Source organism: Osmia lignaria, unplaced genomic scaffold (genome assembly GCF_051020975.1).
Source record: "Osmia lignaria lignaria isolate PbOS001 unplaced genomic scaffold, iyOsmLign1 scaffold0002, whole genome shotgun sequence".
In the NCBI taxonomy this organism is placed as follows: domain Eukaryota; kingdom Metazoa; phylum Arthropoda; class Insecta; order Hymenoptera; family Megachilidae; genus Osmia; species Osmia lignaria.
The window spans coordinates 16,163,268-16,307,446 of record NW_027478159.1 but is presented as its reverse complement, the minus strand read 5'-3'; positions in this window follow the sequence as shown (position 1 = coordinate 16,307,446).

Here is a 144,179-nt window from a genome sequence, read left to right as displayed (position 1 = left end):
TACTTAAAAGTTCCGAAGCCGCACCAACATAATAGAGATACAGAAACACCGTGGCCCCTTTCTTTGAGATAACTGTGCACTAGTGCGAGCCGCAAATGCCACTTCCAGCTTAGCTGTGCAGAAGAAGAACAACAAGAAGAAGAAATATCTCGAAATATGTCCGTCAGGCCCCTTCCCTTGAGATAAATCTGCAAATATCTCGGAAACGAAGCGAGTTATGGCAAAATGTTAAGAGACGTTTTTTGTAGAGAATTAAGTTTCCTACTTTTTATGTTCTATGATATTTTTTGATCAGATGCGTAGTTCTCGAGATATATTAAGATATTTAAAAGTTCCGCAGCCGCACCAACATAATAGAGATACAGAAACACCGTGGTCCCTTTCTTTGAGATAACTCTGCACTATTGCGAGCTGCAAATGCCACTTCCAGCTTAGCTGTGCAGAAGAAGAACAACAAGAAGAAGAAGTATCTCGAAATATGTCCGTCAGGCCCCTTCCCTTGAGATAAATCTGCAAATATCTCGGAAACAAAGAGAGCTATGGCAAAATGTTAAGAGACCTTTTTTGTAGAGAATTAAGTTTCCTACTTTTCATGTTCTACGATATTTTTTGATCAGATGCGTAGTTCTCGAGATATATCAAGATATTGAAAAGTTTCGAAGCCGCACCAACATAATAGAGATACAGAAACACCGTGGCCCCTTTCTTTGAGATAACTCTGCACTATTGCGAGCTGTAAATGCCACTTCCAGCTTAGCTGTGCAGAAGAAGAACAACAAGAAGAAGAAATATCTCGAAATATGTCCGTCAGGCCCCTGCCCTTGAGATATATCTGCAAATATCTCGGAAACGAAGCGGGCTATGGCAAAATGTTAAGAGACCTTCTTTGTAGAGAATTATGTTTCCTACAATTTATGTTCTATGATATTTTTTGATCAGAAGCGTAGTTTTCGAGATATATCGAGATATTTAAAGGTTCCGAAGCCGCACCAACATAATAGAGATACAGAAACACCGTGGCCCCTTTCTTTGAGATAACTCTGCACTAGTGCGAGCCGCAAATGCCACTTCCAGCTTAGCTGTGCAGAAGAAGAACAACAAGAAGAAGAAATATCTCGAAATATGTCCGTCAGGCCCCTTCCCTTGAGATAAATCTGCAAATATCTCGGAAACGAAGCGAGCTATGGCAAAATGTTAAGAGACCTTTTTTGTAGAGAATTAGGTTTCCTACTTTTTATGTTCTATGATATTTTTTGATCAGATGCGTAGTTCTCGAGATATATCAAGATATTTAAAAGTTCCGAAGCCGCACCAACATAATAGAGATACAGAAACACCGTGGCCCCTTTCTTTGAGCTAACTCTGCACTAGTGCGAGCCGCAAATGCCACTTCCAGCTTAGCTGTGCAGAAGAAGAACAACAAGAAGAAGAAATATCTCGAAATATGTCCGTCAGGCCCCTTCCCTTGAGATAAATCTGCAAATATCTCGGAAACGAAGCGGGCTATGGCAAAATGTTAAGAGACCTTTTTTGTAGAGAATTAAGTTTCCTACTTTTTATGTTCTATGATATTTTTCGATCAGAGGCGTAGTTCTCGAGATATATCGAGATATTTAAAAGTTCCGAAGCCGCACCAACATAATAGGGATACAGAAACACCGTGGCCCCTTTCTTTGAGATAACTCTGCACTAGTGCGAGCCGCAAATGCCACTTCCAGCTTAGCTGTGCAGAAGAAGAACAACAAGAAGAAGAAATATCTCGAAATATGTCCGTCAGGCGCCTTCCCTTGAGATAAATCTGCAAATATCTCGGAAACGAAGCGAGCTATGGCAAAATGTTAAGAAACCTTTTTTGTAGAAAATTAGGTTTCCTACTTTTTATGTTCTATGATATTTTTTGATCAGATGCGTAGTTCTCGAGATATATCAAGATATTTAAAAGTTCCGAAGCCGCACCAACATAATAGAGATACAGAAACACCGTGGCCCCTTTCTTTGAGATAACTCTGCACTATTGCGAGCTGTAAATGCCACTTCCAGCTTAGCTGTGCAGAAGAAGAACAACAAGAAGAAGAAATATCTCGAAATATGTCCGTCAGGCCCCTTCGCTTGAGATATATCTGCAAATATCTCGGAAACGAAGCGAGCTATGGCAAAATGTTAAGAGACCTTTTTTGTAGAGAATTATGTTTCCTACAATTTATGTTCTATGATATTTTTCGATCAGAGGCGTAGTTCTCGAGATATATCAAGATATTTAAAAGTTCCGAAGCCGCACCAACATAATAGAGATACAGAAACACCGTGGCCCCTTTCTTTGAGATAACTCTGCACTATTGCGAGCTGTAAATGCCACCTCCAGCTTAGCTGTGCAGAAGAAGAACAACAAGAAGAAGAAATATCTCGAAATATGTCCGTCAGGCCCCTGCCCTTGAGATATATCTGCAAATATCTCGGAAACGAAGCGAGCTATGGCAAAATGTTAAGAGACCTTTTTGTAGAGAATTATGTTTCCTACAATTTATGTTCTATGATATTTTTTGATCAGATGCGTAGTTCTCGAGATATATCAAGATATTTAAAAGTTCCGAAACCGCACCAACATAACAGAGATACAGAAACACCGTGGCCCCTTTCTTTGAGATAACTCTGCACTAGTGCGAGCCGCAAATGCCGCTTCCAGCTTAGCTGTGCAGAAGAAGAACAACAAGAAGAAGAAATATCTCGAAATATGTCCGTTAGGCGCCTTCCCTTGAGATAAATCTGCAAATATCTCGGAAACGAAGCGAGCTATGGCAAAATGTTAAGAGACCTTTTTTGTAGAGAATTAAGTTTCCTACATTTTATGTTCTATGATATTTTTTGATCAGATGCGTAGTTCTCGAGATATATTAAGATATTTAAAAGTTCCGAAGCCGCACCAACATAATAGAGATACAGAAACACCGTGGCCCCTTTCTTTGAGATAACTCTGCACTATTGCGAGCTGCAAATGCCACTTCCAGCTTAGCTGTGCAGAAGAAGAACAACAAGAAGAAGAAGTATCTCGAAATATGTCCGTCAGGCCCCTTCCCTTGAGATAAATCTGCAAATATCTCGGAAACGAAGCGGGCTATGGCAAAATGTTAAGAGACCTTTTTTGTAGAGAATTAAGTTTCCTACAATTTACGTTCTATGATATTTTTCGATCAGAGGCGTAGTTCTCGAGATATATCAAGATATTTAAAAGTTCCGAAGCCGCACCAACATAATAGAGATACAGAAACACCGTGGCCCCTTTCTTTGAGATAACTCTGCACTATTGCGAGCTGTAAATGCCACCTCCAGCTTAGCTGTGCAGAAGAAGAACAACAAGAAGAAGAAATATCTCGAAATATGTCCGTCAGGCCCCTGCCCTTGAGATATATCTGCAAATATCTCGGAAACGAAGCGAGCTATGGCAAAATGTTAAGAGACCTTTTTGTAGAGAATTATGTTTCCTACAATTTATGTTCTATGATATTTTTTGATCAGATGCGTAGTTCTCGAGATATATCAAGATATTTAAAAGTTCCGAAACCGCACCAACATAACAGAGATACAGAAACACCGTGGCCCCTTTCTTTGGGATAACTCTGCACTAGTGCGAGCCGCAAATGCCGCTTCCAGCTTAGCTGTGCAGAAGAAGAACAACAAGAAGAAGAAATATCTCGAAATATGTCCGTTAGGCGCCTTCCCTTGAGATAAATCTGCAAATATCTCGGAAACGAAGCGAGCTATGGCAAAATGTTAAGAGACCTTTTTTGTAGAGAATTAAGTTTCCTACATTTTATGTTCTATGATATTTTTTGATCAGATGCGTAGTTCTCGAGATATATTAAGATATTTAAAAGTTCCGAAGCCGCACCAACATAATAGAGATACAGAAACACCGTGGCCCCTTTCTTTGAGATAACTCTGCACTATTGCGACCTGCAAATGCCACTTCCAGCTTAGCTGTGCAGAAGAAGAACAACAAGAAGAAGAAATATCTCGAAATATGTCCCTCAGGCCCCTTCCCTTGAGATAAATCTGCAAATATCTCGGAAACCAAGCGAGCTATGGCAAAATGTTAAGAGACCTTATTTGTAGAGAATTAAGTTTCCTACTTTTTATGTTCTATGATATTTTTTGATCAGAAGCGTAGTTTTCGAGATATATCGAGATATTTAAAGGTTCCGAAGCCGCACCAACATAATAGAGATACAGAAACACCGTGGCCCCTTTCTTTGAGATAACTCTGCACTAGTGCGAGCCGCAAATGCCACTTACAGCTTAGCTGTGCAGAAGAAGAACAACGAGAAGAAGAAATATCTCGAAATATGTCCGTCAGGCCCCTGCCCTTGAGATATATCTGCAAATATCTCGGAAACGAAGCGAGCTATGGCAAAATGTTAAGAGACCTTTTTTGTAGAGAATTAAGTTTCCTACTTTTCATGTTCTATGATATTTTTTGATCAGATGCGTAGTTCTCGAGATATATTAAGATATTTAAAAGTTCCGAAGCCGCACCAACATAATAGAGATACAGAAACACCGTGGCCCCTTTCTTTGAGATAACTCTGCACTATTGCGAGCTGCAAATGCCACTTCCAGCTTAGCTGTGCAGAAGAAGAACAACAAGAAGAAGAAGTATCTCGAAATATGTCCGTCAGGCCCCTTCCCTTGAGATAAATCTGCAAATATCTCGGAAACGAAGAGAGCTATGGCAAAATGTTAAGAGACCTTTTTTGTAGAGAATTAAGTTTCCTACTTTTTATGTTCTATGATATTTTTTGATCAGATGCGTAGTTCTCGAGATATATCAAGATATTTAAAAGTTCCGAAGCCGCACCAACATAATAGAGATACAGAAACACCGTGGCCCCTTTCTTTGAGATAACTCTGCACTATTGCGAGCTGTAAATGCCACTTCCAGCTTAGCTGTGCAGAAGAAGAACAACAAGAAGAAGAAATATCTCGAAATATGTCCGTCAGGCCCGTGCCCTTGAGATATATCTGCAAATATCTCGGAAACGAAGCGAGCTATGGCAAAATGTTGAGAGACCTTTTTTGTAGAAAATTATGTTTCCTACGATTTATGTTCTATGATATTTTTTGATCAGAAGCGTAGTTTTCGAGATATATCGAGATATTTAAAAGTTCCGAAGCCGCACAAACATAATAGAGATACAGAAACACCGTGGCCCCTTTCTTTGAGATAACTCTGCACTAGTGCGAGCCGCAAATGCCACTTCCAGCTTAGCTGTGCAGAAGAAGAACAACAAGAAGAAGAAATATCTCGAAATATGTCCGTCAGGCCCCTTCCCTTGAGATAAATATGCAAATATCTCGGAAACGAAGCGAGCTATGGCAAAATGTTAAGCGACCTTTTTTGTAGAGAATTAAGTGTCCTACTTTTTATGTTCTATGATATTTTTTGATCAGATGCGTAGTTCTCGAGATATATCAAGATATTTAAAAGTTCCGAAGCCCCACCAACATAATAGAGATACAGAAACACCGTGGCCCCTTTCTTTGAGATAACTCTGCACTATTGCGAGCTGCAAATGCCACTTCCAGCTTAGCTGTGCAGAGGAAGAACAACAAGAAGAAGAAATATCTCGAAATATGTCCGTCAGGCCAGTTCCTTTGAGCTGAATCTGCAAATATCTCGGAAACGAAGCGAGCTATGGCAAAATGTTAAGAGACGTTTTTTGTAGAGAATTATGTTTCCTACAATTTATGTCCTATGATATTTTTTGATCAGAAGCGTAGTTTTCGAGATATATCGAGATACTTAAAAGTTCCGAAGCCGCACCAACATAATAGAGATACAGAAACACCGTGGCCCCTTTCTTTGAGATAACTGTGCACTAGTGCGAGCCGCAAATGCCACTTCCAGCTTAGCTGTGCAGAAGAAGAACAACAAGAAGAAGAAATATCTCGAAATATGTCCGTCAGGCCCCTTCCCTTGAGATAAATCTGCAAATATCTCGGAAACGAAGCGAGTTATGGCAAAATGTTAAGAGACGTTTTTTGTAGAGAATTAAGTTTCCTACTTTTTATGTTCTATGATATTTTTTGATCAGATGCGTAGTTCTCGAGATATATTAAGATATTTAAAAGTTCCGCAGCCGCACCAACATAATAGAGATACAGAAACACCGTGGTCCCTTTCTTTGAGATAACTCTGCACTATTGCGAGCTGCAAATGCCACTTCCAGCTTAGCTGTGCAGAAGAAGAACAACAAGAAGAAGAAGTATCTCGAAATATGTCCGTCAGGCCCCTTCCCTTGAGATAAATCTGCAAATATCTCGGAAACAAAGAGAGCTATGGCAAAATGTTAAGAGACCTTTTTTGTAGAGAATTAAGTTTCCTACTTTTCATGTTCTACGATATTTTTTGATCAGATGCGTAGTTCTCGAGATATATCAAGATATTGAAAAGTTTCGAAGCCGCACCAACATAATAGAGATACAGAAACACCGTGGCCCCTTTCTTTGAGATAACTCTGCACTATTGCGAGCTGTAAATGCCACTTCCAGCTTAGCTGTGCAGAAGAAGAACAACAAGAAGAAGAAATATCTCGAAATATGTCCGTCAGGCCCCTGCCCTTGAGATATATCTGCAAATATCTCGGAAACGAAGCGGGCTATGGCAAAATGTTAAGAGACCTTCTTTGTAGAGAATTATGTTTCCTACAATTTATGTTCTACGATATTTTTTGATCAGAAGCGTAGTTTTCGAGATATATCGAGATATTTAAAGGTTCCGAAGCCGCACCAACATAATAGAGATACAGAAACACCGTGGCCCCTTTCTTTGAGATAACTCTGCACTAGTGCGAGCCGCAAATGCCACTTCCAGCTTAGCTGTGCAGAAGAAGAACAACAAGAAGAAGAAATATCTCGAAATATGTCCGTCAGGCCCCTTCCCTTGAGATAAATCTGCAAATATCTCGGAAACGAAGCGAGCTATGGCAAAATGTTAAGAGACCTTTTTTGTAGAGAATTAGGTTTCCTACTTTTTATGTTCTATGATATTTTTTGATCAGATGCGTAGTTCTCGAGATATATCAAGATATTTAAAAGTTCCGAAGCCGCACCAACATAATAGAGATACAGAAACACCGTGGCCCCTTTCTTTGAGCTAACTCTGCACTAGTGCGAGCCGCAAATGCCACTTCCAGCTTAGCTGTGCAGAAGAAGAACAACAAGAAGAAGAAATATCTCGAAATATGTCCGTCAGGCCCCTTCCCTTGAGATAAATCTGCAAATATCTCGGAAACGAAGCGGGCTATGGCAAAATGTTAAGAGACCTTTTTTGTAGAGAATTAAGTTTCCTACTTTTTATGTTCTATGATATTTTTCGATCAGAGGCGTAGTTCTCGAGATATATCGAGATATTTAAAAGTTCCGAAGCCGCACCAACATAATAGGGATACAGAAACACCGTGGCCCCTTTCTTTGAGATAACTCTGCACTAGTGCGAGCCGCAAATGCCACTTCCAGCTTAGCTGTGCAGAAGAAGAACAACAAGAAGAAGAAATATCTCGAAATATGTCCGTCAGGCGCCTTCCCTTGAGATAAATCTGCAAATATCTCGGAAACGAAGCGAGCTATGGCAAAATGTTAAGAGACCTTTTTTGTAGAAAATTAGGTTTCCTACTTTTTATGTTCTATGATATTTTTTGATCAGATGCGTAGTTCTCGAGATATATCAAGATATTTAAAAGTTCCGAAGCCGCACCAACATAATAGAGATACAGAAACACCGTGGCCCCTTTCTTTGAGATAACTCTGCACTATTGCGAGCTGTAAATGCCACTTCCAGCTTAGCTGTGCAGAAGAAGAACAACAAGAAGAAGAAATATCTCGAAATATGTCCGTCAGGCCCCTTCGCTTGAGATATATCTGCAAATATCTCGGAAACGAAGCGAGCTATGGCAAAATGTTAAGAGACCTTTTTTGTAGAGAATTATGTTTCCTACAATTTATGTTCTATGATATTTTTCGATCAGAGGCGTAGTTCTCGAGATATATCAAGATATTTAAAAGTTCCGAAGCCGCACCAACATAATAGAGATACAGAAACACCGTGGCCCCTTTCTTTGAGATAACTCTGCACTAGTGCGAGCCGCAAATGCCACTTCCAGCTTAGCTGTGCAGAAGAAGAACAACAAGAAGAAGAAATATCTCGAAATATGTCCGTCAGGCCCCTTCCCTTGAGATAAATCTGCAAATATCTCGGAAACGAAGCGAGCTATGGCAAAATGTTAAGAGACCTTTTTTGTAGAGAATTAGGTTTCCTACTTTTTATGTTCTATGATATTTTTTGATCAGATGCGTAGTTCTCGAGATATATCAAGATATTTAAAAGTTCCGAAGCCGCACCAACATAATAGAGATACAGAAACACCGTGGCCCCTTTCTTTGAGCTAACTCTGCACTAGTGCGAGCCGCAAATGCCACTTCCAGCTTAGCTGTGCAGAAGAAGAACAACAAGAAGAAGAAATATCTCGAAATATGTCCGTCAGGCCCCTTCCCTTGAGATAAATCTGCAAATATCTCGGAAACGAAGCGGGCTATGGCAAAATGTTAAGAGACCTTTTTTGTAGAGAATTAAGTTTCCTACTTTTTATGTTCTATGATATTTTTCGATCAGAGGCGTAGTTCTCGAGATATATCGAGATATTTAAAAGTTCCGAAGCCGCACCAACATAATAGGGATACAGAAACACCGTGGCCCCTTTCTTTGAGATAACTCTGCACTAGTGCGAGCCGCAAATGCCACTTCCAGCTTAGCTGTGCAGAAGAAGAACAACAAGAAGAAGAAATATCTCGAAATATGTCCGTCAGGCGCCTTCCCTTGAGATAAATCTGCAAATATCTCGGAAACGAAGCGAGCTATGGCAAAATGTTAAGAGACCTTTTTTGTAGAAAATTAGGTTTCCTACTTTTTATGTTCTATGATATTTTTTGATCAGATGCGTAGTTCTCGAGATATATCAAGATATTTAAAAGTTCCGAAGCCGCACCAACATAATAGAGATACAGAAACACCGTGGCCCCTTTCTTTGAGATAACTCTGCACTATTGCGAGCTGTAAATGCCACTTCCAGCTTAGCTGTGCAGAAGAAGAACAACAAGAAGAAGAAATATCTCGAAATATGTCCGTCAGGCCCCTTCGCTTGAGATATATCTGCAAATATCTCGGAAACGAAGCGAGCTATGGCAAAATGTTAAGAGACCTTTTTTGTAGAGAATTATGTTTCCTACAATTTATGTTCTATGATATTTTTCGATCAGAGGCGTAGTTCTCGAGATATATCAAGATATTTAAAAGTTACGAAGCCGCACCAACATAATAGAGATACAGAAACACCGTGGCCCCTTTCTTTGAGATAACTCTGCACTATTGCGAGCTGTAAATGCCACCTCCAGCTTAGCTGTGCAGAAGAAGAACAACAAGAAGAAGAAATATCTCGAAATATGTCCGTCAGGCCCCTGCCCTTGAGATATATCTGCAAATATCTCGGAAACGAAGCGAGCTATGGCAAAATGTTAAGAGACCTTTTTGTAGAGAATTATGTTTCCTACAATTTATGTTCTATGATATTTTTTGATCAGATGCGTAGTTCTCGAGATATATCAAGATATTTAAAAGTTCCGAAACCGCACCAACATAACAGAGATACAGAAACACCGTGGCCCCTTTCTTTGAGATAACTCTGCACTAGTGCGAGCCGCAAATGCCACTTCCAGCTTAGCTGTGCAGAAGAAGAACAACAAGAAGAAGAAATATCTCGAAATATGTCCGTCAGGCGCCTTCCCTTGAGATAAATCTGCAAATATCTCGGAAACGAAGCGAGCTATGGCAAAATGTTAAGAGACCTTTTTTGTAGAAAATTAGGTTTCCTACTTTTTATGTTCTATGATATTTTTTGATCAGATGCGTAGTTCTCGAGATATATCAAGATATTTAAAAGTTCCGAAGCCGCACCAACATAATAGAGATACAGAAACACCGTGGCCCCTTTCTTTGAGATAACTCTGCACTATTGCGAGCTGTAAATGCCACTTCCAGCTTAGCTGTGCAGAAGAAGAACAACAAGAAGAAGAAATATCTCGAAATATGTCCGTCAGGCCCCTTCGCTTGAGATATATCTGCAAATATCTCGGAAACGAAGCGAGCTATGGCAAAATGTTAAGAGACCTTTTTTGTAGAGAATTATGTTTCCTACAATTTATGTTCTATGATATTTTTCGATCAGAGGCGTAGTTCTCGAGATATATCAAGATATTTAAAAGTTCCGAAGCCGCACCAACATAATAGAGATACAGAAACACCGTGGCCCCTTTCTTTGAGATAACTCTGCACTATTGCGAGCTGTAAATGCCACCTCCAGCTTAGCTGTGCAGAAGAAGAACAACAAGAAGAAGAAATATCTCGAAATATGTCCGTCAGGCCCCTGCCCTTGAGATATATCTGCAAATATCTCGGAAACGAAGCGAGCTATGGCAAAATGTTAAGAGACCTTTTTGTAGAGAATTATGTTTCCTACAATTTATGTTCTATGATATTTTTTGATCAGATGCGTAGTTCTCGAGATATATCAAGATATTTAAAAGTTCCGAAACCGCACCAACATAACAGAGATACAGAAACACCGTGGCCCCTTTCTTTGAGATAACTCTGCACTAGTGCGAGCCGCAAATGCCGCTTCCAGCTTAGCTGTGCAGAAGAAGAACAACAAGAAGAAGAAATATCTCGAAATATGTCCGTTAGGCGCCTTCCCTTGAGATAAATCTGCAAATATCTCGGAAACGAAGCGAGCTATGGCAAAATGTTAAGAGACCTTTTTTGTAGAGAATTAAGTTTCCTACATTTTATGTTCTATGATATTTTTTGATCAGATGCGTAGTTCTCGAGATATATTAAGATATTTAAAAGTTCCGAAGCCGCACCAACATAATAGAGATACAGAAACACCGTGGCCCCTTTCTTTGAGATAACTCTGCACTATTGCGAGCTGCAAATGCCACTTCCAGCTTAGCTGTGCAGAAGAAGAACAACAAGAAGAAGAAGTATCTCGAAATATGTCCGTCAGGCCCCTTCCCTTGAGATAAATCTGCAAATATCTCGGAAACGAAGCGAGCTATGGCAAAATGTTAAGAGACCTTTTTTGTAGAAAATTAGGTTTCCTACTTTTTATGTTCTATGATATTTTTTGATCAGATGCGTAGTTCTCGAGATATATCAAGATATTTAAAAGTTCCGAAGCCGCACCAACATAATAGAGATACAGAAACACCGTGGCCCCTTTCTTTGAGATAACTCTGCACTATTGCGAGCTGTAAATGCCACTTCCAGCTTAGCTGTGCAGAAGAAGAACAACAAGAAGAAGAAATATCTCGAAATATGTCCGTCAGGCCCCTTCCCTTGAGATATATCTGCAAATATCTCGGAAACGAAGCGAGCTATGGCAAAATGTTAAGAGACCTTTTTTGTAGAGAATTATGTTTCCTACAATTTATGTTCTATGATATTTTTCGATCAGAGGCGTAGTTCTCGAGATATATCAAGATATTTAAAAGTTCCGAAGCCGCACCAACATAATAGAGATACAGAAACACCGTGGCCCCTTTCTTTGAGATAACTCTGCACTATTGCGAGCTGTAAATGCCACCTCCAGCTTAGCTGTGCAGAAGAAGAACAACAAGAAGAAGAAATATCTCGAAATATGTCCGTCAGGCCCCTGCCCTTGAGATATATCTGCAAATATCTCGGAAACGAAGCGAGCTATGGCAAAATGTTAAGAGACCTTTTTGTAGAGAATTATGTTTCCTACAATTTATGTTCTATGATATTTTTTGATCAGATGCGTAGTTCTCGAGATATATTAAGATATTTAAAAGTTCCGAAGCCGCACCAACATAATAGAGATACAGAAACACCGTGGCCCCTTTCTTTGAGATAACTCTGCACTATTGCGACCTGCAAATGCCACTTCCAGCTTAGCTGTGCAGAAGAAGAACAACAAGAAGAAGAAATATCTCGAAATATGTCCCTCAGGCCCCTTCCCTTGAGATAAATCTGCAAATATCTCGGAAACCAAGCGAGCTATGGCAAAATGTTAAGAGACCTTATTTGTAGAGAATTAAGTTTCCTACTTTTTATGTTCTACGATATTTTTTGATCAGATGCGTAGTTCTCGAGATATATCGAGATATTTAAAAGTTCCGAAGCCGCACCAACATAATAGAGATACAGAAACACCGTGGCCCCTTTCTTTGAGATGACTCTGCACTATTGCGAGCTGGAAATGCCACTTCCAGTTTAGCTGTGCAGAAGAAGAACAACAAGAAGAAGAAATATCTCGAAATATGTCCGTTAGGCCCCTTCCCTTGAGATAAATCTGCAAATATCTCGGAAACGAAGCGAGCTATGGCAAAATGTTAAGAGACCTTTTTTGTAGAGAATTAAGTTTCCTACTTTTTATGTTCTATGATATTTTTTGATCAGATGCGTAGTTCTCGAGATATATCAAGATATTTAAAAGTTCCGAAGCCGCACCAACATAATAGAGATACAGAAACACTGTGGCCCCTTTCTTTGAGATAACTCTGCACTATTGCGAGCTGCAAATGCCACTTCCAGCTTAGCTGTGCAGAAGAAGAACAACAAGAAGAAGAAATATCTCGAAATATGTCCGTCAGGCCCCTTCCCTTGAGATAAATCTGCAAATATCTCGGAAACGAAGAGAGCTATGGCAAAATGTTAAGAGACCTTTTTTGTAGAGAATTAAGTTTCCTACTTTTCATGTTCTATGATATTTTTTGATCAGATGCGTAGTTCTCGAGATATATCAAGATATTTAAAAGTTCCGAAGCCGCACCAACATAATAGAGATACAGAAACACCGTGGCCCCTTTCTTTGAGATAACTCTGCACTATTGCGAGCTGCAAATGCCACTTCCAGCTTAGCTGTGCAGAAGAAGAACAACAAGAAGAAGAAATATCTCGAAATATGTCCGTCAGACCCCTTCCCTCGAGATAAATCTGCAAATATCTCGGAAACGAAGAGAGCTATGGCAAAATGTTAAGAGACCTTTTTTGTAGAGAATTAAGTTTCCTACTTTTCATGTTCTATGATATTTTTTGATCAGATGCGTAGTTCTCGAGATATATCAAGATATTTAAAAGTTCCGAAGCCGCACCAACATAATAGAGATACAGAAACACCGTGGCCCCTTTCTTTGAGATAACTCTGCACTATTGCGAGCTGCAAATGCCACTTCCAGCTTAGCTGTGCAGAAGAAGAACAACAAGAAGAAGAAATATCTCGAAATATGTCCGTCAGGCCCCTTCCCTTGAGATAAATCTGCAAATATCTCGGAAACGAAGAGAGCTATGGCAACATGTTAAGAGACCTTTTTTGTAGAGAATTAAGTTTCCTACTTTTCATGTTCTATGATATTTTTTGATCAGATGCGTAGTTCTCGAGATATATCAAGATATTTAAAAGTTCCGAAGCCGCACCAACATAATAGAGATACAGAAACACCGTGGCCCCTTTCTTTGAGATAACTCTGCACTATTGCGAGCTGCAAATGCCACTTCCAGCTTAGCTGTGCAGAAGAAGAACAACAAGAAGAAGAAATATCTCGAAATATGTCCGTCAGGCCCCTTCCCTTGAGATAAATCTGGAAATATCTCGGAAACGAAGCGAGCTATGGCAAAATGTTAAGAGACCTTTTTTGTCGAGAATTATGTTTCCTACAATTTATGTTCTATGATATTTTTTGATCAGAAGCGTAGTTTTCGAGATATATCGAGATATTTAAAAGTTCCGAAGCCGCACCAACATAATAGAGATACAGAAACACCGTGGCCCCTTTCTTTGAGATAACTCTGCACTATTGCGCGCTGCAAATGCCACTTCCAGCTTAGCTGTGCAGAAGAAGAACAACAAGAAGAAGAAATATCTCGAAATATGTCCGTCAGGCCCCTTCCCTTGAGATAAATCTGCAAATATCTCGGAAACGAAGCGAGCTATGGCAAAATGTTAAGACACCTTTTTTGTAGGGAATTAGGTTTCCTGCTTTTTATGTTCTATGATATTTTTTGATCAGATGCGTAGTTCTCGAGATATATCAAGATATTTAAAAGTTCCGAAGCCGCACCAACATAATAGAGATACAGAAACACCGTGGCCCCTTTCTTTGAGCTAACTCTGCACTATTGCGAGCTGCAAATGCCACTTCCAGCTTAGCTGTGCAGAAGAGGAACAACAAGAAGAAGAAATATCTCGGAATATGTCCGTCAGGCCCCTTCCCTTGAGATAAATCTGCAAATATCTCGGAAAGGAAGCGAGCTATGGCAAAATCTTAAGAGACCTTTTTTGTAGAGAATTATGTTTCCTACAATTTACGTTCTCTGATATTTTTTGATCAGAAGCGTAGTTTTCGAGATATATCGAGATATTTAAAAGCTCCGAAGCCGCACCAACATAATAGAGATACAGAAACACCGTGGCCCCTTTCTTTGAGATAACTCTGCACTATTGCGACCTGCAAATGCCACTTCCAGCTTAGCTGTGCAGAAGAAGAACAACAAGAAGAAGAAATATCTCGAAATATGTCCCTCAGGCCCCTTCCCTGGAGATAAATCTGCAAATATCTCGGAAACCAAGCGAGCTATGGCAAAATGTTAAGAGACCTTATTTGTAGAGAATTAAGTTTCCTACTTTTTATGTTCTACGATATTTTTTGATCAGATGCGTAGTTCTCGAGATATATCAAGATATTTAAAAGTTCCGAAGCCGCACCAACATAATAGAGATACAGAAACACCGTGGCCCCTCTCTTTGAGATAACTCTGCACAATTGCGAGCTGCAAATGCCACTTCCAGCTTAGCTGTGCAGAAGAAGAACAACAAGAAGAAGAAATATCTCGAAATATGTCCGTCAGGCCCCTTCCCTTGAGATAAATCTTCAAATATCTCGGAAACGAAGCGAGCTATGGCAAAATCTTAAGAGACCTTTTTTGTAGAGAATTATGTTTCCTACAATCTACGTTCTCTGATATTTTTTGATCAGAAGCGTAGTTTTCGAGATATATCGAGATATTTAAAAGTTCCGAAGCCGCACCAACATAATAGAGATACAGAAACACCGTGGCCCCTTTCTTTGAGATAACTCTGCACTATTGCGACCTGCAAATGCCACTTCCAGCTTAGCTGTGCAGAAGAAGAACAACAAGAAGAAGAAATATCTCGAAATATGTCCCTCAGGCCCCTTCCCTTGAGATAAATCTGCAAATATCTCGGAAACCAAGCGAGCTATGGCAAAATGTTAAGAGACCTTATTTGTAGAGAATTAAGTTTCCTACTTTTTATGTTCTACGATATTTTTTGATCAGATGCGTAGTTCTCGAGATATATCGAGATATTTAAAAGTTCCGAAGCCGCACCAACATAATAGAGATACAGAAACACCGTGGCCCCTTTCTTTGAGATAACTCTGCACTACTGCGAGCTGGAAATGCCACTTCCAGTTTAGCTGTGCAGAAGAAGAACAACAAGAAGAAGAAACATCTCGAAATATGTCCATCAGGACCCTTCCCTTGAGATAAATCTGCAAATATCTCGGAAACGAAGCGAGCTAGGGCAAAATGTTAAGAGACCTTTTTTGTAGAGAATTATGTTTCCTACAATTTATGTTCTATGATATTTTTTGATCAGAAGCGTAGTTTTCGAGATATATCGAGATATTTAAAAGTTCCGAAGCCGCACCAACATAATAGAGATACAGAAACACCGTGGCCCCTTTCTTTGGGATAACTCTGCACTATTGCGAGCTGGAAATGCCACTTCCAGTTTAGCTGTGCAGAAGAAGAACAACAAGAAGAAGAAATATCTCGAAATATGTCCGTCAGGACCCTTCCCTTGAGATAAATCTGCAAATATCTCGGAAACGAAGCGAGCTATTGCAAAACGTTAAGAGACCTTTTTTGTAGAGAATTAAGTTTCCTACTTTTTATGTTGTATGATATTTTTTGATCAGATGCGTAGTTCTCGAGATATATCAAGATATTTAAAAGCTCCGAAGCTGCACCAACATATTAGAGGTACAGAAACACCGTGGCCCCTTTCTTTGAGATAACTCTGCACAATTGCGAGCTGCAAATGCCACTTCCAGCTTAGCTGTGCAGAGGAAGAACAACAAGAAGAAGAAATATCTCGAAATATGTCCGTCAGGCCAGTTCCTTTGAGCTGAATCTGCAAATATCTCGGAAACGAAGCGAGCTATGGCAAAATGTTAAGAGACGTTTTTTGTAGAGAATTATGTTTCCTACAATTTATGTTCTCTGATATTTTTTGATCAGAAGCGTAGTTTTCGAGATATATCGAGATATTTAAAAGTTCCGAAGCCGCACCAACATAATAGAGATACAGAAACACCGTGGCCCCTTTCTTTGAGATAACTCTGCACTAGTGCGAGCCGCAAATGCCACTTCCAGCTTAGCTGTGCAGAAGAAGAACAACAAGAAGAAGAAATATCTCGAAATATGTCCGTCAGGCCCCTTCCCTTGAGATAAATCTGCAAATATCTCGGAAACGAAGCGAGCTATTGCAAAATGTTAAGAGACCTTTTTTGTAGAGAATTGAGTTTCCTACTTTTTATGTTCTATGAAATTTTTTGATCAGATGCGTAGTTCTCGAGATATATCAAGATATTTAAAAGTTCCGAAGCCGCACCAACATAATAGAGATACAGAAACACCGTGGCTCCTTTCTTTCAGATAACTCTGCACTATTGCGACCTGGAAATGCCACTTCCAGTTTAGCTGTGCAGAAGAAGAACAACAAGAAGAAGAAATATCTCGAAATATGTCCGTTAGGCCCCTTCCCTTGAGATAAATCTGCAAATATCTCGGAAACGAAGCGAGCTATGGCAAAATGCTAAGAGACCTTTTTTGTAGAGAATTAAGTTTCCTACGTTTTATGTTCTATGATATTTTTTGATCAGATGCGTAGTTCTCGAGATATATCAAGATATTTAAAAGTTCCGAAGCCGCACCAACATAATAGAGATACAGAAACACCGTGGCCCCTTTCTTTGAGATAACTCTGCACTATTGCGAGCTGCAAATGCCACTTCCAGCTTAGCTGTGCAGAAGAAGAACAACAAGAAGAAGAAATATCTCGAAATATGTCCGTCAGGACCCTTCCCTTGAGATAAATCTGCAAATATCTCGGAAACGAAGCGAGCTATTGCAAAACGTTAAGAGACCTTTTTTGTAGAGAATTAAGTTTCCTACTTTTTATGTTGTATGATATTTTTTGATCAGATGCGTAGTTCTCGAGATATATCAAGATATTTAAAAGCTCCGAAGCTGCACCAACATATTAGAGGTACAGAAACACCGTGGCCCCTTTCTTTGAGATAACTCTGCACAATTGCGAGCTGCAAATGCCACTTCCAGCTTAGCTGTGCAGAGGAAGAACAACAAGAAGAAGAAATATCTCGAAATATGTCCGTCAGGCCAGTTCCTTTGAGCTGAATCTGCAAATATCTCGGAAACGAAGCGAGCTATGGCAAAATGTTAAGAGACGTTTTTTGTAGAGAATTATGTTTCCTACAATTTATGTTCTATGATATTTTTTGATCAGAAGCGTAGTTTTCGAGATATATCGAGATATTTAAAAGTTCCGAAGCCGCACCAACATAATAGAGATACAGAAACACCGTGGCCCCTTTCTTTGAGATAACTCTGCACTAGTGCGAGCCGCAAATGCCACTTCCAGCTTAGCTGTGCAGAAGAAGAACAACAAGAAGAAGAAATATCTCGAAATATGTCCGTCAGGCCCCTTCCCTTGAGATAAATCTGCAAATATCTCGGAAACGAAGCGAGCTATTGCAAAATGTTAAGAGACCTTTTTTGTAGAGAATTGAGTTTCCTACTTTTTATGTTCTATGAGATTTTTTGATCAGATGCGTAGTTCTCGAGATATATCAAGATATTTAAAAGTTCCGAAGCCGCACCAACATAATAGAGATACAGAAACACCGTGGCTCCTTTCTTTCAGATAACTCTGCACTATTGCGACCTGGAAATGCCACTTCCAGTTTAGCTGTGCAGAAGAAGAACAACAAGAAGAAGAAATATCTCGAAATATGTCCGTTAGGCCCCTTCCCTTGAGATAAATCTGCAAATATCTCGGAAACGAAGCGAGCTATGGCAAAATGCTAAGAGACCTTTTTTGTAGAGAATTAAGTTTCCTACGTTTTATGTTCTATGATATTTTTTGATCAGATGCGTAGTTCTCGAGATATATCAAGATATTTAAAAGTTCCGAAGCCGCACCAACATAATAGAGATACAGAAACACCGTGGCCCCTTTCTTTGAGATAACTCTGCACTATTGCGAGCTGCAAATGCCACTTCCAGCTTAGCTGTGCAGAAGAAGAACAACAAGAAGAAGAAATATCTCGGAATATGTCCGTCAGGCCCCTTCCCTTGAGATAAATCTGCAAATATCTCGGAAACGATGCCAGGTATGGGAAAATGTTAAGAGACCTTTTTTGTAGAGAATTAAGTTCCCTACTTTTTATCTTCTATGATATTTTTTGATCAGATGCGTAGTTCTCGAGATATATCAAGATATTTAAAAGTTCCGAAGCCGCACCAACATAATAGAGATACAGAAACACCGTGGCCCCTTTCTTTGAGATAACTATGCACTATTGCGAGCTGCAAATGCCACTTCCAGCTTAGCTGTGCAGAAGAAGAACAACAAGAAGAAGAAATATCTCGAAATATGTCCGTCAGGCCCCTTCCCTTGAGATAAATCTGCAAATATCTCGGAAACGAAGCGAGCTATGGCAAAATGTTAAGAGACCTTTTTTGTAGAGAATTAAGTGTCCTACTTTTTATGTTCTATGATATTTTTTGATCAGATGCGTAGTTCTCGAGATATATCAAGATATTCAAAAGTTCCGAAGCCGCACCAACATAATAGAGATACAGAAACACCGTGGCCCCTTTCTTTGAGATAACTCTGCACTATTGCGAGCTGCAAATGCCACTTCCAGCTTAGCTGTGCAGAGGAAGAACAACAAGAAGAAGGAATATCTCGAAATATGTCCGTCAGGCCAGTTCCTTTGAGCTGAATCTGCAAATATCTCGGAAACGGAGCGAGCTATGGCAAAATGTTAAGAGACGTTTTTTGTAGAGAATTATGTTTCCTACAATTTATGTTCTATGATATTTTTCGATCAGAGGCGTAGTTCTCGAGATATATCAAGATATTTAAAAGTTCCGAAGCCGCACCAACATAATAGAGATACAGAAACACCGTGGCCCCTTTCTTTGAGATAACTCTGCACTATTGCGAGCTGTAAATGCCACCTCCAGCTTAGCTGTGCAGAAGAAGAACAACAAGAAGAAGAAATATCTCGAAATATGTCCGTCAGGCCCCTGCCCTTGAGATATATCTGCAAATATCTCGGAAACGAAGCGAGCTATGGCAAAATGTTAAGAGACCTTTTTTGTAGAGAATTATGTTTCCTACAATTTATGTTCTATGATATTTTTTGATCAGATGCGTAGTTCTCGAGATATATCAAGATATTTAAAAGTTCCGAAACCGCACCAACATAACAGAGATACAGAAACACCGTGGCCCCTTTCTTTGAGATAACTCTGCACTAGTGCGAGCCGCAAATGCCGCTTCCAGCTTAGCTGTGCAGAAGATGAACAACAAGAAGAAGAAATATCTCGAAATATGTCCGTTAGGCGCCTTCCCTTGAGATAAATCTGCAAATATCTCGGAAACGAAGCGAGCTATGGCAAAATGTTAAGAGACCTTTTTTGTAGAGAATTAAGTTTCCTACATTTTATGTTCTATGATATTTTTTGATCAGATGCGTAGTTCTCGAGATATATTAAGATATTTAAAAGTTCCGAAGCCGCACCAACATAATAGAGATACAGAAACACCGTGGCCCCTTTCTTTGAGATAACTCTGCACTATTGCGAGCTGCAAATGCCACTTCCAGCTTAGCTGTGCAGAAGAAGAACAACAAGAAGAAGAAGTATCTCGAAATATGTCCGTCAGGCCCCTTCCCTTGAGATAAATCTGCAAATATCTCGGAAACGAAGCGAGCTATGGCAAAATGTTAAGAGACCTTTTTTGTAGAGAATTAAGTTTCCTACTTTTTATGTTCTATGATATTTTTTGATCAGATGCGTAGTTCTCGAGATATATCAAGATACTTAAAAGTTCCGAAGCCGCACCAACATAATAGAGATACAGAAACACCGTGGCCCCTCTCTTTGAGATAACTCTGCACAATTGCGAGCTGCAAATGCCACTTCCAGCTTAGCTGTGCAGAAGAAGAACAACAAGAAGAAGAAATATCTCGAAATATGTCCGTCAGGCCCCTTCCCTTGAGATAAATCTTCAAATATCTCGGAAACGAAGCGAGCTATGGCAAAATCTTAAGAGACCTTTTTTGTAGAGAATTATGTTTCCTACAATTTACGTTCTCTGATATTTTTTGATCAGAAGCGTAGTTTTCGAGATATATCGAGATATTTAAAAGTTCCGAAGCCGCACCAACATAATAGAGATACAGAAACACCGTGGCCCCTTTCTTTGAGATAACTCTGCACTATTGCGACCTGCAAATGCCACTTCCAGCTTAGCTGTGCAGAAGAAGAACAACAAGAAGAAGAAATATCTCGAAATATGTCCCTCAGGCCCCTTCCCTTGAGATAAATCTGCAAATATCTCGGAAACCAAGCGAGCTATGGCAAAATGTTAAGAGACCTTATTTGTAGAGAATTAAGTTTCCTACTTTTTATGTTCTACGATATTTTTTGATCAGATGCGTAGTTCTCGAGATATATCGAGATATTTAAAAGTTCCGAAGCCGCACCAACATAATAGAGATACAGAAACACCGTGGCCCCTTTCTTTGAGATGACTCTGCACTATTGCGAGCTGGAAATGCCACTTCCAGTTTAGCTGTGCAGAAGAAGAACAACAAGAAGAAGAAATATCTCGAAATATGTCCGTTAGGCCCCTTCCCTTGAGATAAATCTGCAAATATCTCGGAAACGAAGCGAGCTATGGCAAAATGTTAAGAGACCTTTTTTGTAGAGAATTAAGTTTCCTACTTTTTATGTTCTATGATATTTTTTGATCAGATGCGTAGTTCTCGAGATATATCAAGATATTTAAAAGTTCCGAAGCCGCACCAACATAATAGAGATACAGAAACACTGTGGCCCCTTTCTTTGACATAACTCTGCACTATTGCGAGCTGCAAATGCCACTTCCAGCTTAGCTGTGCAGAAGAAGAACAACAAGAAGAAGAAATATCTCGAAATATGTCCGTCAGGCCCCTTCCCTTGAGATAAATCTGCAAATATCTCGGAAAGGAAGCGAGCTATGGCAAAATCTTAAGAGACCTTTTTTGTAGAGAATTATGTTTCCTACAATTTACGTTCTCTGATATTTTTTGATCAGAAGCGTAGTTTTCGAGATATATCGAGATATTTAAAAGCTCCGAAGCCGCACCAACATAATAGAGATACAGAAACACCGTGGCCCCTTTCTTTGAGATAACTCTGCACTATTGCGACCTGCAAATGCCACTTCCAGCTTAGCTGTGCAGAAGAAGAACAACAAGAAGAAGAAATATCTCGAAATATGTCCCTCAGGCCCCTTCCCTGGATATAAATCTGCAAATATCTCGGAAACCAAGCGAGCTATGGCAAAATGTTAAGAGACCTTATTTGTAGAGAATTAAGTTTCCTACTTTTTATGTTCTACGATATTTTTTGATCAGATGCGTAGTTCTCGAGATATATCAAGATATTTAAAAGTTCCGAAGCCGCACCAACATAATAGAGATACAGAAACACCGTGGCCCCTCTCTTTGAGATAACTCTGCACAATTGCGAGCTGCAAATGCCACTTCCAGCTTAGCTGTGCAGAAGAAGAACAACAAGAAGAAGAAATATCTCGAAATATGTCCGTCAGGCCCCTTCCCTTGAGATAAATCTTCAAATATCTCGGAAACGAAGCGAGCTATGGCAAAATCTTAAGAGACCTTTTTTGTAGAGAATTATGTTTCCTACAATTTACGTTCTCTGATATTTTTTGATCAGAAGCGTAGTTTTCGAGATATATCGAGATATTTAAAAGTTCCGAAGCCGCACCAACATAATAGAGATACAGAAACACCGTGGCCCCTTTCTTTGAGATAACTCTGCACTATTGCGACCTGCAAATGCCACTTCCAGCTTAGCTGTGCAGAAGAAGAACAACAAGAAGAAGAAATATCTCGAAATATGTCCCTCAGGCCCCTTCCCTTGAGATAAATCTGCAAATATCTCGGAAACCAAGCGAGCTATGGCAAAATGTTAAGAGACCTTATTTGTAGAGAATTAAGTTTCCTACTTTTTATGTTCTACGATATTTTTTGATCAGATGCGTAGTTCTCGAGATATATCGAGATATTTAAAAGTTCCGAAGCCGCACCAACATAATAGAGATACAGAAACACCGTGGCCCCTTTCTTTGAGATAACTCTGCACTACTGCGAGCTGGAAATGCCACTTCCAGTTTAGCTGTGCAGAAGAAGAACAACAAGAAGAAGAAACATCTCGAAATATGTCCATCAGGACCCTTCCCTTGAGATAAATCTGCAAATATCTCGGAAACGAAGCGAGCTAGGGCAAAATGTTAAGAGACCTTTCTTGTAGAGAATTATGTTTCCTACAATTTATGTTCTATGATATTTTTTGATCAGAAGCGTAGTTTTCGAGATATATCGAGATATTTAAAAGTTCCGAAGCCGCACCAACATAATAGAGATACAGAAACACCGTGGCCCCTTTCTTTGGGATAACTCTGCACTATTGCGAGCTGGAAATGCCACTTCCAGTTTAGCTGTGCAGAAGAAGAACAACAAGAAGAAGAAATATCTCGAAATATGTCCGTCAGGACCCTTCCCTTGAGATAAATCTGCAAATATCTCGGAAACGAAGCGAGCTATTGCAAAACGTTAAGAGACCTTTTTTGTAGAGAATTAAGTTTCCTACTTTTTATGTTGTATGATATTTTTTGATCAGATGCGTAGTTCTCGAGATATATCAAGATATTTAAAAGCTCCGAAGCTGCACCAACATATTAGAGGTACAGAAACACCGTGGCCCCTTTCTTTGAGATAACTCTGCACAATTGCGAGCTGCAAATGCCACTTCCAGCTTAGCTGTGCAGAGGAAGAACAACAAGAAGAAGAAATATCTCGAAATATGTCCGTCAGGCCAGTTCCTTTGAGCTGAATCTGCAAATATCTCGGAAACGAAGCGAGCTATGGCAAAATGTTAAGAGACGTTTTTTGTAGAGAATTATGTTTCCTACAATTTATGTTCTATGATATTTTTTGATCAGAAGCGTAGTTTTCGAGATATATCGAGATATTTAAAAGTTCCGAAGCCGCACCAACATAATAGAGATACAGAAACACCGTGGCCCCTTTCTTTGAGATAACTCTGCACTAGTGCGAGCCGCAAATGCCACTTCCAGCTTAGCTGTGCAGAAGAAGAACAACAAGAAGAAGAAATATCTCGAAATATGTCCGTCAGGCCCCTTCCCTTGAGATAAATCTGCAAATATCTCGGAAACGAAGCGAGCTATTGCAAAATGTTAAGAGACCTTTTTTGTAGAGAATTGAGTTTCCTACTTTTTATGTTCTATGAAATTTTTTGATCAGATGCGTAGTTCTCGAGATATATCAAGATATTTAAAAGTTCCGAAGCCGCACCAACATAATAGAGATACAGAAACACCGTGGCTCCTTTCTTTCAGATAACTCTGCACTATTGCGACCTGGAAATGCCACTTCCAGTTTAGCTGTGCAGAAGAAGAACAACAAGAAGAAGAAATATCTCGAAATATGTCCGTTAGGCCCCTTCCCTTGAGATAAATCTGCAAATATCTCGGAAACGAAGCGAGCTATGGCAAAATGCTAAGAGACCTTTTTTGTAGAGAATTAAGTTTCCTACGTTTTATGTTCTATGATATTTTTTGATCAGATGCGTAGTTCTCGAGATATATCAAGATATTTAAAAGTTCCGAAGCCGCACCAACATAATAGAGATACAGAAACACCGTGGCCCCTTTCTTTGAGATAACTCTGCACTATTGCGAGCTGCAAATGCCACTTCCAGCTTAGCTGTGCAGAAGAAGAACAACAAGAAGAAGAAATATCTCGAAATATGTCCGTCAGGACCCTTCCCTTGAGATAAATCTGCAAATATCTCGGAAACGAAGCGAGCTATTGCAAAACGTTAAGAGACCTTTTTTGTAGAGAATTAAGTTTCCTACTTTTTATGTTGTATGATATTTTTTGATCAGATGCGTAGTTCTCGAGATATATCAAGATATTTAAAAGCTCCGAAGCTGCACCAACATATTAGAGGTACAGAAACACCGTGGCCCCTTTCTTTGAGATAACTCTGCACAATTGCGAGCTGCAAATGCCACTTCCAGCTTAGCTGTGCAGAGGAAGAACAACAAGAAGAAGAAATATCTCGAAATATGTCCGTCAGGCCAGTTCCTTTGAGCTGAATCTGCAAATATCTCGGAAACGAAGCGAGCTATGGCAAAATGTTAAGAGACGTTTTTTGTAGAGAATTATGTTTCCTACAATTTATGTTCTATGATATTTTTTGATCAGAAGCGTAGTTTTCGAGATATATCGAGATATTTAAAAGTTCCGAAGCCGCACCAACATAATAGAGATACAGAAACACCGTGGCCCCTTTCTTTGAGATAACTCTGCACTAGTGCGAGCCGCAAATGCCACTTCCAGCTTAGCTGTGCAGAAGAAGAACAACAAGAAGAAGAAATATCTCGAAATATGTCCGTCAGGCCCCTTCCCTTGAGATAAATCTGCAAATATCTCGGAAACGAAGCGAGCTATTGCAAAATGTTAAGAGACCTTTTTTGTAGAGAATTGAGTTTCCTACTTTTTATGTTCTATGAAATTTTTTGATCAGATGCGTAGTTCTCGAGATATATCAAGATATTTAAAAGTTCCGAAGCCGCACCAACATAATAGAGATACAGAAACACCGTGGCTCCTTTCTTTCAGATAACTCTGCACTATTGCGACCTGGAAATGCCACTTCCAGTTTAGCTGTGCAGAAGAAGAACAACAAGAAGAAGAAATATCTCGAAATATGTCCGTTAGGCCCCTTCCCTTGAGATAAATCTGCAAATATCTCGGAAACGAAGCGAGCTATGGCAAAATGCTAAGAGACCTTTTTTGTAGAGAATTAAGTTTCCTACGTTTTATGTTCTATGATATTTTTTGATCAGATGCGTAGTTCTCGAGATATATCAAGATATTTAAAAGTTCCGAAGCCGCACCAACATAATAGAGATACAGAAACACCGTGGCCCCTTTCTTTGAGATAACTCTGCACTATTGCGAGCTGCAAATGCCACTTCCAGCTTAGCTGTGCAGAAGAAGAACAACAAGAAGAAGAAATATCTCGGAATATGTCCGTCAGGCCCCTTCCCTTGAGATAAATCTGCAAATATCTCGGAAACGATGCCAGGTATGGGAAAATGTTAAGAGACCTTTTTTGTAGAGAATTAAGTTCCCTACTTTTTATCTTCTATGATATTTTTTGATCAGATGCGTAGTTCTCGAGATATATCAAGATATTTAAAAGTTCCGAAGCCGCACCAACATAATAGAGATACAGAAACACCGTGGCCCCTTTCTTTGAGATAACTCTGCACTATTGCGAGCTGCAAATGCCACTTCCAGCTTAGCTGTGCAGAGGAAGAACAACAAGAAGAAGGAATATCTCGAAATATGTCCGTCAGGCCAGTTCCTTTGAGCTGAATCTGCAAATATCTCGGAAACGGAGCGAGCTATGGCAAAATGTTAAGAGACGTTTTTTGTAGAGAATTATGTTTCCTACAATTTATGTTCTATGATATTTTTTGATCAGAAGCGTAGTTTTCGAGATATATCGAGATATTTAAATGTTCCGAAGCCGCACCAACATAATAGAGATACAGAAACACCGTGGCCCCTTTCTTTGAGATAACTCTGCACTAGTGCGAGCCGCAAATGCCACTTCCAGCTTAGCTGTGCAGAACAAGAACAACAAGAAGAAGAAATATCTCGAAATATGTCCGTCAGGCACCTTCCCTTGAGATAAATCTGCAAATATCTCGGAAACGAAGCGAGCTATTGCAAAATGTTAAGAGACCTTTTTTGTAGAGAATTGAGTTTCCTACTTTTTATGTTCTATGATATTTTTTGATCAGATGCGTAGTTCTCGAGATATATCAACATATTTAAAAGTTCCGAAGCCGCACCAACATAATAGAGATACAGAAACACCGTGGCCCCTTTCTTTCAGATAACTATGCACTATTGCGAGCTGCAAATGCCACTTCCAGCTTAGTTGTGCAGAAGGAGAACAACAAGAAGAAGAAATATCTCGAAATATGTCCGTCAGGCCCCTTACCTTGAGATAAATCTGCAAATATCTCGGAAACGAAGCGAGCTATGGCAAAATGTTAAGAGACCTTTTTTGTAGAGAATTAAGTTTCCTACTTTTTATCTTCTATGATATTTTCTGATCAGATGCGTAGTTCTCGAGATATATCAAGATATTTAAAAGTTCCGAAGCCGCACCAACATAATAGAGATACAGAAACACCGTGGCCCCTTTCTTTGAGATAACTCTGCACTATTGCGAGCTGCAAATGCCACTTTCAGCTTAGCTGTGCAGAAGAAGAACAACAAGAAGAAGAAATATCTCGAAATATGTCCGTCAGGCCCCTTCCCTTGAGATAAATCTGCAAATATCTCGGAAAAGAAGCGAGCTATGGCAAAATGTTAAGAGACCTTTTTTGTAGAGAATTAAGTTTCCTACTTTTTATGTTCTATGATATTTTTTGATCAGATGCGTAGTTCTCGAGATATATCAAGATATTTAAAAGTTCCGAAGCCGCACCAACATAATAGGGATACAGAAACACCGTGGCCCCGTTCTTTGAGATAACTCTGCACTAGTGCGAGCCGCAAATGCCACTTCCAGCTTAGCTGTGCAGAAGAAGAACAACAAGAAGAAGAAATATCTCGAAATATGTCCGTCAGGCCCCTTCCCTTGAGATAAATATGCAAATATCTCGGAAACGAAGCGAGCTATGGCAAAATGTTAAGCGACCTTTTTTGTAGAGAATTAAGTTTCCTACTTTTTATGTTCTATGATATTTTTTGATCAGATGCGTAGTTCTCGAGATATATCAAGATATTTAAAAGTTCCGAAGCCGCACCAACATAATAGAGATACAGAAACACCGTGGCCCCTTTCTTTGAGATATCTCTGCACTATTGCGAGCTGCAAATGCCACTTCCAGCTTAGCTGCGCAGAAGAAGAACAACAAGAAGAAGAAATATCTCGAAATATATCCGTCAGGCCCCTTCCCTTGAGATATATCTGCAAATATCTCGGAAACGAAGCGAGCTATGGCAAAATGTTAAGAGACCTTTTTTGTAGAGAATTATGTTTCCTACAATTTATGTTCTATGATATTTTTTGATCAGATGCGTAGTTCTCGAGATATACCAAGATATTTAAAAGTTCCGAAGCCGCACCAACATAATAGAGATACAGAAACACCGTGGCCCCTTTCTTTGAGATAACTCTGCACTATTGCGAGCTGCAAATGCCACTTCCAGCTTAGCTGTGCAGAGGAAGAACAACAAGAAGAAGGAATATCTCGAAATATGTCCGTCAGGCCAGTTCCTTTGAGCTGAATCTCTAAATATCTCGGAAACGAAGCGAGCTATGGCAAAATGTTAAGAGACGTTTTTTGTAGAGAATTATGTTTCCTACAATTTATGTTCTATGAAATTTTTTGATCAGAAGCGTAGTTTTCGAGATATATCGAGATATTTAAAAGTTCCGAAGCCGCACCAACATAATAGAGATACAGAAACACCGTGGCCCCTTTCTTTGTGATATCTCTGCACTATTGCGAGCCGCAAATGCAACTTCCAGCTTAGCTGTGCAGAAGAAGAACAACAAGAAGAAGAAATATCTCGAAATATGTCCGTCAGGCCCCTTCCCTTGAGATATATCTGCAAATATCTCGGAAACGAAGCGCGCTATGGCAAAATGTTAAGAGACCTTTTTTGTAGAGAATTATGTTTCCTACAATTTAGGTTCTATGATATTTTTTGATCAGAAGCGTAGTTTTCGAGATATATCGAGATATTTAAAAGTTCCGAAGCCGCACCAACATAATAGAGATACAGAAACACCGTGGCCCCTTTCTTTCAGATAACTATGCACTATTGCGAGCTGCAAATGCCACTTCCAGCTTAGCTGTGCAGAAGAAGAACAACAAGAAGAAGAAATATCTCGAAATATGTCCGTCAGGCCCCTTACCTTGAGATAAATCTGCAAATATCTCGGAAACGAAGCGAGCTATGGCAAAATGTTAAGAGACCTTTTTTGTAGAGAATTAAGTTTCCTACTTTTTATCTTCTACGATATTTTCTGATCAGATGCGTAGTTCTCGAGATATATCAAGATATTTAAAAGTTCCGAAGCCGCACCAACATAATAGAGATACAGAAACACCGTGGCCCCTTTCTTTGAGATAACTCTGCACTATTGCGAGCTGCAAATGCCACTTTCAGCTTAGCTGTGCAGAAGAAGAGCAACAAGAAGAAGAAATATCTCGAAATATGTCCGTCAGGCCCCTTCCCTTGAGATAAATCTGCAAATATCTCGGAAACGAAGCGAGTTATGGCAAAATGTTAAGAGACCTTTTTTGTAGAGAATTATGTTTCCTACAATTTATGTTCTATGATATTTTTTGATCAGAAGCGTAGTTTTCGAGATATATCGAGATATTTAAAAGTTCCGAAGCCGCACCAACATAATAGAGATACAGAAACACCGTGGCCCCTTTCGTTGAGATAACTCTGCACTAGTGCGAGCCGCAAATGCCACTTCCAGCTTAGCTGTGCAGAACAAGAACAACAAGAAGAAGAAATATCTCGAAATATGTCCGTCAGGCACCTTCCCTTGAGATAAATCTGCAAATATCTCGGAAACGAAGCGAGCTATTGCAAAATGTTAAGAGACCTTTTTTGTAGAGAATTGAGTTTCCTACTTTTTATGTTCTATGACATTTTTTGATCAGATGCGTAGTTCTCGAGATATATCAAGATATTTAAAAGTTCCGAAGCCGCACCAACATAATAGAGATACAGAAACACCGTGGCCCCTTTCTTTCAGATAACTATGCACTATTGCGAGCTGCAAATGCCACTTCCAGCTTAGCTGTGCAGAAGAAGAACAACAAGAAGAAGAAATATCTCGAAATATGTCCGTCAGGCCCCTTACCTTGAGATAAATCTGCAAATATCTCGGAAACGAAGCGAGCTATGGCAAAATGTTAAGAGACCTTTTTTGTAGAGAATTAAGTTTCCTACTTTTTATCTTCTATGATATTTTCTGATCAGATGCGTAGTTCTCGAGATATATCAAGATATTTAAAAGTTCCGAAGCCGCACCAACATAATAGAGATACAGAAACACCGTGGCCCCTTTCTTTGAGATAACTCTGCACTAGTGCGAGCCGCAAATGCCACTTCCAGCTTAGCTGTGCAGAAGAAGAACAACAAGAAGAAGAAATATCTCGAAATATGTCCGTCAGGCCCCTTCCCTTGAGATAAATCTGCAAATATCTCGGAAACGAAGCGAGCTATTGCAAAATGTTAAGAGACCTTTTTTGTAGAGAATTGAGTTTCCTACTTTTTATGTTCTATGATATTTTTTGATCAGATGCGTAGTTCTCGAGATATATCAAGATATTTAAAAGTTCCGAAGCCGCACCAACATAATAGAGATACAGAAACACCGTGGCCCCTTTCTTTCAGATAACTATGCACTATTGCGAGCTGCAAATGCCACTTCCAGCTTAGCTGTGCAGAAGAAGAACAACAAGAAGAAGAAATATCTCGAAATATGTCCGTCAGGCCCCTTACCTTGAGATAAATCTGCAAATATCTCGGAAACGAAGCGAGCTATGGTAAAATGTTAAGAGACCTTTTTTGTAGAGAATTAAGTTTCCTACTTTTTATCTTCTATGATATTTTCTGATCAGATGCGTAGTTCTCGAGATATATCAGGATATTTAAAAGTTCCGAAGCCGCACCAACATAATAGAGATACAGAAACACCGTGGCCCCTTTCTTTGAGATAACTCTGCACTATTGCGAGCTGCAAATGCCACTTCCAGCTTAGCTGTGCAGAGGAAGAACAACAAGAAGAAGAAATATCTCGAAATATGTCCGTCAGGCCAGTTCCTTTGAGCTGAATCTGCAAATATCTCGGAAACGAAGCGAGCTATGGCAAAATGTTAAGAGACGTTTTTTGTAGAGAATTATGTTTCCTACAATTTATGTTCTATGATATTTTTTGATCAGAAGCGTAGTTTTCGAGATATATCGAGATATTTAAAAGTTCCGAAGCCGCACCAACATAATAGGGATACAGAAACACCGTGGCCCCTTTCTTTGAGATAACTCTGCACTAGTGCGAGCCGCAAATGCCACTTCCAGCTTAGCTGTGCAGAAGAAGAACAACAAGAAGAAGAAATATCTCGAAATATGTCCGTCAGGCCACTTCCCTTGAGATAAATCTGCAAATATCTCGGAAACGAAGCGAGCTATGGCAAAATGTTAAGAGACGTTTTTTGTAGAGAATTATGTTTCCTACAATTTATGTTGTATGATATTTTTTGATCAGAAGCGTAGTTTTCGAGATATATCGAGATATTTAAAAGTTCCGAAGCCGCACCAACATAATAGAGATACAGAAACACCGTGGCCCCTTTCTTTGAGATAACTCTGCACTAGTGCGAGCCGCAAATGCCACTTCCAGCTTAGCTGTGCAGAAGAAGAGCACAAGAAGAAGAAATATCTCGAAATATGTCCGACAGGCCCCTTCCCTTGAGATAAATCTGCAAATATCTCGGAAACGAAGCGAGCTATGGCAAAATGTTTAGAGACCTTTTTTGTAGAGAATTAAGTTTCCTACTTTTTATGTAGTATGATATTTTTTGATCAGATGCGTAGTTCTCGAGATATATCAAGATATTTAAAAGTTCCGAAGCCGCACCAACATAATAGAGATACAGAAACACCGTGGCCCCTTTCTTTGAGATAACTCTGCACTATTGCGCGCTGCAAATGCCACTTCCAGCTTAGCTGTGCAGAAGAAGAACAACAAGAAGAAGAAATATCTCGAAATATGTCCGTCAGGCCCCTTCCCTTGAGATAAATCTGCAAATATCTCGGAAACGAAGCGAGCTATGGCAAAATGTTAAGAGACCTTTTTTGTAGAGAATTATGTTTCCTACAATTTATGTTCTATGATATTTTTTGATCAGAAGCGTAGTTTTCGAGATATATCGAGATATTTAAAAGTTCCGAAGCCGCACCAACATAATAGAGATACAGAAACATCGTGGCCCCTTTCTTTGGGATAACTCTGCACTATTGCGAGCTGGAAATGCCACTTCCAGTTTAGCTGTGCAGAAGAAGAACAACAAGAAGAAGAAATATCTCGAAATATGTCCGTCAGGACCCTTCCCTTGAGATGAATCTGCAAATATCTCGGAAACGAAGCGAGCTATGGCAAAATGTTAAGAGACCTTTTTTGTAGAGAATTAAGTTTCCTACTTTTTATGTTCTATGATATTTTTTGATCAGATGCGTAGTTCTCGAGATATATCAAGATATTTAAAAGTTCCGAAGCCGCACCAACATAATAGAGGTACAGAAACACCGTGGCCTCTTTCTTTGAGATAACTCTGCACTATTGCGAGCTGCAAATGCCACTTCGAGCTTAGCTGTGCAGAAGAAGAACAACAAGAAGAAGAAATATCTCGAAATATGTCCGTCAGACCCCTTCCCTTGAGATGAATCTGCAAATATCTCGGAAACGAATCGAGCTATGGCAAAATGTTAAGAGACCTTTTTTGTAGAGAATTAAGTTTCCTACTTTTTATGTTCTATGATATTTTTTGATCAGATGCGTAGTTCTCGAGATATATCAAGATATTTAAAAGTTCCGAAGCCGCACCAACATAATAGAGATACAGAAACACCGTGGCCCCTTTCTTTCAGATAACTCTGCACTAGTGCGAGCCGCAAATGCCACTTCCAGCTTTGCTGTGCAGAAGAAGAACAACAAGAAGAAGAAATATCTCGAAATATGTCCGTCAGGCCCCTTCCCTTGAGATAAATATGCAAATATCTCGGAAACGAAGCGAGCTATGGCAAAATGTTAAGAGACCTTTTTTGTAGAGAATTAAGTTTCCTACTTTTTATGTTCTATGATATTTTTTGATGAGATGCGTAGTTCTCGAGATATATCAAGATATTTAAAAGTTCCGAAGCCGCACCAACATAATAGAGATACAGAAACACCGTGGCCCCTTTCTTTGAGATAACTCTGCACTATTGCGAGCTGCAAATGCCACTTCCAGCTTAGCTGTGCAGAAAAAGAACAACAAGAAGAAGAAATATCTCGAAATATGTCCGTCAGGCCCCTTCCCTTGAGATATATCTGCAAATATCTCGGAAACGAAGCGAGCTATGGCAAAATGTTAAGAGACCGTTTTTGTAGAGAATTATGTTTCCTACAATTTCTGTTCTATGATATTTTTTGATCAGAAGCGTAGTTTTCGAGATATATCGAGATATTTAAAAGTTCCGAAGCCGCACCAACATAATAGAGATACAGAAACATCGTGGCCCCTTTCTTTGGGATAACTCTGCACTATTGCGAGCTGGAAATGCCACTTCCAGTTTAGCTGTGCAGAAGAAGAACAACAAGAAGAAGAAATATCTCGAAATATGTCCGTCAGGACCCTTCCCTTGAGATGAATCTGCAAATATCTCGGAAACGAAGCGAGCTATGGCAAAATGTTAAGAGACCTTTTTTGTAGAGAATTAAGTTTCCTACTTTTTATGTTCTATGATATTTTTTGATCAGATGCGTAGTTCTCGAGATATATCAAGATATTTAAAAGTTCCGAAGCCGCACCAACATAATAGAGGTACAGAAACACCGTGGCCTCTTTCTTTGAGATAACTCTGCACTATTGCGAGCTGCAAATGCCACTTCGAGCTTAGCTGTGCAGAAGAAGAACAACAAGAAGAAGAAATATCTCGAAATATGTCCGTCAGACCCCTTCCCTTGAGATGAATCTGCAAATATCTCGGAAACGAATCGAGCTATGGCAAAATGTTAAGAGACCTTTTTTGTAGAGAATTAAGTTTCCTACTTTTTATGTTCTATGATATTTTTTGATCAGATGCGTAGTTCTCGAGATATATCAAGATATTTAAAAGTTCCGAAGCCGCACCAACATAATAGAGATACAGAAACACCGTGGCCCCTTTCTTTGAGATAACTCTGCACTAGTGCGAGCCGCAAATGCCACTTCCAGCTTAGCTGTGCAGAAGAAGAACAACAAGAAGAAGAAATATCTCGAAATATGTCCGTCAGGCCCCTTCCCTTGAGATAAATATGCAAATATCTCGGAAACGAAGCGAGCTATGGCAAAATGTTAAGAGACCTTTTTTGTAGAGAATTAAGTTTCCTACTTTTTATGTTCTGTGATATTTTTTGATGAGATGCGTAGTTCTCGAGATATATCAAGATATTTAAAAGTTCCGAAGCCGCACCAACATAATAGAGATACAGAAACACCGTGGCCCCTTTCTTTGAGATAACTCTGCACTATTGCGAGCTGCAAATGCCACTTCCAGCTTAGCTGTGCAGAAGAAGAACAACAAGAAGAAGAAATATCTCGAAATATGTCCGTCAGGCCACTTCCCTTGAGATAAATCTGCAAATATCTCGGAAACGAAGCGAGCTATGGCAAAATGTTAAGAGACCTTTTTTGTAGAGAATTAAGTTTCCTACTTTTTATGTTCGATGATATTTTTTGATCAGATGCGTAGTTCTCGAGATATATCAAGATATTTAAAAGTTCCGAAGCTGCACCAACATAATAGAGGTACAGACACACCGTGGCCTCTTTCTTTGAGATAACTCTGCACTATTGCGAGCTGCAAATGCCGCTTCGAGCTTAGCTGTGCAGAAGAAGAACAACAAGAAGAAGAAATATCTCGAAATATGTCCGTTAGGCCCCTTCCCTTGAGATAAATCTGCAAATATCTCGGAAACGAAGCGAGCTATGGCAAAATGTTAAGAGACCTTTTTTGTAGAGAATTAAGTTTTCTACTTTTTATGTTCTATGATATTTTTTGATCAGAAGCGTAGTTTTCGAGATATATCGAGATATTTAAAAGTTCCGAAGCCGCACCAACATAATAGAGATACAGAAACACCGTGGCCCCTTTCTTTGGGATAACTCTGCACTATTGCGAGCTGCAAATGCCACTTCCAGCTTAGCTGTGCAGAACAAGAACAAGAAGAAGAAATATCTCGAAATATGTCCGTCAGGCCACTTCCCTTGAGATAAATCTGCAAATATCTCGGAAACGAAGCGAGCTATGGCAAAATGTTGAGAGACCTTTTTTGTAGAGAATTAAGTTTCCTACTTTTTATGTTCGATGATATTTTTTGATCAGATGCGTAGTTCTCGAGATATATCAAGATATTTAAAAGTTCCGAAGCTGCACCAACATAATAGAGGTACAGAAACACCGTGGCCTCTTTCTTTGAGATAACTCTGCACTATTGCGAGCTGCAAATGCCGCTTCGAGCTTAGCTGTGCAGAAGAAGAACAACAAGAAGAAGAAATATCTCGAAATATGTCCGTCAGACCCCTTCCCTTGAGATGAATCTGCAAATATCTCGGAAACGAAGCGAGCTATGGCAAGATGTTAAGAGACCTTTTTTGTAGAGAATAATGTTTCCTACAATTTATGTTCTATGCTATTTTTTGATCAGAAGCGTAGTTTTCGAGATATATCGAGATATTTAAAAGTTCCGAAGACGCACCAACATAATAGAGATACAGAAACACCGTGGCCCCTTTCTTTGAGATAACTGTGCACTACTGCGAGCCGCAAATGCAACTTCCAGCTTAGCTGTGCAGAAGAAGAACAACAAGAAGAAGAAATATCTCGAAATATGTCCGTCAGGCCCCTTCCCTTGAGATAAATCTGCAAATGTCTCGGAAACGAAGCGAGCTATGGCAAAATGTTAAGAGACCTTTTTTGTAGAGAATTAAGTTTCCTACTTTTTATGCTCTATGATATTTTTTGATCAGATGCGTAGTTCTCGAGATATATCAAGATATTTAAAAGTTCCGAAGCCGCACCAACATAATAGAGATACAGAAACACCGTGGCCCCTTTCTTTGAGATAACTCTGCACTATTGCGAGCTGCAAATGCCACTTCTAGCTTAGCTGTGCAGAGGAAGAACAACAAGAAGAAGAAATATCTCGAAATATGTCCGTCAGGCCAGTTCCTTTGAGCTGAATCTGCAAATATCTCGGAAACGAAGCGATCTATGGCAAAATGTTAAGAGACGTTTTTTGTAGAGAATTATGTTTCCTACAATTTATGTTCTGTGATATTTTTTGATCAGATGCGTAGTTCTCGAGATATATCAAGATATTTAAAAGTTCCGAAGCCACACCAACATAATAGAGATACAGAAACACCGTGGCCCCTTTCTTTGAGATAACTCTGCACTATTGCGAGCTGTAAATGCCACTTCCAGCTTAGCTGTGCAGAAGAAGAACAACAAGAAGAAGAAATATCTCGAAATATGTCCGTCAGGCCCCTTCCCTAGAGATAAATCTGCAAATATCTCGGAAACGAAACGAGCTATGGCAAAACGTTAAGAGACCTTTTTTGTAGAGAATTAAGTTTCCTACTTTTTATGTTCTATGATATTTTTTGATCAGAAGCGTAGTTTTCGAGATATATCGAGATATTTAAAAGTTCCGAAGCCGCACCAACATAATAGAGATACAGAAACACCGTGGCCCCTTTCTTTGAGATAACTCTGCACTAGTGCGAGCCGCAAATGCCACTTCCAGCTTAGCTGTGCAGAAGAAGAGCACAAGAAGAAGAAATATCTCGAAATATGTCCGACAGGCCCCTTCCCTTGAGATAAATCTGCAAATATCTCGGAAACGAAGCGAGCTATGGCAAAATGTTTAGAGACCTTTTTTGTAGAGAATTAAGTTTCCTACTTTTTATGTAGTATGATATTTTTTGATCAGATGCGTAGTTCTCGAGATATATCAAGATATTTAAAAGTTCCGAAGCCGCACCAACATAATAGAGATACAGAAACACCGTGGCCCCTTTCTTTGAGATAACTCTGCACTATTGCGCGCTGCAAATGCCACTTCCAGCTTAGCTGTGCAGAAGAAGAACAACAAGAAGAAGAAATATCTCGAAATATGTCCGTCAGGCCCCTTCCCTTGAGATAAATCTGCAAATATCTCGGAAACGAAGCGAGCTATGGCAAAATGTTAAGAGACCTTTTTTGTAGAGAATTATGTTTCCTACAATTTATGTTCTATGATATTTTTTGATCAGAAGCGTAGTTTTCGAGATATATCGAGGTATTTAAAAGTTCCGAAGCCGCACCAACATAATAGAGATACAGAAACATCGTGGCCCCTTTCTTTGGGATAACTCTGCACTGTTGCGAGCTGGAAATGCCACTTCCAGTTTAGCTGTGCAGAAGAAGAACAACAAGAAGAAGAAATATCTCGAAATATGTCCGTCAGGACCCTTCCCTTGAGATGAATCTGCAAATATCTCGGAAACGAAGCGAGCTATGGCAAAATGTTAAGAGACCTTTTTTGTAGAGAATTAAGTTTCCTACTTTTTATGTTCTATGATATTTTTTGATCAGATGCGTAGTTCTCGAGATATATCAAGATATTTAAAAGTTCCGAAGCCGCACCAACATAATAGAGGTACAGAAACACCGTGGCCTCTTTCTTTGAGATAACTCTGCACTATTGCGAGCTGCAAATGCCACTTCGAGCTTAGCTGTGCAGAAGAAGAACAACAAGAAGAAGAAATATCTCGAAATATGTCCGTCAGACCCCTTCCCTTGAGATGAATCTGCATATATCTCGGAAACGAATCGAGCTATGGCAAAATGTTAAGAGACCTTTTTTGTAGAGAATTAAGTTTCCTACTTTTTATGTTCTATGATATTTTTTGATCAGATGCGTAGTTCTCGAGATATATCAAGATATTTAAAAGTTCCGAAGCCGCACCAACATAATAGAGATACAGAAACACCGTGGCCCCTTTCTTTGAGATAACTCTGCACTAGTGCGAGCCGCAAATGCCACTTCCAGCTTAGCTGTGCAGAAGAAGAACAACAAGAAGAAGAAATATCTCGAAATATGTCCGTCAGGCCCCTTCCCTTGAGATAAATATGCAAATATCTCGGAAACGAAGCGAGCTATGGCAAAATGTTAAGAGACCTTTTTTGTAGAGAATTAAGTTTCCTACTTTTTATGTTCTATGATATTTTTTGATGAGATGCGTAGTTCTCGGGATATATCAAGATATTTAAATGTTCCGAAGCCGCACCAACATAATAGAGATACAGAAACACCGTGGCCCCTTTCTTTGAGATAACTCTGCACTATTGCGAGCTGCAAATGCCACTTCCAGCTTAGCTGTGCAGAGGAAGAACAACAAGAAGAAGAAATATCTCGAAATATGTCCGTCAGGCCAGTTCCTTTGAGCTGAATCTGCAAATATCTCGGAAACGAAGCGAGCTATGGCAAAATGTTAAGAGACGTTTTTTGTAGAGAATTATGTTTCCTACAATTTATGTTCTATCATATTTTTTGATCAGAAGCGTAGTTTTCGAGATATATCGAGATATTTAAAAGTTCCGAAGACGCACCAACATAATAGAGATACAGAAACACCGTGGCCCCTTTCTTTGAGATAACTGTGCACCAGTGCGAGCCGCAAATGCCACTTCCAGCTTAGCTGTGCAGAAAAAGAACAACAAGAAGAAGAAATATCTCGAAATATGTCCGTCAGGCCCCTTCCCTTGAGATATATCTGCAAATATCTCGGAAACGAAGCGAGCTATGGCAAAATGTTAAGAGACCGTTTTTGTAGAGAATTATGTTTTCTACTTTTTATGTTCTATGATATTTTTTGATCAGACGCGTAGTTCTCGAGATATATCAAGATATTTAAAAGTTCCGAAGCCGCACCAACATAATAGAGATACAGAAACACCGTGGCCCCTTTCTTTGAGATAACTCTGCACTATTGCGAGCTGCAAATGCCACTTCCATCTTAGCTGTGCAGAAGAAGAACAACAAGAAGAAGAAATATCTCGAAATATGTCCGTCAGGCCCCTTCCCTTGAGATAAATCTGCAAATATCTCGGAAACGAAGAGAGCTATGGCAAAATGTTAAGAGACCTTTTTTGTAGAGAATTAAGTTTCCTACTTTTCATGTTCTATGGTATTTTTTGATCAGATGCGTAGTTCTCGAGATATATCGAGATATTTAAAAGTTCCGAAGACGCACCAACATAATAGAGATACAGAAACACCGTGGCCCCTTTCTTTGAGATAACTGTCCACTAGTGCGAGCCGCAAATGCAACTTCCAGCTTAGCTGTGCAGAAGAAGAACAACAAGAAGAAGAAATATCTCGAAATATGTCCGTCAGGCCCCTTCCCTTGAGATAAATCTGCAAATGTCTCGGACACGAAGCGAGCTATGGCAAAATGTTAAGAGACCTTTATTGTAGAGAATTAAGTTTCCTACTTTTTATGTTCTAAGATATTTTTTGATCAGATGCGTAGTTCTCGAGATATATCAAGATATTTAAAAGTTCCGAAGCCGCACCAACATAATAGAGATACAGAAACACCGTGGCCCCTTTCTTTGAGATAACTCTGCACTAGTGAGAGCCGCAAATGCCACTTCCAGCTTAGCTGTGCAGAAGAAGAACAACAAGAAGAAGAAATATCTCGAAATATGTCCGTCAGGCCCCTTCCCTTGAGATAAATATGCAAATATCTCGGAAACGAAGCGAGCTATGGCAAAATGTTAGGAGACCTTTTTTGTAGAGAATTAAGTTTCCTACTTTTTATGTTCTATGATATTTTTTGCTCAGATGCGTAGTTCTCGAAATATATCAAGATATTTAAAAGTTCCGAAGCCGCACCAACATAATAGAGATACAGAAACACCGTGGCCCCTTTCATTGAGATAACTCTGCACTATTGCGAGCTGGAAATGCCACTTCCAGCTTAGCTGTGCAGAAGAAGAACAACAAGAAGAAGAAATATCTCGAAATATGTCCGTCAGGCCACTTCCCTTGAGATAAATCTGCAAATATCTCGGAAACGAAGCGAGCTATGGCAAAATGTTAAGAGACCTTTTTTGTAGAGAATTAAGTTTCCTACTTTTTATGTTCGATGATATTTTTTGATCAGATGCATAGTTCTCGAGATATATCAAGATATTTAAAAGTTCCGAAGCTGCACCAACATAATAGAGGTACAGACACACCGTGGCCTCTTTCTTTGAGATAACTCTGCACTATTGCGAGCTGCAAATGCCGCTTCGAGCTTAGCTGTGCAGAAGAAGAACAACAAGAAGAAGAAATATCTCGAAATATGTCCGTCAGACCCCTTCCCTTGAGATGAATCTGCAAATATCTCGGAAACGAAGCGAGCTATGGCAAGATGTTAAGAGACCTTTTTTGTAGAGAATAATGTTTCCTACAATTTATGTTCTATGCTATTTTTTGATCAGAAGCGTAGTTTTCGAGATATATCGAGATATTTAAAAGTTCCGAAGACGCACCAACATAATAGAGATCCAGAAACACCGTGGGCCCTTTCTTTGAGATAACTGTGCACTAGTGCGAGCCGCAAATGCAACTTCCAGCTTAGCTGTGCAGAAGAAGAACAACAAGAAGAAGAAATATCTCGAAATATGTCCGTCAGGCCCCTTCCCTTGAGATATATCTGCAAATATCTCGGAAACGAAGCGAGCTATGGCAAAATGTTAAGAGACCTTTTTTGTAGAGAATTATGTTTCCTACAATTTAGGTTCTATGATATTTTTTGATCAGAAGCGTAGTTTTCGAGATATATCGAGATATTTAAAAGTTCCGAAGCCGCACCAACATAATAGAGATACAGAAACACCGTGGCCCCTTACTTTGAGATAACTCTGCACTAGTGCGAGCCGCAAATGCCACTTCCAGCTTAGCTGTGCAGAAGAAGAACAACAAGAAGAAGAAATATCTCGAAATATGTCCGTCAGGCCCCTTCCCTTGAGATAAATATGCAAATATCTCGGAAACGAAGCGAGCTATGGCAAAATGTTAAGAGACCTTTTTTGTAGAGAATTATGTTTCCTACTTTTTATGTTCTATGATATTTTTTGATCAGAAGCGTAGTTTTCGAGATATATCGAGATATTTAAAAGTTCCGAAGCCGCACCAACATAATAGAGATACAGAAACACCGTGGCCCCTTTCTTTGAGATAACTCTGCACTAGTGAGAGCCGCAAATGCCACTTCCAGCTTAGCTGTGCAGAAGACGAACAACAAGAAGAAGAAATATCTCGAAATATGTCCGTCAGGCCCCTTCCCTTGAGATAAATATGCAAATATCTCGGAAACGAAGCGAGCTATGGCAAAATGTTAAGAGACCTTTTTTGTAGAGAATTAAGTTTCCTGCTTTTTATGTTCTATGAAATTTTTTGATCAGATGCGTAGTTCTCGAGATATATCAAGATATTTAAAAGTTCCGAAGCCGCACCAACATAATAGAGATACAGAAACACCGTGGCCCCTTTCTTTAAGATAACTCTGCACTATTGCGAGCTGCAAATGCCACTTCCAGCTTAGCTGTGCAGAGGAAGAACAACAAGAAGAAGAAATATCTCGAAATATGTCCGTCAGGCCAGTTCCCTTGAGCTGAATCTGCAAATATCTCGGAAACGAAGCGAGCTATGGCAAAATGTTAAGAGACGTTTTTTGTAGAGAATTATGTTTCCTACAATTTATGTTCTATGATATTTTTTGATCAGAAGCGTAGTTTTCGAGATATATCGAGATATTTAAAAGTTCCGAAGACGCACCAACATAATAGAGATACAGAAACACCGTGGCCCCTTTCTTTGAGATAACTGTGCACTAGTGCGAGCCGCAAATGCAACTTCCAGCTTAGCTGTGCAGAAGAAGAACAACAAGAAGAAGAAATATCTCGAAATATGTCCGTCAGGCCCCTTCCCTTGAGATAAATCTGCAAATGTCTCGGACACGAAGCGAGCTATGGCAAAATGTTAAGAGACCTTTTTTGTAGAGAATTGAGTTTCCTACTTTTTATGTTCTATGATATTTTTTGATCAGATGCGTAGTTCTCGAGATATATCAAGATATTTAAAAGTTCCGAAGCCGCACCAACATAATAGAGATACAGAAACACCGTGGCCCCTTTCTTTGAGATAACTCTGCACTAGTGAGAGCCGCAAATGCCACTTCCAGCTTAGCTGTGCAGAAGAAGAACAACAAGAAGAAGAAATATCTCGAAATATGTCCGTCAGGCCCCTTCCCTTGAGATAAATATGCAAATATCTCGGAAACGAAGCGAGCTATGGCAAAATGTTAGGAGACCTTTTTTGTAGAGAATTAAGTTTCCTACTTTTTATGTTCTATGATATTTTTTGCTCAGATGCGTAGTTCTCGAAATATATCAAGATATTTAAAAGTTCCGAAGCCGCACCAACATAATAGAGATACAGAAACACCGTGGCCCCTTTCATTGAGATAACTCTGCACTATTGCGAGCTGGAAATGCCACTTCCAGCTTAGCTGTGCAGAAGAAGAACAACAAGAAGAAGAAATATCTCGAAATATGTCCGTCAGGCCACTTCCCTTGAGATAAATCTGCAAATATCTCGGAAACGAAGCGAGCTATGGCAAAATGTTAAGAGACCTTTTTTGTAGAGAATTAAGTTTCCTACTTTTTATGTTCGATGATATTTTTTGATCAGATGCGTAGTTCTCGAGATATATCAAGATATTTAAAAGTTCCGAAGCTGCACCAACATAATAGAGGTACAGACACACCGTGGCCTCTTTCTTTGAGATAACTCTGCACTATTGCGAGCTGCAAATGCCGCTTCGAGCTTAGCTGTGCAGAAGAAGAACAACAAGAAGAAGAAATATCTCGAAATATGTCCGTCAGACCCCTTCCCTTGAGATGAATCTGCAAATATCTCGGAAACGAAGCGAGCTATGGCAAAATGTTAAGAGACCTTTTTTGTAGAGAATAATGTTTCCTACAATTTACGTTCTATGATATTTTTTGATCAGAAGCGTAGTTTTCGAGATATATCGAGATATTTAAAAGTTCCGAAGCCGCACCAACATAACAGAGATACAGAAACACCGTGGCCCCTTTCTTTGAGATAACTCTGCACTATTGCGACCTGCAAATGCCACTTCCAGCTCAGCCGTGCAGAAGAAGAACAACAAGAAGAAGAAATATCTCGAAATATGTCCGTCAGACCCCTTCCCTTGAGATAAATCTGCAAATATCTCGGAAACGAAGCGAGCTATGGCAAAATGTTAAGAGACCTTTTTTGTAGAGAATTAAGTTTCCTACTTTTTATGTTCTATGATATTTTTTGATCAGATGCGTAGTTCTCGAGATATATCAAGATATTTAAAAGTTCCGAAGCCGCACCAACATAATAGAGATACAGAAACACCGTGGCCCCTTTCTTTGAGATAACTCTGCACTAGTGCGAGCTGCAAATGCCACTTCCAGCTTAGCTGTGCAGAAGAAGAACAACAAGAAGAAGAAATATCTCGAAATATGTCCGTCAGGCCCCTTCCCTTGAGATATATCTGCAAATATCTCGGAAACGAAGCGAGCTATGGCAAAATGTTAAGAGACCTTTTTTGTAGAGAATTATGTTTCCTACAATTTATGTTCAATGATATTTTTTGATCAGAAGCGTAGTTTTCGAGATATATCGAGATATTTAAAAGTTCCGAAGCCGCACCAACATAATAGAGATACAGAAACACCGTGGCCCCTTTCATTCAGATAACTCTGCACTATTGCGAGCTGGAAATGCCACTTCCAGCTTAGCTGTGCAGAAGAAGAACAACAAGAAGAAGAAATATCTCGAAATATGTCCGTCAGGCCACTTCCCTTGAGATAAATCTGCAAATATCTCGGAAACGAAGCGAGCTATGGCAAAATGTTAAGAGACCTTTTTTGTAGAGAATTAAGTTTCCTACTTTTTATGTTCGATGATATTTTTTGATCAGATGCGTAGTTCTCGAGATATATCAAGATATTTAAAAGTTCCGAAGCTGCACCAACATAATAGAGGTACAGAAACACCGTGGCCTCTTTCTTTGAGATAACTCTGCACTATTGCGAGCTGCAAATGCCGCTTCGAGCTTAGCTGTGCAGAAGAAGAACAACAAGAAGAAGAAATATCTCGAAATATGTCCGTCAGACCCCTTCCCTTGAGATGAATCTGCAAATATCTCGGAAACGAAGCGAGCTATGGCAAAATGTTAAGAGACCTTTTTTGTAGAGAATAATGTTTCCTACAATTTACGTTCTATGATATTTTTTGATCAGAAGCGTAGTTTTCGAGATATATCGAGATATTTAAAAGTTCCGAAGCCGCACCAACATAACAGAGATACAGAAACACCGTGGCCCCTTTCTTTGAGATAACTCTGCACTATTGCGACCTGCAAATGCCACTTCCAGCTCAGCCGTGCAGAAGAAGAACAACAAGAAGAAGAAATATCTCGAAATATGTCCGTCAGACCCCTTCCCTTGAGATAAATCTGCAAATATCTCGGAAACGAAGCGAGCTATGGCAAAATGTTAAGAGACCTTTTTTGTAGAGAATTAAGTTTCCTACTTTTTATGTTCTATGATATTTTTTGATCAGATGCGTAGTTCTCGAGATATATCAAGATATTTAAAAGTTCCGAAGCCGCACCAACATAATAGAGATACAGAAACACCGTGGCCCCTTTCTTTGAGATAACTCTGCACTAGTGCGAGCTGCAAATGCCACTTCCAGCTTAGCTGTGCAGAAGAAGAACAACAAGAAGAAGAAATATCTCGAAATATGTCCGTCAGGCCCCTTCCCTTGAGATATATCTGCAAACATCTCGGAAACGAAGCGAGCTATGGCAAAATGTTAAGAGACCTTTTTTGTAGAGAATTATGTTTCCTACAATTTATGTTCAATGATATTTTTTGATCAGAAGCGTAGTTTTCGAGATATATCGAGATATTTAAAAGTTCCGAAGCCGCACCAACATAATAGAGATACAGAAACACCGTGGCCCCTTTCATTCAGATAACTCTGCACTATTGCGACCTGCAAATGCCACTTCCAGCTCAGCCGTGCAGAAGAAGAACAACAAGAAGAAGAAATATCCCGAAATATGTCCGTCAGGCCCCTTCCCTTGAGATAAATCTGCAAATATCTCGGAAACGAAGCGAGCTATGGCAAAATGTTAAGAGACCTTTTTTGTAGAGAATTAAGTTTCCTACTTTTTATGTTCTATGATATTTTTTGATCAGATGCGTAGTTCTCGAGATATATCAAGATATTTAAAAGTTCCGAAGCCGCACCAACATAATAGAGATACAGAAACACCGTGGCCCCTTTCTTTGAGATAACTCTGCACTATTGCGAGCTGGAAATGCCACTTCCAGTTTAGCTGTGCAGAAGAAGAACAACAAGAAGAAGAAATATCTCGAAATATGTCCGTTAGGCCCCTTCCCTTGAGATAAATCTGCAAATATCTCGGAAACGAAGCGAGCTATGGCAAAATGTTAAGAGACCTTTTTTGTAGAGAATTAAGTTTTCTACTTTTTATGTTCTATGATATTTTTTGATCAGAAGCGTAGTTTTCGAGATATATCGAGATATTTAAAAGTTCCGAAGCCGCACCAACATAATAGAGGTACAGAAACACCGTGGCCTCTTTCTTTGAGATAACTCTGCACTATTGCGAGCTGCAAATGCCGCTTCGAGCTTAGCTGTGCAGAAGAAGAACAACAAGAAGAAGAAATATCTCGAAATATGTCCGTCAGACCCCTTCCCTTGAGATGAATCTGCAAATATCTCGGAAACGAAGCGAGCTATGGCAAGATGTTAAGAGACCTTTTTTGTAGAGAATAATGTTTCCTACAATTTATGTTCTATGCTATTTTTTGATCAGAAGCGTAGTTTTTGAGATATATCGAGATATTTAAAAGTTCCGAAGACGCACCAACATAATAGAGATACAGAAACACCGTGGCCCCTTTCTTTGAGATAACTGTGCACTAGTGCGAGCCGCAAATGCAACTTCCAGCTTAGCTGTGCAGAAGAAGAACAACAAGAAGAAGAAATATCTCGAAATATGTCCGTCAGGCCCCTTCCCTTGAGATAAATCTGCAAATGTCTCGGAAACGAAGCGAGCTATGGCAAAATGTTAAGAGACCTTTTTTGTAGAGAATTAAGTTTCCTACTTTTTATGCTCTATGATATTTTTTGATCAGATGCGTAGTTCTCGAGATATATCAAGATATTTAAAAGTTCCGAAGCCGCACCAACATAATAGAGATACAGAAACACCGTGGCCCCTTTCTTTGAGATAACTCTGCACTATTGCGAGCTGCAAATGCCACTTCTAGCTTAGCTGTGCAGAGGAAGAACAACAAGAAGAAGAAATATCTCGAAATATGTCCGTCAGGCCAGTTCCTTTGAGCTGAATCTGCAAATATCTCGGAAACGAAACGAGCTATGGCAAAACGTTAAGAGACCTTTTTTGTAGAGAATTAAGTTTCCTACTTTTTATGTTCTATGATATTTTTTGATCAGAAGCGTAGTTTTCGAGATATATCGAGATATTTAAAAGTTCCGAAGCCGCACCAACATAATAGAGATACAGAAACACCGTGGCCCCTTTCTTTGAGATAACTGTGCACTATTGCGAGCCGCAAATGCAACTTCCAGCTTAGCTGTGCAGAAGAAGAACAACAAGAAGAAGAAATATCTCGAAATATGTCCGTCAGGCCCCTTCCCTTGAGATAAATCTGCAAATATCTCGGAAACGAAACGAGCTATGGCAAAACGTTAAAAGACCTTTTTTGTAGAGAATTAAGTTTCCTACTTTTTATGTTCTATGATATTTTTTGATCAGAAGCGTAGTTTTCGAGATATATCGAGATATTTAAAAGTTCCGAAGCCGCACCAACATAATAGAGATACAGAAACACCGTGGCCCCTTTCTTTGAGATAACTCTGCACTAGTGCGAGCTGCAAATGCCACTTCCAGCTTAGCTGTGCAGAAGAAGAACAACAAGAAAAAGAAATATCTCGAAATATGTCCGTCAGGCCCCTTCCCTTGAGATAAATCTGCAAATATCTCGGAAACGAAGCGAGCTATGGCAAAATGTTAAGAGACCTTTTTTGTCGAGAATTAAGTTTCCTACTTTTTATGTTCTATGATATTTTTTGATCAGATGCGTAGTTCTCGAGATATATCAAGATATTTAAAAGTTCCGAAGCCGCACCAACATAATAGAGATACAGAAACACCGTGGCCCCTTTCTTTGAGATAACTCTGCACTATTGCGAGCTGTAAATGCCACTTCCAGCTTAGCTGTGCAGAAGAAGAACAACAAGAAGAAGAAATATCTCGAAATATGTCCGTCAGGCCCCTTCCCTTGAGATATATCTGCAAATATCTCGGAAACGAAGCGAGCTATGGCAAAATGTTAAGAGACCTTTTTTGTAGAGAATTATGTTTCCTACAATTTATGTTCAATGATATTTTTTGATCAGAAGCGTAGTTTTCGAGATATATCGAGATATTTAAAAGTTCCGAAGCCGCACCAACATAATAGAGATACAGAAACACCGTGGCCCCTTTCTTTGAGATAACTCTGCACTAGTGAGAGCCGCAAATGCCACTTCCAGCTTAGCTGTGCAGAAGACGAACAACAAGAAGAAGAAATATCTCGAAATATGTCCGTCAGGCCCCTTCCCTTGAGATAAATCTGCAAATATCTCGGAAACGAAGCGAGCTATCGCAAAATGTTAAGAGACCTTTTTTGTAGAGAATAATGTTTCCTACAATTTACGTTGTATGATATTTTTTGATCAGAAGCGTAGTTTTCGAGATATATCAAGATATTTAAAAGTTCCGAAGCTGCACCAACATAATAGAGGTACAGAAACACCGTGGCCTCTTTCTTTGAGATAACTCTGCACTATTGCGAGCTGCAAATGCCGCTTCGAGCTTAGCTGTGCAGAAGAAGAACAACAAGAAGAAGAAATATCTCGAAATATGTCCGTCAGACCCCTTCCCTTGAGATGAATCTGCAAATATCTCGGAAACGAAGCGAGCTATGGCAAGATGTTAAGAGACCTTTTTTGTAGAGAATAATGTTTCCTACAATTTACGTTCTATGATATTTTTTGATCAGAAGCGTAGTTTTCGAGATATATCGAGATATTTAAAAGTTCCGAAGCCGCACCAACATAATAGAGATACAGAAACACCGTGGCCCCTTTCTTTGAGATAACTCTGCACTATTGCGAGCTGGAAATGCCACTTCCAGTTTAGCTGTGCAGAAGAAGAACAACAAGAAGAAGAAATATCTCGAAATATGTCCGTTAGGCCCCTTCCCTTGAGATAAATCTGCAAATATCTCGGAAACGAAGCGAGCTATGGCAAAATGTCAAGAGACCTTTTTTGTAGAGAATTAAGTTTCCTACTTTTTATGTTCTATCATATTTTTTGATCAGAAGCGTAGTTTTCGAGATATATCGAGATATTTAAAAGTTCCGAAGCCGCACCAACATAATAGAGATACAGAAACACCGTGGCCCCTTTCTTTGGGATAACTCTGCACTATTGCGAGCTGCAAATGCCACTTCCAGCTTAGCTGTGCAGAAGAAGAACAACAAGAAGAAGAAATATCTCGAAATATGTCCGTCAGGCCCCTTCCCTTGAGATAAATCTGCAAATATCTCGGAAACGAAGCGAGCTATGGCAAAATGTTGAGAGACCTTTTTTGTAGAGAATTAAGTTTCCTACTTTTTATGTTCGATGATATTTTTTGATCAGATGCGTAGTTCTCGAGATATATCAAGATATTTAAAAGTTCCGAAGCTGCACCAACATAATAGAGGTACAGAAACACCGTGGCCTCTTTCTTTGAGATAACTCTGCACTATTGCGAGCTGCAAATGCCGCTTCGAGCTTAGCTGTGCAGAAGAAGAACAACAAGAAGAAGAAATATCTCGAAATATGTCCGTCAGACCCCTTCCCTTGAGATGAATCTGCAAATATCTCGGAAACGAAGCGAGCTATGGCAAGATGTTAAGAGACCTTTTTTGTAGAGAATAATGTTTCCTACAATTTACGTTCTATGATATTTTTTGATCAGAAGCGTAGTTTTCGAGATATATCGAGATATTTAAAAGTTCCGAAGCCGCACCAACATAATAGAGATACAGAAACACCGTGGCCCCTTTCTTTGAGATAACTCTGCACTATTGCGACCTGCAAATGCCACTTCCAGCTTAGCTGTGCAGAACAAGGACAACAAGAAGAAGAAATATCTCGAAATATGTCCGTCAGGCCACTTCCCTTGAGATAAATCTGCAAATATCTCGGAAACGAAGCGAGCTATGGCAAAATGTTGAGAGACCTTTTTTGTAGAGAATTAAGTTTCCTACTTTTTATGTTCGACGATATTTTTTGATCAGATGCGTAGTTCTCGAGATATATCAAGATATTTAAAAGTTCCGAAGCTGCACCAACATAATAGAGGTACAGAAACACCGTGGCCTCTTTCTTTGAGATAACTCTGCACTATTGCGAGCTGCAAATGCCGCTTCGAGCTTAGCTGTGCAGAAGAAGAACAACAAGAAGAAGAAATATCTCGAAATATGTCCGACAGACCCCTTCCCTTGAGATCAATCTGCAAATATCTCGGAAACGAAGCGAGCTATGGCAAGATGTTAAGAGACCTTTTTTGTAGAGAATAATGTTTCCTACAATTTACGTTCTATGATATTTTTTGATCAGAAGCGTAGTTTTCGAGATATATCGAGATATTTAAAAGTTCCGAAGCCGCACCAACATAATAGAGATACAGAAACACCGTGGCCGCTTTCCTTGAGATAACTCTGCACTATTGCGACCTGCAAATGCCACTTCCAGCTCAGCTGTGCAGAAGAAGAACAACAAGAAGAAGAAATATCTCGAAATATGTCCGTCAGGCCCCTTCCCTTGAGATAAATCTGCAAATATCTCGGAAACGAAGCGAGCTATGGCAAAATGTTAAGAGACCTTTTTTGTAGAGAATTAAGTTTCCTACTTTTTATGTTCTATGATATTTTTTGATCAGATGCGTAGTTCTCGAGATATATCAAGATATTTAAAAGTTCCGAAACCGCACCAACATAATAGAGATACAGAAACACCGTGGCCCCTTTCTTTGAGATAACTCTGCACTATTGCGAGCTGGAAATGCCACTTCCAGTTTAGCTGTGCAGAAGAAGAACAGAAAGAAGAAGAAATATCTCGAAATATGTCCGTTAGGCCCCTTCCCTTGAGATAAATCTGCAAATATCTCGGAAACGAAGCGAGCTATGGCAAAATGTTAAGAGACCTTTTTTGTAGAGAATTAAGTTTCCTACTTTTTATGTTCTATGACGTTTTTTGATCAGATGCGTAGTTCTCGAGATATATCAAGATATTTAAAAGTTCCGAAGCCGCACCAACATAATAGAGATACAGAAACACCGTGGCCCCTTTCTTTAAGATAACTCTGCACTATTGCGAGCTGCAAATGCCACTTCCAGCTTAGCTGTGCAGAGGAAGAACAACAAGAAGAAGAAATATCTCGAAATATGTCCGTCAGGCCAGTTCCTTTGAGCTGAATCTGCAAATATCTCGGAAACGAAGCGAGCTATGGCAAAATGTTAAGAGACCTTTTTTGTAGAGAATTAAGTTTCCTACTTTTCATGTTCTATGATATTTTTTGATCAGATGCGTAGCTCTCGAGATATATCAAGATATTTAAAAGTTCCGAAGCTGCACCAACATAATAGAGGTACAGAAACACCGTGGCCTCTTTCTTTGAGATAACTCTGCACTATTGCGAGCTGCAAATGCCGCTTCGAGCTTAGCTGTGCAGAAGAAGAACAACAAGAAGAAGAAATATCTCGAAATATGTCCGTCAGACCCCTTCCCTTGAGATGAATCTGCAAATATCTCGGAAACGAAGCGAGCTATGGCAAGATGTTAAGAGACCTTTTTTGTAGAGAATAATGTTTCCTACAATTTACGTTCTATGATATTTTTTGATCAGAAGCGTAGTTTTCGAGATATATCGAGATATTTAAAAGTTCCGAAGCCGCACCAACATAATAGAGATACAGAAACACCGTGGCCCCTTTCTTTGAGATAACTCTGCACTATTGCGACCTGCAAATGCCACTTCCAGCTTAGCTGTGCAGAACAAGGACAACAAGAAGAAGAAATATCTCGAAATATGTCCGTCAGGCCACTTCCCTTGAGATAAATCTGCAAATATCTCGGAAACGAAGCGAGCTATGGCAAAATGTTGAGAGACCTTTTTTGTAGAGAATTAAGTTTCCTACTTTTTATGTTCGACGATATTTTTTGATCAGATGCGTAGTTCTCGAGATATATCAAGATATTTAAAAGTTCCGAAGCTGCACCAACATAATAGAGGTACAGAAACACCGTGGCCTCTTTCTTTGAGATAACTCTGCACTATTGCGAGCTGCAAATGCCGCTTCGAGCTTAGCTGTGCAGAAGAAGAACAACAAGAAGAAGAAATATCTCGAAATATGTCCGTCAGACCCCTTCCCTTGAGATGAATCTGCAAATATCTCGGAAACGAAGCGAGCTATGGCAAGATGTTAAGAGACCTTTTTTGTAGAGAATAATGTTTCCTACAATTTACGTTCTATGATATTTTTTGATCAGAAGCGTAGTTTTCGAGATATATCGAGATATTTAAAAGTTCCGAAGCCGCACCAACATAATAGAGATACAGAAACACCGTGGCCCCTTTCTTTGAGATAACTCTGCACTATTGCGACCTGCAAATGCCACTTCCAGCTTAGCTGTGCAGAACAAGGACAACAAGAAGAAGAAATATCTCGAAATATGTCCGTCAGGCCACTTCCCTTGAGATAAATCTGCAAATATCTCGGAAACGAAGCGAGCTATGGCAAAATGTTGAGAGACCTTTTTTGTAGAGAATTAAGTTTCCTACTTTTTATGTTCGACGATATTTTTTGATCAGATGCGTAGTTCTCGAGATATATCAAGATATTTAAAAGTTCCGAAGCTGCACCAACATAATAGAGGTACAGAAACACCGTGGCCTCTTTCTTTGAGATAACTCTGCACTATTGCGAGCTGCAAATGCCGCTTCGAGCTTAGCTGTGCAGAAGAAGAACAACAAGAAGAAGAAATATCTCGAAATATGTCCGTCAGACCCCTTCCCTTGAGATGAATCTGCAAATATCTCGGAAACGAAGCGAGCTATGGCAAAATGTTAAGAGACCTTTTTTGTAGAGAATAATGTTTCCTACAATTTACGTTCTATGATATTTTTTGATCAGAAGCGTAGTTTTCGAGATATATCGAGATATTTAAAAGTTCCGAAGCCGCACCAACATAATAGAGATACAGAAACACCGTGGCCCCTTTCTTTGAGATAACTCTGCACTATTGCGACCTGCAAATGCCACTTCCAGCTCAGCCGTGCAGAAGAAGAACAACAAGAAGAAGAAATATCTCGAAATATGTCCGTCAGGCCCCTTCCCTTGAGATAAATCTGCAAATATCTCGGAAACGAAGCGAGCTATGGCAAAATGTTAAGAGACCTTTTTTGTAGAGAATTAAGTTTCCTACTTTTTATGTTCTATGATATTTTTTGATCAGATGCGTAGTTCTCGAGATATATCAAGATATTTAAAAGTTCCGAAGCCGCACCAACATAATAGAGATACAGAAACACCGTGGCCCCTTTCTTTGAGATAACTCTGCACTATTGCGAGCTGGAAATGCCACTTCCAGTTTAGCTGTGCAGAAGAAGAACAACAAGAAGAAGAAATATCTCGAAATATGTCCGTTAGGCCCCTTCACTTGAGATAAATCTGCAAATATCTCGGAAACGAAGCGAGCTATGGCAAAATGTTGAGAGACCTTTTTTGTAGAGAATTAAGTTTCCTACTTTTTATGTTCGATGATATTTTTGGATCAGATGCGTAGTTCTCGAGATATATCAAGATATTTAAAAGTTCCGAAGCTGCACCAACATAATAGAGGTACAGAAACACCGTGGCCTCTTTCTTTGAGATAACTCTGCACTATTGCGAGCTGCAAATGCCGCTTCGAGCTTAGCTGTGCAGAAGAAGAACAACAAGAAGAAGAAATATCTCGAAATATGTCCGTCAGACCCCTTCCCTTGAGATGAATCTGCAAATATCTCGGAAACGAAGCGAGCTATGGCAAGATGTTAAGAGACCTTTTTTGTAGAGAATAATGTTTCCTACAATTTATGTTCTATGATATTTTTTGATCAGAAGCGTAGTTTTCGAGATATATCGAGATATTTAAAAGTTCCGAAGACGCACCAACATAATAGAGATACAGAAACACCGTGGCCCCTTTCTTTGAGATAACTGTGCACTAGTGCGAGCCGCAAATGCAACTTCCAGCTTAGCTGTGCAGAAGAAGAACAACAAGAAGAAGAAATATCTCGAAATATGTCCGTCAGGCCCCTTCCCTTGAGATAAATCTGCAAATATCTCGGAAACGAAACGAGCTATGGCAAAACGTTAAAAGACCTTTTTTGTAGAGAATTAAGTTTCCTACTTTTTATGTTCTATGATATTTTTTGATCAGAAGCGTAGTTTTCGAGATATATCGAGATATTTAAAAGTTCCGAAGCCGCACCAACATAATAGAGATACAGAAACACCGTGGCCCCTTTCTTTGAGATAACTCTGCACTAGTGCGAGCTGCAAATGCCACTTCCAGCTTAGCTGTGCAGAAGAAGAACAACAAGAAAAAGAAATATCTCGAAATATGTCCGTCAGGCCCCTTCCCTTGAGATAAATCTGCAAATATCTCGGAAACGAAGCGAGCTATGGCAAAATGTTAAGAGACCTTTTTTGTCGAGAATTAAGTTTCCTACTTTTTATGTTCTATGATATTTTTTGATCAGATGCGTAGTTCTCGAGATATATCAAGATATTTAAAAGTTCCGAAGCCGCACCAACATAATAGAGATACAGAAACACCGTGGCCCCTTTCTTTGAGATAACTCTGCACTATTGCGAGCTGTAAATGCCACTTCCAGCTTAGCTGTGCAGAAGAAGAACAACAAGAAGAAGAAATATCTCGAAATATGTCCGTCAGGCCCCTTCCCTTGAGATATATCTGCAAATATCTCGGAAACGAAGCGAGCTATGGCAAAATGTTAAGAGACCTTTTTTGTAGAGAATTATGTTTCCTACAATTTATGTTCAATGATATTTTTTGATCAGAAGCGTAGTTTTCGAGATATATCGAGATATTTAAAAGTTCCGAAGCCGCACCAACATAATAGAGATACAGAAACACCGTGGCCCCTTTCTTTGAGATAACTCTGCACTAGTGAGAGCCGCAAATGCCACTTCCAGCTTAGCTGTGCAGAAGACGAACAACAAGAAGAAGAAATATCTCGAAATATGTCCGTCAGGCCCCTTCCCTTGAGATAAATCTGCAAATATCTCGGAAACGAAGCGAGCTATCGCAAAATGTTAAGAGACCTTTTTTGTAGAGAATAATGTTTCCTACAATTTACGTTGTATGATATTTTTTGATCAGAAGCGTAGTTTTCGAGATATATCAAGATATTTAAAAGTTCCGAAGCTGCACCAACATAATAGAGGTACAGAAACACCGTGGCCTCTTTCTTTGAGATAACTCTGCACTATTGCGAGCTGCAAATGCCGCTTCGAGCTTAGCTGTGCAGAAGAAGAACAACAAGAAGAAGAAATATCTCGAAATATGTCCGTCAGACCCCTTCCCTTGAGATGAATCTGCAAATATCTCGGAAACGAAGCGAGCTATGGCAAGATGTTAAGAGACCTTTTTTGTAGAGAATAATGTTTCCTACAATTTACGTTCTATGATATTTTTTGATCAGAAGCGTAGTTTTCGAGATATATCGAGATATTTAAAAGTTCCGAAGCCGCACCAACATAATAGAGATACAGAAACACCGTGGCCCCTTTCTTTGAGATAACTCTGCACTATTGCGACCTGCAAATGCCACTTCCAGCTTAGCTGTGCAGAACAAGGACAACAAGAAGAAGAAATATCTCGAAATATGTCCGTCAGGCCACTTCCCTTGAGATAAATCTGCAAATATCTCGGAAACGAAGCGAGCTATGGCAAAATGTTGAGAGACCTTTTTTGTAGAGAATTAAGTTTCCTACTTTTTATGTTCGACGATATTTTTTGATCAGATGCGTAGTTCTCGAGATATATCAAGATATTTAAAAGTTCCGAAGCTGCACCAACATAATAGAGGTACAGAAACACCGTGGCCTCTTTCTTTGAGATAACTCTGCACTATTGCGAGCTGCAAATGCCGCTTCGAGCTTAGCTGTGCAGAAGAAGAACAACAAGAAGAAGAAATATCTCGAAATATGTCCGACAGACCCCTTCAGTTGAGATCAATCTGCAAATATCTCGGAAACGAAGCGAGCTATGGCAAGATGTTAAGAGACCTTTTTTGTAGAGAATAATGTTTCCTACAATTTACGTTCTATGATATTTTTTGATCAGAAGCGTAGTTTTCGAGATATATCGAGATATTTAAAAGTTCCGAAGCCGCACCAACATAATAGAGATACAGAAACACCGTGGCCGCTTTCCTTGAGATAACTCTGCACTATTGCGACCTGCAAATGCCACTTCCAGCTCAGCTGTGCAGAAGAAGAACAACAAGAAGAAGAAATATCTCGAAATATGTCCGTCAGGCCCCTTCCCTTGAGATAAATCTGCAAATATCTCGGAAACGAAGCGAGCTATGGCAAAATGTTAAGAGACCTTTTTTGTAGAGAATTAAGTTTCCTACTTTTTATGTTCTATGATATTTTTTGATCAGATGCGTAGTTCTCGAGATATATCAAGATATTTAAAAGTTCCGAAACCGCACCAACATAATAGAGATACAGAAACACCGTGGCCCCTTTCTTTGAGATAACTCTGCACTATTGCGAGCTGGAAATGCCACTTCCAGTTTAGCTGTGCAGAAGAAGAACAGAAAGAAGAAGAAATATCTCGAAATATGTCCGTTAGGCCCCTTCCCTTGAGATAAATCTGCAAATATCTCGGAAACGAAGCGAGCTATGGCAAAATGTTAAGAGACCTTTTTTGTAGAGAATTAAGTTTCCTACTTTTTATGTTCTATGACATTTTTTGATCAGATGCGTAGTTCTCGAGATATATCAAGATATTTAAAAGTTCCGAAGCCGCACCAACATAATAGAGATACAGAAACACCGTGGCCCCTTTCTTTAAGATAACTCTGCACTATTGCGAGCTGCAAATGCCACTTCCAGCTTAGCTGTGCAGAGGAAGAACAACAAGAAGAAGAAATATCTCGAAATACGTCCGTCAGGCCAGTTCCTTTGAGCTGAATCTGCAAATATCTCGGAAACGAAGCGAGCTATGGCAAAATGTTAAGAGACCTTTTTTGTAGAGAATTAAGTTTCCTACTTTTCATGTTCTATGATATTTTTTGATCAGATGCGTAGCTCTGGAGATATATCAAGATATTTAAAAGTTCCGAAGCCGCTCCAACATAATAGAGATCCAGAAACACCGTGGGCCCTTTCTTTGAGATAACTGTGCACTAGTGCGAGCCGCAAATGCAACTTCCAGCTTAGCTGTGCAGAAGAAGAACAACAAGAAGAAGAAATATCTCGAAATATGTCCGTCAGGCCCCTTCCCTTGAGATATATCTGCAAATATCTCGGAAACGAAGCGAGCTATGGCAAAATGTTAAGAGACCTTTTTTGTAGAGAATTATGTTTCCTACAATTTAGGTTCTATGATATTTTTTGATCAGAAGCGTAGTTTTCGAGATATATCGAGATATTTAAAAGTTCCGAAGCCGCACCAACATAATAGAGATACAGAAACACCGTGGCCCCTTTCTTTGGGATAACTCTGCACTATTGCGAGCTGCAAATGCCACTTCCAGCTTAGCTGTGCAGAACAAGAACAACAAGAAGAAGAAATATCTCGTAATATGTCCGTCAGGCCACTTCCCTTGAGATAAATCTGCAAATATCTCGGAAACGAAGCGAGCTATGGCAAAATGTTGAGAGACCTTTTTTGTAGAGAATTAAGTTTCCTACTTTTTATGTTCGATGATATTTTTTGATCAGATGCGTAGTTCTCGAGATATATCAAGATATTTAAAAGTTCCGAAGCTGCACCAACATAATAGAGGTACAGAAACACCGTGGCCTCTTTCTTTGAGATAACTCTGCACTATTGCGAGCTGCAAATGCCGCTTCGAGCTTAGCTGTGCAGAAGAAGAACAACAAGAAGAAGAAATATCTCGAAATATGTCCGTCAGACCCCTTCCCTTGAGATGAATCTGCAAATATCTCGGAAACGAAGCGAGCTATGGCAAGATGTTAAGAGACCTTTTTTGTAGAGAATAATGTTTCCTACAATTTACGTTCTATGATATTTTTTGATCAGAAGCGTAGTTTTCGAGATATATCGAGATATTTAAAAGTTCCGAAGCCGCACCAACATAATAGAGATACAGAAACACCGTGGCCCCTTTCTTTGAGATAACTCTGCACTATTGCGACCTGCAAATGCCACTTCCAGCTTAGCTGTGCAGAACAAGGACAACAAGAAGAAGAAATATCTCGAAATATGTCCGTCAGGCCACTTCCCTTGAGATAAATCTGCAAATATCTCGGAAACGAAGCGAGCTATGGCAAAATGTTGAGAGACCTTTTTTGTAGAGAATTAAGTTTCCTACTTTTTATGTTCGACGATATTTTTTGATCAGATGCGTAGTTCTCGAGATATATCAAGATATTTAAAAGTTCCGAAGCTGCACCAAGATAATAGAGGTACAGAAACACCGTGGCCTCTTTCTTTGAGATAACTCTGCACTATTGCGAGCTGCAAATGCCGCTTCGAGCTTAGCTGTGCAGAAGAAGAACAACAAGAAGAAGAAATATCTCGAAATATGTCCGACAGGCCCCTTCCCTTGAGATCAATCTGCAAATATCTCGGAAACGAAGCGAGCTATGGCAAAATGTTAAAAGACCTTTTTTGTAGAGAATTAAGTTTCCTACTTTTTATGTTCTATGACATTTGTTGATCAGATGCGTAGTTCTCGAGATATATCAAGATATTTAAAAGTTCCGAAGCCGCACCAACATAATAGAGATACAGAAACACCGTGGCCCCTTTCTTTAAGATAACTCTGCACTATTGCGAGCTGCAAATGCCACTTCCAGCTTAGCTGTGCAGAGGAAGAACAACAAGAAGAAGAAATATCTCGAAATATGTCCGTCAGGCCAGTTCCTTTGAGCTGAATCTGCAAATATCTCGGAAACGAAGCGAGCTATGGCAAAATGTTAAGAGACCTTTTTTGTAGAGAATTAAGTTTCCTACTTTTTATGTTCGATGATATTTTTTGATCAGATGCGTAGTTCTCGAGATATATCAAGATATTTAAAAGTTCCGAAGCTGCACCAACATAATAGAGGTACAGAAACACCGTGGCCTCTTTGTTTGAGATAACTCTGCACTATTGCGAGCTGCAAATGCCGCTTCGAGCTTAGCTGTGCAGAAGAAGAACAACAAGAAGAAGAAATATCTCGAAATATGTCCGTCAGACCCCTTCCCTTGAGATGAATCTGCAAATATCTCGGAAACGAAGCGAGCTATGGCAAGATGTTAAGAGACCTTTTTTGTAGAGAATAATGTTTCCTACAATTTATGTTCTATGATATTTTTTGATCAGAAGCGTAGTTTTCGAGATATATCGAGATATTTAAAAGTTCCGAAGACGCACCAACATAATAGAGATACAGAAACACCGTGGCCCCTTTCTTTGAGATAACTGTGCACTAGTGCGAGCCGCAAATGCAACTTCCAGCTTAGCTGTGCAGAAGAAGAACAACAAGAAGAAGAAATATCTCGAAATATGTCCGTCAGGCCCCTTCCCTTGAGATAAATCTGCAAATATCTCGGAAACGAAACGAGCTATGGCAAAACGTTAAGAGACCTTTTTTGTAGAGAATTAAGTTTCCTACTTTTTATGTTCTATGATATTTTTTGATCAGAAGCGTAGTTTTCGAGATATATCGAGATATTTAAAAGTTCCGAAGCCGCACCAACATAATAGAGATACAGAAACACCGTGGCCCCTTTCTTTGAGATAACTCTGCACTAGTGCGAGCTGCAAATGCCACTTCCAGCTTAGCTGTGCAGAAGAAGAACAACAAGAAGAAGAAATATCTCGAAATATGTCCGTCAGGCCCCTTCCCTTGAGATATATCTGCAAATATCTCGGAAACGAAGCGAGCTATGGCAAAATGTTAAGAGACCTTTTTTGTAGAGAATTATGTTTCCTACAGTTTATGTTCAATGGTATTTTTTGATCAGAAGCGTAGTTTTCGAGATATATCGAGATATTTAAAAGTTCCGAAGCCGCACCAACATAGAGATACAGAAACACCGTGGCCCCTTTCTTTGAGATAACTCTGCACTAGTGAGAGCCGCAAATGCCACTTCCAGCTTAGCTGTGCAGAAGACGAACAACAAGAAGAAGAAATATCTCGAAATATGTCCGTCAGGCCCCTTCCCTTGAGATAAATCTGCAAATATCTCGGAAACGAAGCGAGCTATGGCAAAATGTTAAGAGACCTTTTTTGTAGAGAATAATGTTTCCTACAATTTACGTTCTATGATATTTTTTGATCAGAAGCGTAGTTTTCGAGATATATCGAGATATTTAAAAGTTCCGAAGCCGCACCAACATAATAGAGATACAGAAACACCGTGGCCCCTTTCTTTGAGATAACTCTGCACTATTGCGACCTGCAAATGCCACTTCCAGCTCAGCTGTGCAGAAGAAGAACAACAAGAAGAAGAAATATCTCGAAATATGTCCGTCAGGCCCCTTCCCTTGAGATAAATCTGCAAATATCTCGGAAACGAAGCGAGCTATGGCAAAATGTTAAGAGACCTTTTTTGTAGAGAATTAAGTTTCCTACTTTTTATGTTCTATGATATTTTTTGATCAGATGCGTAGTTCTCGAGATATATCAAGATATTTAAAAGTTCCGAAGCTGCACCAACATAATAGAGGTACAGAAACACCGTGGCCTCTTTCTTTGAGATAACTCTGCACTATTGCGAGCTGCAAATGCCGCTTCGAGCTTAGCTGTGCAGAAGAAGAACAACAAGAAGAAGAAATATCTCGAAATATGTCCGTCAGACCCCTTCCCTTGAGATGAATCTGCAAATATCTCGGAAACGAAGCGAGCTATGGCAAAATGTTAAGAGACCTTTTTTGTAGAGAATAATGTTTCCTACAATTTACGTTCTATGATATTTTTTGATCAGAAGCGTAGTTTTCGAGATATATCGAGATATTTAAAAGTTCCGAAGCCGCACCAACATAATAGAGATACAGAAACACCGTGGCCCCTTTCTTTGAGATAACTCTGCACTATTGCGACCTGCAAATGCCACTTCCAGCTCAGCTGTGCAGAAGAAGAACAACAAGAAGAAGAAATATCTCGAAATATGTCCGTCAGGCCCCTTCCCTTGAGATAAATCTGCAAATATCTCGGAAACGAAGCGAGCTATGGCAAAATGTTAAGAGACCTTTTTTGTAGAGAATTAAGTTTCCTACTTTTTATGTTCTATGATATTTTTTGATCAGATGCGTAGTTCTCGAGATATATCAAGATATTTAAAAGTTCCGAAGCCGCACCAACATAATAGAGATACAGAAACACCGTGGCACCTTTCTTTGAGATAACTCTGCACTATTGCGAGCTGGAAATGCCACTTCCAGTTTAGCTGTGCAGAAGAAGAACAACAAGAAGAAGAAATATCTCGAAATATGTCCGTTAGGCCCCTTCCCTTGAGATAAATCTGCAAATATCTCGGAAACGAAGCGAGCTATGGCAAAATGTTTAGAGACCTTTTTTGTAGAGAATTAAGTTTCCTACTTTTTATGTTCTATGATATTTTTTGATCAGAAGCGTAGTTTTCGAGATATATCGAGATATTTAAAAGTTCCGAAGCCGCACCAACATAATAGAGATACAGAAACACCGTGGCCCCCTTCTTTGGGATAACTCTGCACTATTGCGAGCTGCAAATGCCACTTCCAGCTTAGCTGTGCAGAACAAGAACAACAAGAAGAAGAAATATCTCGAAATATGTCCGTCAGGCCACTTCCCTTGAGATAAATCTATAAATATCTCGGAAACGAAGCGAGCTATGGCAAAATGTTGAGAGACCTTTTTTGTAGAGAATTAAGTTTCCTACTTTTTATGTTCTATCATATTTTTTGATCAGATGCGTAGTTCTCGAGATATATCAAGATATTTAAAAGTTCCGAAGCCGCACCAACATAATAGAGATACAGAAACACCGTGGCACCTTTCTTTGAGATAACTCTGCACTATTGCGAGCTGGAAATGCCACTTCCAGTTTAGCTGTGCAGAAGAAGAACAACAAGAAGAAGAAATATCTCGAAATATGTCCGTTAGGCCCCTTCCCTTGAGATAAATCTGCAAATATCTCGGAAACGAAGCGAGCTATGGCAAAATGTTGAGAGACCTTTTTTGTAGAGAATTAAGTTTCCTACTTTTTATGTTCTATGATATTTTTTGATCAGAAGCGTAGTTTTCGAGATATATCGAGATATTTAAAAGTTCCGAAGCCGCACCAACATAATAGAGATACAGAAACACCGTGGCCCCCTTCTTTGGGATAACTCTGCACTATTGCGAGCTGCAAATGCCACTTCCAGCTTAGCTGTGCAGAACAAGAACAACAAGAAGAAGAAATATCTCGAAATATGTCCGTCAGGCCACTTCCCTTGAGATAAATCTATAAATATCTCGGAAACGAAGCGAGCTATGGCAAAATGTTGAGAGACCTTTTTTGTAGAGAATTAAGTTTCCTACTTTTTATGTTCGATGATATTTTTTGATCAGATGCGTAGTTCTCGAGATATATCAAGATATTTAAAAGTTCCGAAGCTGCACCAACATAATAGAGGTACAGAAACACCGTGGCCTCTTTCTTTGAGATAACTCTGCACTATTGCGAGCTGCAAATGCCGCTTCGAGCTTAGCTGTGCAGAAGAAGAACAACAAGAAGAAGAAATATCTCGAAATATGTCCGTCAGACCCCTTCCCTTGAGATGAATCTGCAAATATCTCGGAAACGAAGCGAGCTATGGCAAGATGTTAAGAGACCTTTTTTGTAGAGAATAATGTTTCCTACAATTTACGTTCTATGATATTTTTTGATCAGAAGCGTAGTTTTCGAGATATATCGAGATATTTAAAAGTTCCGAAGCCGCACCAACATAATAGAGATACAGAAACACCGTGGCCCCTTTCTTTGAGATAACTCTGCACTATTGCGACCTGCAAATGCCACTTCCAGCTTAGCTGTGCAGAACAAGGACAACAAGAAGAAGAAATATCTCGAAATATGTCCGTCAGGCCACTTCCCTTGAGATAAATCTGCAAATATCTCGGAAACGAAGCGAGCTATGGCAAAATGTTGAGAGACCTTTTTTGTAGAGAATTAAGTTTCCTACTTTTTATGTTCGACGATATTTTTTGATCAGATGCGTAGTTCTCGAGATATATCAAGATATTTAAAAGTTCCGAAGCTGCACCAACATAATAGAGGTACAGAAACACCGTGGCCTCTTTCTTTGAGATAACTCTGCACTATTGCGAGCTGCAAATGCCGCTTCGAGCTTAGCTGTGCAGAAGAAGAACAACAAGAAGAAGAAATATCTCGAAATATGTCCGTTAGGCCCCTTCCCTTGAGATAAATCTGCAAATATCTCGGAAACGAAGCGAGCTATGGCAAAATGTTAAGAGACCTTTTTTGTAGAGAATTAAGTTTCCTACTTTTTATGTTCTATGACATTTTTTGATCAGAAGCGTAGTTTTCGAGATATATCGAGATAATTAAGAGTTCCGAAGCCGCACCAACATAATAGAGATACAGAAACACCGTGGCCCCTTTCTTTGGGATAACTCTGCACTATTGCGAGCTGCAAATGCCACTTCCAGCTTAGCTGTGCAGAACAAGAACAACAAGAAGAAGAAATATCTCGAAATATGTCCGTCAGGCCACTTCCCTTGAGATAAATCTGCAAATATCTCGGAAACGAAGCGAGCTATGGCAAAATGTTGAGAGACCTTTTTTGTAGAGAATTAAGTTTCCTACTTTTTATGTTCGATGATATTTTTTGATCAGATGCGTAGTTCTCGAGATATATCAAGATATTTAAAAGTTCCGAAGCTGCACCAACATAATAGAGGTACAGAAACACCGTGGCCTCTTTCTTTGAGATAACTCTGCACTATTGCGAGCTGCAAATGCCGCTTCGAGCTTAGCTGTGCAGAAGAAGAACAACAAGAAGAAGAAATATCTCGAAATATGTCCGTCAGACCCCTTCCCTTGAGATGAATCTGCAAATATCTCGGAAACGAAGCGAGCTATGGCAAGATGTTAAGAGACCTTTTTTGTAGAGAATAATGTTTCCTACAATTTACAATCTATGATATTTTTTGATCAGAAGCGTAGTTTTCGAGATATATCGAGATATTTAAAAGTTCCGAAGCCGCACCAACATAATAGAGATACAGAAACACCGTGGCCCCTTTCTTTGAGATAACTCTGCACTATTGCGACCTGCAAATGCCACTTCCAGCTTAGCTGTGCAGAACAAAGACAACAAGAAGAAGAAATATCTCGAAATATGTCCGTCAGGCCACTTCCCTTGAGATAAATCTGCAAATATCTCGGAAACGAAGCGAGCTATGGCAAAATGTTGAGAGACCTTTTTTGTAGAGAATTAAGTTTCCTACTTTTTATGTTCGACGATATTTTTTGATCAGATGCGTAGTTCTCGAGATATATCAAGATATTTAAAAGTTCCGAAGCTGCACCAACATAATAGAGGTACAGAAACACCGTGGCCTCTTTCTTTGAGATAACTCTGCACTATTGCGAGCTGCAAATGCCGCTTCGAGCTTAGCTGTGCAGAAGAAGAACAACAAGAAGAAGAAATATCTCGAAATATGTCCGTCAGGCCCCTTCCCATGAGATAAATCTGCAAATATCTCGGAAACGAAGCGAGCTATGGCAAAATGTTAAGAGACCTTTTTTGTAGAGAATTAAGTTTCCTACTTTTTATGTTCTATGATATTTTTTGATCAGATGCGTAGTTCTCGAGATATATCAAGATATTTAAAAGTTCCGAAACCGCACCAACATAATAGAGATACAGAAACACCGTGGCCCCTTTCTTTGAGATAACTCTGCACTATTGCGAGCTGGAAATGCCACTTCCAGTTTAGCTGTGCAGAAGAAGAACAACAAGAAGAAGAAATATCTCGAAATATGTCCGTTAGGCCCCTTCCCTTGAGATAAATCTGCAAATATATCGGAAACGAAGCGAGCTATGGCAAAATGTTAAGAGACCTTTTTTGTAGAGAATTAAGTTTCCTACTTTTTATGTTCTATGACATTTTTTGATCAGATGCGTAGTTCTCGAGATATATCAAGATATTTAAAAGTTCCGAAGCCGCACCAACATAATAGAGATACAGAAACACCGTGGCCCCTTTCTTTAAGATAACTCTGCACTATTGCGAGCTGCAAATGCCACTTCCAGCTTAGCTGTGCAGAGGAAGAACAACAAGAAGAAGAAATATCTCGAAATATGTCCGTCAGGCCAGTTCCTTTGAGCTGAATCTGCAAATATCTCGGAAACGAACCGAGCTATGGCAAAATGTTAAGAGACCTTTTTTGTAGAGAATTAAGTTTCCTACTTTTCATGTTCTATGATATTTTTTGATCAGATGCGTAGCTCTCGAGATATATCAAGATATTTAAAAGTTCCGAAGCCGCTCCAACATAATAGAGATCCAGAAACACCGTGGGCCCTTTCTTTGAGATAACTGTGCACTAGTGCGAGCCGCAAATGCAACTTCCAGCTTAGCTGTGCAGAAGAAGAACAACAAGAAGAAGAAATATCTCGAAATATGTCCGTCAGGCCCCTTCCCTTGAGATATATCTGCAAATATCTCGGAAACGAAGCGAGCTATGGCAAAATGTTAAGAGACCTTTTTTGTAGAGAATTATGTTCCCTACAATTTAGGTTCTATGATATTTTTTGATCAGATGCGTAGTTCTCGAGATATATCAAGATATTTAAAAGTTCCGAAGCCGCACCAACATAATAGGGATACAGAAACACCGTGGCCCCTTTCTTTGAGATAACTCTGCACTAGTGCGAGCCGCAAATGCCACTTCCAGCTTAGCTGTGCAGAAGAAGAACAACAAGAAGAAGAAATATCTCGAAATATGTCCGTCAGGCCCCTTCCCTTGAGATAAATCTGCAAATATCTCGGAAACGAAGCGAGCTATGGCAAAATGTTAAGAGACCTTTTTTGTAGAGAATTATGTTTCCTACAATTTATGTCCTATGATATTTTTTGATCAGATGCGTAGTTCTCGAGATATATCAAGATATTTAAAAGTTCCGAAGCCACACCAACATAATAGAGATACAGAAACACCGTGGCCCCTTTCTTTGAGATAACTCTGCACTATTGCGAGCTGTAAATGCCACTTCCAGCTTAGCTGTGCAGAAGAAGAACAACAAGAAGAAGAAATATCTCGAAATATGTCCGTCAGGCCCCTTCCCTTGAGATAAATCTGCAAATATCTGGGAAACGAAGCGAGCTATGGCAAAATGTTAAGAGACCTTTTTTGTAGAGAATTAAGTTTCCTACTTTTTATGTTCTATGATATTTTTTGATCAGAAGCGTAGTTTTCGAGATATATCGAGATATTTAAAAGTTCCGAAGCCGCACCAACATAATAGAGATACAGAAACACCGTGGCCCCTTTCTTTGAGATAACTCTGCACTATTGCGACCTGCAAATGCCACTTCCAGCTCAGCTGTGCAGAAGAAGAACAACAAGAAGAAGAAATATCTTGAAATATGTCCGTCAGGCCCCTTCCCATGAGATAAATCTGCAAATATCTCGGAAACGAAGCGAGCTATGGCAAAATGTTAAGAGACCTTTTTTGTAGAGAATTAAGTTTCCTACATTTTATGTTCTGTGATATTTTTTGATCAGATACGTAGTTCTCGAGATATATCAAGATATTTAAAAGTTCCGAAACCGCACCAACATAATAGAGATACAGAAACACCGTGGCCCCTTTCTTTGAGATAACTCTGCACTATTGCGAGCTGGAAATGCCACTTCCAGTTTAGCTGTGCAGAAGAAGAACAACAAGAAGAAGAAATATCTCGAAATATGTCCGTTAGGCCCCTTCCCTTGAGATAAATCTGCAAATATATCGGAAACGAAGCGAGCTATGGCAAAATGTTAAGAGACCTTTTTTGTAGAGAATTAAGTTTCCTACTTTTTATGTTCTATGACATTTTTTGATCAGATGCGTAGTTCTCGAGATATATCAAGATATTTAAAAGTTCCGAAGCCGCACCAACATAATAGAGATACAGAAACACCGTGGCCCCTTTCTTTGAGATAACTCTGCACTATTGCGAGCTGTAAATGCCACCTCCAGCTTAGCTGTGCAGAAGAAGAACAACAAGAAGAAGAAATATCTCGAAATATGTCCGTCAGACCCCTTCCCTTGAGATGAATCTGCAAATATCTCGGAAACGAACCGAGCTATGGCAAAATGTTAAGAGACCTTTTTTGTAGAGAATAATGTTTCCTACAATTTACGTTCTATGATATTTTTTGATCAGAAGCGTAGTTTTCGAGATATATCAAGATATTTAAAAGTTCCGAAGCCGCACCAACATAATAGAGATACAGAAACACCGTGACCCCTTTCTTTGAGATAACTCTGCACTATTGCGACCTGCAAATGCCACTTCCAGCTCAGCTGTGCAGAAGAAGAACAACAAGAAGAAGAAATATCTCGAAATATGTCCGTCAGGCCCCTTCCCTTGAGATATATCTGCAAATATCTCGGAAACGAAGCGAGCTATGGCAAAATGTTAAGAGACCTTTTTTGTAGAGAATTAAGTTTCCTACTTTTTATGTTCTATGATATTTTTTGATCAGATGCGTAGTTCTCGAGATATATCAAGATATTTAAAAGTTCCGAAGCCGCACCAACATAATAGAGATACAGAAACACCGTGGCCCCTTTCTTTGAGATAACTCTGCACTATTGCGAGCTGCAAATGCCACTTCCAGCTTAGCTGTGCAGAGGAAGAACAACAAGAAGAAGAAATATCTCGAAATATGTCCGTCAGGCCAGTTCCTTTGAGCTGAATCTGCAAATATCTCGGAAAGGAAGCGAGCTATGGCAAAATGTTAAGAGACATTTTTTATAGAGAATTATGTTTCCTACAATTTATGTTCTATGATATTTTTTGATCAGAAGCGTAGTTTTCGAGATATATCGAGATATTTAAAAGTTCCGAAGCCGCACCAACATAATAGGGATACAGAAACACCGTGGCCCCTTTCTTTGAGATAACTCTGCACTAGTGCGAGCCGCAAATGCCACTTCCAGCTTAGCTGTGCAGAAGAAGAACAACAAGAAGAAGAAATATCTCGAAATATGTCCGTCAGGCCCCTTCCCTTGAGATAAATCAGCAAATATCTCGGAAACGAAGCGAGCTATGGCAAAATGTTAAGAGACCTTTTTCGTAGAGAATTAAGTTTCCTACTTTTTATGTTCTATTATATTTTTTGATCAGATGCGTAGTTCTCGAGATATATCAAGATATTTAAAAGTTCCGAACCCGCACCAACATAATAGAGATACAGAAACACCGTGGCCCCTTTCTTTGAGATAACTCTGCACTAGTGCGAGCCGCAAATGCCACTTCCAGCTTAGCTGTGCAGAAGAAGAACAACAAGAAGAAGAAATATCTCGAAATATGTCCGTCAGGCCCCTTCCCTTGAGATATATCTGCAAATATCTCGGAAACGAAGCGAGCTATGGCAAAACGTTAAGAGACCTTTTTTGTAGAGAATTATGTTTCCTACAATTTATGTTCTATGATATTTTTTGATCAGAAGCGTAGTTTTCGAGATATATCGAGATATTTAAAAGTTCCGAAGCCGCACCAACATAATAGAGATACAGAAACACCGTGGCCCCTTTCTTTGAGATAACTCTGCACGATTGCGAGCTGGAAATGCCACTTCCAGTTTAGCTGTGCAGAAGAAGAACAACAAGAAGAAGAAATATCTCGAAATATGTCCGTCAGGCCCCTTCCCTTGAGATATATCTGCAAATATCTCGGAAAGGAAGCGAGCTATGGCAAAATGTTAAGAGACGTTTTTTATAGAGAATTATGTTTCCTACAATTTATGTTCTATGATATTTTTTGATCAGGAGCGTAGTTTTCGAGATATATCGAGATATTTAAAAGTTCCGAAGCCGCACCAACATAATAGAGATACAGAAACACCGTGGCCCCTTTCTTTGAGATAACTCTGCACTAGTGCGAGCCGCAAATGCCACTTCCAGCTTAGCTGTGCAGAAGAAGAACAACAAGAAGAAGAAATATCTCGAAATATGTCCGTCAGGCCCCTTCCCTTGAGATATATCTGCAAATATCTCGGAAACGAAGCGAGCTATGGCAAAATGTTAAGAGACCTTTTTTGTAGAGAATTATGTTTCCTACAATTTAGGTTCGATGATATTTTTTGATCAGAAGCGTAGTTCTCGAGATGTATCGAGATATTTAAAAGTTCCGAAGCCGCACCAACATAATAGAGATACAGAAACACCGTGGCCCCTTTCTTTGAGATAACTCTGCACTAGTGCGAGCCGCAAATGCCACTTCCAGCTTAGCTGTGCAGAAGAAGAACAACAAGAAGAAGAAATATCTCGAAATATGTCCGTCAGGCCCCTTCCCTTGAGATATATCTGCATATATCTCGGAAACGAAGCGAGCTATGGCAAAATGTTAAGAGACCTTTTTTGTAGAGAATTCTGTTTCCTACAATTTATGTTCTATGATATTTTTTGATCAGAAGCGTAGTTTTCGAGATATATCGAGATATTTAAAAGTTCCGAAGCCGCACCAACATTATAGGGATACAGAAACACCGTGGCCCCTTTCTTTGAGATAACTCTGCACTAGTGCGAGCCGCAAATGCCACTTCCAGCTTAGCTGTGCAAAGAAGAACAACAAGAAGAAGAAATATCTCGAAATATGTCCGTCAGGCCCCTTCCCTTGAGATAAATCTGCAAATATCTCGGAAACGAAGCGAGCTATGGCAAAATGTTAAGAGACCTTTTTTGTAGAGAATTAAGTTTCCTACTTTTTATGTTCTATGATATTTTTTGATCAGATGCGTAGTTCTCGAGATATATCAAGATATTTAAAAGTTCCGAACCCGCACCAACATAATAGAGATACAGAAACACCGTGGCCCCTTTCTTTGAGATAACTCTGCACTATTGCGAGCTGCAAATGCCACTTCCAGCTTAGCTGTGCAGAGGAAGAACAACAAGAAGAAGAAATATCTCGAAATATGTCCGTCAGGCCAGTTCCTTTGAGCTGAATCTGCAAATATCTCGGAAACGAAGCGAGCTATGGCAAAATGTTAAGAGACGTTGTTTATAGAGAATTATGTTTCCTACAATTTATGTTCTATGATATTTTTTGATCAGAAGCGTAGTTTTCGAGATATATCGAGATATTTAAAAGTTCCGAAGCCGCACCAACATAATAGGGATACAGAAACACCGTGGCCCCTTTCTTTGAGATAACTCTGCACTAGTGCGAGCCGCAAATGCCACTTCCAGCTTAGCTGTGCAGAAGAAGAACAACAAGAAGAAGAAATATCTCGAAATATGTCCGTCAGGCCCCTTCCCTTGAGATAAATCTGCAAATATCTCGGAAACGAAGCGAGCTATGGCAAAATCTTAAGAGACCTTTTTTGTAGAGAATTAAGTTTCCTACTTTTTATCTTCTATGATATTTTTTGATCAGATGCGTAGTTCTCGAGATATATCAAGATATTTAAAAGTTCCGAAGCCGCACCAACATAATAGAGATACAGAAACACCGTGGCCCCTCTCTTTGAGATAACTCTGCACTATTGCGAGCTGGAAATGCCACTTCCAGTTTAGCTGTGCAGAAGAAGAACAACAAGAAGAAGAAATATCTCGAAATATGTCCGTTAGGCCCCTTCCCTTGAGATAAATCTGCAAATATCTCGGAAACGAAGCGAGCTATGGCAAAATGTTAGGAGACCTTTTTTGTAGAGAATTAAGTTTCCTACTTTTTATGTTCTATGATATTTTTTGATCAGATGCGTAGTTCTCGAGATATATCAAGATATTTAAAAGTTCCGAAGCCGCACCAACATAATAGAGATACAGAAACACCGTGGCCCCTTTCTTTGAGATAACTCTGCACTGTTGCGAGCTGTAAATGCCACTTCCAGCTTAGCTGTGCAGAAGAAGAACAACAAGAAGAAGAAATATCTCGAAATATGTCCGTCAGGCCCCTTCCCTTGAGATATATCTGCAAATATCTCGGAAACGAAGCGAGCTATGGCAAAACGTTAAGAGACCTTTTTTGTAGAGAATTATGTTTCCTACAATTTATGTTCTATGATATTTTTTGATCAGAAGCGTAGTTTTCGAGATATATCGAGATATTTAAAAGTTCCGAAGCCGCACCAACATAATAGAGATACAGAAACACCGTTGCCCCTTTCTTTGAGATAACTCTGCACGATTGCGAGCTGGAAATGCCACTTCCAGTTTAGCTGTGCAGAAGAAGAACAACAAGAAGAAGAAATATCTCGAAATATGTCCGTCAGGCCCCTTCCCTTGAGATATATCTGCAAATATCTCGGAAAGGAAGCGAGCTATGGCAAAATGTTAAGAGACGTTTTTTATAGAGAATTATGTTTCCTACAATTTATGTTCTATGATATTTTTTGATCAGAAGCGTAGTTTTCGAGATATATCGAGATATTTAAAAGTTCCGAAGCCGCACCAACATAATAGAGATACAGAAACACCGTGGCCCCTTTCTTTGAGATAACTCTGCACTAGTGCGAGCCGCAAATGCCACTTCCAGCTTAGCTGTGCAGAAGAAGAACAACAAGAAGAAGAAATATCTCGAAATATGTCCGTCAGGCCCCTTCCCTTGAGATAAATCTGCAAATATCTCGGAAACGAAGCGAGTTATGGCAAAATGTTAAGAGACCTTTTTTGTAGAGAATTAAGTTTCCTACTTTTTATGTTCTATGATATTTTTTGATCAGATGCGTAGTTCTCGAGATATATCAAGATATTTAAAAGTTCCGAACCCGCACCAACATAATAGAGATACAGAAACACCGTGGCCCCTTTCTTTGAGATAACTCTGCACTAGTGCGAGCCGCAAATGCCACTTCCAGCTTAGCTGTGCAGAAGAAGAACAACAAGAAGAAGAAATATCTCGAAATATGTCCGTCAGGCCCCTTCCCTTGAGATAAATCTGCAAATATCTCGGAAACGAAGCGAGCTATGGCAAAATGTTAAGAGACCTTTTTTGTAGAGAATTAAGTTTCCTACTTTTTATGTTGTATGATATTTTTTGATCAGATGCGTAGTTCTCGAGATATATCAAGATATTTAAAAGTTCCGAAGCCGCACCAACATAATAGAGATACAGAAAAACAGTGGCCCCTTTCTTTGAGATAACTCTGCACTATTGCGAGCTGCAAATGCCACTTCCAGCTTAGCTGTGCAGAAGAAGAACAACAAGAAGAAGAAATATCTCGAAATATGTCCGTCAGGCCCCTTCCCTTGAGATAAATCTGCAAATATCTCGGAAACGAAGAGAGCTATGGCAAAATGTTAAGAGACCTTTTTTGTAGAGAATTAAGTTTCCTACAATTTATGTTCTATGATATTTTTTGATCAGAAGCGTAGTTTTCGAGATATATCGAGATATTTAAAAGTTCCGAAGCCGCACCAACATAATAGGGATACAGAAACACCGTGGCCCCTTTCTTTGAGATAACTCTGCACTAGTGCGAGCCGCAAATGCCACTTCCAGCTTAGCTGTGCAGAAGAAGAACAACAAGAAGAAGAAATATCTCGAAATATGTCCGTCAGGCCCCTTCCCTTGAGATATATCTGCAAATATCTCGGAAACGAAGCGAGCTATGGCAAAATGTTAAGAGACCTTTTTTGTAGAGAATTATGTTTCCTACAATTTATGTTCTATGATATTTTTTGATCAGAAGCGTAGTTTTCGAGATATATCGAGATATTTAAAAGTTCTGAAGCCGCACCAACATAATAGAGATACAGAAACACAGTGGCCCCTTTCTTAGAGATAACTCTGCACTATTGCGAGCTGCAAATGCCACTTCCAGCTTAGCTGTGCAGAAGAAGAACAACAAGAAGAAGAAATATCTCGAAATATGTCCGTCAGGCCCCTTCCCTTGAGATAAATCTGCAAATATCTCGGAAACGAAGAGAGCTATGGCAAAATGTTAAGAGACCTTTTTTGTAGAGAATTAGTTTCCTACAATTTATATTCTATGATATTTTTTGATCAGAAGCGTAGTTTTCGAGATATATCGAGATATTTAAAAGTTCCGAAGCCGCACCAACATAATAGGGATACAGAAACACCGTGGCCCCTTTCTTTGAGATAACTCTGCACTAGTGCGAGCCGCAAATGCCACTTCCAGCTTAGCTGTGCAGAAGAAGAACAACAAGAAGAAGAAATATCTCGAAATATGTCCGTCAGGCCCCTTCCCTTGAGATATATCTGCAAATATCTCGGAAACGAAGCGAGCTATGGCAAAATGTTAAGAGACCTTTTTTGTAGAGAATTATGTTTCCTACAATTTATGTTCTATGATATTTTTTGATCAGAAGCGTAGTTTTCGAGATATATCGAGATATTTAAAAGTTCCGAAGCCGCAACAACATAATAGAGATACAGAAACACCGTGGCCCCTTTCTTTGAGATAACTCTGCACTAGTGCGAGCCGCAAATGCCACTTCCAGCTTAGCTGTGCAGAAGAAGAACAACAAGAAGAAGAAATATCTCGAAATATGTCCGACAGGCCCCTTCCCTTGAGATAAATCTGCAAATATCTCGGAAACGAAGCGAGCTATGGCAAAATGTTAAGAGACCTTTTTTGTAGAGAATTAAGTTTCCTACTTTTTATGTTCTATGATATTTTTTGATCAGATGCGTAGTTCTCGAGATATATCAAGATATTTAAAAGTTCCGAAGCCGCACCAACATAATAGAGATACAGAAACACCGTGGCCCCTTTCTTTGAGATAACTCTGCACTATTGCGAGCTGCAAATGCCACTTCCAGCTTAGCTGTGCAGAGGAAGAACAACAAGAAGAAGAAATATCTCGAAATATGTCCGTCAGGCCAGTTCCTTTGAGCTGAATCTGCAAATATCTCGGAAACGAAGCGAGCTATGGCAAAATGTTAAGAGACCTTTTTTGTAGAGAATTAAGTTTCCTACTTTTTATGTTCTATGATATTTTTTGATCAGATGCGTAGTTCTCGAAATATATCAAGATATTTAAAAGTTCCGAAGCCGCACCAACATAATAGAGATACAGAAACACCGTGGCCCCTTTCTTTGAGATAACTCTGCACTAGTGCGAGCCGCAAATGCCACTTCCAGCTTAGCTGTGCAGAAGAAGCACAACAAGAAGAAGAAATATCTCGAAATATGTCCGTCAGGCCCCTTCCCTTGAGATAAATCTGCAAATATCTCGGAAACGAAGCGAGCTATGGCAAAATCTTTAGAGACCTTTCTTGTAGAGAATTAAGTTTCCTACTTTTTATCTTCTATGATATTTTTTGATCAGATGCGTAGTTCTCGAGATATATCAAGATATTTAAAAGTTCCGAAGCCGCACCAACATAATAGAGATACAGAAACACCGTGGCCCCTCTCTTTGAGATAACTCTGCACTATTGCGAGCTGCAAATGCCACTTCCAGCTTAGCTGTGCAGAAGAAGAACAACAAGAAGAAGAAATATCTCGAAATATGTCCGTCAGGCCCCTTCCCTTGAGATAAATCTGCAAATATCTCGGAAACGAAGCGAGCTATGGCAAAATCTTTAGAGACCTTTCTTGTAGAGAATTAAGTTTCCTACTTTTTATGTAGTATGATATTTTTTGATCAGATGCGTAGTTCTCGAGATATATCAAGATATTTAAAAGTTCCGAAGCCGCACCAACATAATAGAGATACAGAAACACCGTGGCCCCTTTCTTTGAGATAACTCTGCACTATTGCGAGCTGCAAATGCCACTTCCAGCTTAGCTGTGCAGAGGAAGAACAACAAGAAGAAGAAATATCTCGAAATATGTCCGTCAGGCCAGTTCCTTTGAGCTGAATCTGCAAATATCTCGGAAACGAAGCGAGCTATGGCAAAATGTTAAGAGACGTTTTTTGTAGAGAATTATGTATCCTACAATTTATGTTCTATGATATTTTTTGATCCGAAGCGTAGTTTTCGAGATATATCGAGATATTTAAAAGTTCCGAAGCCACACCAACATAATAGGGATACAGAAACACCGTGGCCCCTTTCTATGAGATAACTCTGCACTAGTGCGCGCCGCAAATGCCACTTCCAGCTTAGCTGTGCAGAAGAAGAACAACAAGAAGAAGAAATATCTCGAAATATGTCCGTCAGGCCCCTTCCCTTGAGATAAATCTGCAAATATCTCGGAAACGAAGCGAGCTATGGCAAAATGTTAAGAGACCTTTTTTGTAGAGAATTAAGTTTCCTACTTTTTATGTTCTGTGATATTTTTTGATCAGATGCGTAGTTCCCGAGATATATCAAGATATTTAAAAGTTCCGAAGCCGCACCAACATAATAGAGATACAGAAACACCGTGGCCCCTTTCTTTGAGATAACTCTGCACTATTGCGAGCTGCAAATGCCACTTCCAGCTTAGCTGTGCAGAAGAAGAACAACAAGAAGAAGAAATATCTCGAAATATGTCCGTCAGGCCCCTTCCCTTGAGATAAATCTGCAAATATCTCGGAAACGAAGCGAGCTATGGCAAAATGTTTAGAGACCTTTCTTGTAGAGAATTAAGTTTCCTACTTTTTATGTAGTATGATATTTTTTGATCAGATGCGTAGTTCTCGAGATATATCAAGATATTTAAAAGTTCCGAAGCCGCACCAATATAATAGAGATACAGAAACACCGTGGCCCCTTTCTTTGAGATAACTCTGCACTATTGCGCGCTGCAAATGCCACTTCCAGCTTAGCTGTGCAGAAGAAGAACAACAAGAAGAAGAAATATCTCGAAATATGTCCGACAGGCCCCTTCCCTTGAGATAAATCTGCAAATATCTCGGAAACGAAGCGAGCTATGGCGAAACGTTAAGAGACCTTTTTTGTAGATAATTAAGTTTCCTACTTTTTATCTTCTATGATATTTTTTGATCAGATGCGTAGTTCTCGAGATATATCAAGATATTTAAAAGTTCCGAAGCCGCACCAACATAATAGAGATACAGAAACACCGTGGCCCCTTTCTTTGAGATAACTCTGCACTATTGCGACCTGCAAATGCCACTTCCAGCTCAGCTGTGCAGAAGAAGAACAACAAGAAGAAGAAATATCTCGAAATATGTCCGTCAGGCCCCTTCCCTTGAGATACATCTGCAAATATCTCGGAAAGGAAGCGAGCTATGGCAAAATGTTAAGAGACCTTTTTTGTAGAGAATTAAGTTTCCTACTTTTTATGTTCTATGATATTTTTTGATCAGATGCGTAGTTCTCGAGATATATCAAGATATTTAAAAGTTCCGAAGCCGCACCAACATAATAGAGATACAGAAACACCGTGGCCCCTTTCTTTGAGATAACTCTGCACTATTGCGAGCTGCAAATGCCACTTCCAGCTTAGCTGTGCAGAGGAAGAACAACAAGAAGAAGAAATATCTCGAAATATGTCCGTCAGGCCAGTTCCTTTGAGCTGAATCTGCAAATATCTCGGAAACGAAGCGAGCTATGGCAAAATGTTAAGAGACATTTTTTGTAGAGAATTATGTTTCCTACAATTTATGTTCTATGATATTTTTTGATCAGAAGCGTAGTTTTCGAGATATATCGAGATATTTAAAAGTTCCGAAGACGCACCAACATAATAGAGATACAGAAACACCGTGGCCCCTTTCTTTGAGATAACTGTGCACTAGTGCGAGCCGCAAATGCCACTTCCAGCTTAGCTGTGCAGAAGAAGAACAACAAGAAGAAGAAATATCTCGAAATATGTCCGTCAGGCCCCTTCCCTTGAGATATATCTGCAAATATCTCGGAAACGAAGCGAGCTATGGCAAAATGTTAAGAGACCGTTTTTGTAGAGAATTAAGTTTCCTACTTTTTATCTTCTATGATATTTTTTGATCAGACGCGTAGTTCTCGAGATATATCAAGATATTTAAAAGTTCCGAAGCCGCACCAACATAATAGAGATACAGAAACACCGTGGCCCCTTTCTTTTAGATATCTCTGCACTGTTGCGAGCTGCAAATGCCACTTCCAGCTTAGCTGTGCAGAAGAAGAACAACAAGAAGAAGAAATATCTCAAAATATGTCCGTCAGGCCCCTTCCCTTGAGATAAATCTGCAAATACCTCGGAAACGAAGCGAGCTATGGCAAAATGTTTAGAGACCTTTCTTGTAGAGAATTAAGTTTCGTACTTTTTATGTAGTATGATATTTTTTGATCAGATGCGTAGTTCTCGAGATATATCAAGATATTAAAAAGTTCCGAAGCCGCACCAACATAATAGAGATACAGAAACACCGTGGCCCCTTTCTTTGAGATAACTCTGCACGATTGCGAGCTGGAAATGCCACTTCCAGTTTAGCTGTGCAGAAGAAGAACAACAAGAAGAAGAAATATCTCGAAATATGTCCGTCAGGCCAGTTCCTTTGAGCTGAATCTGCAAATATCTTGGAAACGAAGCGAGCTATGGCAAAATGTTAAGAGACATTTTTTGTAGAGAATTATGTTTCCTACAATTTATGTTCTATGATATTTTTTGATCAGAAGCGTAGTTTTCGAGATATATCGAGATATTTAAAAGTTCCGAAGACGCACCAACATAATAGAGATACAGAAACACCGTGGCCCCTTTCTTTGAGATAACTGTGCACTAGTGCGAGCCGCAAATGCCACTTCCAGATTAGCTGTGCAGAAGAAGAACAACAAGAAGAAGAAATATCTCGAAATATGTCCGTCAGGCCCCTTCCCTTGAGATAAATCTGCAAATATCTCGGAAACGAAGCGAGCTATGGCAAAATGTTAAGAGACCTTTTTTGTAGAGAATTAAGTTTCCTACTTTTTACGTTCTATGATATTTTTTGATCAGATGCGTAGTTCTCGAGATATATCAAGATATTTAAAAGTTCCGAAGCCGCACCAACATAATAGAGATACAGAAACACCGTGGCCCCTTTCTTTGAGATAACTCTGCACTATTGCGAGCTGGAAATGCCACTTCCAGTTTAGCTGTGCAGAAGAAGAAATATCTCGAAATATGTCCATCAGGACCCTTCCCTTGAGATAAATCTGCAAATATCTCGGAAACGAAGCGAGCTATGGCAAAATGTTAAGGGACCTTTTTTGTAGAGAATAATGTTTCCTACAATTTACGTTGTATGATATTTTTTGATCAGAGGCGTAGTTTTCGAGATATATCGAAATATTTTAAAGTTCCGAAGCCGCACCAACATAATAGAGATACAGAAACACCGTGGCCACTTTCTTTGAGATAACTCTGCACTATTGCGAGCTGCAAATGCCACTTCCAGCTTAGCTGTGCAGAAGAAGACCAACAAGAAGAAGAAATATCTCGAAATATGTCCGTCAGGCCCCTTCCCTTGAGATAAATCTGCAAATATCTCGGAAACGAAGCGAGCTATGGCAAAATGCTTAGAGACCTTTCTTGTAGAGAATTAAGTTTCCTTCTTTTTATGTAGTATGATATTTTCTGATCAGATGCGTAGTTCTCGAGATATATCAAGATATTTAAAAGTTCCGAAGCCGCACCAACATAATAGAGATACAGAAACACCGTGGCCCCTTTCTTTGAGATAACTCTGCACTATTGCGCGCTGCAAATGCCACTTCCAGCTTAGCTGTGCAGAAGAAGACCAACAAGAAGAAGAAATATCTCGAAATATGTCCGTCAGGCCCCTTCCCTTGAGATAAATCTGCAAATATCTCGGAAACGAAGCGAGCTATGGCAAAATGTTAAGAGACCTTTTTTGTAGAGAATAATGTTTCCTACAATTTACGTTCTATGATATTTTTTGATCAGAAGCGTAGTTTTCGAGATATATCGAGATATTTAAAAGTTCCGAAGCCGCACCAACATAATAGAGATACAGAAACACCGTGGCCCCTTTCTTTGAGATAACTCTGCACTATTGCGACCTGCAAATGCCACTTCCAGCTCAGCTGTGCAGAAGAAGAACAACAAGAAGAAGAAATATCTCGAAATATGTCCGTCAGGCCCCTTCCCTTGAGATAAATCTGCAAATATCTCGGAAACGAAGCGAGCTATGGCAAAATGTTAAGAGACCTTTTTTGTAGAGAATTAAGTTTCCTACTTTTTATGTTCTGTGATATTTTTTGATCAGATGCGTAGTTCCCGAGATATATCAAGATATTTAAAAGTTCCGAAGCCGCACCAACATAATAGAGATACAGAAACACCGTGGCCCCTTTCTTTGAGATAACTCTGCACTATTGCGAGCTGCAAATGCCACTTCCAGCTTAGCTGTGCAGAAGAAGAACAACAAGAAGAAGAAATATCTCGAAATATGTCCGTCAGGCCCCTTCCCTTGAGATAAATCTGCAAATATCTCGGAAACGAAGCGAGCTATGGCAAAATGTTTAGAGACCTTTCTTGTAGAGAATTAAGTTTCCTACTTTTTATGTAGTATGATATTTTTTGATCAGATGCGTAGTTCTCGAGATATATCAAGATATTTAAAAGTTCCGAAGCCGCACCAATATAATAGAGATACAGAAACACCGTGGCCCCTTTCTTTGAGATAACTCTGCACTATTGCGCGCTGCAAATGCCACTTCCAGCTTAGCAGTGCAGAAGAAGAACAACAAGAAGAAGAAATATCTCGAAATATGTCCGACAGGCCCCTTCCCTTGAGATAAATCTGCAAATATCTCGGAAACGAAGCGAGCTATGGCGAAACGTTAAGAGACCTTTTTTGTAGAGAATTAAGTTTCCTACTTTTTATCTTCTATGATATTTTTTGATCAGATGCGTAGTTCTCGAGATATATCAAGATATTTAAAAGTTCCGAAGCCGCACCAACATAATAGAGATACAGAAACACCGTGGCCCCTTTCTTTGAGATAACTCTGCACTATTGCGACCTGCAAATGCCACTTCCAGCTCAGCTGTGCAGAAGAAGAACAACAAGAAGAAGAAATATCTCGAAATATGTCCGTCAGGCCCCTTCCCTTGAGATACATCTGCAAATATCTCGGAAACGAAGCGAGCTATGGCAAAATGTTAAGAGACCTTTTTTGTAGAGAATTAAGTTTCCTACTTTTTATGTTCTATGATATTTTTTGATCAGATGCGTAGTTCTCGAGATATATCAAGATATTTAAAAGTTCCGAAGCCGCACCAACATAATAGAGATACAGAAACACCGTGGCCCCTTTCTTTGAGATAACTCTGCACTATTGCGAGCTGCAAATGCCACTTCCAGCTTAGCTGTGCAGAGGAAGAACAACAAGAAGAAGAAATATCTCGAAATATGTCCGTCAGGCCAGTTCCTTTGAGCTGAATCTGCAAATATCTCGGAAACGAAGCGAGCTATGGCAAAATGTTAAGAGACATTTTTTGTAGAGAATTATGTTTCCTACAATTTATGTTCTATGATATTTTTTGATCAGAAGCGTAGTTTTCGAGATATATCGAGATATTTAAAAGTTCCGAAGACGCACCAACATAATAGAGATACAGAAACACCGTGGCCCCTTTCTTTGAGATAACTGTGCACTAGTGCGAGCCGCAAATGCCACTTCCAGCTTAGCTGTGCAGAAGAAGAACAACAAGAAGAAGAAATATCTCGAAATATGTCCGTCAGGCCCCTTCCCTTGAGATATATCTGCAAATATCTCGGAAACGAAGCGAGCTATGGCAAAATGTTAAGAGACCGTTTTTGTAGAGAATTAAGTTTCCTACTTTTTATCTTCTATGATATTTTTTGATCAGACGCGTAGTTCTCGAGATATATCAAGATATTTAAAAGTTCCGAAGCCGCACCAACATAATAGAGATACAGAAACACCGTGGCCCCTTTCTTTGAGATATCTCTGCACTATTGCGAGCTGGAAATGCCACTTCCAGTTTAGCTGTGCAGAAGAAGAGATACCTCGAAATATGTCCATCAGGACCCTTCCCTTGAGATAAATCTGCAAATATCTCGGAAACGAAGCGAGCTATGGCAAAATGTTAAGGGACCTTTTTTGTAGAGAATAATGTTTCCTACAATTTACGTTGTATGATATTTTTTGATCAGAAGCGTAGTTTTCGAGATATATCGAAATATTTTAAAGTTCCGAAGCCGCACCAACATAATAGAGATACAGAAACACCGTGGCCACTTTCTTTGAGATAACTCTGCACTATTGCGAGCTGCAAATGCCACTTCCAGCTTAGCTGTGCAGAAGAAGACCAACAAGAAGAAGAAATATCTCGAAATATGTCCGTCAGGCCCCTTCCCTTGAGATAAATCTGCAAATATCTCGGAAACGAAGCGAGCTATGGCAAAATGCTTAGAGACCTTTCTTGTAGAGAATTAAGTTTCCTTCTTTTTATGTAGTATGATATTTTCTGATCAGATGCGTAGTTCTCGAGATATATCAAGATATTTAAAAGTTCCGAAGCCGCACCAACATAATAGAGATACAGAAACACCGTGGCCCCTTTCTTTGAGATAACTCTGCACTATTGCGCGCTGCAAATGCCACTTCCAGCTTAGCTGTGCAGAAGAAGACCAACAAGAAGAAGAAATATCTCGAAATATGTCCGTCAGGCCCCTTCCCTTGAGATAAATCTGCAAATATCTCGGAAACGAAGCGAGCTATGGCAAAATGTTAAGAGACCTTTTTTGTAGAGAATTCAGTTTCCTGCTTTTTATGTTCTATGATATTTTTCGATCAGAGGCGTAGTTCTCGAGATATATCGAGATATTTAAAAGTTCCGAAGCCGCACCAACATAATAGAGATACAGAAACACCGTGGCCCCTTTCTTTGAGATAACTCTGCACTAGTGCGAGCCGCAAATGCCACTTCCAGCTTAGCTGTGCAGAAGAAGAACAAGAAGAAGAAGAAATATCTCGAAATATGTCCGTCAGGCCCCTTCCCTTGAGATAAATCTGCAAATATCTCGGAAACGAAGCGAGCTATGGCAAAATGTTAAGAGACCTTTTTTGTAGAGAATTAAGTTTCCTACTTTTTATGTTCTATGATATTTTTTGATCAGATGCGTAGTTCTCGAGATATATCAAGATATTTAAAAGTTCCGAAGCCGCACCAACATAATAGAGATACAGAAACACCGTGGCCCCTTTCTTTGAGATAACTCTGCACTATTGCGAGCTGCAAATGCCACTTCCAGCTTAGCTGTGCAGAGGAAGAACAAGAAGAAGAAGAAATATCTCGAAATATGTCCGTCAGGCCAGTTCCTTTGAGCTGAATCTGCAAATATCTCGGAAACGAAGCGAGCTATGGCAAAATGTTAAGAGACGTTTTTTGTAGAGAATTATGTTTCCTACAATTTATGTTCTATGATATTTTTTGATCAGAAGCGTAGTTTTCGAGATATATCGAGATATTTAAAAGTTCCGAAGACGCACCAACATAATAGAGATACAGAAACACCGTGGCCCCTTTCTTTGAGATAACTGTGCACTAGTGCGAGCCGCAAATGCCACTTCCAGCTTAGCTGTGCAGAAGAAGAACAACAAGAAGAAGAAATATCTCGAAATATGTCCGTCAGGCCCCTTCCCTTGAGATAAATCTGCAAATATCTCGGAAACGATGCGAGCTATGGCAAAATGTTAAGAGACGTTTTTTGTAGAGAATTATGTTTCCTACAATTTATGTTCTATGATATTTTTTGATCAGAGGCGTAGTTCTCGAGATATATCAAGATATTTAAAAGTTCCGAAGCCGCACCAACATAATAGAGATACAGAAACACCGTGGCCCCTTTCTTTGAGATAACTCTGCACGATTGCGAGCTGGAAATGCCACTTCCAGTTTAGCTGTGCAGAAGAAGAACAACAAGAAGAAGAAATATCTCGAAATATGTCCATCAGGACCCTTCCCTTGAGATAAATCTGCAAATATCTCGGAAACGAAGCGAGCTATGGCAAAATGTTAAGGGACCTTTTTTGTAGAGAATAATGTTTCCTACAATTTACGTTCTATGATATTTTTTGATCAGAAGCGTAGTTTTCGAGATATATCGAGATATTTAAAAGTTCCGAAGCCGCACCAACATAATAGAGATACAGAAACACCGTGGCCCCTTTCTTTGAGATAATTCTGCACTATTGCGACCTGCAAATGCCACTTCCAGCTCAGCTGTGCAGAAGAAGAACAACAAGAAGAAGAAATATCTCGAAATATGTCCGTCAGGCCCCTTCCCTTGAGATAAATCTGCAAATATCTCGGAAACGAAGCGAGCTATGGCAAAATGTTAAGAGACCTTTTTTGTAGAGAATTAAGTTTCCTACTTTTTACGTTCTATGATATTTTTTGATCAGATGCGTAGTTCTCGAGATATATCAAGATATTTAAAAGTTCCGAAGCCGCACCAACATAATAGAGATACAGAAACACCGTGGCCCCTTTCTTTGAGATAACTCTGCACTATTGCGAGCTGGAAATGCCACTTCCAGTTTAGCTGTGCAGAAGAAGAACAACAAGAAGAAGAAATATCTCGAAATATGTCCGTTAGGCCCCTTCCCTTGAGATAAATCTGCAAATATCTCGGAAACGAAGCGAGCTATGGCAAAATGTTAAGAGACCTTTTTTGTAGAGAATTAAGTTTCCTACTTTTTACCTTCTATGATATTTTTTGATCAGATGCGTAGTTCTCGAGATATATCAAGATATTTAAAAGTTCCGAAGCCGCACCAACATAATAGAGATACAGAAACACCGTGGCCCCTTTCTTTGAGATAACTCTGCACTATTGCGAGCTGCAAATGCCACTTCCAGCTTAGCTGTGCAGAGGAAGAACAACAAGAAGAAGAAATATCTCGAAATATGTCCGCCAGGCCAGTTCCTTTGAGCTGAATCTGCAAATATCTCGGAAACGAAGCGAGCTATGGCAAAATGTTAAGAGACGTTTTTTGTAGAGAATTATGTTTCCTACAATTTATGTTCTATGATGTTTTTTGATCAGAAGCGTAGTTTTCGAGATATATCGAGATATTTAAAAGTTCCGAAGCCGCACCAACATAATAGAGATACAGAAACACCGTGGCCCCTTTCTTTGAGATAACTGTGCACTAGTGCGAGCCGCAAATGCCACTTCCAGCTTAGCTGTGCAGACGAAGAACAACAAGAAGAAGAAATATCTCGAAATATGTCCGTCAGGCCCCTTCCCTCGAGATAAATCTGCAAATATCTCGGAAACGAAGCGAGCTATGGCAAAATGTTAAGAGACCTTTTTTGTAGAGAATTAAGTTTCCTACTTTTTATGTTCTATGATATTTTTTGATCGGATGCGTAGCTCTCGAGATATATCAAGATATTTAAAAGTTCCGAAGCCGCCCCAACATAATAGAGATACAGAAACACCGTGGCCCCTTTCTTTGAGATAACTCTGCACTATTGCGAGCTGCAAATGCCACTTCCAGCTTAGCTGTGCAGAAGAAGACCAACAAGAAGAAGAAATATCTCGAAATATGTCCGTCAGGCCCCTTCCCTTGAGATAAATCTGCAAATATCTCGGAAACCAAGCGAGCTATGGCTAAATGTTAAGAGACCTTATTTGTGGAGAATTAAGTTTCCTACTTTTTATGTTCTATGATATTATTTGATCAGATGCGTAGTTCTCGAGATATATCAAGATATTTAAAAGTTCCGAAGCCGCACCAACGTAATAGAGATACAGAAACACCGTGGCCCCTTTCTTTGAGATAACTCTGCACTATTGCGAGCTGCAAATGCCACTTCCAGCTTAGCTGTGCAGAAGAAGAACAACAAGAAGAAGAAATATCTCGAAATATGTCCGTCAGGCCCCTTCCCTTGAGATAAATCTGCATATATCTCGGAAGCGAAGCGAGCTATGGCACAATGTTAAGAGACCTTTTTTGTAGAGAATTATGTTTCCTACAATTTATGTTCTATGATATTTTTTGATCAGAAGCGTAGTTTTCGAGATATATCAAGATATTTAAAAGTTCCGAAGCCGCACCAACATAATAGAGATACAGAAACACCGTGGCCCCTTTCTTTGAGATAACTCTGCATTATTGCGACCTGCAAATGCCACTTCCAGCTCAGCTGTGCAGAAGAAGAACAACAAGAAGAAGAAATATCTCGAAATATGTCCGTCAGGCCCCTTCCCTTGAGATAAATCTGCATATATCTCGGAAACGAAGCGAGCTATGGCAAAATGTTGAGAGACCTTTTTTGTAGAGAATTAAGTTTTCTACTTTTTATGTTCTATGATATTTTTTGATCAGATGCGTAGTTCTCGAGATATATCAAGATATTTAAAAGTTCCGAAGCCGCACCAACATAATAGAGATACAGAAACACCGTGGCCCCTTTCTTTGAGATAACTCGGCACTACTGCGAGCTGGAAATGCCACTTCCAGTTTAGCTGTGCAGAAGAAGAACAACAAGAAGAAGAAATATCTCGAAATATGTCCGTCAGGCCCCTTCCCTTGAGATAAATCTGCAAGTATCTTGGAAACGAAGCGAGCTATGGCAAAATGTTAAGAGACCTTTTTTGTAGAGAATTAAGTTTCCTACTTTTTATGTTCTATGATATTATTTGATCAGATGCGTAGTTCTCGAGATATATCAAGATATTTAAAAGTTCCGAAGCCGCACCAACGTAATAGAGATACAGAAACACCGTGGCCCCTTTCTTTGAGATAACTCTGCACTATTGCGAGCTGCAAATGCCACTTCCAGCTTAGCTGTGCAGAAGAAGAACAACAAGAAGAAGAAATATCTCGAAATATGTCCGTCAGGCCCCTTCCCTTGAGATAAATCTGCATATATCTCGGAAGCGAAGCGAGCTATGGCAAAATGTTAAGAGACCTTTTTTGTAGAGAATTATGTTTCCTACAATTTATGTTCTATGATATTTTTTGATCAGAAGCGTAGTTTTCGAGATATATCAAGATATTTAAAAGTTCCGAAGCCGCACCAACATAATAGAGATACAGAAACACCGTGGCCCCTTTCTTTCAGATAACTCTGCACTATTGCGAGCTGGAAATGCCACTTCCAGTTTAGCTGTGCAGAAGAAGAACAACAAGAAGAAGAAATATCTCGAAATATGTCCGTCAGGCCCCTTCCCTTGAGATAAATCTGCATATATCTCGGAAACGAAGCGAGCTATGGCAAAATGTTGAGAGACCTTTTTTGTAGAGAATTAAGTTTTCTACTTTTTATGTTCTATGATATTTTTTGATCAGATGCGTAGTTCTCGAGATATATCAAGATATTGAAAAGTTCCGAAGCCGCACCAACATAATAGAGATACAGAAACACCGTGGCCCCTTTCTTTGAGATAACTCGGCACTACTGCGAGCTGGAAATGCCACTTCCAGTTTAGCTGTGCAGAAGAAGAACAACAAGAAGAAGAAATATCTCGAAATATGTCCGTCAGGCCCCTTCCCTTGAGATAAATCTGCAAATATCTCGGAAACGAAGCGAGCTATGGCAAAATGTTAAGAGACCATATTTGTAGAGAATTACGTTTCCTACTTTTTATGTTCTATGATATTATTTGATCAGATGCGTAGTTCTCGAGATATATCAAGATATTTAAAAGTTCCGAAGCCGCACCAACGTAATAGAGATACAGAAACACCGTGGCCCCTTTCTTTGAGATAACTCTGCACTATTGCGAGCTGCAAATGCCACTTCCAGCTTAGCTGTGCAGAAGAAGAACAACAAGAAGCAGAAATATCTCGAAATATGTCCGTCAGGCCCCTTCCCTTGAGATAAATCTGCATATATCTCGGAAGCGAAGCGAGCTATGGCAAAATGTTAAGAGACCTTTTTTGTAGAGAATTAAGTTTCCTACTTTTTATGTTCTATGATATTTTTTGATCAGATGCGTAGTTCTCGAGATATATCAAGATATTTAAAAGTTCCGAAGCCGCACCAACATAATAGAGATACAGAAACACCGTGGCCCCTTTCTTTGAGATAACTCTGCACTATTGCGAGCTGCAAATGCCACTTCCAGCTTAGCTGTGCAGAAGAAGAACAACAAGAAGAAGAAATATCTCGAAATATGTCCGTCAGGCCCCTTCCCTTGAGAAAAATCTGCAAATATCTCGGAAACGAAGCGAGCTATGGCAAAATGTTAAGCGACTTTATTTGTAGAGAATTAAGTTTCCTACTTTTTACGTTCTATGATATTTTTTAATCAGATGCGTAGTTCTCGAGATATATAAAGATATTTTAAAGTTCCGAAGCCGCACCAACATAATAGAGATACAGAAACACCGTGGCCCCTTTCTTCGAGATAACTCTGCACTATTGCGAGCTGCAAATGCCACTTCCAGCTTAGCTGTGCAGAAGAAGAACAACAAGAAGAAGAAATATCTCGAAAAATGTCCGTCAGGCCCCTTCCCTTGAGATAAATCTGCAAATATCTCGGAAACGAAGCGAGCTATGGCAAAATGCTTAGAGACCTTTCTTGTAGAGAATTAAGTTTCCTTCTTTTTATGTAGTATGATATTTTCTGATCAGATGCGTAGTTCTCGAGATATATCAAGATATTTAAAAGTTCCGAAGCCGCACCAACATAATAGAGATACAGAAACACCGTGGCCCCTTTCTTTGAGATAACTCTGCACTATTGCGCGCTGCAAATGCCACTTCCAGCTTAGCTGTGCAGAAGAAGACCAACAAGAAGAAGAAATATCTCGAAATATGTCCGTCAGGCCCCTTCCCTTGAGATAAATCTGCAAATATCTCGGAAACGAAGCGAGCTATGGCAAAATGTTAAGAGACCTTTTTTGTAGAGAATAATGTTTCCTACAATTTACGTTCTATGATATTTTTTGATCAGAAGCGTAGTTTTCGAGATATATCGAGATATTTAAAAGTTCCGAAGCCGCACCAACATAATAGAGATACAGAAACACCGTGGCCCCTTTCTTTGAGATAACTCTGCACTATTGCGACCTGCAAATGCCACTTCCAGCTCAGCTGTGCAGAAGAAGAACAACAAGAAGAAGAAATATCTCGAAATATGTCCGTCAGGCCCCTTCCCTTGAGATAAATCTGCAAATATCTCGGAAACGAAGCGAGCTATGGCAAAATGTTAAGAGACCTTTTTTGTAGAGAATTAAGTTTCCTACTTTTTATGTTCTGTGATATTTTTTGATCAGATGCGTAGTTCCCGAGATATATCAAGATATTTAAAAGTTCCGAAGCCGCACCAACATAATAGAGATACAGAAACACCGTGGCCCCTTTCTTTGAGATAACTCTGCACTATTGCGAGCTGCAAATGCCACTTCCAGCTTAGCTGTGCAGAAGAAGAACAACAAGAAGAAGAAATATCTCGAAATATGTCCGTCAGGCCCCTTCCCTTGAGATAAATCTGCAAATATCTCGGAAACGAAGCGAGCTATGGCAAAATGTTTAGAGACCTTTCTTGTAGAGAATTAAGTTTCCTACTTTTTATGTAGTATGATATTTTTTGATCAGATGCGTAGTTCTCGAGATATATCAAGATATTTAAAAGTTCCGAAGCCGCACCAATATAATAGAGATACAGAAACACCGTGGCCCCTTTCTTTGAGATAACTCTGCACTATTGCGCGCTGCAAATGCCACTTCCAGCTTAGCAGTGCAGAAGAAGAACAACAAGAAGAAGAAATATCTCGAAATATGTCCGACAGGCCCCTTCCCTTGAGATAAATCTGCAAATATCTCGGAAACGAAGCGAGCTATGGCGAAACGTTAAGAGACCTTTTTTGTAGAGAATTAAGTTTCCTACTTTTTATCTTCTATGATATTTTTTGATCAGATGCGTAGTTCTCGAGATATATCAAGATATTTAAAAGTTCCGAAGCCGCACCAACATAATAGAGATACAGAAACACCGTGGCCCCTTTCTTTGAGATAACTCTGCACTATTGCGACCTGCAAATGCCACTTCCAGCTCAGCTGTGCAGAAGAAGAACAACAAGAAGAAGAAATATCTCGAAATATGTCCGTCAGGCCCCTTCCCTTGAGATACATCTGCAAATATCTCGGAAACGAAGCGAGCTATGGCAAAATGTTAAGAGACCTTTTTTGTAGAGAATTAAGTTTCCTACTTTTTATGTTCTATGATATTTTTTGATCAGATGCGTAGTTCTCGAGATATATCAAGATATTTAAAAGTTCCGAAGCCGCACCAACATAATAGAGATACAGAAACACCGTGGCCCCTTTCTTTGAGATAACTCTGCACTATTGCGAGCTGCAAATGCCACTTCCAGCTTAGCTGTGCAGAGGAAGAACAACAAGAAGAAGAAATATCTCGAAATATGTCCGTCAGGCCAGTTCCTTTGAGCTGAATCTGCAAATATCTCGGAAACGAAGCGAGCTATGGCAAAATGTTAAGAGACATTTTTTGTAGAGAATTATGTTTCCTACAATTTATGTTCTATGATATTTTTTGATCAGAAGCGTAGTTTTCGAGATATATCGAGATATTTAAAAGTTCCGAAGACGCACCAACATAATAGAGATACAGAAACACCGTGGCCCCTTTCTTTGAGATAACTGTGCACTAGTGCGAGCCGCAAATGCCACTTCCAGCTTAGCTGTGCAGAAGAAGAACAACAAGAAGAAGAAATATCTCGAAATATGTCCGTCAGGCCCCTTCCCTTGAGATATATCTGCAAATATCTCGGAAACGAAGCGAGCTATGGCAAAATGTTAAGAGACCGTTTTTGTAGAGAATTAAGTTTCCTACTTTTTATCTTCTATGATATTTTTTGATCCGACGCGTAGTTCTCGAGATATATCAAGATATTTAAAAGTTCCGAAGCCGCACCAACATAATAGAGATACAGAAACACCGTGGCCCCTTTCTTTGAGATATCTCTGCACTATTGCGAGCTGGAAATGCCACTTCCAGTTTAGCTGTGCAGAAGAAGAAATACCTCGAAATATGTCCATCAGGACCCTTCCCTTGAGATAAATCTGCAAATATCTCGGAAACGAAGCGAGCTATGGCAAAATGTTAAGGGACCTTTTTTGTAGAGAATAATGTTTCCTACAATTTACGTTGTATGATATTTTTTGATCAGAAGCGTAGTTTTCGAGATATATCGAAATATTTTAAAGTTCCGAAGCCGCACCAACATAATAGAGATACAGAAACACCGTGGCCACTTTCTTTGAGATAACTCTGCACTATTGCGAGCTGCAAATGCCACTTCCAGCTTAGCTGTGCAGAAGAAGACCAACAAGAAGAAGAAATATCTCGAAATATGTCCGTCAGGCCCCTTCCCTTGAGATAAATCTGCAAATATCTCGGAAACGAAGCGAGCTATGGCAAAATGCTTAGAGACCTTTCTTGTAGAGAATTAAGTTTCCTTCTTTTTATGTAGTATGATATTTTCTGATCAGATGCGTAGTTCTCGAGATATATCAAGATATTTAAAAGTTCCGAAGCCGCACCAACATAATAGAGATACAGAAACACCGTGGCCCCTTTCTTTGAGATAACTCTGCACTATTGCGCGCTGCAAATGCCACTTCCAGCTTAGCTGTGCAGAAGAAGACCAACAAGAAGAAGAAATATCTCGAAATATGTCCGTCAGGCCCCTTCCCTTGAGATAAATCTGCAAATATCTCGGAAACGAAGCGAGCTATGGCAAAATGTTAAGAGACCTTTTTTGTAGAGAATTCAGTTTCCTGCTTTTTATGTTCTATGATATTTTTCGATCAGAGGCGTAGTTCTCGAGATATATCGAGATATTTAAAAGTTCCGAAGCCGCACCAACATAATAGAGATACAGAAACACCGTGGCCCCTTTCTTTGAGATAACTCTGCACTAGTGCGAGCCGCAAATGCCACTTCCAGCTTAGCTGTGCAGAAGAAGAACAAGAAGAAGAAGAAATATCTCGAAATATGTCCGTCAGGCCCCTTCCCTTGAGATAAATCTGCAAATATCTCGGAAACGAAGCGAGCTATGGCAAAATGTTAAGAGACCTTTTTTGTAGAGAATTATGTTTCCTACAATTTATGTTCTATGATATTTTTTGATCAGAAGCGTAGTTTTCGAGATATATCGAGATATTTAAAAGTTCCGAAGACGCACCAACATAATAGAGATACAGAAACACCGTGGCCCCTTTCTTTGAGATAACTGTGCACTAGTGCGAGCCGCAAATGCCACTTCCAGCTTAGCTGTGCAGAAGAAGAACAACAAGAAGAAGAAATATCTCGAAATATGTCCGTCAGGCCCCTTCCCTTGAGATAAATCTGCAAATATCTCGGAAACGAAGCGAGCTATGGCAAAATGTTAAGAGACGTTTTTTGTAGAGAATTATGTTTCCTACAATTTATGTTCTATGATATTTTTTGATCAGAGGCGTAGTTCTCGAGATATATCAAGATATTTAAAAGTTCCGAAGCCGCACCAACATAATAGAGATACAGAAACACCGTGGCCCCTTTCTTTGAGATAACTCTGCACGATTGCGAGCTGGAAATGCCACTTCCAGTTTAGCTGTGCAGAAGAAGAACAACAAGAAGAAGAAATATCTCGAAATATGTCCATCAGGACCCTTCCCTTGAGATAAATCTGCAAATATCTCGGAAACGAAGCGAGCTATGGCAAAATGTTAAGGGACCTTTTTTGTAGAGAATAATGTTTCCTACAATTTACGTTCTATGATATTTTTTGATCAGAAGCGTAGTTTTCGAGATATATCGAGATATTTAAAAGTTCCGAAGCCGCACCAACATAATAGAGATACAGAAACACCGTGGCCCCTTTCTTTGAGATAATTCTGCACTATTGCGACCTGCAAATGCCACTTCCAGCTCAGCTGTGCAGAAGAAGAACAACAAGAAGAAGAAATATCTCGAAATATGTCCGTCAGGCCCCTTCCCTTGAGATAAATCTGCAAATATCTCGGAAACGAAGCGAGCTATGGCAAAATGTTAAGAGACCTTTTTTGTAGAGAATTAAGTTTCCTACTTTTTACGTTCTATGATATTTTTTGATCAGATGCGTAGTTCTCGAGATATATCAAGATATTTAAAAGTTCCGAAGCCGCACCAACATAATAGAGATACAGAAACACCGTGGCCCCTTTCTTTGAGATAACTCTGCACTATTGCGAGCTGGAAATGCCACTTCCAGTTTAGCTGTGCAGAAGAAGAACAACAAGAAGAAGAAATATCTCGAAATATGTCCGTTAGGCCCCTTCCCTTGAGATAAATCTGCAAATATCTCGGAAACGAAGCGAGCTATGGCAAAATGTTAAGAGACCTTTTTTGTAGAGAATTAAGTTTCCTACTTTTTACCTTCTATGATATTTTTTGATCAGATGCGTAGTTCTCGAGATATATCAAGATATTTAAAAGTTCCGAAGCCGCACCAACATAATAGAGATACAGAAACACCGTGGCCCCTTTCTTTGAGATAACTCTGCACTATTGCGAGCTGCAAATGCCACTTCCAGCTTAGCTGTGCAGAGGAAGAACAACAAGAAGAAGAAATATCTCGAAATATGTCCGCCAGGCCAGTTCCTTTGAGCTGAATCTGCAAATATCTCGGAAACGAAGCGAGCTATGGCAAAATGTTAAGAGACGTTTTTTGTAGAGAATTATGTTTCCTACAATTTATGTTCTATGATGTTTTTTGATCAGAAGCGTAGTTTTCGAGATATATCGAGATATTTAAAAGTTCCGAAGCCGCACCAACATAATAGAGATACAGAAACACCGTGGCCCCTTTCTTTGAGATAACTCGGCACTACTGCGAGCTGGAAATGCCACTTCCAGTTTAGCTGTGCAGAAGAAGAACAACAAGAAGAAGAAATATCTCGAAATATGTCCGTCAGGCCCCTTCCCTTGAGATAAATCTGCAAGTATCTTGGAAACGAAGCGAGCTATGGCAAAATGTTAAGAGACCTTTTTTGTAGAGAATTAAGTTTCCTACTTTTTATGTTCTATGATATTATTTGATCAGATGCGTAGTTCTCGAGATATATCAAGATATTTAAAAGTTCCGAAGCCGCACCAACGTAATAGAGATACAGAAACACCGTGGCCCCTTTCTTTGAGATAACTCTGCACTATTGCGAGCTGCAAATGCCACTTCCAGCTTAGCTGTGCAGAAGAAGAACAACAAGAAGAAGAAATATCTCGAAATATGTCCGTCAGGCCCCTTCCCTTGAGATAAATCTGCATATATCTCGGAAGCGAAGCGAGCTATGGCAAAATGTTAAGAGACCTTTTTTGTAGAGAATTATGTTTCCTACAATTTATGTTCTATGATATTTTTTGATCAGAAGCGTAGTTTTCGAGATATATCAAGATATTTAAAAGTTCCGAAGCCGCACCAACATAATAGAGATACAGAAACACCGTGGCCCCTTTCTTTCAGATAACTCTGCACTATTGCGAGCTGGAAATGCCACTTCCAGTTTAGCTGTGCAGAAGAAGAACAACAAGAAGAAGAAATATCTCGAAATATGTCCGTCAGGCCCCTTCCCTTGAGATAAATCTGCATATATCTCGGAAACGAAGCGAGCTATGGCAAAATGTTGAGAGACCTTTTTTGTAGAGAATTAAGTTTTCTACTTTTTATGTTCTATGATATTTTTTGATCAGATGCGTAGTTCTCGAGATATATCAAGATATTGAAAAGTTCCGAAGCCGCACCAACATAATAGAGATACAGAAACACCGTGGCCCCTTTCTTTGAGATAACTCGGCACTACTGCGAGCTGGAATTGCCACTTCCAGTTTAGCTGTGCAGAAGAAGAACAACAAGAAGAAGAAATATCTCGAAATATGTCCGTCAGGCCCCTTCCCTTGAGATAAATCTGCAAATATCTCGGAAACGAAGCGAGTTATGGCAAAATGTTAAGAGACCTTATTTGTAGAGAATTACGTTTCCTACTTTTTATGTTCTATGATATTTTTTGATCAGATGCGTAGTTCTCGAGATATATCAAGATATTTAAAAGTTCCGAAGCCGCACCAACATAATAGAGATACAGAAACACCGTGGCCCCTTTCTTTGAGATAACTCTGCACTATTGCGAGCTGTAAATGCCACGTCCAGCTTAGCTGTGCAGAAGAAGAACAACAAGAAGAAGAAATATCTCGAAATATGTCCGTCAGGCCCCTTCCCTCGAGATAAATCTGCAAATATCTCGGAAACGAAGCGAGCTATGGCAAAATGTTAAGAGACCTTTTTTGTAGAGAATTAAGTTTCCTACTTTTTATGTTCTATGATATTTTTTGATCGGATGCGTAGCTCTCGAGATATATCAAGATATTTAAAAGTTCCGAAGCCGCACCAACATAATAGAGATACAGAAACACCGTGGCCCCTTTCTTTGAGATAACTCTGCACTATTGCGAGCTGCAAATGCCACTTCCAGCTTAGCTGCGCAGAAGAAGACCAACAAGAAGAAGAAATATCTCGAAATATGTCCGTCAGGCCCCTTCCCTTGAGATAAATCTGCAAATATCTCGGAAACGAAGCGAGCTATGGCAAAATGTTAAGAGACCTTATTTGTAGAGAATTAAGTTTCCTACTTTTTACGTTCTATGATATTTTTTAATCAGATGCGTAGTTCTCGAGATATATAAAGATATTTTAAAGTTCCGAAGCCGCACCAACATAATAGAGATACAGAAACACCGTGGCCCCTTTCTTCGAGATAACTCTGCACTATTGCGAGCTGCAAATGCCACTTCCAGCTTAGCTGTGCAGAAGAAGAACAACAAGAAGAAGAAATATCTCGAAAAATGTCCGTCAGGCCCCTTCCCTTGAGATAAATCTGCAAATATCTCGGAAACGAAGCGAGCTATGGCAAAATGTTAAGAGACCTTATTTGTAGAGAATTACGTTTCCTACTTTTTATGTTCTATGATATTTTTTGATCAGATGCGTAGTTCTCGAGATATATCAAGATATTTAAAAGTTCCGAAGCCGCACCAACATAATAGAAATACAGAAACACCGTGGCCCCTTTCTTTGAGATAACTCTGCACTATTGCGAGCTGTAAATGCCACGTCCAGCTTAGCTGTGCAGAAGAAGAACAACAAGAAGAAGAAATATCTCGAAATATGTCCGTCAGGCCCCTTCCCTCGAGATAAATCTGCAAATATCTCGGAAACGAAGCGAGCTATGGCAAAATGTTAAGAGACCTTTTTTGTAGAGAATTAAGTTTCCTACTTTTTATGTTCTATGATATTTTTTGATCGGATGCGTAGCTCTCGAGATATATCAAGATATTTAAAAGTTCCGAAGCCGCACCAACATAATAGAGATACAGAAACACCGTGGCCCCTTTCTTTGAGATAACTCTGCACGATTGCGAGCTGGAAATGCCACTTCCAGTTTAGCTGTGCAGAAGAAGAACAACAAGAAGAAGAAATATCTCGAAATATGTCCATCAGGACCCTTCCCTTGAGATAAATCTGCAAATATCTCGGAAACGAAGCGAGCTATGGCAAAATGTTAAGGGACCTTTTTTGTAGAGAATAATGTTTCCTACAATTTACGTTCTATGATATTTTTTGATCAGAAGCGTAGTTTTCGAGATATATCGAGATATTTAAAAGTTCCGAAGCCGCACCAACATAATAGAGATACAGAAACACCGTGGCCCCTTTCTTTGAGATAATTCTGCACTATTGCGACCTGCAAATGCCACTTCCAGCTCAGCTGTGCAGAAGAAGAACAACAAGAAGAAGAAATATCTCGAAATATGTCCGTCAGGCCCCTTCCCTTGAGATAAATCTGCAAATATCTCGGAAACGAAGCGAGCTATGGCAAAATGTTAAGAGACCTTTTTTGTAGAGAATTAAGTTTCCTACTTTTTACGTTCTATGATATTTTTTGATCAGATGCGTAGTTCTCGAGATATATCAAGATATTTAAAAGTTCCGAAGCCGCACCAACATAATAGAGATACAGAAACACCGTGGCCCCTTTCTTTGAGATAACTCTGCACTATTGCGAGCTGGAAATGCCACTTCCAGTTTAGCTGTGCAGAAGAAGAACAACAAGAAGAAGAAATATCTCGAAATATGTCCGTTAGGCCCCTTCCCTTGAGATAAATCTGCAAATATCTCGGAAACGAAGCGAGCTATGGCAAAATGTTAAGAGACCTTTTTTGTAGAGAATTAAGTTTCCTACTTTTTACCTTCTATGATATTTTTTGATCAGATGCGTAGTTCTCGAGATATATCAAGATATTTAAAAGTTCCGAAGCCGCACCAACATAATAGAGATACAGAAACACCGTGGCCCCTTTCTTTGAGATAACTCTGCACTATTGCGAGCTGCAAATGCCACTTCCAGCTTAGCTGTGCAGAGGAAGAACAACAAGAAGAAGAAATATCTCGAAATATGTCCGCCAGGCCAGTTCCTTTGAGCTGAATCTGCAAATATCTCGGAAACGAAGCGAGCTATGGCAAAATGTTAAGAGACGTTTTTTGTAGAGAATTATGTTTCCTACAATTTATGTTCTATGATGTTTTTTGATCAGAAGCGTAGTTTTCGAGATATATCGAGATATTTAAAAGTTCCGAAGCCGCACCAACATAATAGAGATACAGAAACACCGTGGCCCCTTTCTTTGAGATAACTCGGCACTACTGCGAGCTGGAAATGCCACTTCCAGTTTAGCTGTGCAGAAGAAGAACAACAAGAAGAAGAAATATCTCGAAATATGTCCGTCAGGCCCCTTCCCTTGAGATAAATCTGCAAGTATCTTGGAAACGAAGCGAGCTATGGCAAAATGTTAAGAGACCTTTTTTGTAGAGAATTAAGTTTCCTACTTTTTATGTTCTATGATATTATTTGATCAGATGCGTAGTTCTCGAGATATATCAAGATATTTAAAAGTTCCGAAGCCGCACCAACGTAATAGAGATACAGAAACACCGTGGCCCCTTTCTTTGAGATAACTCTGCACTATTGCGAGCTGCAAATGCCACTTCCAGCTTAGCTGTGCAGAAGAAGAACAACAAGAAGAAGAAATATCTCGAAATATGTCCGTCAGGCCCCTTCCCTTGAGATAAATCTGCATATATCTCGGAAGCGAAGCGAGCTATGGCAAAATGTTAAGAGACCTTTTTTGTAGAGAATTATGTTTCCTACAATTTATGTTCTATGATATTTTTTGATCAGAAGCGTAGTTTTCGAGATATATCAAGATATTTAAAAGTTCCGAAGCCGCACCAACATAATAGAGATACAGAAACACCGTGGCCCCTTTCTTTCAGATAACTCTGCACTATTGCGAGCTGGAAATGCCACTTCCAGTTTAGCTGTGCAGAAGAAGAACAACAAGAAGAAGAAATATCTCGAAATATGTCCGTCAGGCCCCTTCCCTTGAGATAAATCTGCATATATCTCGGAAACGAAGCGAGCTATGGCAAAATGTTGAGAGACCTTTTTTGTAGAGAATTAAGTTTTCTACTTTTTATGTTCTATGATATTTTTTGATCAGATGCGTAGTTCTCGAGATATATCAAGATATTGAAAAGTTCCGAAGCCGCACCAACATAATAGAGATACAGAAACACCGTGGCCCCTTTCTTTGAGATAACTCGGCACTACTGCGAGCTGGAATTGCCACTTCCAGTTTAGCTGTGCAGAAGAAGAACAACAAGAAGAAGAAATATCTCGAAATATGTCCGTCAGGCCCCTTCCCTTGAGATAAATCTGCAAATATCTCGGAAACGAAGCGAGTTATGGCAAAATGTTAAGAGACCTTATTTGTAGAGAATTACGTTTCCTACTTTTTATGTTCTATGATATTTTTTGATCAGATGCGTAGTTCTCGAGATATATCAAGATATTTAAAAGTTCCGAAGCCGCACCAACATAATAGAGATACAGAAACACCGTGGCCCCTTTCTTTGAGATAACTCTGCACTATTGCGAGCTGTAAATGCCACGTCCAGCTTAGCTGTGCAGAAGAAGAACAACAAGAAGAAGAAATATCTCGAAATATGTCCGTCAGGCCCCTTCCCTCGAGATAAATCTGCAAATATCTCGGAAACGAAGCGAGCTATGGCAAAATGTTAAGAGACCTTTTTTGTAGAGAATTAAGTTTCCTACTTTTTATGTTCTATGATATTTTTTGATCGGATGCGTAGCTCTCGAGATATATCAAGATATTTAAAAGTTCCGAAGCCGCACCAACATAATAGAGATACAGAAACACCGTGGCCCCTTTCTTTGAGATAACTCTGCACTATTGCGAGCTGCAAATGCCACTTCCAGCTTAGCTGCGCAGAAGAAGACCAACAAGAAGAAGAAATATCTCGAAATATGTCCGTCAGGCCCCTTCCCTTGAGATAAATCTGCAAATATCTCGGAAACGAAGCGAGCTATGGCAAAATGTTAAGAGACCTTATTTGTAGAGAATTAAGTTTCCTACTTTTTACGTTCTATGATATTTTTTAATCAGATGCGTAGTTCTCGAGATATATAAAGATATTTTAAAGTTCCGAAGCCGCACCAACATAATAGAGATACAGAAACACCGTGGCCCCTTTCTTCGAGATAACTCTGCACTATTGCGAGCTGCAAATGCCACTTCCAGCTTAGCTGTGCAGAAGAAGAACAACAAGAAGAAGAAATATCTCGAAAAATGTCCGTCAGGCCCCTTCCCTTGAGATAAATCTGCAAATATCTCGGAAACGAAGCGAGCTATGGCAAAATGTTAAGAGACCTTATTTGTAGAGAATTACGTTTCCTACTTTTTATGTTCTATGATATTTTTTGATCAGATGCGTAGTTCTCGAGATATATCAAGATATTTAAAAGTTCCGAAGCCGCACCAACATAATAGAAATACAGAAACACCGTGGCCCCTTTCTTTGAGATAACTCTGCACTATTGCGAGCTGTAAATGCCACGTCCAGCTTAGCTGTGCAGAAGAAGAACAACAAGAAGAAGAAATATCTCGAAATATGTCCGTCAGGCCCCTTCCCTCGAGATAAATCTGCAAATATCTCGGAAACGAAGCGAGCTATGGCAAAATGTTAAGAGACCTTTTTTGTAGAGAATTAAGTTTCCTACTTTTTATGTTCTATGATATTTTTTGATCGGATGCGTAGCTCTCGAGATATATCAAGATATTTAAAAGTTCCGAAGCCGCACCAACATAATAGAGATACAGAAACACCGTGGCCCCTTTCTTTGAGATAACTCTGCACTATTGCGAGCTGCAAATGCCACTTCCAGCTTAGCTGTGCAGAAGAAGACCAACAAGAAGAAGAAATATCTCGAAATATGTCCGTCAGGCCCCTTCCCTTGAGATAAATCTGCATATATCTCGGAAACGAAGCGAGCTATGGCAAAATGTTGAGAGACCTTTTTTGTAGAGAATTAAGTTTCCTACTTTTTATGTTCTATGATATTTTTTGATCAGATGCGTAGTTCTCGAGATATATCAAGATATTTAAAAGTTCCGAAGCCGCACCAACATAATAGAGATACAGAAACACCGTGGCCCCTTTCTTTGAGATAACTCTGCACTATTGCGAGCTGCAAATGCCACTTTCAGCTTAGCTGTGCAGAAGAAGAACAACAAGAAGAAGAAATATCTCGAAATATGTCCGTCAGGCCCCTTCCCTTGAGATAAATCTGCAAATATCTCGGAAACGAAGCGAGCTATGGCAAAATGTTAAGCGACTTTATTTGTAGAGAATTAAGTTTCCTACTTTTTACGTTCTATGATATTTTTTAATCAGATGCGTAGTTCTCGAGATATATAAAGATATTTTAAAGTTCCGAAGCCGCACCAACATAATAGAGATACAGAAACACCGTGGCCCCTTTCTTCGAGATAACTCTGCACTATTGCGAGCTGCAAATGCCACTTCCAGCTTAGCTGTGCAGAAGAAGAACAACAAGAAGAAGAAATATCCCGAAATATGTCCGTCAGGCCCCTTCCCTTGAGATAAATCTGCAAGTATCTTGGAAACGAAGCGAGCTATGGCAAAATGTTAAGAGACCTTTTTTGTAGAGAATTAAGTTTCCTACTTTTTATGTTCTATGATATTTTTTGATCAGATGCGTAGTTCTCGAGATATATCAAGATATTTAAAAGTTCCGAAGCCGCACCAACATAATAGAGATACAGAAACACCGTGGCCCCTTTCTTTGAGATAACTCTGCACTATTGCGAGCTGCGAATGCCACTTCCAGCTTAGCTGTGCAGAAGAAGAACAACGAGAAGAAGAAATATCTCGAAATATGTCCGTCAGGCCCCTTCCCTTGAGATAAATCTGCAAATATCTCGGAAACGAAGCGAGCTATGGCAAAATGTTAAGAGACCTTATTTGTAGAGAATTAAGTTTCCTGCTTTTTATGTTCTATGATATTTTTTGATCAGATGCGTAGTTCTCGAGATATATCAAGATATTTAAAAGTTCCGAAGCCGCACCAACATAATAGAGATACAGAAACACCGTGGCCCCTTTCTTTGAGATAACTCTGCGCTATTGCGAGCTGAAAATGCCACTTCCAGTTTAGCTGTGCAGAAGAAGAACAACAAGAAGAGGAAATATCTCGAAATATGTCCGTCAGGCCCCTTCCCTTGAGATATATCTGCAAATATCTCGGAAACGAAACGAGCTATGGCAAAATGTTAAGAGACCTTTTTTGTAGAGAATTACGTTTCCTACAATTTATGTTCTATGATATTTTTTGATCAGAAGCGTAGTTTTCGAGATATATCGAGATATTTAAAAGATCCGAAGCTGCACCAACATAATAGAGATACAGAAACACCGTGGCCCCTTTCTTTGAGATAACTCTGCACTAGTGCGAGCCGCAAATGCCGCTTCCAGCTTAGCTGTGCAGAAGAAGAACAACAAGAAGAAGAAATATCTCGGAATATGTCCGTCAGGCCCCTTCCCTTGAGATAAATCTGCAAATATCTCGGAAACGAAGCGAGCTACGGCAAAATGTTAAGAGACCTTTTTTGTAGAAAATTAGGTTTCCTACTTTTTATGTTCTATGATATTTTTTGATCAGATGCGTAGTTCTCGAGATATATCAAGATATTTAAAAGTTCCGAAGCCGCACCAACATAATAGAGATACAGAAACACCGTGGCCCCTTTCTTTGCGATAACTCTGCACTATTGGGAGCTGCAAATGCCACTTCCAGCTTAGCTGTGCAGAAGAAGAACAACAAGAAGAAGAAATATCTCGAAATATGTCCGTCAGGCCCCTTCCCTTGAGATAAATCTGCAAATATCTCGGAAACGAAGCGAGCTATGCCAAAATGTTGAGAGACCTTATTTGTAGAGAATTAAGTTTCCTACTTTTTATGTTCTATGATATTTTTTGATCAGATGCGTAGTTCTCGAGATATATCGAGATATTTAAAAGTTCCGAAGCCGCACCAACATAATAGAGATACAGAAACACCGTGGCCCCTTTCTTTGAGATAACTGTGCACTATTGCGAGCTGCAAATGCCACTTCCAGTTTAGCTGTGCAGAAGAAGAACAACAAGAAGAAGAAATATCTCGAAATATGTCCGTCAGGCCCCTTCCCTTGAGATAAATCTGCAAATATCTCGGAAACGAAGCGAGCTATGGCAAAATGTTAAGCGACTTTATTTGTAGAGAATTAAGTTTCCTACTTTTTACGTTCTATGATATTTTTTAATCAGATGCGTAGTTCTCGAGATATATAAAGATATTTTAAAGTTCCGAAGCCGCACCAACATAATAGAGATACAGAAACACCGTGGCCCCTTTCTTCGAGATAACTCTGCACTATTGCGAGCTGCAAATGCCACTTCCAGCTTAGCTGTGCAGAAGAAGAACAACAAGAAGAAGAAATATCCCGAAATATGTCCGTCAGGCCCCTTCCCTTGAGATAAATCTGCAAGTATCTTGGAAACGAAGCGAGCTATGGCAAAATGTTAAGAGACCTTTTTTGTAGAGAATTACGTTTCCTACAATTTATGTTCTATGATATTTTTTGATCAGAAGCGTAGTTTTCGAGATATATCGAGATATTTAAAAGATCCGAAGCTGCACCAACATAATAGAGATACAGAAACACCGTGGCCCCTTTCTTTGAGATAACTCTGCACTAGTGCGAGCCGCAAATGCCGCTTCCAGCTTAGCTGTGCAGAAGAAGAACAACAAGAAGAAGAAATATCTCGAAATATGTCCGTCAGGCCCGTTCCCTTGAGATAAATCTGCAAATATCTCGGAAACGAAGCGAGCTACGGCAAAATGTTAAGAGACCTTTTTTGTAGAAAATTAGGTTTCCTACTTTTTATGTTCTATGATATTTTTTGATCAGATGCGTAGTTCTCGAGATATATCAAGATATTTAAAAGTTCCGAAGCCGCACCAACATAATAGAGATACAGAAACACCGTGGCCCCTTTCTTTGCGATAACTCTGCACTATTGGGAGCTGCAAATGCCACTTCCAGCTTAGCTGTGCAGAAGAAGAACAACAAGAAGAAGAAATATCTCGAAATATGTCCGTCAGGCCCCTTCCCTTGAGATAAATCTGCAAATATCTCGGAAACGAAGCGAGCTATGCCAAAATGTTGAGAGACCTTATTTGTAGAGAATTAAGTTTCCTACTTTTTATGTTCTATGATATTTTTTGATCAGATGCGTAGTTCTCGAGATATATCAAGATATTTAAAAGTTCCGAAGCCGCACCAACATAATAGAGATACAGAAACACCGTGGCCCCTTTCTTTGAGATAACTCTGCACTATTGCGAGCTGCGAATGCCACTTCCAGCTTAGCTGTGCAGAAGAAGAACAACGAGAAGAAGAAATATCTCGAAATATGTCCGTCAGGCCCCTTCCCTTGAGATAAATCTGTAAATATCTCGGAAACGAAGCGAGCTATGGCAAAATGTTAAGCGACTTTATTTGTAGAGAATTAAGTTTCCTACTTTTTACGTTCTATGATATTTTTTAATCAGATGCGTAGTTCTCGAGATATATAAAGATATTTTAAAGTTCCGAAGCCGCACCAACATAATAGAGATACAGAAACACCGTGGCCCCTTTCTTCGAGATAACTCTGCACTATTGCGAGCTGCAAATGCCACTTCCAGCTTAGCTGTGCAGAAGAAGAACAACAAGAAGAAGAAATATCCCGAAATATGTCCGTCAGGCCCCTTCCCTTGAGATAAATCTGCAAGTATCTTGGAAACGAAGCGAGCTATGGCAAAATGTTAAGAGACCTTTTTTGTAGAGAATTACGTTTCCTACAATTTATGTTCTATGATATTTTTTGATCAGAAGCGTAGTTTTCGAGATATATCGAGATATTTAAAAGATCCGAAGCTGCACCAACATAATAGAGATACAGAAACACCGTGGCCCCTTTCTTTGAGATAACTCTGCACTAGTGCGAGCCGCAAATGCCGCTTCCAGCTTAGCTGTGCAGAAGAAGAACAACAAGAAGAAGAAATATCTCGAAATATGTCCGTCAGGCCCCTTCCCTTGAGATAAATCTGCAAATATCTCGGAAACGAAGCGAGCTACGGCAAAATGTTAAGAGACCTTTTTTGTAGAAAATTAGGTTTCCTACTTTTTATGTTCTATGATATTTTTTGATCAGATGCGTAGTTCTCGAGATATATCAAGATATTTAAAAGTTCCGAAGCCGCACCAACATAATAGAGATACAGAAACACCGTGGCCCCTTTCTTTGCGATAACTCTGCACTATTGGGAGCTGCAAATGCCACTTCCAGCTTAGCTGTGCAGAAGAAGAACAACAAGAAGAAGAAATATCTCGAAATATGTCCGTCAGGCCCCTTCCCTTGAGATAAATCTGCAAATATCTCGGAAACGAAGCGAGCTATGCCAAAATGTTGAGAGACCTTATTTGTAGAGAATTAAGTTTCCTACTTTTTATGTTCTATGATATTTTTTGATCAGATGCGTAGTTCTCGAGATATATCAAGATATTTAAAAGTTCCGAAGCCGCACCAACATAATAGAGATACAGAAACACCGTGGCCCCTTTCTTTGAGATAACTCTGCACTATTGCGAGCTGCGAATGCCACTTCCAGCTTAGCTGTGCAGAAGAAGAACAACGAGAAGAAGAAATATCTCGAAATATGTCCGTCAGGCCCCTTCCCTTGAGATAAATCTGCAAATATCTCGGAAACGAAGCGAGCTATGGCAAAATGTTAAGAGACCTTATTTGTAGAGAATTAAGTTTCCTGCTTTTTATGTTCTATGATATTTTTTGATCAGATGCGTAGTTCTCGAGATATATCAAGATATTTAAAAGTTCCGAAGCCGCACCAACATAATAGAGATACAGAAACACCGTGGCCCCTTTCTTTGAGATAACTCTGCGCTATTGCGAGCTGGAAATGCCACTTCCAGTTTAGCTGTGCAGAAGAAGAACAACAAGAAGAGGAAATATCTCGAAATATGTCCGTCAGGCCCCTTCCCTTGAGATATATCTGCAAATATCTCGGAAACGAAACGAGCTATGGCAAAATGTTAAGAGACCTTTTTTGTAGAGAATTACGTTTCCTACAATTTATGTTCTATGATATTTTTTGATCAGAAGCGTAGTTTTCGAGATATATCGAGATATTTAAAAGATCCGAAGCTGCACCAACATAATAGAGATACAGAAACACCGTGGCCCCTTTCTTTGAGATAACTCTGCACTAGTGCGAGCCGCAAATGCCGCTTCCAGCTTAGCTGTGCAGAAGAAGAACAACAAGAAGAAGAAATATCTCGGAATATGTCCGTCAGGCCCCTTCCCTTGAGATAAATCTGCAAATATCTCGGAAACGAAGCGAGCTACGGCAAAATGTTAAGAGACCTTTTTTGTAGAAAATTAGGTTTCCTACTTTTTATGTTCTATGATATTTTTTGATCAGATGCGTAGTTCTCGAGATATATCAAGATATTTAAAAGTTCCGAAGCCGCACCAACATAATAGAGATACAGAAACACCGTGGCCCCTTTCTTTGCGATAACTCTGCACTATTGGGAGCTGCAAATGCCACTTCCAGCTTAGCTGTGCAGAAGAAGAACAACAAGAAGAAGAAATATCTCGAAATATGTCCGTCAGGCCCCTTCCCTTGAGATAAATCTGCAAATATCTCGGAAACGAAGCGAGCTATGCCAAAATGTTGAGAGACCTTATTTGTAGAGAATTAAGTTTCCTACTTTTTATGTTCTATGATATTTTTTGATCAGATGCGTAGTTCTCGAGATATATCGAGATATTTAAAAGTTCCGAAGCCGCACCAACATAATAGAGATACAGAAACACCGTGGCCCCTTTCTTTGAGATAACTGTGCACTATTGCGAGCTGCAAATGCCACTTCCAGCTTAGCTGTGCAGAAGAAGAACAACAAGAAGAAGAAATATCTCGAAATATGTCCGTCGGGCCCCTTCCCTTGAGATAAATCTGCAAATATCTCGGAAACGAAGCGAGCTATGGCAAAATGTTAAGAGACCTTTTTTGTAGAGAACTAAGTTTCCTACTTTTTATGTTCTATGATATTTTTCGATCAGAGGCGTAGTTCTCGAGATATATCAAGATATTTAAAAGTTCCGAAGCCGCACCAACATAATAGAGATACAGAAACACCGTGGCCCCTTTCTTTGAGATAACTCTGCACGATTGCGAGCTGGAAATGCCACTTCCAGTTTAGCTGTGCAGAAGAAGAACAACAAGAAGAAGAAATATCTCGAAATATGTCCGTCAGGCCCCTTCCCTTGAGATAAATCTGCAAATATCTCGGAAACGAAGCGAGCTATGGCAAAATGTTAAGCGACTTTATTTGTAGAGAATTAAGTTTCCTACTTTTTACGTTCTATGATATTTTTTAATCAGATGCGTAGTTCTCGAGATATATAAAGATATTTTAAAGTTCCGAAGCCGCACCAACATAATAGAGATACAGAAACACCGTGGCCCCTTTCTTCGAGATAACTCTGCACTATTGCGAGCTGCAAATGCCACTTCCAGCTTAGCTGTGCAGAAGAAGAACAACAAGAAGAAGAAATATCCCGAAATATGTCCGTCAGGCCCCTTCCCTTGAGATAAATCTGCAAGTATCTTGGAAACGAAGCGAGCTATGGCAAAATGTTAAGAGACCTTTTTTGTAGAGAATTACGTTTCCTACAATTTATGTTCTATGATATTTTTTGATCAGAAGCGTAGTTTTCGAGATATATCGAGATATTTAAAAGATCCGAAGCTGCACCAACATAATAGAGATACAGAAACACCGTGGCCCCTTTCTTTGAGATAACTCTGCACTAGTGCGAGCCGCAAATGCCGCTTCCAGCTTAGCTGTGCAGAAGAAGAACAACAAGAAGAAGAAATATCTCGAAATATGTCCGTCAGGCCCCTTCCCTTGAGATAAATCTGCAAATATCTCGGAAACGAAGCGAGCTACGGCAAAATGTTAAGAGACCTTTTTTGTAGAAAATTAGGTTTCCTACTTTTTATGTTCTACGATATTTTTTGATCAGATGCGTAGTTCTCGAGATATATCAAGATATTTAAAAGTTCCGAAGCCGCACCAACATAATAGAGATACAGAAACACCGTGGCCCCTTTCTTTGCGATAACTCTGCACTATTGGGAGCTGCAAATGCCACTTCCAGCTTAGCTGTGCAGAAGAAGAACAACAAGAAGAAGAAATATCTCGAAATATGTCCGTCAGGCCCCTTCCCTTGAGATAAATCTGCAAATATCTCGGAAACGAAGCGAGCTATGCCAAAATGTTGAGAGACCTTATTTGTAGAGAATTAAGTTTCCTACTTTTTATGTTCTATGATATTTTTTGATCAGATGCGTAGTTCTCGAGATATATCAAGATATTTAAAAGTTCCGAAGCCGCACCAACATAATAGAGATACAGAAACACCGTGGCCCCTTTCTTTGAGATAACTCTGCACGATTGCGAGCTGGAAATGCCACTTCCAGTTTAGCTGTGCAGAAGAAGAACAACAAGAAGAAGAAATATCTCGAAATATGTCCATCAGGACCCTTCCCTTGAGATAAATCTGCAAATATCTCGGAAACGAAGCGAGCTATGCCAAAATGTTGAGAGACCTTATTTGTAGAGAATTAAGTTTCCTACTTTTTATGTTCTATGATATTTTTTGATCAGATGCGTAGTTCCCGAGATATATCGAGATATTTAAAAGTTCCGAAGCCGCACCAACATAATAGAGATACAGAAACACCGTGGCCCCTTTCTTTGAGATAACTGTGCACTATTGCGAGCTGCAAATGCCACTTCCAGCTTAGCTGTGCAGAAGAAGAACAACAAGAAGAAGAAATATCTCGAAATATTTCCGTCGGGCCCCTTCCCTTGAGATAAATGTGCAAATATCTCGGAAACGAAGCGAGCTATGGCAAAATGTTAAGAGACCTTTTTTGTAGAGAACTAAGTTTCCTACTTTTTATGTTCTATGATATTTTTCGATCAGAGGCGTAGTTCTCGAGATATATCAAGATATTTAAAAGTTCCGAAGCCGCACCAACATAATAGAGATACAGAAACACCGTGGCCCCTTTCTTTGAGATAACTCTGCACGATTGCGAGCTGGAAATGCCACTTCCAGTTTAGCTGTGCAGAAGAAGAACAACAAGAAGAAGAAATATCTCGAAATATGTCCATCAGGACCCTTCCCTTGAGATAAATCTGCAAATATCTCGGAAACGAAGCGAGCTATTGCAAAACGTTAAGAGACCTTTTTTGTAGAGAATTAAGTTTCCTACTTTTTATGTTCTATGATATTTTTTGATCAGATGCGTAGTTCTCGAGATATATCAAGATATTTAAAAGCTCCGAAGCTGCACCAACATAATAGAGGTACAGAAACACCGTGGCCCCTTTCTTTGAGATAACTCTGCACTATTGCGAGCTGCAAATGCCACTTCCAGCTTAGCTGTGGAGAAGAAGAACAACAAGAATAAGAAATATTTCGAAATATGTCCGTCAGGCCCCTTCCCTTGAGTTAAATCTGCAAATATCTCGGAAACGAAGCGAGCTACGGCAAAATGTTAAGAGACCTTTTTTGTAGAAAATTAGGTTTCCTACTTTTTATGTTCTATGATATTTTTTGATCAGATGCGTAGTTCTCGAGATATATCAAGATATTTAAAAGTTCCGAAGCCGCACCAACATAATAGAGATACAGAAACACCGTGGCCCCTTTCTTTGCGATAACTCTGCACTATTGCGAGCTGCAAATGCCACTTCCAGCTTAGCTGTGCAGAAGAAGAACAACAAGAAGAAGAAATATCTCGAAATATGTCCGTCAGGCCCCTTCCCTTGAGATAAATCTGCAAATATCTCGGAAACGAAGCGAGCTATGGCAAAATGTTAAGAGACCTTTTTTGTAGAGAATTAAGTTTCGTACTTTTTATCTTCTATGATATTTTCTGATCAGATTCGTAGTTCTCGAGATATATCAAGATATTTAAAAGTTCCGAAGCCGCACCAACATAATAGAGATACAGAAACACCGTGGCCCCTTTCTTTGCGATAACTCTGCACTATTGCGAGCTGCAAATGCCACTTCCAGCTTAGCTGTGCAGAAGAAGAACAACAAGAAGAAGAAATATCTCGAAATATGTCCGTCAGGCCCCTTCCCTTGAGATAAATCTGCAAATATCTCGGAAACGAAGCGAGCTATGGCAAAATGTTAAGAGACCTTTTTTGTAGAGAATTAAGTTTCCTACTTTTTATCTTCTATGATATTTTCTGATCAGATTCGTAGTTCTCGAGATATATCAAGATATTTAAAAGTTCCGAAGCCGCACCAACATAATAGAGATACAGAAACACCGTGGCCCCTCTTTTTGAGATAACTCTGCACAATTGCGAGCTGCAAATGCCACTTCCAGCTTAGCTGTGCAGAAGAAGAACAACAAGAAAAAGAAATATCTCGAAATATGTCCGTCAGGCCCCTTCCCTTGAGATAAATCGGCAAGTATCTCGGAAACGAAGCGAGCTATGGCAAAATATTGAGAGACCTTTTTTGTATGGAATTATGTTTCCTACTTTTTATGTTCTATGATATTTTTTGATCAGACGCGTAGTTCTCGAGATATATCAAGATATTTAAAAGTTCCGAAGCCGCACCAACATAATAGAGATACAGAAACACCGTGGCTCCTTTCTTTTAAATAACTCTGCACTATTGCGTCCTGGAAATGCCACTTCCAGTTTAGCTGTGCAGAAGAAGAACAACAAGAAGAAGAAATATCTCGAAATAAGTCCGTTAGGCCCCTTCCCTTGAGATATATCTGCAAATATCTCGGGAACGAAGCGAGCTATGGCAAAATGTTAAGAGACCTTTTTTGTAGCGAATTAAGTTTCCTACTTTTTATGTTGTATGATATTTTTTGATCAGATGCGTAGTTCTCGAGATATATCAAGATATTTAAAAGTTCCGAAGCCGCACCAACATAATAGAGATACAGAAACACCGTGGCCCCTCTCTTTGAGATAACTCTGCACAATTGCGAGCTGCAAATGCCACTTCCAGCTTAGCTGTGCAGAAGAAGAACAACAAGAAGAAGAAATATCACGAAATATGTCCGTTAGGCCCCTTCCCTTGAGATAAATCTGCAAATATCTCGGAAACGAAGCGAGCTATGGCAAAATGTTAACAGACCTTTTTGTAGCGAATTAAGTTTCCTACTTTTTATGTTCTATGATATTTTTTGATCAGATGCGTAGTTCTCGAGATATATCAAGATATTCAAAAGTTCCGAAGCCGCACCAACATAATAGAGATACAGAAACACCGTGGCCCCTTTCTTTGAGATAACTCTGCACTAGTGCGAGCCGCAAATGCTACTTCCAGCTTAGCTGTGCAGAAGAAGAACAACAAGAAGAAGAAATATCTCGAAATATGTCCGTCAGGCCCCTTCCCTTGAGATAAATCTGCAAATATCTCGGAAACGAAGAGAGCTATGGCAAAATGTTAAGAGACCTTTTTTGTAGAGAATTAAGTTTCCTACTTTTTATCTTCTATGATATTTTCTGATCAGATTCATAGTTCTCGAGATATATCAAGATATTTAAAAGTTCCGAAGCCGCACCAACATAATAGAGATACAGAAACACCGTGGCCCCTCTCTTTGAGATAACTCTGCACAATTGCGAGCTGCAAATGCCACTGCCAGCTTAGCTGTGCAGAAGAAGAACAACAAGAAGAAGAAATATCTCGAAATATGTCCGTCAGGCCCCTTCCCTTGAGATAAATCGGCAAGTATCTCGGAAACGAAGGGAGCTATGGCAAAATGTTGAGAGACCTTTTTTGTAGAGAATTAAGTTTCCTACTTTTTATGTTCTATGATATTTTTGGATCAGATGCGTAGTTCTCGAGATATATCAAGATATTTAAAAGTTCCGAAGCCGCACCAACATAATAGAGATACAGAAACACCGTGGCCCCTTTCTTTGAGATAACTCTGCACTAGTGCGAGCCGCAAATGCCACTTCCAGCTTAGCTGTGCAGAAGAAGAACAACAAGAAGAAGAAATATCTCGAAATATGTCCGTCAGGCCACTTCCCTTGAGATAAATCTGCAAATATCTCGGAAACGAAGCGAGCTATGGCAAAATGTGAAGAGACCTTTTTTGTATGGAATTATGTTTCCTACTTTTTATGTTCTATGATATTTTTTGATCAGATGCGTAGTTCTCGAGATATATCAAGATATTTAAAAGTTCCGAAGCCGCACCAACATAATAGAGATACAGAAACACCGTGGCCCCTTTCTTTGAGATAACTCTGCACTAATGCGAGCTGCAAATGCCACTTCCAGCTTAGCTGTGCAGAAGAAGAACAACAAGAAGAAGAAATATCACGAAATATGTCCGTTAGGCCCCTTCCCTTGAGATAAATCTGCAAATATCTCGGAAACGAAGCGAGCTATGGCAAAATGTTAAGAGACCTTTTTGTAGCGAATTAAGTTTCCTACTTTTTATGTTCTATGATATTTTTTGATCAGATGCGTAGTTCTCGAGATATATCAAGATATTCAAAAGTTCCGAAGCCGCACCAACATAATAGAGATACAGAAACACCGTGGCCCCTTTCTTTGAGATAACTCTGCACTAGTGCGAGCCGCAAATGCCACTTCCAGCTTAGCTGTGCAGAAGAAGAACAACAAGAAGAAGAAATATCTCGAAATATGTCCGTCAGGCCCCTTCCCTTGAGATAAATCTGCAAATATCTCGGAAACGAAGCGAGCTATGGCAAAATGTTGAGACCTTTTTTGTAGAGAATTAAGTTTCCTACTTTTTATCTTCTATGATATTTTCTGATCAGATTCGTAGTTCTCGAGATATATCAAGATATTTAAAAGTTCCGAAGCCGCACCAACATAATAGAGATACAGAAACACCGTGGCCCCTCTCTTTGAGATAACTCTGCACAATTGCGAGCTGCAAATGCCACTTCCAGCTTAGCTGTGCAGAAGAAGAACAACAAGAAGAAGAAATATCTCGAAATATGTCCGTCAGGCCCCTTCCCTTGAGATAAATCGGCAAGTATCTCGGAAACGAAGCGAGCTATGGCAAAATGTTGAGAGACCTTTTTTGTAGAGAATTAAGTTTCCTACTTTTTATGTTCTATGATATTTTTTGATCAGATGCGTAGATCTCGAGATATATCAAGATATTTAAAAGTTCCGAAGCCGCACCAACATAATAGAGATACAGAAACACCGTGGCCACTTTCTTTGAGATAACTCTGCACTATTGCGAGCTGCAAATGCCACTTCCAGCTTAGCTGTGCAGAAGAAGAACAACAAGAAGAAGAAATATCTCGAAATATGTCCGTCAGGCCCCTTCCCTTGAGATAAATCTGCAAATATCTCGGAAACGAAGCGAGCTATGGCAAAATGTTGAGAGACCTTTTTTGTAGAGAATTAAGTTTCCTACTATTTATGTTCTATGATATTTTTGGATCAGATGCGTAGTTCTCGAGATATATCAAGATATTTAAAAGTTCCGAAGCCGCACCAACATAATAGAGATACAGAAACACCGTGGCCCCTTTCTTTCAGATAACCCTGCACTAGTGCGAGCCGCAAATGCCACTTCCAGCTTAGCTGTGCGGAAGAAGAACAACAAGAAGAAGAAATATCTCGAAATATGTCCGTCAGGCCACTTCCCTTGAGATAAATCTGCAAATATCTCGGAAACGAAGCGAGCTATGGCAAAATGTTAAGAGACCTTTTTTGTAGAGAATTAAGTTTCCTACGTCTTATGTTGTATGATATTTTCTGATCAGATGCGTAGTTCTCGAGATATATCAAGATATTTAAAAGTTCCGAAGCCGCACCAACATAATAGAGATACAGAAACACCGTGGCCCCTCTCTTTGAGATAACTCTGCACTATTGCGAGCTGGAAATGCCACTTCCAGTTCAGCTGTGCAGAAGAAGAACAACAAGAAGAAGAAATATCTCGAAATATGTCCGTTAGGCCCCTTCCCTTGAGATAAATCTGCAAATATCTCGGAAACGAAGCGAGCTATGGCAAAATCTTACGAGACTTTTTTGTAGAGAATTAAGTTTCCTACTTTTTATGTTCTATGATATTTTTTGATCAGATGCGTAGATCTCGAGATATATCAAGATATTTAAAAGTTCCGAAGCCGCACCAACATAATAGAGATACAGAAACACCGTGGCCCCTTTCTTTGAGATAACTCTGCACTATTGCGAGCTGCAAATGCCACTTCCAGCTTAGCTGTGCAGAAGAAGAACAACAAGAAGAAGAAATATCTCGAAATATGTCCGTCAGGCCCCTTCCCTTGAGATAAATCTGCAAATATCTCGGAAACGAAGAGAGCTATGGCAAAATGTTAAGAGACCTTTTTTGTAGAGAACTAAGTTTCCTACTTTTTATGTTCTATGATATTTTTCGATCAGAGGCGTAGTTCTCGAGATATATCAAGATATTTAAAAGTTCTGAAGCTGCACCAACATAATAGAGATACAGAAACACCGTGGCCCCTTTCTTTGAGATAACTCTGCACTAGTGCGAGCCGCAAATGCCACTTCCAGCTTAGCTGTGCAGAAGAAGAACAACAAGAAGAAGAAATATCTGGAAATATGTCCGTTAGGCCCCTTCCCTTGAGATAAATCTGCAAATATCTCGGAAACGAAGCGAGCTATGGCAAAATGTTGAGAGACCTTTTTTGTAGAGAATTAAGTTTCCTACTATTTATGTTCTATGATATTTTTGGATCAGATGCGTAGTTCTCGAGATATATCAAGATATTTAAAAGTTCCGAAGCCGCACCAACATAATAGAGATACAGAAACACCGTGGCCCCTTTCTTTGAGATAACTCTGCACTAGTGCGAGCCGCAAATGCCACTTCCAGCTTAGCTGTGCAGAAGAAGAACAACAAGAAGAAGAAATATCTCGAAATATGTCCGTCAGGCCACTTCCCTTGAGATAAATCTGCAAATATCTCGGAAACGAAGCGAGCTATGGCAAAATGTTAAGAGACCTTTTTTGTATGGAATTATGTTTCCTACTTTTTATGTTCTATGATATTTTTTGATCAGATGCGTAGTTCTCGAGATATATCAAGATATTTAAAAGTTCCGAAGCCGCACCAACATAATAGAGATACAGAAACACCGTGGCCCCTTTCTTTGAGATAACTCTGCACTATTGCGAGCTGCAAATGCCACTTCCAGCTTAGCGTGCAGAAGAAGAACAACAAGAAGAAGAAATATCTCGAAATGTGTCCGTCAGGCCCCTTCCCTTGAGATAAATCTGCAAATATCTCGGAAACGAAGAGAGCTATGGCAAAATGTTAAGAGACCTTTTTTGTATGGAATTATGTTTCCTACTTTTTATGTTCTATGATATTTTTTGATCAGATGCGTAGTTCTCGAGATATATCAAGATATTTAAAAGTTCCGAAGCCGCACCAACATAATAGAGATACAGAAACACCGTGGCCCCTTTCTTTGAGATAACTCTGCACTATTGCGACCTGCAAATGCCACTTCCAGCTCAGCTGTGCAGAAGAAGAACAACAAGAAGAAGAAATATCTCGAAATATGTCCGTCAGGCCCCTTCCCTTGAGATAAATCTGCAAATATCTCGGAAACGAAGCGAGCTATGGCAAAATGTTAAGAGACCGTTTTTGTAGAGAATTAAGTTTCCTACTTTTTATGTTCTATGATATTTTGTGATCAGATGCGTAGTTCTCGAGATATATCAAGATATTTAATAGTTCCGAAGCCGCACCAACATAATAGAGATACAGAAACACCGTGGCCCCTTTCTTTGAGATAACTCTGCACTAGTGCGAGCCGCAAATGCCACTTCCAGCTTAGCTGTGCAGAAGAAGAACAACAAGAAGAAGAAATATCTCGAAATATGTCCATCAGGACCCTTCCCTTGAGATAAATCTGCAAATATCTCGGAAACGAAGCGAGCTATGGCAAAATGTTAAGAGACCTTTTTTGTAGAGAATAATGTTTCCTACAATTTACGTTCTATGATATTTTTTGATCAGAAGCGTAGTTTTCGAGATATATCGAAATATTTAAAAGTTCCGAAGCCGCACCAACATAATAGAGATACAGAAACACCGTGGCCCCTTTCTTTGAGATAACTCTGCACTATTGCGAGCTGCAAATGCCACTTCCAGCTTAGCTGTGCAGAAGAAGAACAACAAGAAGAAGAAATATCTCGAAATATGTCCGTCAGGCCCCTTCCCTTGAGATATATCTGCAAATATCTCGGAAACGAAGCGAGCTATGGCAAAATGTTAAGAGACCTTTTTTGTAGAGAATAATGTTTCCTACAATTTACGTTCTATGATATTTTTTGATCAGAAGCGTAGTTTTCGAGATATATCGAGATATTTAAAAGTTCCGAAGCCGCACCAACATAATAGAGATACAGAAACACCGTGGCCCCTTTCTTTGAGATAACTCTGCACTATTGCGACCTGCAAATGCCACTTCCAGCTCAGCTGTGCAGAAGAAGAACAACAAGAAGAAGAAATATCTCGAAATATGTCCGTCAGGCCCCTTCCCTTGAGATAAATCTGCAAATATCTCGGAAACGAAGCGAGCTATGGCAAAATGTTAAGAGACCTTTTTTGTAGAGAATAATGTTTCCTACAATTTACGTTCTATGATATTTTTTGATCAGAAGCGTAGTTTTCGAGATATATCGAGATATTTAAAAGTTCCGAAGCCGCACCAACATAATAGAGATACAGAAACACCGTGGCCCCTTTCTTTGAGATAACTCTGCACTATTGCGACCTGCAAATGCCAGTTCCAGCTCAGCTGTGCAGAAGAAGAACAACAAGAAGAAGAAATATCTCGAAATATGTCCGTCAGGCCCCTTCCCTTGAGATAAATCTGCAAATATCTCGGAAACGAAGCGAGCTATGGCAAAATGTTAAGAGACCTTTTTTGTAGAGAATTAAGTTTCCTACTTTTTATGTTCTATGATATTTTTTGATCAGATGCGTAGTTCTCGAGATATATCAAGATATCTAAAAGTTCCGAAGCCGCACCAACATAATAGAGATACAGAAACACCGTGGCCCCTTTCTTTGAGATAACTCTGCACTATTGCGAGCTGCAAATGCCACTTCCAGCTTAGCTGTGCAGAAGAAGAACAACAAGAAGAAGAAATATCTCGAAATATGTCCGTCAGGCCCCTTCCCTTGAGATAAATCTGCAAATATCTCGGAAACGAAGAGAGCTATGGCAAAATGTTAAGAGACCTTTTTTGTAGAGAATTAAGTTTCCTACTTTTTATGTTCTATGATATTTTTTGATTAGATGCGTAGTTCTCGAGATATATCAAGATATTTAAAAGTTCCGAAGCCGCACCAACATAATAGAGATACAGAAACACCGTGGCCCCTTTCTTTCAGATAACTATGCACTATTGCGAGCTGCAAATGCCACTTCCAGCTTAGCTGTGCAGAAGAACAACAAGAAGAAGCAATATCTCGAAATATGTCCGTCAGGCCCCTTCCCTTGAGATATATCTGCAAATATCTCGGAAACGAAGCGAGCTATGGCGAAATGTTTAGAGACCTTTTTTGTAGAGAATAATGTTTCCTACAATTTACGTTCTATGATATTTTTTGATCAGAAGCGTAGTTTTCGAGATATATCGAGATATTTAAAAGTTCCGAAGCCGCACCAACATAATAGAGATACAGAAACACCGTGGCCCCTTTCTTTGAGATAACTCTGCACTATTGCGACCTGCAAATGCCACTTCCAGCTCAGCTGTGCAGAAGAAGAACAACAAGAAGAAGAAATATCTCGAAATATGTCCATCAGGACCCTTCCCTTGAGATAAATCTGCAAATATCTCGGAAGCGAAGCGAGCTATGGCAAAATGTTAAGAGACCTTTTTTGTAGAGAATAATGTTTCCTACAATTTACGTTCTATGATATTTTTTGATCAGAAGCGTAGTTTTCGAGATATATCGAAATATTTAAAAGTTCCGAAGCCGCACCAACATAATAGAGATACAGAAACACCGTGGCCCCTTTCTTTGAGATAACTCTGCACTATTGCGAGCTGCAAATGCCACTTCCAGCTTAGCTGTGCAGAAGAAGAACAACAAGAAGAAGAAATATCTCGAAATATGTCCGGCAGGCCCCTTCCCTTGAGATATATCTGCAAATATCTTGGAAACGAAGCGAGCCATGGCAAAATGTTAAGAGACCTTTTTTGTAGAGAATTAAGTTTCCTACTTTTTATGTTCTATGATATTTTTTGATCAGATGCGTAGTTCTCGAGATATATCAAGATATTTAAAAGTTCCGAAGCCGCACCAACATAATAGAGATACAGAAACACCGTGGCCCCTTTCTTTGAGATAACTCTGCACTATTGCGAGCTGCAAATGCCACTTCCAGCTTAGCTGTGCAGAGGAAGAACAACAAGAAGAAGAAATATCTCGAAATATGTCCGTCAGGCCAGTTCCTTTGAGATGAATCTGCAAATATCTCGGAAACGAAGCGAGCTATGGCAAAATGTTAAGAGACGTTTTTTGTAGAGAATTATGTTTCCTACAATTTATGTTCTATGATATTTTTTGATCAGAAGCGTAGTTTTCGAGATATATCGAGATATTTAAAACTTCCGAAGCCGCACCAACATAATAGAGATACAGAAACACCGTGGCCCCTTTCTTTGAGATAACTCTGCACTATTGCGAGCTGCAAATGCCACTTCCAGCTTAGCTGTGCAGAGGAAGAACAAGATGAAGAAGAAGTATCTCGAAATATGTCCGTCAGGCCCGTTCCTTTGAGCTGAATCTGCAAATATCTCGGAAACGAAGCGAGCTATGGCAAAATGTTAACAGACGTTTTTTGTAGAGAATTATGTTTCCTACAATTTATGTTCTATGATATTTTTTGATCAGAAGCGTAGTTTTCGAGATATATCGAGATATTTAAAAGTTCCGAAGCCGCACCAACATAATAGAGATACAGAAACACCGTGGCCCCTTTCTTTGAGATAACTCTGCACTAGTGCGAGCCGCAAATGCCACTTCCAGCTTAGCTGTGCAGAAGAAGAACAACAAGAAGAAGAAATATCTCGAAATATGTCCGACAGGCCCCTTCCCTTGAGATAAATCTGCAAATATCTCGGAAACGAAGCGAGCTATGGCAAAATGTTAAGAGACCTTTTTTGTAGAGAATTAAGTTTCCTACTTTTTATGTTCTATGATATTTTTCGATCAGAGGCGTAGTTCTCGAGATATATCAAGATATTTAAAAGCTCCGAAGCCGCACCAACATAATAGAGATACAGAAACACCGTGGCCCCTTTCTTTGAGATAACTCTGCACGATTGCGAGCTGGAAATGCCACTTCCAGTTTAGCTGTGCAGAAGAAGAACAACAAGAAGAAGAAATATCTCGAAATATGTCCATCAGGACCCTTCCCTTGAGATAAATCTGCAAATATCTCGGAAACGAAGCGAGCTATGGCAAAATGTTAAGAGACCTTTTTTGTAGAGAATAATGTTTCCTACAATTTACGTTCTATGATATTTTTTGATCAGAAGCGTAGTTTTCGAGATATATCGAGATATTTAAAAGTTCCGAAGCCGCACCAACATAATAGAGATACAGAAACACCGTGGCCCCTTTCTTTGAGATAACTCTGCACTATTGCGACCTGCAAATGCCACTTCCAGCTCAGCTGTGCAGCAGAAGAACAACAAGAAGAAGAAATATCTCGAAATATGTCCGTCAGGCCCCTTCCCTTGAGATAAATCTGCAAATATCTCGGAAACGAAGCGAGCTATGGCAAAATGTTAAGAGACCTTTTTTGTAGAGAATTAAGTTTCCTACTTTTTATGTTCTATGATATTTTTTGATCAGATGCGTAGTTCTCGAGATATATCAAGATATTTAAAAGTTCCGAAGCCGCACCAACATAATAGAGATACAGAAACACCGTGGCCCCTTCCTTTGAGATAACTCTGCACTATTGCGAGCTGCAAATGCCACTTCCAGCTTAGCTGTGCAGAGGAAGAACAACAAGAAGAAGAAGTATCTCGAAATATGTCCGTCAGGCCCGTTCCTTTGAGCTGAATCTGCAAATATCTCGGAAACGAAGCGAGCTATGGCAAAATGTTAAGAGACGTTTTTTGTAGAGAATTATGTTTCCTACAATTTATGTTCTATGATATTTTTCGATCAGAAGCGTAGTTTTCGAGATATATCAAGATATTTAAAAGTTCCGAAGCCGCACCACCATAATAGAGATACAGAAACACCGTGGCCCCTTTCTTTGAGATAACTCTGCACTATTGCGAGCTGCAAATGCCACTTCCAGCTTAGCTGTGCAGAAGAAGAACAACAAGAAGAAGAAATATCTCGAAATATGTCCGTCAGGCCCCTTCCCTTGAGATAAATCTGCAACTATCTCGGAAACGAAGCGAGCTATGGCAAAATGGTAAGAGACCTTTTTTGTAGGGAATTATGTTTCCTACAAGTTATGTTCTATGATATTTTTTGATCAGAAGCGTAGTTTTCGAGATATATCAAGATATTTAAAAGTTCCGAAGCCGCACCAACATAATAGAGATACAGAAACACCGTGGCCCCTTTCTTTGAGAAAACTCTGCACTATTGCGAGCTGCAAATGCCACTTCCAGCTTAGCTGTGCAGAAGAAGAACAACAAGAAGAAGAAATATCTCGAAATATGTCCGTTAGGCCCCTTCCCTTGAGATAAATCTGCAAATATCTCGGAAACGAAGCGAGCTATGGCAAAATGTTAAGAGACGTTTTTTGTAGAGAATTATGTTTCCTACAATTTATGTTCTATGATATTTTTCGATCAGAAGCGTATTTTTCGAGATATATCAAGATATTTAAAAGTTCCGAAGCCGCACCACCATAATAGAGATACAGAAACACCGTGGCCCCTTTCTTTGAGATAACTCTGCACTATTGCGAGCTGCAAATGCCACTTCCAGCTTAGCTGTGCAGAAGAAGAACAACAAGAAGAAGAAATATCTCGAAATATGTCCGTCAGGCCCCTTCCCTTGAGATAAATCTGCAACTATCTCGGAAACGAAGCGAGCTATGGCAAAATGTTAAGAGACCTTTTTTGTAGAGAATTATGTTTCCTACAAGTTATGTTCTATGATATTTTTTGATCAGATGCGTAGTTCTCGAGATATATCGCGATATTTAAAAGTTCCGAAGCCGCACCAACATAATAGAGATACAGAAACACCGTGGCCCCTTTCTTTGCGATAACTCTGCACTATTGCGAGCTGCAAATGCCACTTCCAGCTTAGCTGTGCAGAAGAAGAACAACAAGAAGAAGAAATATCTCGAAATATGTCCGTCAGGCCCCTTCCCTTGAGATAAATCTGCAAATATCTCGGAAACGAAGCGAGCTATGGCAAAATGTTAAGAGACCTTTTTTGTAGAGAATTAAGTTTCCTACTTTTTATGTTCTATGATATTTTTTGATCAGATGCGTAGTTCTCGAGATATATCAAGATATTTAAAAGTTCCGAAGCCGCACCAACATAATAGAGATACAGAAACACCGTGGCCCCTTCCTTTGAGATAACTCTGCACTATTGCGAGCTGCAAATGCCACTTCCAGCTTAGCTGTGCAGAGGAAGAACAACAAGAAGAAGAAGTATCTCGAAATATGTCCGTCAGGCCCGTTCCTTTGAGCTGAATCTGCAAATATCTCGGAAACGAAGCGAGCTATGGCAAAATGTTAAGAGACGTTTTTTGTAGAGAATTATGTTTCCTACAATTTATGTTCTATGATATTTTTCGATCAGAAGCGTAGTTTTCGAGATATATCAAGATATTTAAAAGTTCCGAAGCCGCACCACCATAATAGAGATACAGAAACACCGTGGCCCCTTTCTTTGAGATAACTCTGCACTATTGCGAGCTGCAAATGCCACTTCCAGCTTAGCTGTGCAGAAGAAGAACAACAAGAAGAAGAAATATCTCGAAATATGTCCGTCAGGCCCCTTCCCTTGAGATAAATCTGCAACTATCTCGGAAACGAAGCGAGCTATGGCAAAATGGTAAGAGACCTTTTTTGTAGGGAATTATGTTTCCTACAAGTTATGTTCTATGATATTTTTTGATCAGAAGCGTAGTTTTCGAGATATATCAAGATATTTAAAAGTTCCGAAGCCGCACCAACATAATAGAGATACAGAAACACCGTGGCCCCTTTCTTTGAGAAAACTCTGCACTATTGCGAGCTGCAAATGCCACTTCCAGCTTAGCTGTGCAGAAGAAGAACAACAAGAAGAAGCAATATCTCGAAATATGTCCGTTAGGCCCCTTCCCTTGAGATAAATCTGCAAATATCTCGGAAACGAAGCGAGCTATGGCAAAATGTTAAGAGACGTTTTTTGTAGAGAATTATGTTTCCTACAATTTATGTTCTATGATATTTTTCGATCAGAAGCGTATTTTTCGAGATATATCAAGATATTTAAAAGTTCCGAAGCCGCACCACCATAATAGAGATCCAGAAACACCGTGGCCCCTTTCTTTGAGATAACTCTGCACTATTGCGAGCTGCAAATGCCACTTCCAGCTTAGCTGTGCAGAAGAAGAACAACAAGAAGAAGAAATATCTCGAAATATGTCCGTCAGGCCCCTTCCCTTGAGATAAATCTGCAACTATCTCGGAAACGAAGCGAGCTATGGCAAAATGTTAAGAGACCTTTTTTGTAGAGAATTATGTTTCCTACAAGTTATGTTCTATGATATTTTTTGATCAGATGCGTAGTTCTCGAGATATATCGCGATATTTAAAAGTTCCGAAGCCGCACCAACATAATAGAGATACAGAAACACCGTGGCCCCTTTCTTTGCGATAACTCTGCACTATTGCGAGCTGCAAATGCCACTTCCAGCTTAGCTGTGCAGAAGAAGAACAACAAGAAGAAGAAATATCTCGAAATATGTCCGTCAGGCCCCTTCCCTTGAGATAAATCTGCAAGTATCTTGGAAACGAAGCGAGCTATGGCAAAATGTTAAGAGACCTTTTTTGTAGAGAATTAAGTTTCCTACGTTTTAGGTTGTATGATATTTTTTGATCAGATGCGTAGTTCTCGAGATATATCAAGATATTTAAAAGTTCCGAAGCCGCACCAACATAATAGAGATACAGAAACACCGTGGCCCCTCTCTTTGAGATAACTCTGCACTATTGCGAGCTGCAAATGCCACTTCCAGCTTAGCTGTGCAGAAGAAGAACAACAAGAAGAAGAAATATCTCGAAATATGTCCGTCAGGCCCCTTCCCTTGAGATAAATCTGCAAATATCTCGGAAACGAAGCGAGCTATGGCAAAATCTTAAGAGACCTTATTTGTAGAGAATTAAGTTTCCTACTTTTTATGTTCTATGATATTTTTTGATCAGATGCGTAGTTCTCGAGATATATCGAGATATTTAAAAGTTCCGAAGCCGCACCAACATAATAGAGATACAGAAACACCGTGGCCCCTTTCTTTGAGATAACTCTGCACTATTGCGAGCTGTAAATGCCACTTCCAGCTTAGCTGTGCAGAAGAAGAACAACAAGAAGAAGAAATATCTCGAAATATGTCCGTCAGGCCCCTTCCCTTGAGATAAATCTGCAAATATCTCGGAAACGAAGCGAGCTATGGCAAAATGTTGAGAGACCTTTTTTGTAGAGAATTAAGTTTCCTACTTTTTATGTTCTATGATATTTTTTGATCAGACGCGTGGTTCTCGAGATATATCAAGATATTTAAAAGTTCCGAAGCCGCACCAACATAATAGAGATACAGAAACACCGTGGCTCCTTTCTTTTAGATAACTCTGCACTATTGCGACCTGGAAATGCCACTTCCAGTTTAGCTGTGCAGAAGAAGAACAACAAGAAGAAGAAATATCTCGAAATAAGTCCGTTAGGCCCCTTCCCTTGAGATAAATCTGCAAATATCTCGGAAACGAAGCGAGCTATGGCAAAATGTTAAGAGACCTTTTTTGTAGAGAATTAAGTTTCCTACGTTTTATGTTGTATGATATTTTTTGATCAGATGCGTAGTTCTCGAGATATATCAAGATATTTAAAAGTTCCGAAGCCGCACCAACATAATAGAGATACAGAAACACCGTGGCCCCTTTCTTTGAGATAACTCTGTACTAGTGCGAGCCGCAAATGCCACTTCCAGCTTAGCTGTGCAGAAGAAGAACAACAAGAAGAAGAAATATCACGAAATATGTCCGTTAGGCCCCTTCCCTTGAGATAAATCTGCAGATATCTCGGAAACGAAGCGAGCTATGGCAAAATGTTAAGAGACCTTTTTTGTAGCGAATTAAGTTTCCTACTTTTTATGTTCTATGATATTTTTTGATCAGATGCGTAGTTCTCGAGATATATCAAGATATTTAAAAGTTAAGAAGCCGCACCAACATAATAGAGATACAGAAACACCGTGGCCCCTTTCTTTGAGATAACTCTGCACTAATGCGAGCTGCAAATGCCACTTCCAGCTTAGCTGTGCAGAAGAAGAACAACAAGAAGAAGAAATATCTCGAAATGTGTCCGTCAGGCCCCTTCCCTTGAGATAAATCTGCAAATATCTCGGAAACGTAGAGAGCTATGGCAAAATGTTAAGAGACCTTTTTTGTAGAGAATTAAGTTTCCTACTTTTTATGTTCTATGATATTTTTTGATCAGATCCGTAGTTCTCGAGATATATCAAGATATTTAAAAGTTCCGAAGCCGCACCAACATAATAGAGATACAGAAACACCGTGGCCCCTTTCTTTGAGATAACTCTGTACTATTGCGAGCTGGAAATGCCACTTCCAGTTTAGCTGTGCAGAAGAAGAACAACAAGAAGAAGAAATATCTCGAAATATGTCCGTCAGGCCCCTTCCCTTGAGATAAATATGCAAATATCTCGGAAACGAAGCGAGCTATTGCAAAATGTTAAGAGACCTTTTTTGTAGAGAATTGAGTTTCCTACTTTTTATGTTCTATGATATTTTTGGATCAGATGCGTAGTTCTCGAGATATATCAAGATATTTAAAAGTTAAGAAGCCGCACCAACATAATAGAGATACAGAAACACCGTGGCCCCTTTCTTTGAGATAACTCTGCACTATTGCGAGCTGGAAATGCCACTTCCAGTTTAGCTGTGCAGAAGAAGAACAACAAGAAGAAGAAATATCTCGAAATATGTCCGTCAGGCCCCTTCCCTTGAGATAAATCTGCAAATATCTCGGAAACGAAGCGAGCTATGGCCAATTGTTAAGAGACCTTTTTTGTAGAGAACTAAGTTTCCTACTTTTTATGTTCTATGATATTTTTTGATCAGATGCGTAGTTCTCGAGATATATCAAGATATTTAAAAGTTCCGAAGCCGCACCAACATAATTGAGATACAGAAACACCGTGGCCCCTTTCTTTGAGATAACTCTGCACTGTTGCGAGCTGTAAATGCCACTTCCAGCTTAGCTGTGCAGAAGAAGAACAACAAGAAGAAGAAATATCTCGAAATATGTCCGTCAGGCCCCTTCCCTTGAAATATATCTGCAAATATCTCGGAAACGAAGCGAGCTATGGCAAAATGTTAAGAGACCTTTTTTGTATGGAATTATGTTTCCTACTTTTTATGTTGTATGATATTTTTTGATCAGACGCGTAGTTCTCGAGATATATCAAGATATTTAAAAGTTCCGAAGCCGCACCAACATAATAGAGATACAGAAACACCGTGGCCCCTCTCTTCGAGATAACTCTGCACTATTGCGAGCTGCAAATGCCACTTCCGGTTTAGCTGTGCAGAAGAAGAACAACAAGAAGAAGAAATATCTCGAAATATGTCCGTTAGGCCCCTTCCCTTGAGATAAATCGGCAAGTATCTCGGAAACGAAGCGAGCTATGGCAAAATGTTGAGAGACCTTTTTTGTAGAGAATTAAGTTTCCTACTTTTTATGTTCTATGATATTTTTTGATCAGATGCGTAGATCTCGAGATATATCAAGATATTTAAAAGTTCCGAAGCCGCACCAACATAATAGAGATACAGAAACACCGTGGCCCCTTTCTTTGAGATAACTCTGCACTATTGCGAGCTGCAAATGCCACTTCCAGCTTAGCTGTGCAGAAGAAGAACAACAAGAAGAAGAAATATCTCGAAATATGTCCGTCAGGCCCCTTCCCTTGAGATAAATCTGCAAATATCTCGGAAACGAAGCGAGCTATGGCAAAATGTTAAGAGACCTTTTTTGTATGGAATTATGTTTCCTACTTTTTATGTTCTATGATATTTTTTGATCAGACGCGTAGTTCTCGAGATATATCAAGATATTTAAAAGTTCCGAAGCCGCACCAACATAATAGAGATACAGAAACACCGTGGCTCCTTTCTTTTAGATAACTCTGCACTATTGCGACCTGGAAATGCCACTTCCAGTTTAGCTGTGCAGAAGAAGAACAACAAGAAGAAGAAATATCTCGAAATAAGTCCGTTAGGCCCCTTCCCTTGAGATAAATCTGCAAATATCTCGGAAACGAAGCGAGCTATGGCAAAATCTTAACAGACTTTTTTGTAGAGAATTAAGTTTCCTACTTTTTATGTTCTATGATATTTTTTGATCAGATGCGTAGTTCTCGAGATATATCAAGATATTTAAAAGTTCCGAAGCCGCACCAACATAATAGAGATACAGAAACACCGTGGCCCCTTTCTTTGAGATAACTCTGCACTATTGCGAGCTGCAAATGCCACTTCCAGCTTAGCTGTGCAGAAGAAGAACAACAAGAAGAAGAAATATCTCGAAATATGTCCGTCAGGCCCCTTCCCTTGAGATAAATCTGCAAATATCTCGGAAACGAAGCGAGCTATTGCAAAATGTTAAGAGACCTTTTTTGTAGAGAATTGAGTTTCCTACTTTTTATGTTCCATGATATTTTTTGATCAGATGCGTAGTTCTCGAGATATATCAAGATATTTAAAAGTTCCGAAGCCGCACCAACATAATAGAGATACAGAAACACCGTGGCCCCTTTCTTTGAGATAACTCTGCACTAGTGCGAGCCGCAAATGCCACTTCCAGCTTAGCTGTGCAGAAGAAGAACAACAAGAAGAAGAAATATCTCGAAATATGTCCGTCAGGCCACTTCCCTTGAGATAAATATGCAAATATCTCGGAAACGAAGCGAGCTATTGCAAAATGTTAAGAGACCTTTTTTGTAGAGAATTGAGTTTCCTACTTTTTATGTTCTATGATATTTTTTGATCAGATGCGTAGTTCTCGAGATATATCAAGATATTTAAAAGTTAAGAAGCCGCACCAACATAATAGAGATACAGAAACACCGTGGCCCCTTTCTTTGAGATAACTCTGCACTATTGCGAGCTGGAAATGCCACTTCCAGTTTAGCTGTGCAGAAGAAGAACAACAAGAAGAAGAAATATCTCGAAATATGTCCGTTAGGCCCCTTCCCTTGAGATAAATCTGCAAATATATCGGAAACGAAGCGAGCTATCGCAAAATGTTAAGAGACGTTTTTTGTAGAGATTTATGTTTCCTACAATTTATGTTCTACGATATTTTTTGATCAGAAGCGTAGTTTTCGAGATATATCGAGATATTTAAAAGTTCCGAAGCCGCACCAACATAATAGGGATACAGAAACACCGTGGCCCCTTTCTTTGAGATAACTCTGCACTAGTGCGAGCCGCAAATGCCACTTCCAGCTTAGCTGTGCAGAAGAAGAACAACAAGAAGAAGAAATATCTCGAAATATGTCCGTCAGGCCCCTTCCCTTGAGATAAATCTGCAAATATCTCGGAAACGAAGCGAGCTATGGCCAATTGTTAAGAGACCTTTTTTGTAGAGAATTAAGTTTCCTACTTTTTATGTTCTATGATATTTTTTGATCAGATGCGTAGTTCTCGAGATATATCAAGATATTTAAAAGTTCCGAAGCCGCACCAACATAATAGAGATACAGAAACACCGTGGCCCCTTTCTTTGAGATAACTCTGCACTGTTGCGAGCTGTAAATGCCACTTCCAGCTTAGCTGTGCAGAAGAAGAACAACAAGAAGAAGAAATATCTCGAAATATGTCCGTCAGGCCCCTTCCCTTGAGATATATCTGCAAATATCTCGGAAACGAAGCGAGCTATGGCAAAATGTTAAGAGACCTTTTTTGTATGGAATTATGTTTCCTACTTTTTATGTTGTATGATATTTTTTGATCAGACGCGTAGTTCTCGAGATATATCAAGATATTTAAAAGTTCCGAAGCCGCACCAACATAATAGAGATACAGAAACACCGTGGCCCCTCTCTTTGAGATAACTCTGCACTATTGCGAGCTGCAAATGCCACTTCCGGTTTAGCTGTGCAGAAGAAGAACAACAAGAAGAAGAAATATCTCGAAATATGTCCGTTAGGCCCCTTCCCTTGAGATAAATCGGCAAGTATCTCGGAAACGAAGCGAGCTATGGCAAAATGTTGAGAGACCTTTTTTGTAGAGAATTAAGTTTCCTACTTTTTATGTTCTATGATATTTTTTGATCAGATGCGTAGATCTCGAGATATATCAAGATATTTAAACGTTCCGAAGCCGCACCAACATAATAGAGATACAGAAACACCGTGGCCCCTTTCTTTGAGATAACTCTGCACTATTGCGAGCTGCAAATGCCACTTCCAGCTTAGCTGTGCAGAAGAAGAACAACAAGAAGAAGAAATATCTCGAAATATGTCCGTCAGGCCCCTTCCCTTGAGATAAATCTGCAAATATCTCGGAAACGAAGCGAGCTATGGCAAAATGTTAAGAGACCTTTTTTGTATGGAATTATGTTTCCTACTTTTTATGTTCTATGATATTTTTTGATCAGACGCGTAGTTCTCGAGATATATCAAGATATTTAAAAGTTCCGAAGCCGCACCAACATAATAGAGATACAGAAACACCGTGGCTCCTTTCTTTTAGATAACTCTGCACTATTGCCACCTGGAAATGCCACTTCCAGTTTAGCTGTGCAGAAGAAGAACAACAAGAAGAAGAAATATCTCGAAATAAGTCCGTTAGGCCCCTTCCCTTGAGATAAATCTGCAAATATCTCGGAAACGAAGCGAGCTATGGCAAAATGTTAAGAGACCTTTTTTGTAGAGAATTAAGTTTCCTACGTTTTATGTTGTATGATATTTTTTGATCAGATGCGTAGTTCTCGAGATATATCAAGATATTTAAAAGTTCCGAAGCCGCACCAACATAATAGAGATACAGAAACACCGTGGCCCCTTTCTTTGAGATAACTCTGTACTAGTGCGAGCTGGAAATGCCACTTCCAGTTTAGCTGTGCAGAAGAAGAACAACAAGAAGAAGAAATATCTCGCAATATGTCCGTTAGGCCCCTTCCCTTGAGATAAATCTGCAAATATCTCGGAAACGAAGCGAGCTATGGCAAAATCTTAACAGACTTTTTTGTAGAGAATTAAGTTTCCTACTTTTTATGTTCTATGATATTTTTTGATCAGATGCGTAGTTCTCGAGATATATCAAGATATTTAAAAGTTCCGAAGCCGCACCAATATAATAGAGATACAGAAACACCGTGGCCCCTTTCTTTGAGATAACTCTGCACTATTGCGAGCTGCAAATGCCACTTCCAGCTTAGCTGTGCAGAAGAAGAACAACAAGAAGAAGAAATATCTCGAAATGTGTCCGTCAGGCCCCTTCCCTTGAGATAAATCTGCAAATATCTCGGAAACGAAGCGAGCTATTGCAAAATGTTAAGAGACCTTTTTTGTAGAGAATTGAGTTTCCTACTTTTTATGTTCCATGATATTTTTTGATCAGATGCGTAGTTCTCGAGATATATCAAGATATTTAAAAGTTCCGAAGCCGCACCAACATAATAGAGATACAGAAACACCGTGGCCCCTTTCTTTCAGATAACTATGCACTATTGCGAGCTGTAAATGCCACTTCCAGCTTAGCTGTGCAGAAGAAGAACAACAAGAAGAAGAAATACCTCGAAATATGTCCGTCAGGCCCCTTACCTTGAGATAAATCTGCAAATATCTCGGAAACGAAGCGAGCTATGGCAAAATGTTAAGAGACGTTTTTTGTAGAGAATTAAGTTTCCTACTTTTTAGCTTCTATGATATTTTCTGATCAGATGCGTAGTTCTCGAGATATATCAAGATATTTAAAAGTTCCGAAGCCGCACCAACATAATAGAGATACAGAAACACCGTGGCCCCTTTCTTTGAGATAACTCTGCACTAGTGCGAGCCGCAAATGCCACTTCCAGCTTAGCTGTGCAGAAGAAGAACAACAAGAAGAAGAAATATCTCGAAATATGTCCGTCAGGCCACTTCCCTTGAGATAAATCTGCAAATATCTCGGAAACGAAGCGAGATATGGCAAAATGTTAAGAGACCTTTTTTGTAGAGAATTATGTTTCCTACTTTTTATGTTCTATGATATTTTTTGATCTGATGCGTAGTTCTCGAGATATATCAAGATATTTAAAAGTTCCGAAGCCGCACCAACATAATAGAGATACAGAAACACCGTGGCCCCTTTCGTTGAGATAACTCTGCACTAGTGCGAGCCGCAAATGCCACTTCCAGCTTAGCTGTGCAGAAGAAGAACAACAAGAAGAAGAAATATCTCGAAATATGTCCGTCAGGCCCCTTCCCTTGAGATAAATCTGCAAATATCTCGGAAACGAAGCGAGCTATCGCAAAATGTTAAGAGACGTTTTTTGTAGAGAATTATGTTTCCTACAATTTATGTTCTACGATATTTTTTGATCAGAAGCGTAGTTTTCGAGATATATCGAGATATTTAAAAGTTCCGAAGCCGCACCAACATAATAGGGATACAGAAACACCGTGGCCCCTTTCTTTGAGATAACTCTGCACTAGTGCGAGCCGCAAATGCCACTTCCAGCTTAGCTGTGCAGAAGAAGAACAACAAGAAGAAGAAATATCTCGAAATATGTCCGTCAGGCCCCTTCCCTTGAGATAAATCTGCAAATATCTCGGAAACGAAGCGAGCTATGGCCAATTGTTAAGAGACCTTTTTTGTAGAGAATTAAGTTTCCTACTTTTTATGTTCTATGATATTTTTTGATCAGATGCGTAGTTCTCGAGATATATCAAGATATTTAAAAGTTCCGAAGCCGCACCAACATAATAGAGATACAGAAACACCGTGGCCCCTTTCTTTGAGATAACTCTGCACTAGTGCGAGCCGCAAATGCCACTTCCAGCTTAGCTGTGCAGAAGAAGAACAACAAGAAGAAGAAATATCTCGAAATATGTCCGTCAGGCCACTTCCCTTGAGATAAATATGCAAATATCTCGGAAACGAAGCGAGGTATGGCAAAATGTTAAGAGACCTTTTTTGTAGAGAATTATGTTTCCTACTTTTTATGTTCTATGATATTTTTCGATCTGATGCGTAGTTCTCGAGATATATCAAGATATTTAAAAGTTCCGAAGCCGCACCAACATAATAGAGATACAGAAACACCGTGGCCCCTTTCGTTGAGATAACTCTGCACTAGTGCGAGCCGCAAATGCCACTTCCAGCTTAGCTGTGCAGAAGAAGAACAACAAGAAGAAGAAATATCTCGAAATATGTCCGTCAGGCCCCTTCCCTTGAGATAAATCTGCAAATATCTCGGAAACGAAGCGAGCTATCGCAAAATGTTAAGAGACGTTTTTTGTAGAGAATTATGTTTCCTACAATTTATGTTCTACGATATTTTTTGATCAGAAGCGTAGTTTTCGAGATATATCGAGATATTTAAAAGTTCCGAAGCCGCACCAACATAATAGGGATACAGAAACACCGTGGCCCCTTTCTTTGAGATAACTCTGCACTAGTGCGAGCCGCAAATGCCACTTCCAGCTTAGCTGTGCAGAAGAAGAACAACAAGAAGAAGAAATATCTCGAAATATGTCCGTCAGGCCCCTTCCCTTGAGATAAATCTGCAAATATCTCGGAAACGAAGCGAGCTATGGCCAATTGTTAAGAGACCTTTTTTGTAGAGAATTAAGTTTCCTACTTTTTATGTTCTATGATATTTTTTGATCAGATGCGTAGTTCTCGAGATATATCAAGATATTTAAAAGTTCCGAAGCCGCACCAACATAATAGAGATACAGAAACACCGTGGCCCCTTTCTTTGAGATAACTCTGCACTGTTGCGAGCTGTAAATGCCACTTCCAGCTTAGCTGTGCAGAAGAAGAACAACAAGAAGAAGAAATATCTCGAAATATGTCCGTCAGGCCTCTTCCCTTGAGATATATCTGCAAATATCTCGGAAACGAAGCGAGCTATGGCAAAATGTTAAGAGACCTTTTTTGTATGGAATTATGTTTCCTACTTTTTATGTTGTATGATATTTTTTGATCAGACGCGTAGTTCTCGAGATATATCAAGATATTTAAAAGTTCCGAAGCCGCACCAACATAATAGAGATACAGAAACACCGTGGCCCCTCTCTTTGAGATAACTCTGCACTATTGCGAGCTGCAAATGCCACTTCCGGTTTAGCTGTGCAGAAGAAGAACAACAAGAAGAAGAAATATCTCGAAATATGTCCGTTAGGCCCCTTCCCTTGAGATAAATCGGCAAGTATCTCGGAAACGAAGCGAGCTATGGCAAAATGTTGAGAGACCTTTTTTGTAGAGAATTAAGTTTCCTACTTTTTATGTTCTATGATATTTTTTGATCAGATGCGTAGATCTCGAGATATATCAAGATATTTAAAAGTTCCGAAGCCGCACCAACATAATAGAGATACAGAAACACCGTGGCCCCTTTCGTTGAGATAACTCTGCACTAGTGCGAGCCGCAAATGCCACTTCCAGCTTAGCTGTGCAGAAGAAGAACAACAAGAAGAAGAAATATCTCGAAATATGTCCGTCAGGCCCCTTCCCTTGAGATATATCTGCAAATATCTCGGAAACGAAGCGAGCTATGGCAAAATGTTAAGAGACCTTTTTTGTATGGAATTATGTTTCCTACTTTTTATGTTGTATGATATTTTTTGATCAGACGCGTAGTTCTCGAGATATATCAAGATATTTAAAAGTTCCGAAGCCGCACCAACATAATAGAGATACAGAAACACCGTGGCCCCTCTCTTTGAGATAACTCTGCACTATTGCGAGCTGCAAATGCCACTTCCGGTTTAGCTGTACAGAAGAAGAACAACAAGAAGAAGAAATATCTCGAAATATGTCCGTTAGGCCCCTTCCCTTGAGATAAATCTGCAAATATCTCGGAAACGAAGCGAGCTATGGCAAAATGTTAAGATACCTTTTTTGTAGAGAATTAAGTTTCCTACGTTTTATGTTGTATGATATTTTTTGATCAGATGCGTAGTTCTCGAGATATATCAAGATATTTAAAAGTTCCGAAGCCGCACCAACATAATAGAGATACAGAAACACCGTGGCCCCTTTCTTTGAGATAACTCTGTACTAGTGCGAGCCGCAAATGCCACTTCCAGCTTAGCTGTGCAGAAGAAGAACAACAAGAAGAAGAAATATCACGAAATATGTCCGTTAGGCCCCTTCCCTTGAGATAAATATGCAAATATCTCGGAAACGAAGCGAGCTATTGCAAAATGTTAAGAGACCTTTTTTGTAGAGAATTGAGTTTGCTACTTTTTATGTTCTATGATATTTTTTGATCAGATGCGTAGTTCTCGAGATATATCAAGATATTTAAAAGTTAAGAAGCCGCACCAACATAATAGAGATACAGAAACACCGTGGCCCCTTTCTTTGAGATAACTCTGCACTATTGCGAGCTGGAAATGCCACTTCCAGTTTAGCTGTGCAGAAGAAGAACAACAAGAAGAAGAAATATCTCGAAATATGTCCGTTAGGCCCCTTCCCTTGAGATAAATCTGCAAATATCTCGGAAACGAAGCGAGCTATGGCAAAATGTTAAGGGACCTTTTTTGTAGAGAATTAAGTTTCCTACGTTTTATGTTGTATGATATTTTTTGATCAGATGCGTAGTTCTCGAGATATATCAAGATATTTAAAAGTTCCGAAGCCGCACCAACATAATAGAGATACAGAAACACCGTGGCCCCTCTCTTTGAGATAACTCTGCACTATTGCGAGCTGGAAATGCCACTTCCAGTTTAGCTGTGCAGAAGAAGAACAACAAGAAGAAGAAATATCTCGCAATATGTCCGTTAGGCCCCTTCCCTTGAGATAAATCTGCAAATATCTCGGAAACGAAGCGAGCTATGGCAAAATCTTAACAGACTTTTTTGTAGAGAATTAAGTTTCCTACTTTTTATGTTCTATGATATTTTTTGATCAGATGCGTAGTTCTCGAGATATATCAAGATATTTAAAAGTTCCGAAGCCGCACCAACATAATAGAGATACAGAAACACCGTGGCCCCTTTCTTTGAGATAACTCTGCACTATTGCGAGCTGCAAATGCCACTTCCAGCTTAGCTGTGCAGAAGAAGAACAACAAGAAGAAGAAATATCTCGAAATATGTCCGTCAGGCCACTTCCCTTGAGATAAATCTGCAAATATCTCGGAAACGAAGCGAGATATGGCAAAATGTTAAGAGACCTTTTTTGTAGAGAATTATGTTTCCTACTTTTTATGTTCTATGATATTTTTTGATCTGATGCGTAGTTCTCGAGATATATCAAGATATTTAAAAGTTCCGAAGCCGCACCAACATAATAGAGATACAGAAACACCGTGGCCCCTTTCGTTGAGATAACTCTGCATTAGTGCGAGCCGCAAATGCCACTTCCAGCTTAGCTGTGCAGAAGAAGAACAACAAGAAGAAGAAATATCTCGAAATATGTCCGTCAGGCCCCTTCCCTTGAGATAAATCTGCAAATATCTCGGAAACGAAGCGAGCTATCGCAAAATGTTAAGAGACGTTTTTTGTAGAGAATTATGTTTCCTACAATTTATGTTCTACGATATTTTTTGATCAGAAGCGTAGTTTTCGAGATATATCGAGATATTTAAAAGTTCCGAAGCCGCACCAACATAATAGGGATACAGAAACACCGTGGCCCCTTTCTTTGAGATAACTCTGCACTAGTGCGAGCCGCAAATGCCACTTCCAGCTTAGCTGTGCAGAAGAAGAACAACAAGAAGAAGAAATATCTCGAAATATGTCCGTCAGGCCCCTTCCCTTGAGATAAATCTGCAAATATCTCGGAAACGAAGCGAGCTATGGCCAATTGTTAAGAGACCTTTTTTGTAGAGAATTAAGTTTCCTACTTTTTATGTTCTATGATATTTTTTGATCAGATGCGTAGTTCTCGAGATATATCAAGATATTTAAAAGTTCCGAAGCCGCACCAACATAATAGAGATACAGAAACACCGTGGCCCCTTTCTTTGAGATAACTCTGCACTAGTGCGAGCCGCAAATGCCACTTCCAGCTTAGCTGTGCAGAAGAAGAACAACAAGAAGAAGAAATATCTCGAAATATGTCCGTCAGGCCACTTCCCTTGAGATAAATCTGCAAATATCTCGGAAACGAAGCGAGATATGGCAAAATGTTAAGAGACCTTTTTTGTAGAGAATTATGTTTCCTACTTTTTATGTTCTATGATATTTTTCGATCTGATGCGTAGTTCTCGAGATATATCAAGATATTTAAAAGTTCCGAAGCCGCACCAACATAATAGAGATACAGAAACACCGTGGCCCCTTTCGTTGAGATAACTCTGCACTAGTGCGAGCCGCAAATGCCACTTCCAGCTTAGCTGTGCAGAAGAAGAACAACAAGAAGAAGAAATATCTCGAAATATGTCCGTCAGGCCCCTTCCCTTGAGATAAATCTGCAAATATCTCGGAAACGAAGCGAGCTATCGCAAAATGTTAAGAGACGTTTTTTGTAGAGAATTATGTTTCCTACAATTTATGTTCTACGATATTTTTTGATCAGAAGCGTAGTTTTCGAGATATATCGAGATATTTAAAAGTTCCGAAGCCGCACCAACATAATAGGGATACAGAAACACCGTGGCCCCTTTCTTTGAGATAACTCTGCACTAGTGCGAGCCGCAAATGCCACTTCCAGCTTAGCTGTGCAGAAGAAGAACAACAAGAAGAAGAAATATCTCGAAATATGTCCGTCAGGCCCCTTCCCTTGAGATAAATCTGCAAATATCTCGGAAACGAAGCGAGCTATGGCCAACTGTTAAGAGACCTTTTTTGTAGAGAATTAAGTTTCCTACTTTTTATGTTCTATGATATTTTTTGATCAGATGCGTAGATCTCGAGATATATCAAGATATTTAAAAGTTCCGAAGCCGCACCAACATAATAGAGATACAGAAACACCGTGGCCCCTTTCGTTGAGATAACTCTGCACTAGTGCGAGCCGGAAATGCCACTTCCAGCTTAGCTGTGCAGAAGAAGAACAACAAGAAGAAGAAATATCTCGAAATATGTCCGTCAGGCCCCTTCCCTTGAGATATATCTGCAAATATCTCGGAAACGAAGCGAGCTATGGCAAAATGTTAAGAGACCTTTTTTGTATGGAATTATGTTTCCTACTTTTTATGTTGTATGATATTTTTTGATCAGACGCGTAGTTCTCGAGATATATCAAGATATTTAAAAGTTCCGAAGCCGCACCAACATAATAGAGATACAGAAACACCGTGGCCCCTCTCTTTGAGATAACTCTGCACTATTGCGAGCTGCAAATGCCACTTCCGGTTTAGCTGTACAGAAGAAGAACAACAAGAAGAAGAAATATCTCGAAATATGTCCGTTAGGCCCCTTCCCTTGAGATAAATATGCAAATATCTCGGAAACGAAGCGAGCTATTGCAAAATGTTAAGAGACCTTTTTTGTAGAGAATTGAGTTTGCTACTTTTTATGTTCTATGATATTTTTTGATCAGATGCGTAGTTCTCGAGATATATCAAGATATTTAAAAGTTAAGAAGCCGCACCAACATAATAGAGATACAGAAACACCGTGGCCCCTTTCTTTGAGATAACTCTGCACTATTGCGAGCTGGAAATGCCACTTCCAGTTTAGCTGTGCAGAAGAAGAACAACAAGAAGAAGAAATATCTCGAAATATGTCCGTTAGGCCCCTTCCCTTGAGATAAATCTGCAAATATCTCGGAAACGAAGCGAGCTATGGCAAAATCTTAACAGACTTTTTTGTAGAGAATTAAGTTTCCTACTTTTTATGTTCTATGATATTTTTTGATCAGATGCGTAGTTCTCGAGATATATCAAGATATTTAAAAGTTCCGAAGCCGCACCAACATAATAGAGATACAGAAACACCGTGGCCCCTTTCTTTGAGATAACTCTGCACTATTGCGAGCTGCAAATGCCACTTCCAGCTTAGCTGTGCAGAAGAAGAACAACAAGAAGAAGAAATATCTCGAAATATGTCCGTCAGGCCACTTCCCTTGAGATAAATCTGCAAATATCTCGGAAACGAAGCGAGATATGGCAAAATGTTAAGAGACCTTTTTTGTAGAGAATTATGTTTCCTACTTTTTATGTTCTATGATATTTTTTGATCTGATGCGTAGTTCTCGAGATATATCAAGATATTTAAAAGTTCCGAAGCCGCACCAACATAATAGAGATACAGAAACACCGTGGCCCCTTTCGTTGAGATAACTCTGCACTAGTGCGAGCCGCAAATGCCACTTCCAGCTTAGCTGTGCAGAAGAAGAACAACAAGAAGAAGAAATATCTCGAAATATGTCCGTCAGGCCCCTTCCCTTGAGATAAATCTGCAAATATCTCGGAAACGAAGCGAGCTATCGCAAAATGTTAAGAGACGTTTTTTGTAGAGAATTATGTTTCCTACAATTTATGTTCTACGATATTTTTTGATCAGAAGCGTAGTTTTCGAGATATATCGAGATATTTAAAAGTTCCGAAGCCGCACCAACATAATAGGGATACAGAAACACCGTGGCCCCTTTCTTTGAGATAACTCTGCACTAGTGCGAGCCGCAAATGCCACTTCCAGCTTAGCTGTGCAGAAGAAGAACAACAAGAAGAAGAAATATCTCGAAATATGTCCGTCAGGCCCCTTCCCTTGAGATAAATCTGCAAATATCTCGGAAACGAAGCGAGGTATGGCCAATTGTTAAGAGACCTTTTTTGTAGAGAATTAAGTTTCCTACTTTTTATGTTCTATGATATTTTTTGATCAGATGCGTAGTTCTCGAGATATATCAAGATATTTAAAAGTTCCGAAGCCGCACCAACATAATAGAGATACAGAAACACCGTGGCCCCTTTCTTTGAGATAACTCTGCACTAGTGCGAGCCGCAAATGCCACTTCCAGCTTAGCTGTGCAGAAGAAGAACAACAAGAAGAAGAAATATCTCGAAATATGTCCGTCAGGCCACTTCCCTTGAGATAAATCTGCAAATATCTCGGAAACGAAGCGAGATATGGCAAAATGTTAAGAGACCTTTTTTGTAGAGAATTATGTTTCCTACTTTTTATGTTCTATGATATTTTTCGATCTGATGCGTAGTTCTCGAGATATATCAAGATATTTAAAAGTTCCGAAGCCGCACCAACATAATAGAGATACAGAAACACCGTGGCCCCTTTCGTTGAGATAACTCTGCACTAGTGCGAGCCGCAAATGCCACTTCCAGCTTAGCTGTGCAGAAGAAGAACAACAAGAAGAAGAAATATCTCGAAATATGTCCGTCAGGCCCCTTCCCTTGAGATAAATCTGCAAATATCTCGGAAACGAAGCGAGCTATCGCAAAATGTTAAGAGACGTTTTTTGTAGAGAATTATGTTTCCTACAATTTATGTTCTACGATATTTTTTGATCAGAAGCGTAGTTTTCGAGATATATCGAGATATTTAAAAGTTCCGAAGCCGCACCAACATAATAGGGATACAGAAACACCGTGGCCCCTTTCTTTGAGATAACTCTGCACTAGTGCGAGCCGCAAATGCCACTTCCAGCTTAGCTGTGCAGAAGAAGAACAACAAGAAGAAGAAATATCTCGAAATATGTCCGTCAGGCCCCTTCCCTTGAGATAAATCTGCAAATATCTCGGAAACGAAGCGAGCTATGGCCAATTGTTAAGAGACCTTTTTTGTAGAGAATTAAGTTTCCTACTTTTTATGTTCTATGATATTTTTTGATCAGATGCGTAGTTCTCGAGATATATCAAGATATTTAAAAGTTCCGAAGCCGCACCAACATAATAGAGATACAGAAACACCGTGGCCCCTTTCTTTGAGATAACTCTGCACTGTTGCGAGCTGTAAATGCCACTTCCAGCTTAGCTGTGCAGAAGAAGAACAACAAGAAGAAGAAATATCTCGAAATATGTCCGTCAGGCCCCTTCCCTTGAGATATATCTGCAAATATCTCGGAAACGAAGCGAGCTATGGCAAAATGTTAAGAGACCTTTTTTGTATGGAATTATGTTTCCTACTTTTTATGTTGTATGATATTTTTTGATCAGACGCGTAGTTCTCGAGATATATCAAGATATTTAAAAGTTCCGAAGCCGCACCAACATAATAGAGATACAGAAACACCGTGGCCCCTCTCTTTGAGATAACTCTGCACTATTGCGAGCTGCAAATGCCACTTCCGGTTTAGCTGTGCAGAAGAAGAACAACAAGAAGAAGAAATATCTCGAAATATGTCCGTTAGGCCCCTTCCCTTGAGATAAATCGGCAAGTATCTCGGAAACGAAGCGAGCTATGGCAAAATGTTGAGAGACCTTTTTTGTAGAGAATTAAGTTTCCTACTTTTTATGTTCTATGATATTTTTTGATCAGATGCGTAGATCTCGAGATATATCAAGATATTTAAAAGTTCCGAAGCCGCACCAACATAATAGAGATACAGAAACACCGTGGCCCCTTTCGTTGAGATAACTCTGCACTAGTGCGAGCCGCAAATGCCACTTCCAGCTTAGCTGTGCAGAAGAAGAACAACAAGAAGAAGAAATATCTCGAAATATGTCCGTCAGGCCCCTTCCCTTGAGATATATCTGCAAATATCTCGGAAACGAAGCGAGCTATGGCAAAATCTTAACAGACTTTTTTGTAGAGAATTAAGTTTCCTACTTTTTATGTTCTATGATATTTTTTGATCAGATGCGTAGTTCTCGAGATATATCAAGATATTTAAAAGTTCCGAAGCCGCACCAACATAATAGAGATACAGAAACACCGTGGCCCCTTTCTTTGAGATAACTCTGCACTATTGCGAGCTGCAAATGCCACTTCCAGCTTAGCTGTGCAGAAGAAGAACAACAAGAAGAAGAAATATCTCGAAATATGTCCGTCAGGCCACTTCCCTTGAGATAAATCTGCAAATATCTCGGAAACGAAGCGAGATATGGCAAAATGTTAAGAGACCTTTTTTGTAGAGAATTATGTTTCCTACTTTTTATGTTCTATGATATTTTTTGATCTGATGCGTAGTTCTCGAGATATATCAAGATATTTAAAAGTTCCGAAGCCGCACCAACATAATAGAGATACAGAAACACCGTGGCCCCTTTCGTTGAGATAACTCTGCACTAGTGCGAGCCGCAAATGCCACTTCCAGCTTAGCTGTGCAGAAGAAGAACAACAAGAAGAAGAAATATCTCGAAATATGTCCGTCAGGCCCCTTCCCTTGAGATAAATCTGCAAATATCTCGGAAACGAAGCGAGCTATCGCAAAATGTTAAGAGACGTTTTTTGTAGAGAATTATGTTTCCTACAATTTATGTTCTACGATATTTTTTGATCAGAAGCGTAGTTTTCGAGATATATCGAGATATTTAAAAGTTCCGAAGCCGCACCAACATAATAGGGATACAGAAACACCGTGGCCCCTTTCTTTGAGATAACTCTGCACTAGTGCGAGCCGCAAATGCCACTTCCAGCTTAGCTGTGCAGAAGAAGAACAACAAGAAGAAGAAATATCTCGAAATATGTCCGTCAGGCCCCTTCCCTTGAGATAAATCTGCAAATATCTCGGAAACGAAGCGAGCTATGGCCAATTGTTAAGAGACCTTTTTTGTAGAGAATTAAGTTTCCTACTTTTTATGTTCTATGATATTTTTTGATCAGATGCGTAGTTCTCGAGATATATCAAGATATTTAAAAGTTCCGAAGCCGCACCAACATAATAGAGATACAGAAACACCGTGGCCCCTTTCTTTGAGATAACTCTGCACTAGTGCGAGCCGCAAATGCCACTTCCAGCTTAGCTGTGCAGAAGAAGAACAACAAGAAGAAGAAATATCTCGAAATATGTCCGTCAGGCCACTTCCCTTGAGATAAATCTGCAAATATCTCGGAAACGAAGCGAGATATGGCAAAATGTTAAGAGACCTTTTTTGTAGAGAATTATGTTTCCTACTTTTTATGTTCTATGATATTTTTCGATCTGATGCGTAGTTCTCGAGATATATCAAGATATTTAAAAGTTCCGAAGCCGCACCAACATAATAGAGATACAGAAACACCGTGGCCCCTTTCGTTGAGATAACTCTGCACTAGTGCGAGCCGCAAATGCCACTTCCAGCTTAGCTGTGCAGAAGAAGAACAACAAGAAGAAGAAATATCTCGAAATATGTCCGTCAGGCCCCTTCCCTTGAGATAAATCTGCAAATATCTCGGAAACGAAGCGAGCTATCGCAAAATGTTAAGAGACGTTTTTTGTAGAGAATTATGTTTCCTACAATTTATGTTCTACGATATTTTTTGATCAGAAGCGTAGTTTTCGAGATATATCGAGATATTTAAAAGTTCCGAAGCCGCACCAACATAATAGGGATACAGAAACACCGTGGCCCCTTTCTTTGAGATAACTCTGCACTAGTGCGAGCCGCAAATGCCACTTCCAGCTTAGCTGTGCAGAAGAAGAACAACAAGAAGAAGAAATATCTCGAAATATGTCCGTCAGGCCCCTTCCCTTGAGATAAATCTGCAAATATCTCGGAAACGAAGCGAGCTATGGCCAATTGTTAAGAGACCTTTTTTGTAGAGAATTAAGTTTCCTACTTTTTATGTTCTATGATATTTTTTGATCAGATGCGTAGTTCTCGAGATATATCAAGATATTTAAAAGTTCCGAAGCCGCACCAACATAATAGAGATACAGAAACACCGTGGCCCCTTTCTTTGAGATAACTCTGCACTGTTGCGAGCTGTAAATGCCACTTCCAGCTTAGCTGTGCAGAAGAAGAACAACAAGAAGAAGAAATATCTCGAAATATGTCCGTCAGGCCCCTTCCCTTGAGATATATCTGCAAATATCTCGGAAACGAAGCGAGCTATGGCAAAATGTTAAGAGACCTTTTTTGTATGGAATTATGTTTCCTACTTTTTATGTTGTATGATATTTTTTGATCAGACGCGTAGTTCTCGAGATATATCAAGATATTTAAAAGTTCCGAAGCCGCACCAACATAATAGAGATACAGAAACACCGTGGCCCCTCTCTTTGAGATAACTCTGCACTATTGCGAGCTGCAAATGCCACTTCCGGTTTAGCTGTGCAGAAGAAGAACAACAAGAAGAAGAAATATCTCGAAATATGTCCGTTAGGCCCCTTCCCTTGAGATAAATCGGCAAGTATCTCGGAAACGAAGCGAGCTATGGCAAAATGTTGAGAGACCTTTTTTGTAGAGAATTAAGTTTCCTACTTTTTATGTTCTATGATATTTTTTGATCAGATGCGTAGATCTCGAGATATATCAAGATATTTAAAAGTTCCGAAGCCGCACCAACATAATAGAGATACAGAAACACCGTGGCCCCTTTCGTTGAGATAACTCTGCACTAGTGCGAGCCGCAAATGCCACTTCCAGCTTAGCTGTGCAGAAGAAGAACAACAAGAAGAAGAAATATCTCGAAATATGTCCGTCAGGCCCCTTCCCTTGAGATATATCTGCAAATATCTCGGAAACGAAGCGAGCTATGGCAAAATGTTAAGAGACCTTTTTTGTATGGAATTATGTTTCCTACTTTTTATGTTGTATGATATTTTTTGATCAGACGCGTAGTTCTCGAGATATATCAAGATATTTAAAAGTTCCGAAGCCGCACCAACATAATAGAGATACAGAAACACCGTGGCCCCTCTCTTTGAGATAACTCTGCACTATTGCGAGCTGCAAATGCCACTTCCGGTTTAGCTGTACAGAAGAAGAACAACAAGAAGAAGAAATATCTCGAAATATGTCCGTTAGGCCCCTTCCCTTGAGATAAATATGCAAATATCTCGGAAACGAAGCGAGCTATTGCAAAATGTTAAGAGACCTTTTTTGTAGAGAATTGAGTTTGCTACTTTTTATGTTCTATGATATTTTTTGATCAGATGCGTAGTTCTCGAGATATATCAAGATATTTAAAAGTTAAGAAGCCGCACCAACATAATAGAGATACAGAAACACCGTGGCCCCTTTCTTTGAGATAACTCTGCACTATTGCGAGCTGGAAATGCCACTTCCAGTTTAGCTGTGCAGAAGAAGAACAACAAGAAGAAGAAATATCTCGAAATATGTCCGTTAGGCCCCTTCCCTTGAGATAAATCTGCAAATATCTCGGAAACGAAGCGAGCTATGGCAAAATGTTAAGGGACCTTTTTTGTAGAGAATTAAGTTTCCTACGTTTTATGTTGTATGATATTTTTTGATCAGATGCGTAGTTCTCGAGATATATCAAGATATTTAAAAGTTCCGAAGCCGCACCAACATAATAGAGATACAGAAACACCGTGGCCCCTCTCTTTGAGATAACTCTGCACTATTGCGAGCTGGAAATGCCACTTCCAGTTTAGCTGTGCAGAAGAAGAACAACAAGAAGAAGAAATATCTCGCAATATGTCCGTTAGGCCCCTTCCCTTGAGATAAATCTGCAAATATCTCGGAAACGAAGCGAGCTATGGCAAAATCTTAACAGACTTTTTTGTAGAGAATTAAGTTTCCTACTTTTTATGTTCTATGATATTTTTTGATCAGATGCGTAGTTCTCGAGATATATCAAGATATTTAAAAGTTCCGAAGCCGCACCAACATAATAGAGATACAGAAACACCGTGGCCCCTTTCTTTGAGATAACTCTGCACTATTGCGAGCTGCAAATGCCACTTCCAGCTTAGCTGTGCAGAAGAAGAACAACAAGAAGAAGAAATATCTCGAAATATGTCCGTCAGGCCACTTCCCTTGAGATAAATCTGCAAATATCTCGGAAACGAAGCGAGATATGGCAAAATGTTAAGAGACCTTTTTTGTAGAGAATTATGTTTCCTACTTTTTATGTTCTATGATATTTTTTGATCTGATGCGTAGTTCTCGAGATATATCAAGATATTTAAAAGTTCCGAAGCCGCACCAACATAATAGAGATACAGAAACACCGTGGCCCCTTTCGTTGAGATAACTCTGCACTAGTGCGAGCCGCAAATGCCACTTCCAGCTTAGCTGTGCAGAAGAAGAACAACAAGAAGAAGAAATATCTCGAAATATGTCCGTCAGGCCCCTTCCCTTGAGATAAATCTGCAAATATCTCGGAAACGAAGCGAGCTATCGCAAAATGTTAAGAGACGTTTTTTGTAGAGAATTATGTTTCCTACAATTTATGTTCTACGATATTTTTTGATCAGAAGCGTAGTTTTCGAGATATATCGAGATATTTAAAAGTTCCGAAGCCGCACCAACATAATAGGGATACAGAAACACCGTGGCCCCTTTCTTTGAGATAACTCTGCACTAGTGCGAGCCGCAAATGCCACTTCCAGCTTAGCTGTGCAGAAGAAGAACAACAAGAAGAAGAAATATCTCGAAATATGTCCGTCAGGCCCCTTCCCTTGAGATAAATCTGCAAATATCTCGGAAACGAAGCGAGCTATGGCCAATTGTTAAGAGACCTTTTTTGTAGAGAATTAAGTTTCCTACTTTTTATGTTCTATGATATTTTTTGATCAGATGCGTAGTTCTCGAGATATATCAAGATATTTAAAAGTTCCGAAGCCGCACCAACATAATAGAGATACAGAAACACCGTGGCCCCTTTCTTTGAGATAACTCTGCACTAGTGCGAGCCACAAATGCCACTTCCAGCTTAGCTGTGCAGAAGAAGAACAACAAGAAGAAGAAATATCTCGAAATATGTCCGTCAGGCCACTTCCCTTGAGATAAATCTGCAAATATCTCGGAAACGAAGCGAGATATGGCAAAATGTTAAGAGACCTTTTTTGTAGAGAATTATGTTTCCTACTTTTTATGTTCTATGATATTTTTCGATCCGATGCGTAGTTCTCGAGATATATCAAGATATTTAAAAGTTCCGAAGCCGCACCAACATAATAGAGATACAGAAACACCGTGGCCCCTTTCGTTGAGATAACTCTGCACTAGTGCGAGCCGCAAATGCCACTTCCAGCTTAGCTGTGCAGAAGAAGAACAACAAGAAGAAGAAATATCTCGAAATATGTCCGTCAGGCCCCTTCCCTTGAGATAAATCTGCAAATATCTCGGAAACGAAGCGAGCTATCGCAAAATGTTAAGAGACGTTTTTTGTAGAGAATTATGTTTCCTACAATTTATGTTCTACGATATTGTTTGATCAGAAGCGTAGTTTTCGAGATATATCGAGATATTTAAAAGTTCCGAAGCCGCACCAACATAATAGGGATACAGAAACACCGTGGCCCCTTTCTTTGAGATAACTCTGCACTAGTGCGAGCCGCAAATGCCACTTCCAGCTTAGCTGTGCAGAAGAAGAACAACAAGAAGAAGAAATATCTCGAAATATGTCCGTCAGGCCCCTTCCCTTGAGATAAATCTGCAAATATCTCGGAAACGAAGCGAGCTATGGCCAATTGTTAAGAGACCTTTTTTGTAGAGAATTAAGTTTCCTACTTTTTATGTTCTATGATATTTTTTGATCAGATGCGTAGTTCTCGAGATATATCAAGATATTTAAAAGTTCCGAAGCCGCACCAACATAATAGAGATACAGAAACACCGTGGCCCCTTTCTTTGAGATAACTCTGCACTGTTGCGAGCTGTAAATGCCACTTCCAGCTTAGCTGTGCAGAAGAAGAACAACAAGAAGAAGAAATATCTCGAAATATGTCCGTCAGGCCCCTTCCCTTGAGATATATCTGCAAATATCTCGGAAACGAAGCGAGCTATGGCAAAATGTTAAGAGACCTTTTTTGTATGGAATTATGTTTCCTACTTTTTATGTTGTATGATATTTTTTGATCAGACGCGTAGTTCTCGAGATATATCAAGATATTTAAAAGTTCCGAAGCCGCACCAACATAATAGAGATACAGAAACACCGTGGCCCCTCTCTTTGAGATAACTCTGCACTATTGCGAGCTGCAAATGCCACTTCCGGTTTAGCTGTGCAGAAGAAGAACAACAAGAAGAAGAAATATCTCGAAATATGTCCGTTAGGCCCCTTCCCTTGAGATAAATCGGCAAGTATCTCGGAAACGAAGCGAGCTATGGCAAAATGTTGAGAGACCTTTTTTGTAGAGAATTAAGTTTCCTACTTTTTATGTTCTATGATATTTTTTGATCAGATGCGTAGATCTCGAGATATATCAA